Source organism: Taudactylus pleione, unplaced genomic scaffold (assembly GCF_031769625.1).
Source record: "Taudactylus pleione unplaced genomic scaffold, aTauple2 ptg000080l, whole genome shotgun sequence".
NCBI classification, from domain to species: domain Eukaryota; kingdom Metazoa; phylum Chordata; class Amphibia; order Anura; family Myobatrachidae; genus Taudactylus; species Taudactylus pleione.
Window position 1 is genome coordinate 1,886,176 of NW_028284482.1, and position 143,722 is coordinate 2,029,897.

Here is a 143,722-nt window from a genome sequence, read left to right on the forward strand (position 1 = left end):
GAGCAAAACAATTTGTTCAAACAACAGTTTTTAGTCCATTTTCCGGTGTTTGGGAGCAAATTGCTGATTGTCATTTGCTTTCATCCCTTACCAGATTTTCATTCCAACCAATCAACTAGTTGGATGTAAGTTGGTCTAGTGTGTGGCCAGCTTAACATAGAGGTCCGCTCACTCTGCACATTGCTCCAAGCTGGTGCTGAGGTCTTGTCTGCACTGCTTCTACCCTGTCTGCTCAGTGTTCTGTCACTGAGCATAAAGTCTCCGCAGCCCCTTGCTCACATCGTGTCTTTCCAGCATGTGGGCACACAAGCTGCACGTCAGAGTTCCCTCCTAAACCACAGTATGGGCGCAGCCATGTTGGACTCACCTGACACTTTTCCTCCACTCAGAGCGCTGCTCCCAGACCAGCTAATCACAGCATCCAATCCCTGGGGATACTCCCTTATAAATTCCATTTCCTAACTGGCCTCTGTTGCCAGTACAACGTCTCTTGCTGAAATTACAGCTCTGGCCAGGATGTGACCAAGCCTAGGAGGCCAAAACGATCATCATCGGTGATATTAACAATATTAGTTAAGCTATTCTTTAATGTCTGATAATGTACCCTTTTGCACATATGCTGTTATTGAGACGCCAACGGTAACCCCGGTTCTTCAAACCTTATCTTGGTATATATGTCGAAAGGGCAGTGATATAGGATGTATTTACCCTTATTCATTACCCTATTACTTGTGTCTGCTGCTTACCACAGTTAGCACCAAACTGTTGGGTAGGAATATAATCTTACTTGCCTCTCATATCGCTTCGCGCTCTCTCATCCGGACTCCCTGCTGCCCGTTCTGCACTGCCAATTGGTATCCGCACGGACTGCCTGGTTTTTGTCCTGACAGCAGAAGTGCCGCTGCTACTATCTGTCACCCCCGTTCGGGACCCCGCTATGCTCTCTCATCTATCACCCTCTGCTGTCAAAGCAAGGTGGCAAGAAAGCAGAAGCAGGTGGGCTAACCTGTTCGGACCTTGTTCTTAGACAGCAATGTTTTTTTGAATATATGGAATTAGAGTTTCACAAAAAGTCCACCGTTTGATATGAGCCTCTTGGGCTTGAATTTTGTGGTCTTATGAGAGCTATGGATATTTGTGAATGGTACAAATAACAAATCCGTCGATTATAGATATAGCATTATGTGTATCACTGCTACTTTTCTACAATATAGCTGCTGATTTGCGGATTTGAAAACAACACACTAATGCCCAGCTGCAGGCTAAGTGAACATATCTTACCCAACTGCAATGCTCCTGGATTAATAACACTGTTTAAAAAAAGTTTTTTGTTTGAAATGCATTAACAGATGAAATTTGAACTATGAATGTCTATTTGTCTGTGATTAACCTTAGCTTTTTCTATTGATGCTCTGCAGTGAGCCACAAAAGTCATAGAACTAAGACAATCATGTGATATACCTTAGCTCAGTCAGCTGGCTGTTAATTGAGCACAGTCTGACATACCTCTGTGTCATCTGGCAAACTGGATCAAGTGAGCTGCAATGCTCCTGGATTAATAACACTGTTTAAAAAAAAGTTTTTTGTTTGAAATACATTAATAGATGAAACTTGAACTATAAATGTCATAGAATAAAGAAAATCCTTGGAACTATGGGCCTGATTCAGAGCCGCTCGCAATTAGCGCTCGCTCGTTCAGAAAAAGGGGGTGGCTATTCAAATGAACCGTACGCTCCTTGCGGTCTGTTGCCGCCTCCATGTCTGAACGAGCGAACAAAACATGCGGTCGTTTATTTGATAAAAACGCCCCCTGGCTGCTCGCATCCTACGTCATGTCCGCTATTTATTAGATTAATCGAGTACATCGAACAGCGTATGAACTGCTCACTATTCTTGTGGTTGGTTTTTCCTACCACAATTTTGCGAGCAGTTCTGGCTATAAAACAACCAAGTGACGTGGTCAATGACGCTGCTGTATTAATTATGCACACCCATAATACGCCCGTTTTTACCTTTAAGCACGCCTGCGTTCTGATCTCCACTCCCCGTTTCAAGCACCTTCCCCTGTTACCACCTACATACGCCTCCTCCTGTCACTCAAAATAGCAGGCACTCGCTATATAGCGAACAAACGATTTTCGTCCGCACTGAGTGGTTCGCGCATGCGTATTAGAAACCGTACGCATGCGCAGATGTGCGAACATCGCTCGGAAAGAGCGTACTGCCACTTACGAGCGGCTCTGAATGAAAATAAAACTGTGTCAAAAAAAAGTTTAAAAAAAAAATAAAAATAGGGACACCCCAAAAAATGTACTTTAATTTTGGGTTTAAAAAAAAATAGGGAACACACTTCTAAAATAGCCAAATTAAATGCAGAGCGGTTCCCAAGTATGCGGCAGGTGTTTTCTTCATTGGTGGAGTAGCGACAGGTGCATTTTTGCAGAATTTTTAAAAATCATTTTAGGGACTTAAAAAAAATGCTTACCCCCATTTTCATGTACCCCAAATTTGATAGCAATAGTTATTTTTACAAAAAAAAAGTGCTATTCTTCACCCCTTCTTCATAGCCGCAAATATGCACCTGCCGCGGCTATTAGAAACCCTGACTTCCTTCAGCAGGTAAAAATGGGGGTACCCATAGTGATTCCCCAGTCTAGACATCTTTAGGGGGGTCCATGGAATATTTCCCGTAAATTCACGTTTTTTGGCGTTACCTTTCCGCCAGCTCCCGTTTTCATTGATTTCTAATTGAATACGGGGATAAAGCGGGCACGCGCCAGATACTTTATCCCCGGAAAACCTGCAATTTCGAGCGAAAAGTCCAGCACGAACTTTTCGCACCCAAATTGAATATGGCCCAGTGTCTTTGACCTTTAACCATCTAATCTATTTACTTAATTTGACAGTAGGGAGCCCCTTTTTTTCCGTGCAATAGTCCTACTGCAGCAATTTGTATGGACATATAGTAATAAAAAGATTATATGATTATATATCATTGCTTAAGATTGACACATAATTTCCTAATATGTCTTAAAACGGTTTAATTATTCACAGCATATATTCTGAGTACATTGTTCTAGGAGAAATTGACACAATTATTATTACCGTATATACTTGAGTATAAGTCGACCCGAATATAAGCCAAGGTACCTATTTTTACCACAAAAAACTGGGAAAACTTATTGACTCGTGTATAAGCCTAGGGTGGGAAATTGCAGCAGCTGGTAGTGCCCCCAGTAGTAATTCCCCCTGGTTGTGCCCCCAGTAGTAATCCCTCCTGGTAGTGCTCCCAGTGGTAATCCCCCCCTGGTAGTGCCTCCAGTAGTAATCCCCCCCTGGTAGTGCCCCCAGTGGTAATCCCCCCTGGTAGTGCCCCCTGTAGTAACCCCCCCCCTGTAGTCATCCCCCCTGGTAGTTCCCCCAGTGGTAATAACCCCTTTTAGTGCCCCCTGTAGTAATCCACCCCCTGGTAATATCCCCAGTGGTAATCCCCCCTTTTAGTGCCCCATGTAGTAATCCACCCCTTGTAGTTCCCCCAGTGGTAATAACCCCTTGTAGTGCCCCCTGTAGTAATTGACCCCTGGTAGTGCCCCCTGTAGTAATCGCCCCCTGGTAGTGCCCCCTGTAGCCCCCCCCCCAGTAGAGAGAGACGTAATAAGAATGAAAAAATAAAAAATCACTTACCTGAAACTCCAGCTCCTGGTCCCGCCGCTACCAGCTCCTCCGGCCGCTTTGTATGGGAGAGACGTAATTACTCATGACGTCTCTCCCATTACCCACTGTGGGAGCCGGAAGATGGCTCCCGCAGTGGGAGCAGCAGCAGCCGCTGAGAGTCTGACAGACTCTCAGCGGCTGCTGATTACAGCAAACACGCAGCTGCCGGTTCCAGCGGCTGTGTGTTTGTGCTGTGTAGCGCTGACCGAACTCTGTCCGGTCAGCGCTACACTTCACTCGAGTAGAAGCCGAGGGGGTACTTTTTCAGCACAAAAAATGTGCTGAAAAAGTCGGCTTATACTCCAGTATATTCGGTAATACTTTCTCCATCGGTATTATTTTTTTGTGCTGACTGTGCAGCACAAGGGTGTAGTTATCAGTTTTTTCTCAGTGTGTACTGTATATACGCAAAATATATCGCCTTGCCAATACGGGCACTACTTGATAGGACATTTACCCAAATAAGCAACTATAATAATTTTTTATAAAAAAATGAAAAAAATAAAATAAAAAAACAAACATTTTGTATATTTTTCTTCCTTCTTTGCATTTTTTCTAGTTTTAAAATAGGAAATGTTTTTCTACTTATTTTAGTGTTGCTTATTAAAAGCTAAGTTTTAATCACATTATTATTAGATAAGTGCCCCCCAAACAAGTCTTTTTTTTCCCTTTTTGAATGTTGCAATTCTGACTCGGGAGCACCGCCAACCTTCTATAGTTAACAGCAATCAGCATATAAAATTATAGTATATGGCAATAGGGATATCTGCCACCTGACCTCTGCTTGTTAATTAGGGTATATATATATTCATTTCCCGTGCAGAATTGTAGACTGTTGTTGTTCTAGTGCGGATTCTCCACCTATCTGCTTCTTACATGAAATGACAGCTCTGTGCTGAAGGTACTCTGTATATGAACGGTCCCAGGGCCTGATTCAGCAAGGATTATAATTGCAAATAATCTCAATAATGCATATGCAGCAGGAGGTGTTTGACACCCCTGCTGCATTTGCAATCCCAGCACTGCGACGGAGGTCGCAGGCTGGGATCACCATCGTGACCGTCGATGGTCACGTGGATGGACGGCCAGCCAGCTGAGTAAGCCTCAGCTTACTGAGCCTGGCCAGCTTGCGAGCCCAGCAGACTGTGTACGTCCATGCAGTCTCTGGGCTGGCCACTCCCGGAAAACTGGGCGGACAAACCCCGTTTCTGGTAATGCAGGCCGCCCCCGCACCGTCCCTTAAATGCCTCTGCATTCAAGCGCTTGCGTGCGTCTTAGCAGGAACCATTCTGCACTCGCAGAATAGGTCCTGCGCACGTGCAGTTTCCCGATACTCAGGAATCTGCATTCAGCAGTGCACTTACGTATAATTCTGAATTTGGCCCCCAGTCTGTTATATTCCAGTTCCAAGTCTGGATATTGAATCTCCTACTCCATCTAACATTTACCACAGAGACTTGTTAACATTAACCTCTATCGGACCCATACTGATCCAGTGCTGCAATTCATCATGATTGGTTCCAAACCTACCCAGTACTGCAATTCATCATCGGTTCCAAACTGACCCAGTACTGCAATTCATCATTATCGGTCCCAAACCGATCCAGTACTGCAATTCATCAACATTGGTCTCAAACCGATTAAGTTCTTCAATTCATCAACATCGGTCTCTGGGCCTGATTCACTACTGTACGCAACTGCGATTACGCACACAATCAGCCGATTGTTGTGTTCTGCGCATGCGTATACATAGCAGTGCGCGTGTGCGAACTAGCTTTTGTGATCGGGACTGCGATCACAGAAGCTGCGCAGACCCCTCCCAGATTGACAAGAAGCACCGTTTGTGGGTAGTGACGAGGGGGTGGTCGGAGAAATGCATACATGCCACTGCGTTCGCACGCCATTGTAGGGGCGTGCATATATTAGCCACTGCAATGGCATACGCAGTGTGAGGTCTCATAGCGTGCTTGGTTGTTAGCAATACTAAGATGGTACTCGATTGTACCGATGGTTTCGCAATTCTGCTAAGTATTACAGATGTGTGCAATGTAAAGTGGGTGTCCTTATGTAATGCTGAGTATGCATTGCGATCGCAATGGATTAGCATAATATCGCAGTTGAACTGCGTGCGTACGCAATATTGTGATCCGTAATGAATCAGGCGCTCAAATCAATCAAGTTATTAAATTCATCAATATCTGTCTCAAACCGATCCAGCTCTCAATCCAGCATCACCGGTCCCAATCCGATTCTGCCCATCTCTTCAGTATTTTATATCCAGTTCTCATTCCAACCTGATGCTCAATAAAGACATTTACTTTACTGCCCTCACCTTATGGCCCATCATCCTCTACAGTTCATATTACTCCTCATATTATACATGAGTAGTCTTTGCTTAGCCACCCAGTTTTATCCACACCTGCCAAGTCTCCTCTTCAGCCTCCCACACCTGTTCTGACCAACTCCTAACCTCAGGCGTGACAACAACATAGGTATAATATGTTCTAAAAATATCTAATAAAGCTGATTATGCACTATCTCACCTTCCAGAGTGAATTGCCATCTGGCCAGCATCTTCTATAGGATACAGGGTTGCATAAGACTGACAAGATATGGTCTACACCAGTGTTGGCTAACCTTGACACTCCAGCTGTTATGGAACTACATAACCCAGCATGCACTTCTACAGTTTTGCTATTAGGGCATGCTAAAACTGTGGCAGGGCATGCTGGGATATATAGTTCCACAACAGCTGGAGTGTCAAGGTTAGCCAACACTGGTCTACACCATATCATACTTACCTACTCTCCTGGAAGTTGCGGGAGGCTCACAAATTTTCGGGTAGCCCCACGCACCCACGGAAGGTTGTCTGGATCTCCCGCATCCCAGACACTTCCTAAGGAAATAGGCAGGATAGGGAGATAATTGCCATGAATCATGACATATGGAGGAGGCGGAGCTAAATGACTCAAAAAAGCGACATCTGTCAAGTTGTCGTCCAGGTTTCCTGGCAGGTCATAGAGACACTGATAGGGGTATTCAATATGGGTGCGATAACATTGTTTTTTGCGTTATCGCACTTTTTTAACTTTTTTGCGTTAATATCACTGGTTTTAGTTTTACACCGTATTCAATTTGAAAGACTTATCGCAGTTTTGAAAAGTCTTTGATAAAAAACGGTGATAACTTTTCACCATTGAATAGGTGTCGAAAAAAAGTGCAGAATTGGGGTTTAGGGGTGCAGGCTTGAAAAAAAATAGCCTGCACCCCTGAGATTGACATTTAAAAAAGAACTGTGTCAAAAAAAGTAAAAAAAAAAAAATAGGGACACCCCAAAAAATTAATTTAAAAATTGGGGTGCAAAAAAAAAAAATGGGAAAAAATTGTTAAACAATAGGAAAATAGGTTCAGGGCTATTCTGCAAGTATGCGGAAGGTGTTTTCTCGAATAGAATTATAGCGGCAGGTGCAGAAATGCAGAATTATTAAAAACTTACTTTAGGGACATCAAAATATGCTAGTACCCATTTTCATTTACCCCAAATTTGATGGGACCACTTAAAAAAACGAAAAAAATAACCTAAGTGCTCTTCTGCATTACTTCTTCAATGTCGGGAAAAAAACACCTGCTGTGGCTATTTAAAGCCCCGGCTTTCAATTAAAGGCTAAAACGGGGGTACACATAGTGTTCCACCATGTTTTTACAACTTTAGGGGGGTCTTACAATTATTTTAAGGAAAAATTTGTAACTTTACGCAAATCCAACTTCGGAGTTTTCCGTTTTCGTTAATTTGATATTGAATAAGCGGGAGCGCGTACCATACCTTTACGCAGAAAAAAACTCTGATATGAAACGTTAACTTCGCCAGGGAAGTTAACCTTTCATATTGAATACCCCTCTGAGTCTCTGTCTCTCTTCCCCTCTTTACTTATTCGAATAGAGATCATTACAGGGTTCTTTCTGAGATTCACATTTAGTCTATTACATGTCGGGTTGCACATTTAGTGTATCCTCTTGTACAGTTAGCATCTTATGCCCATAGGTTGTACTCACAGGCTGTGGTGGAGTTTTGGACCTGGGAGGGGAGGGGGGGCGGGGGTCAGTAGGGTTGAGCCATTAATGACCACTTGAGGTGGTGTCCACGGTTTCTTTGTGCCATATATTTTATTGTCCATTAGTTTCTGTCATACTGACATATCTGTGAGTGGACACAGGTACTGTAGTGGTTTTTTTCACAACTTACAGATTGCATCACTCCTACCCTTTGGACCCTATTTACTACAATCCGCATTTGAAATGCAGACTGTAGTGTGATAATTTCGCCTAAATTCGCAATGCAAATTTAGGAAACATCACAGGGATTTATCAAAAATCCACTGCAGGGACACAGCTTGCGATAAAGCTCTGTCCCTGCGAATCCCGTCCACAGCCTTATCACTGTATTTTTAGCTATAAATACAGTGAGGAGGTTTCGTGCATGCGCCGACCGGCTCATTCTACAAAACCCCCAACGCAACCGCAATCCCCCTTCCTACTCCCTGCGCGCCCCCCCACTCGATCTCCCCCCCGACACCTTCACTTACCTTCGGTCATCGGTGCTCGGTGATGTCCTCCAAGGCTCCGGTCAGCTGGTCTCCTATCCTGCACTGTGACTCCGGTCAGCTGTTCTATGCAGCAGCTGACCAGGGTCACATTGCAGGAGCCGGGAGACCAGCTGACTGGAGCCCCGGCCCGAGGAAATCACCGAGCACCCTGGATGCAAGTAAGTGGTTTTTTTTATTCTTAAAGCGATCAGCTTGTGGTCTATTTAGACCACACAGCTGATCAGAGGGGTAGCTCCTGGCTCTGTTCTGCCTGTTAGAGCAGAGCAGGAGTCGGGTAACCGGGAGAAATCCTGGATAACGCCATCTCCAGGTGGTGTTATCACAGGGCTTCCCCCTGTATTTTTTCCACAATTTATTTTCAGTAACTTTGACCAGATCACATTTCCCTTTACAATTGTGGGACATGCGATCTGCTTACTAAAAATATGTGATAATTAAGGTTTGGAGTAGAATTCTACTCCAATTGCCCTTTAGTAAATTTATGTGAAACTAAAATAATGTGAAAAGGGTGTATTTTAGTAAAAATAATGTTAATAATTAGGTCCTTTTATGTGGTGTCCTTCTAGGGGTATGGTCTTAGCATGTATAGGCATTCCCCCTTGTTATGATTTCTGTTGCACTGTAAGGGGTGGCTCATAGCTCCTTTACAGGCCCTGGCATTGCCTTTATCACTCAGGGTTTTTGTTATCGGAAACAGTTATGGCTGTTCTTAGTAGTGTATCAACCCTAAGTCTAGTCCTAAGTCCATAGGGCTCCAATCTGCATTAATTTGACCAGAAGTTCCTCTTTGCCAGTGTTAGGGGTCTTTCTCCCCTGGCTGTGGGTGGTTGGAGTCTTTCCCCCTGGCCATATCTGGGTTGCAGATGCTGGGTCTTCTCTAAAGTGCAGTGGCCAGCTCCGTCCTTTGGTGGCCCAGTAGGTCAGTACCTTACATGGTCACTGGTCCTTTGCAGACAGGAAGCCTTGGTCAAGGCAATCTAAGTAATTGTCTACTTCCTGTACAGGACATAATATAAGAAAACACTTTTGAAAGAAAAGCACTGTTTTTTTCAATGAAGATAACATTAAATTAATCAGAAATACACTCTATACATTGTTAATGTGCTAAATGACTATACTAGCTGCAAACGTCTGGTTTTTAAAGGAATATCTCCATAGGTGTACATTTCCAGCAACCATCACTCCATTGTACTAATGGTACATTGTGTTTGCAAAGCGCGTTAGAAGAATAATGGATGATTAGAAAACCCTTGTGCAATTATGTTAGCACAGCTGAAAACGGGTTTGCTCGTTAGAGAAGCTATAAAACTGGCCTTCCTTTGTGCTAGTTGAGTATCTGGAGCATCACATTTGTGGATTTGATTATACTCTCCAAATAGCCAGAAAAAGAGAACTTTCATGTGAAACTCGACAGTCTATTCTTGGTCTTAGAAATGAAGGCTATTCCATGCGAGAAATTGCCAAGAAACTGAACATTTCCTACAACGGTGTGTACTACTCCCTTCAGAGAACAGCACAAACAGGCTCTAATCAAAGTAGAAAGAGAAGTGGGAGGCCCCGGTGCACAACTGTGTAAGAAGACAAGTACATTAGAGTCTCTAGTTTGAGAAATAGACGCCTCACAAGTCGTCAACTGGCAGCTTCATTAAATGGTACCTGCAAAACGCCAGTGTCAACGTCTACAGTGAAGAGGCGACTCCAGGATGCTGCCCTTCTAGGCAGAGTGGCAAAGAAAAAGCCATATCTGAAACTGGCCAATAAAAGGAAAAGATTAATATGGGCAAAAGAACACAGACATTGGACAGAGGAAGATTGGAAAAAAGTGTTATGGACAGACAAATCGAAGTTTGAGGTGTTTGGATCACACAGAAGAACATCTGTTAGACGCATAACAAGTGAAAAGATGCTGGAAGAGTGCCTGACGCCATCTGTCAAGCATGGTGGATGTAATGTGATGGTCTAGGGCTGCTTTGGTGCTGGTAAAGTGGGAGATCTGTACAAGGTAAAAGAGTTTTGAAAAAGGAAGGCTATGGTACGCAAGAAGTGCCCATCAAGCAAATCCAACTTGTGGCAGGCGCTTCAGGAAGCGTGGGGTGAAATTTCTCCAGATTACCTCAACAAATTAACAGCTAGAATGCCAAATGTCTGCAATGCTGTAATTGCTGCAAAAGGAGCATTCTTTGACGAAAGCAAGACAAAATTATTATTTCAAATAAAAATCATTATTTCTAACCTTGCCAATGTCTTGACTATATGTTCTATTCATTTTGCAACTCATTTGACAAGTAAAAGTCAATTTTCATGTAAAACATGAAATTGTCTGGCTGTCTCCAAACTTTTGAACGGTAGTGTAGGTACTAATACATTTGAGAAACAAAGTAGTTGGGACCCGCACTAGAAAAAAACAATCCAACCTGGCTAACCAGAAGATAGTTGGCTCTGTATACTGAATATAAAGGGTCTTGTAGCAGAATATATACTATTATTGTATGTAGAGGACCAATTTAGTAATTTATAAGCAATAACATTGATTGCTTCCTAATTTTTGGTTGGTGGTTCTCCACTGAGTCAGAATTGTTAAATTTAGAAAAGGAGAGAAAGAAGACTCTTTGTTGGAGGCACTCTTATGGTTATATGATTAGATTAAAACTTAACTTTTAATATATAAGGTTATAGTGCGTATCCACTAGCAGTTAGTGGAACGACAGTACGATTACAACATTGTAATCGTACAGTCGTTCCTCTTCCCCTGCAGTGCCTACTCTGAACGATCAGTCGTTCGGTGTAGGCACCCTCCCCTCATCCCTGAAGATTTGACACAATGTGTCAAATCTAGCTACTTAAAACAATCGCCTTTTTTCCCTGTTGGAACGCAAACAGGCAATGAATTGTATTTGTCTCTTGTTTATTTGTGTCTTACATTTTCTATATATAACACATCCTCATATTGACCATTGCTGGCTGTAAGTTTCATATATAACTGGATGTTACAGAAAACTCATATTTTTCCCCATGAATTCTAAACTTATATATTAAAAGTTAAGTTTTAATCTATTCATATAACCATAAGAGTGCCTCCAACAAAGAGTCTTCTTTCTCTCCTTTTCTAAAACTAATACACTGGGCCAAGAAGGTACCCCATCTGGACAGGCAACTCTCCACACTGTGAGATCAGATGTGCCAGTCCCCTCTGTGGTGACTCCATTATCCGTACTGATCCAGAGGGCCCTTCGCGGTTTGGAATTGAGTACTGATCTCAACAGATGCCCGCCTGACTGCAATGGGCGCTGTCTCTATAGGTCTCAATTTTCAGGGACAGTGGTCCAACCCAGAGTCCACCCTCTTAATCAACATCCTGCAGTTGAGGGTGGTCAGGAAGACAACTTGGTCCTTCCACTTGTGGTAGCTGTTCCATCTCTATTCATCCCAGCCATGGTACCTCACCATATTCGATGGGAGGGTCTCCTAGTCATACTCATAGCTCCAGACTGGCCTTGTCAATTGTGGTATGCTCTTCTTCATGGAATGCGGGCCATGATACCTTGCCGCTTTGCTATTTAGCAGGACCTCTTGAGTCAAATCCTGTGTATACACCCAAATTTGCATCAACTGTCTTGACGACTTAGTTTTTGAGACCCAGATCTTGAGCGCTCGCTTTGGTCTTATAAGCTAGTCACTTCAAGTAAATATAATCGTATCTGGAGACTTTCCATTTTTATGGTGAGAACATTGTGGTCTCTTGGCAGAAGTCTTTAGAATACCACATACTTCACCTGCAAGCACACCACACTGGACATGTCCAATATAATCTGATCTTGGCAGCTATGCAATGTTGGGCCTGGTTAGCACTTGAATGGGAGGATACCTGTGAATAACAGGGACAGTAGATACGTCCTTCTACATCCAGGCCTTCACCTTACTTTTCTCAAGTCTTCGGTATCTGCCATTGGGAGGATATCGTTAAAACCTAGACTGTAATGGCAGAGTTTGGGTCTCTGTCTCACCTCTCCTACATACAGTATGCTGAAACACTTTTACCTTTAATGTGGCTTCTTTTTTTTTTAATCATTTTGCAATTTCTAGTGAGCATCAATAATGACTCCTGAAACAGCATACTGTATGCTTTCTCCCACACTTCACTCTTTTTGCCACTAACAATATTTGCATCACAATAAATATACTCTTTCCACATATATGGCCCAATCTTCTATAGAGCCATCAAAGGCAGACGCCAATCATTGGGGTAGCTCTGTTAAATACCCTGTATACTTGAGTGTTGGCAGATTTAACTTGATTTATCTGCAGTTTAGCACACTGGCCATCTGAATATGTTAGGAATAGATGAGTTGAGTTGCACAAAAAAACAGTTCTGTCTCTGATATAGCATATATAGTTAGTACATTTGAAAAATAAAAATATCCAGGCATTTTGCTTCAAACACCATTACAATGCATTTAAAGTGTACTCAACCTTCCAAATACTGAGGCTTACACCTAACAAGGGCTGACTTGTGGGCCAAACCCAAAAAGGCCTTACACAGGCTTGATTGATAGCAACCAGGACATTAAGACATTTTTTTCAAAGAATATGAACTTACAGAAAATGAGGAACCCTTGACACAGGGCTGCAAGCTTAAATGTTTAGATCAATATATGAACAATTCCTCATGTTTTCCATTCCTCAACACACACAGATTTGCTAATGCAGATTTTTTATATGTTGCGCAGTTTGTGTCATGTTTGCCGACATGGAGGGGGCAGCCGGGTGGGAGGTGACATGGTGCTACAATCACATCATCGCGGCCCTGTTCCCTGCAATACAAAGAGCCGATAGTTGGGAGCTGCAGTAATAGAGCAATCATGGCCCCTCCCACTTCTATACAAAGCTGCGATTCCCACCATTGTAAAGCTGGGTGGGGCTGCAATGACTTCATTCAGCATGAGTTACATCATCCAGCCGCTCGGACCACCCACTTTACTTGGGAAGTGGACAGCAGCAGGTGGCAGCGAGGGGTTTGGGGGCAGACTTGCACAAACATCAACTTATGAATTCTTATTTAATTCCACATTTCCCCACTATCTTTCCATTTTGTCTCATTATTCAACTTAATCTTACATTTTGCTTTAAGGTAACACTATGTTTCCGTTTAACTTTAATTTTCTCAGGAGAACCAGAAGAGATTTACAAACCTAAAGAATGTAAAAAAAAGAAAGTAGCATTTGGAAAGAAGCGTAAGTAAAAACCTTATTCTTTTTATGAAGAAGACTTTTAGGGGCATATTTATCAACATAGCTTCCAGCGTCTCAGATTTCAGCAGGATCATCCCTATTTGAGTCCTCTGTCCTCCTGTCACGATTGAGACTGCATTTTTCGCAACCACTGGGGAGTTGAAGAGGTATGTTCGTCCTCTGCTGTCCCGCATAGCAGAGCAGTAGTGATCTGGTGTTACGCACACCAGCAAGAGCTTAAAGGTTTACAGGAGTGGGGACTGGCATCGAGATTAGTGGTAGCCTAGCGCTTTTCATTGTAAGCACACTGTCTCCGTTTGCTTACTGTACAATGTGCAGTGTTTGTCAAATACAGCCTTCCCAATATGAAGACATTTTAATTACATGTCTCATGACCTATTAATCATTATATGCCATGACATTTTACTTGCTATTTTGTGGGTACAATTTCTGTTTTATATCTGCTTATTGATATCTTCATGAATAGCGAGGAGAGTTCTTTTTTAAAAATAAAGCCCTTGAACATGTCTAAACCATAGAACATGATATAAAAATTTTTTTGACCTATTCATTTGTATGAATTATTGGCTGCTTTTTAGGACTACCTTCCAGGGTCTCCCAGAGGGGGACATCACAGTCCCACCCACACAAATTGCAACATCACGTAACAAGGTGCAAGGCCATAATAATGCGATTCAAGTGGACAGGATCCAGGAGCATGTCTACTTTTCTGGGAATCATGGTGAATCCCCCAAAATACCTGAGTCTCCGGACATTCCAGGAGAGTAGACATGTGTGGCTATAAAGGAATAAAGAAATAATCACATGCCAGCATTTATTGGTTTAAAAACATTGCAGCTCAGTATAGAAAATAATGCCTGAAATTATTTTAAAATCTCATACTACAGTAAGAACCCAGGGCCGTAACTAGGGGACTGCAGGCAGTGCCGTCACACAGGGCACAGGACCCTGGGAGTGGCACTGTCGCTGCTCTACAGCACCTGCATGTGGCTTGCAGGGTGCCTGGAACCTGGCACTACTGCAAAGCTGCCCAGAGTGTCCAAGTGAAGTTCCGGGCAGGAAACCAACAGCCTGTGGAGCTGCCCGGAGAGTTCTTAGGACGCTCCAGGCAGTGCTCTACTTCTTAGATTCGGCGGCCCCACCCCTAGGCATAGTCTCTGTTCTAGCCCTGTTAGAAAAGCCCCATAAAAATAAATGCTCGAGGACAAATGTTTGGTAACCCCTTCTCTTCTCTTTAGGAAGGAAATATCAAAGGAAAGCTTTACAGAAATCAGGACCTGTCAATGATGGGGATGAGAGATCACTTACTCATCCTGTTCTCTTAGAAGATAAAAGTAAGATAATTCATTTTATTTAAGAAATGACAAATTAGGGATAATGATGTACAGCCTGAAAATAATAGTCTGTTGTGCAATCAATGCATGCATTGCTGACTTGAACCACAAAAGAATAAGGGTTGGGGTATATTTATTAAAGGTCGATCAAAATCAATCAACCCAGATGTTGTGTTTCTGGGGCTAAATCACACCTTAAAACACAAAATAAAATATTGTCTGTTAGTAAAGTCTTGGTAAATGTGTGATTTAGCCCCAGAAACACAACATTGATTTAGATAAGGTCATTTTTAATCGATTTTAAAGTACCCTAGTTGTTTCTGTGGCATGCAACCAGATTAAATAAAGGCGTAGATCTCCACTCCAGTATATGTTTGAGTATGATCTAACTTGGTTAAGGTGCTTTTCATAATTTCTGTTTGCTAACTTTGCTGTGGATAAAGCAATGGCACTGAGAATTAAACAACCTTGTTGGGCTTGTCCATATCAGCGATTTCTTGTATCATGCTCTGTATGGACTTTCGTGCCAGGCCATGTAGACTGTTCACATGGGTCACAATGAGAAATGCAACACTGGCAGGAATACAAAAAAAATATTCACATTGACTGCCCAGGTCCATAGAGGATTGACACTAATGAAGAAAACTCATCCCGGTTTGATAGTTGTAACTCTAAATATGGTGCTGATTCTGAGTTCAGGACAAAGCAAAATAAAGCAAGTAACTGCACCTTGGGGAAACCATGTTGCACTGCAGATGGGGCAGATTTAAGATGTGCAAAAGGATTTATATTTGAGAGGGGTGCATACACACTTAAATCTAAATTGCAGTGTAAAAATAAAACTGACCAACATTTGTAGGCAACATGCAATAGCATACCGTGTTTACCCTGCATGAATAAAATTATTTACACCCCTTGCTTTACACACACAGCCTGATTCAGTACGGATTGCGGCTGCGATTACGCTCAGTCACTCTGCGATGATATGCTAATCCACTGCGATCGCTATGCCATCGCAGCACAACATAAGGACGCCCACCTTACCTTACACACATCCGTAATACTTAGCAAGACTGCAAAACCATCGGTAACATCGAGTACAATCGCAGCCTCACGCATACTTGCACAAGATCTGACCTTACTCAGGAATTGCTAACCTCGTCGCACGCAGTGAGTACACAGGCTGCGTATGGCATCGCAGTGGATAATTTTTGCACGCCCCCGCAACACCGTTCAAACGTAATGGCACGCCTGCGTTTCCCTGACCACCCCCCTTCACCACCCACAAACAGCACTTCCTGTCAATCACTCTGCGGTGGGTCTGCATAGTCACTGCGATCGCAGTGGCTGGTTCGTGCACTGCAATGCATACACAGTGTGCAACAATTGGCCGTTTGTGTGTGTAATTGCAGTTGTGATCCTTGCTGAATCATGCCCATAGTTTGTCCAGGTGCTGTATAAAAATTGATCCACTCAGTCTGACTGCTTCCAATTAAACTATGAAATATCCAAAATGGAGGAGAGGAGAATTAAATATTTGTATTGTATTGTAGTTGTAATAATGGGTGTGAGGTAACCAGTGTCGGACTGTGGCATTAAGGTTCCACTACGGAGATGCAGGGGCCCACTGAAGAGATGACCAACTATTGGGTAGTTGTGGTCATCAACGGGAGGGACGTTACAAAGGACATGGCATAATATTATGTATCCTCAGATTCCCAGACACAGTACTGTGTCCAATTTAGTCTAATAATAACAATCAGTGACCGCAATAATAGAATATTAATAATAATGATAAGAATAATAGAAGCACTCTAATGGTGCATACACACGGTCAGATTTTTCCTTCAGATCTGAACGATAACGATTTAAAAATCGTTCAGTCGTTCATATCTGAAGGAAAATCTGACATGCCTGAATGATGCACGTTCCCGCTTGTCAGATAACGATATCTGACATCTGATGAGTTTGCAGTCAGACTTGGACGATTCCATTCATTTTAATGCAGTCAAAAATCGTTCAAAACTTTGGTAAAATCGTTCATCTGACAAATCTGACCGTGTGTATGCTCCATTGGTCTAATGATGCACACTGACACACACTGTGCCTTTCACACACACTGACACACTCTCTGAGGGGTATATTTTCTAAAGTGCTGGTTTTTAGCCCATAGCAACCAATCAGATTCTAGCTATAATGTTAAGTAGAATCTGATTGGTTGCTATGGGCAACATCTCCACTTCTAAAAACCAGCACTTTAGTAAATATACCCCTGTGCCTCTCACACAAACTGACGCACACTCTGTGCCTCTCACACTCTGATGTACTTTCTGTGCTTCTTACACACACTGAACACAGTGTGCCTCTCACACTCTGATATACATTCTAAAGCCGGGTACACACTAGACGATATGACGATATGTCGTCCGATCAACATCGCCAGTGAGTTCCATGCTGCCGATTGCAGCATAGCCCCCGCTGTCTCGCCATCGCTCCTGGCATCGGCAACTGTATATGCACCGCACGATACATCAGCTGGCTACACATCGTTAAGAGTGTACCCAGCATAAGCCTATGACAAACACTGATGCATCATCTGTGCCTCTCACATACACCATGCCTCTCATACACACACTGGCGCACACTTTACCTCACACACACCGACGGACACTCTGTGCCTCTCACAAACCCTGTGTTTCTCTTTCTCTCTCTCACACACACACTGCGTCTCTCAATACTGTACCTTACTAATCTATATACTAATGTAATTTTATAGTTACTAAATAACTGAATTACAGTACTGTATACAACAAGTCTCTAGTTACTTTACAGTGGGCAGTAGCAGAAAACCTACTTTTTGACACTTCCTGTATTGGAGATCTTTTCATGTATCAAACATCAGTTACTTTACAATTCTATATTATGGTGAACAGACAAAAGAAGGAAAAACTCTCTTTTTGGGGGCACTCTGTGTGATTATATCAGTTATGACAGATAAATACTTAACTTTTAATGAGTATGCATTAAAAAGATTTTTTGATCAACTCAGCCATACAGTTCACATGTGGCTTAATATCCGACATACATATATCGATGTGACAATACATACAATTAACATCAAAACACACAAACATATATAATAGATTTATTCTAGGAAAGCTAAGCAAAATATTCCAAAATAATAACAGAGACCTATGTGAGGCCAAGACCCTCAATAAGCATACGATATTCAATGGTACAATGACCGATCAATATCAATGTTCTCTATATTTTTTTATTTATTTTTTTTAAATTGTCAAAATGCCATCATTATCCTCGGCATTATTGTGGTATCATGACCAATCATAGTGTCAGCAGACATACAAAAATGAATTGATTAAAAAAGTATAGTAAGCTTTTTCTTCAGATATTGGTGGGCTAATCACCGATCATATAACCATATATTTAGTGGGCTAATCAATTAAACAGATATTTGTGACTCATTATGCTCATATACTAAACAACATGCGTATCCAATTAAGTCACATGACATTTGAACATGTAGAACGAGAGCATGCTAATGGATTCCTGAAGTCACCAGATAGTAGTATGAGGTACCATAAGAGAATATAGAGTGATATAGATAGTAAATAGAATAGACTACACCCTTCTAATGGATATACAAACAGCAGCTGCTGCACGTCATCATGTGTGAAAATAGCGGATGGCGTGTGAGCGTACTCTTTAATACCACAGGGGTAGGAATAAGTATATTGGGCATCTGCTATTAGAGCCAGTCAGAAATAGAAGGATCCTGATATAATATGGAGCAGGAACCTACTCTGACTGGACCACAATGAGAGTACCCATAGTGAAAAGAGATAGTACTGTGTTGTTATTAATAGGTGTAGATACCATAGTACGTGATCGGGGCTGGTGCTGCTGCCACTCACTTACCTCTAGGGCTGTGGTGAATGGTGAGAAGCCCAGCTCCGTATACAATGATTTAGAAGAAAGTAAGTTCCAGCTACACTTAGACGCTACTGGCTGAGCAGCGCTCTGTCTGCCGTCAGGTGTTGCAGAGCTACCTGCTCTCGCCAAGTATGGTGGTCATATAGTGTGTTTGGAAAAAGTAGGGGTGAAAGGTACCTGATTCTGTATCAGAGTGGTTTAGATTGTAGGTGGTAGGATCGCATGCAGAGCCCGCTTGTGTGATGCTGACACGTGTCCCGCTTGTACTTCGCGGGAATCGGGATCTGAGACGCGCGTTTCGCTTCCGCTTCTTCCGTCAGATGCCGGTAATCAGGACACATGTGGTCCTTTAATCTTAATTTCAGCCTGTGGGAAAGCCAGTTTCAGAAACTTAGAGTGTAAAACGCCATGTGATTGGTCTTACATACCTCTCTTCTTATTGGTTGATGTGGGGAAAATAGACAGAGGTAGATGTCACAGATTAATGATCTATCTGATGTGAGGTTCTTCCAATAGATAGAAACAATAGGATATTGACTAAAAACTGGAATTAACCCATCCCTGTCCTTAAAGGCAAAAAGAACAACTATTATAGCAAACAATTAGCATGACCGAAATCTAATTATTATGCCCGCAGGATGATAATGTCAAAATGTGGTTTTAGTGATAAAAATTATGGTGATGATTATGAGGAAAAAGGGGAAAATTAAACATTAGAAAAAAAAAAATATATATATATATATATATATATATATATATATATATATAGTGAAAGAATAATAGAGAGAATGAGAATATAGATAAATAAATAAATATAAGAGTGATGGACATTAATATAAGGGAAAGTGATCAAATGTGATAATAGTAAATGTATAAAAATTATATTTATAATAAAGAAGGGTATATAAGTGAAAATCAAAAATTGTATGAATTTTAATGAAAATTGATCATAGAGTAAAACTAAAATAATTAATGGTGTAAATTGTGTATAAGATAGTGACATAGTTTATTAGTGAATTATGTTAATTAAAATAAAGTGACGATTTTGTAAATTTGTTTCGCAGTGAATAGTGGAAGATGTAAAGAGAATAATATAGTATAATGTCCTATATTTCATAAAAGGATATAACATATAATATAATTCTATATTATGCCAATATTCTTAACATTGTTCTTTCTGTGCTTTAGAAAAAAGAAAATATGTAAAGAAGGCTGGTAAGAAAACAGACAATGTCAGCAGAGTGAAGATACCTGACTATGTGCCTGAAGAATTAGACAGTAAGTGAATATTGTATTCGCTATATAGAGGCAGTCATTTCAGGGTGGTTTTAACTCTGTAGCAAAAAACATTATCACTATTGTACGACCCCTTTAATTCCTTAAAAATTCAGTGAAGGATTGTGGAAGCAGTAAAATAACTTGGTAACTTGTGGACATGTCCAGCAAATTGTAATACCTCAGGCTAGAATGGAGAATCACATAAATTTTCTACCGTGATTCCATGACTTTCCAGCAGGGCCTTAATAGAGGAATGGTGTAAGCTTCATAATCTATATGTCAATCTTCAAATGACATAAACTTACCACTTAATTGGTTTATTGATCTAGACTAAAAAATAAATAAGGCCTACTTTGCTGCAGATTCAAAGAAAAAGTGAAAAAGCTAATGTCAAATACACAAAACAAATAATTGTCTGCGCTAGTTGGATACTAGATCTAAGTCATATTATGGACCCTTAGACCAATGTGTGGTATATACTGTACTTTATGGACATTCATACTGTGGACATGAGAATTTCAATACATTTGTCATGTTGACACTGATTAAATGTTGACAAAAAAAGTACCTTGTGGCTTAGTGGTGACTTACCTGATACAACGGGTCCAGCTAGGTCTTCCGGGTCAGGCGATGATGACTTCTGCCAGGTCCAGCGGTGAGTATCATTAAAGACCCCTAACTTCCCCCTAATGCCTAACCCTCTACTCCCCAACTGTAACCTAACCCTAAGCCTCCCCTTAGTGCCTAACTCTTCCCTCCAGTAGCTTAACCCTAACCCTCTGCTGCTGGATTGTGCAGTGTGTCAACATTTCAATGTCAATGTTTTAACAATGTCGACATTCAAACTATCAACATTGGGATGTTCATATTATGAATGAAGTCATTGTAAATGTCAATATTATACCTACATCCCCAATGTGTTGTTAACCACATATGTTATTATAGTTGTTTATTAGTAAATGAATACTATAACAACATAAACCAGAAATGAAATTGAATAACTAATTCAGTGTATAAGAATATCTAAAAAATCTCAATATATAATAATTTCAACTATTAATACTAAATACAGCAGCAGTATCAAGGGTCAATGTCAGTATTAATTATAGTCAATATGAATGGTGCACCATTGATTTAAATGATCTGAGGTAGTCTGCTTGTTATTAAAACTTGGATCTTCATGTCATGCTATCTTACCTGTTCAGATGGACAGCAATGAAATGCACATAACTGGGAGGAACACACAAAAATTGCCAACTGATCTCTGTTTTTGTACTGTTCCATTTTGAATGCAATGTACAGTATGAAACCAGCTGTCTGGATGAGTCCTTAGAGAGGGATGTAGTTTAAATCAGAATGCCGGTGCCGGAATTCAACACCAGTCAGAATCCCGGCGCTGGCATCCCGACGGTAAGTAGTGGGGTTAGGGATTAGGGTTAGGCTTTGGGAAGGGAGGGTTAGGTTTAGGTACTAGGGGCAGAGGTTAAGTTTAGGTGCAGGGAGGGAGAGGTAGATTTAAGGGTAGGGTTCGGATACTTACCGACAGGTGTCTGTATCCTAACCCTGTTAGGATGCGGGCGTCGAGATCCTGACCACCGGGATCCGGAGTGCCGGCATCCTGTACCCAACCCCTTAGAGACTATGCTAAACATAGCTGGGAAACTATGATCATGATTACTATTTCACAAATTCCTCCCACTCAATCTGTTTACCAATAAGCCCAAAACAGCACCAATAACTCATATTGTGCATATATGCATGATTCAAAATTTATTAATAAATATACAGTTGAGATAGAGTGCTCAGTTACATTTTTTAAATGTTTTTGTATTAGCAGACAAATAAAAATACACTCTTTATTGACTACATCTGGGACAGTGTAGAAAGTGAGCACAAGTTCGAGGATATAACTAATTTTCCATTACAATGTACTGAATACTGCTGTGGACATAACTGTAAGCTCATATCACAGACTTCAGTTTTGTAGATGAATAAAGAGGAATCCACTTTGAAATTGGCTGCACAATAGAGATGACTCCACATACAACGCGTAAAATAAGTATTGAACACAACATTTTTCTTAGTAAATATATTTGTAATGGAGCTATTTTAATGAAATTTTCACCAAATGTCAGCAGCAAGATTTCTGACAGAGGAGTGAAAAAAAAAAAGTGTTGTCCAAGAGCCAAGGACCACTTGTGGAGAGCTTCAGAAAGACCTGGAATTAGCAGGTACAATTGTTTCAAAGAAAACAATAAGTAATGCACTCAACCACCATGGCCTGTATGCACGCTCACCACTGAAGACTCCATTGCTGAATAAAAAGCATGTTGAAGCTCACTTAAGTTTGCTGCACATCATTTGGACAAGCCTGTGAAATACTGGTAGAATATAGTATGGTCAGATGAGACCAAATTTTACTCTTTGGATGCCATAATACACGCCATGTTTGGAGGAGAAATAGCACTGCACATCACACCAAAAACACCATACCAAGAGTGAAGTTTGGAGGTGGGAACATCATGCTGTTGGGCTGTTTTTCAGCATACTGTACTGGCATACTTCATATTGTTGAAGGAAGGATGAATGGCAAACTGTACAGAAACATTCATGATACAAATCTGCTGCCATCTACCAGAATGCTGAAGATGAAATGATGGACATTTCAGCAAGGCAATGATCCCAAACACACATCCAAGGCTACTAGAATGGCCCAGCCAAGCACCTGAATCCAATTGAAAATCTATGGAAAGAACTAAAGATCAGAGTTCCACGGAACCTTCAAGATTTGAAGACTGTTTGTGTGGAGGAATGGGCCAAAATCACACCTGAGCAATGCATGCGACTAGTTTCTCCATAAAGTCTTGAAACTGGCATTATCAACAGCGGCTTTAAATATATTTCAGTAAGCGTGTTCAATACTTCTTCCCTGTGTCATTTCACATTATTACACATAACTCAATTTATGGACATCTATGGTTTGATATCTTTGCATGTGTGGATTGCATGGGTTGTTGCTGACATTTGGTGAAAATGTTATTACAATAGCCCCATTACAAATATATTCACTGAGAAAAATGTTGATGTGTTCTAGCCTCCTTGCTCCTTAAACAGCCCTTCTTGTCGCGTCATGCCGTAGTGCAACTCAGTAGTGCAGAGAGTCTTTTTGTACAACCTTTTCCCTTAAAATCCGTTTTCTTTGCAAAACATCTTATTTGCAAAATAAATTAAAGCGCATGGAGGATAGATGTATGTGGACACATCTGTATGTGGATGTCTGCACAGGGGCACACTAACAGGCCAGGTTTTAAGGATAGCTATACTTGAGCCCAGGTGCCTTAATTAGTACCTTAGTTATTTTGATTTAACCATCTGTGCTATATCATGGATATCACTAAAACCTGGACTGTTAGTGTGCCTTGAGGACCGAGGTTAGGAAATACTGCAATAAATAATCAACCTAAATATCTACAACCTTGCCCCCATTATAATGGATATCGCATCCCCTCACCTAAGGATGCTTTGCCAATACTCAAACATGGTTTGAATTTGAACTAGTTGAAGAATATGACAGCACCTGACATACTGAGGGCTCCATTTTTTAACGATCCTACTTGCCGGTGGCAGATTTAATTTAGTATCACTGTGATACAAACGGATATGCCACCAATATTTAACAGCAGTGTCTTCCTCCTCGCTGCACCCTCCACTGTGTTGCTGGCAGCCCACCGCTGCTGACAATTGGCTGCAGTCTAATATACATGTGCAATGTTTGTCTGCACATAGTACTGCAACTCAGCAAAGCCTGGGAGGCCTCACTGAAACGTGAAAGGCTTCTGCTGGGTCCCTATTGCCGGCAATCTATAGATGGCATAAGTTGTAAAGTAACAAACAGCGGAAAACTATGCTCACAATTGTTGCGAGTGCAAAAGGGGCTATGACTTGTTCATAAATGGAGCCCAGAGAAAGACAAACTCCATAAAAGCTGGATGGAAATATTAATACAATTATTATTATTGTTATTATTATTATTATTATTATTGTTATTCCTTTCTTCCAATAGGACTCAATAAAACTTACATTTTTTTTTGCAGCGAGTGAGGCAGCCATCTTATGCACACTCAGTTGTTATCCAAGGAAATCATTCACATCAATCCTGCCCTCATTGGAGCTTAATCTAAATTATCTAACACACATAGGGCCAACATACTAGGTTCCATTTTTTGTCAAAAGCCATTTAACCTACCAATATATTTTTGGACTTTGTAGGCGTAAACTGTAGTAGCCGAAGGAAACTCGTGCAATCACATGGAGAACATACAAACTCAACACAGCTGGGTCCTGTGCCTTACCAATTGCTGCAACACCTATCTCAGTATAATGTAAAGACACATATGTCTGTGCTAATCTATGTGTAGTTCTGCCTTATTCTTTACTTTATAAGTAATCAGAAATATCTCAGAGAGGGGCAAAGGGCTAGGGGCAGATGAAGGCTCTTTTGGCAGAATGTATGTTGATCTGCCTCCCCTGGCGCATATGCACAGAACTGGTCCTGCATGAGTGCATGCAGCCCCCCTAAGCATTTCCAAGGTGGTGCTGGGATGTGGACAGTCGGCAGTCCCGGAAACGGAGACACCCTCCTGTTTTTTGGGAGGGATGAGACCAGGCAAACAGACCTGCTGATGGTCATGATGGTTATTCCAGGCTGCGACCACAGAATCTGACAGCAGACACCTCCTGCAGTATTTGAATTTTAGCAGGAAAGAATTGCATTGTAGCTTGTGTGCGGCTTTGCAATTCCGTCAACTCCTGATTCAGGCCCAGTGTCATTGAACTAAAGAACCAGGTCACAGTCTCCTTTCAGCCACAATGCTTCTTTGGCTGTTTCTGTGAGTGTCATTTACTCAGCTTTGGGCCTATTCGCATAATTGGGTGATCGGTCTGATTTATTGTATAGTGTGTATGAATGATCGTTTTGGCATTTCGCCAATAAAAATGTCCACAAACGCATTCCTTTGATTATCCGAGCAGTCGGCAAACACAGAAAATCTCGGCATCAATCTCCCGATATCGACCAGGGTATGTGCATTCTCAATAATATGCCCATATTTCCTACGTTTTCCTGTGACTGCATCCTCTTTGTGGGTTGACATATGCAAAATCACTTTGATGTGGCTGAAAATCTGAAACTTGTAAAAATTGCTTATTGTGTAGCACAGATATTGTGGCTGTCGATTTGCGCTCACCTTTCCTTCTCCAGACAAGAGTTTTTCCAGATGCCCAAAACAATCTGAAAGCGGATTCATCAGAGAAAATAACTTTACCCCAATCCCCAGCAGTCCAATCCCTGTACCTTTTGCAGAAAAATCAGTCTGTCCCTGATGTTTTTCCTGGAGAGAAGTGGCTTATTTGCTGCCCTTCTTGACACCAGGCTATCCTCCAAAAGTCTTCGTCCTGTGTCATGCCAACAGTATAGAATCGTGAGACCATTCATGTGTGGGGTTGCTTCTCAGCCAAGGGAGTGGCCTCACTCACAATTTTGCCTAAGAACACAGCCATGAATAAAGAATGGTACCAAAACATCTTCCAAGAGCAACTTCTCTCAACCATCCATGAACAGTTTAGTGCCGAACAATGCCTTTTCCAGCATGACGGAGCACATTGCCATAGTGCAAAAGGGATAACTAAGTGGCTCGGGGAACAAAACTTCGAAATTTTGGGTCCATGTTTCATGGTATGTACTTTTGAAACTGCAGCAGCTTGGTCCATCATACTCTGGCATAAGGTTTTGCAGCATCACATTGCAACCTCCTCCTCATCTACTTGGCACTAAGTTATTGCTGAGATGTAGACAGCATCCTACAGATGTGTCTTCATACACCTAGCCCCAATACGCCATGTGGAGTGAGATGTTTGGTGTGAGAGGGCCAGGACTAGATGCTTGGGCAAGACTATTCGTACAGGACTTTGCACGCTGAGAAGAGCTTTTTGGTGCAACTCAAACAATAAAAAAAGTGTATGTGGACACATCTGTATCTATATATTCATTCATATTCTTGTACACAGTTGGCATAGTGCCATACAGAGGTTGATTCTTCTCATTAAACCTATGTCTTTATAAGACCTAATGCTACCCACATTTCATGTGCTGTCACCTTCCCATGAATAATGGAATACACTTACTGATCTACAGCTAGACCTATGGTTCCCATGGCTCTATCCGCATCATCAGGGTTGGAGTTATCACCGGGATCAATAATGACTTGCCGTAATTCTTCCTGCTTTAACTCTATCTGCATTGTGAATTTCCATGTAGAATATTCAATGAACCCGTTAATTTGGCAAATCCCATACTCGCATTTACACTGTACATTTATCAGCTACGGTATGAATAAAGGTCTTTTCTGTACTCACTCAGATCCTTTTATTCTGTGTTACACCTGTGTTCTTGGTATCTGTATTCTACACATGCTAGTGGCCTAGGCCCATAACTTATTGGCAGAACCTAAGTTGATAGGTGTCAGTGGTGTGTGATGGAGGTTAGTCCACACAGTGACTAGCTTAACCAGGGATTAGTTTATTAACCAGGTAAAACAGTAGGATGTGAGACAACATAGTGGTAATGCAGCACAATGCAAGAACATGTAGTATGAACAGATCAAACCAGGAGCAGGTTAATATAGGTAACGTGTGAAGTCTGGAGTCCGGCTAGCGGTGGTGGCACTTTGGTGTATAGTGGTACCATCGTCCCTCTATGGCATAGTATGTCTTAGGAGACGCTCTGGGCCACATCCTTAAAGTCCGAAGGACAGAGAGGAAGATGTTGGGCTACATGCGCAGTAGCCATTGGGTCGGAGGTTGCGCATGCCCAGTAGCACACCTCCGTTATTATGGGACTGCGGCAGCTATGAGGAGACAGCTCAGAGCACTCTCCTCAACAGGCTCACCAGGCTGCCTGTTGCACACCATTGTTATAGAGTCTGGATGCCGGATACTAATCACTTATAATGGGCCATCATAATCTACATTTCTGTATCTGTCTTTTATCAGAAAAAGAAGACTGCTTTAGTAAATATTGGATTGGTAAATGCCAGCTCCCCATTTTTATTGTAGAAATGTGAATATATGCCCCATAAGCTAGCTAACAATCCCCCGTAGCTATTTGGTATATTTTTCAAACTACAGATCACAATGTGCAGTCTTGTGGTTATGTTAAAAATTCAAACATAAAATATTATGCATTTAAATTGTACAGTGCATATTGGCTAGCATTATTGCATCACGGCACTGTGGTCACCCTATCTGTGGAAAGATTGTATATTCTTTTCTTGTTTGTGTTCATTTCTTCTGGCTACTCCACATTCCAAAGACATATTGGTAAATTATATGGCTTCTGATGAAAAATTAACTTTAGCGTGTGTCTGTGTGGTAGGTAATATGATTAAATAAATAAATAAGTGTGTGTGTGTAAAAATATGAAACTATAATAGATTAATAAATAATTAGGTACTTGTGTACTTTACGGACTCATTGCAGAGAGAACCCAAGTGTCCTACACTCATTATTATTATTATCATCAATCATGGTAATGTCTAAATCCCCTTCACGGAGAGGACCCTGACGTCAGCAGCCAGTGTCCAGCATCATTCCCTACCATCCAAGTGGGCATAGAGGGGGAATATAACCGTGTGGCAAGCCCGAAGCGTGGCGAGCAGACAACTTTCTTCTTTAGGTGGGACAACTTTCGGTACTTGTGTACGTAAAGTACACAAGTACCATATAAAACATTCATTGGGTTCTCTCTGCAATGAGTCCGTAAAGTACACAAGTACCACTAACTATTAAACTGATAAGGAATATGTGCATACTTAAAACAGCAGGTAACGCATTTCCTTTTATTTGTAGTCACTGCTGTGCAAGTAAAAGAAGAACAGATAGACCAGTTTGAGCCTACAGAATCTAACACAGGTTGTGAACATGGAGATCAAGGAGGAGAAGAAAGAGTAAAACACTGGTAGTTTCCAGCTGAACACATCTACGTACTTCCATTACATGTCCATGCGGCAATCATCTTTTATCAGAAAAAGAAGACTGCTTAGTAAATATTGGATTGGTAAATGCCAGCTCCCCATTTTTTTGTAGAAATGTGAATATATGCCGCATAAGCTAGCTAACAATCCCCCATAGCTATTTGGTATATTTTTCAAACTACAGGTACAACCTGCGACCAGGGCCGGTGCAAGGTTTCTAGGTGCCCTCGGCAAAGCTATACAATACCGCCCCTGCTCACCCAAACATCCTCCGCTTAATTGCTCACAAAAAATTTACTGTGCAGTGCTTTTCAAGGCCATTAGTCTTTAGCAGTTTGGGCTGCTGGATTTAAATGGACAATAATATCCCATACAAAACACAAGTGGTTTTGTATTTAATATTATTGACCCTTAAAATCAGCAACCTAAACAGCTAATAAAACACAGCAAAAGCTAAGTTTCTGCTGCTGTCCCTCAATTTCTGACCGCAAAAGTAGCCTTTGTAAGATTTACCGGGCTCCGGGATGCGAAGCATGGCCCTGGCAACTAACGCCATCTTTAGATGCATTCGGCCCATAATAACCTTTGGGCTATTCCACCACTAATGTTTTAAAAAAGAGATCGACTGGATACCTCTCTGTCGGCCCCTTCCGACTTTTGCGCAGCATACAACCTTGTTTGCACAGTATGCTGCATGGCCGGCTCCAGGGGGAGTCGTGCCCTGCGCAGGACCGGACTTATGCGCACGTTAACTGTGCGCAGGTGAAAATGGAGCGTGGCCTAATTATAGGCCACGTCCAAAAATTACGTCAGTTGGGGGCGTACCCGTATGGCACGCCTCGCGTTAACATCAGGCTGGGGGCGAGCCCAGCCCTCTTCCTGCACTGAATGCTCGCAACATCCGTTCCTCTTTTCCGGGGTTGGCACCGCCGCGTGTGGAACAGCGGGGCAGTTCTTGAAAAATGTGACTGTCCCGCTGAAATCGGGAAAGGCTGGGAGGGGTGCGCCCTCTATGGGGTTGGAGCGCACTGGTCGAACATGCCTCGAGCCGGCCCTGGTATGCTGTAACCCGGAAGCAAAATGAAAGCGATAGCTATCATTTTGGTTTGAGCTATTTGCCAGAACAGGGCTTTATCGGAAGCGCTGTCTCAGCACCCAAGCAATGATACATGCAAGCAGTCATTTACATTACTGCATTGCAATTTGGGGAGATAGATATCACCTCGCAACCGCATAAAAATGCAGTCGATGTTAAATACACCTCATGTCTAGTTCCACTAAGAGTCTCCATTATCCACCTATGACTGTAGAAGACAGCAGGACATTGCTGGTCAGTCCCTGGGTGACAACTGGGTAAACCCATATGTGAGTAATGAGCAACAGAAGGGTAGTGGTGAATGAAGATCCCATGGGCCCAGCATTAATAACATTGTGTTATCGCTGCAAAACACATTCACATAATGAAATATTGACATTTGCCAATGTATATTTAAGATTATCCCATTTTTCTGTAGATGGAATATCAAAACACTATGCTGGTTGCATAATATTCTGACCTTTAGTATACAAATAAATGCATCACAATGGTAACACTGAAACATGCAGTTCTGCAAATAACACATTCTCTAGCTGCAGAAAGAAGACACAGTTCTAGGCCAGCAGGAGAGATGTGGCACTTACATACCTGCTCCATTCCCTCCACTGTCTAGATCCCTACATTCCCACATGTCAGGTGCACTAGGTGTTTGGGAGCACTCATCCCTCACTCACCTTAAGTATGCCTTTCTCAGCAGCATGGAGAGGGGTGAGTGATCAGGGGCACAGTTGTGGAGCAAACAAAAGTAAATTATTGCAACTGCTCCACTCAGGGCGTTTTAAGAGAGGAGGGGGCCCGTGTGGGCCCCCTTCTCTCTGTCAGCACACTGAGCGCTATAGTTTGTGGCTTCATGCCAGAATCTACTGCGCATGCACGGGTCTCTGGGAAAATGGCACCCACACCTACTTTCCCAGGGACAACTTTTCTGCGTATTTGCAGATCACTGGGAAAATGGCCGCCGCCATTTTCCCAGTGAGTGTGTGCTGCTCTGTAGCAGCGGTCCGGAATCTGTGGAGATGCAAGTATCATTTTAACTATGGGTGAGGGTGTGCACCACACACCTTGCACCCATTATAAATACCAGTAAAAGCTGCCTCTCACTCTCAGCATGCTCGGTGCAGTTACTCTTCTCCTCTGGGAGGCGGAGCTTCTCTGCCTGGCTTGGAGACTCTAATACTGGCCATACATTAGTGCGATTTCGGGCCAATTGCCCGATTTTCGACACGTCGTATGATTAGTCCTGTGGAGATCGTGTTTTTGTTAGGTAGGATACGATCCGATGCGCGCTCCCGCCGCTCTTAAAACGTATCGTATGATCAGATGTGCAACCCATCATATCTATCGTTATCGTATGCAGATCGTGCCATGTATTTGTGCATGCGATGCATCGTGCGTCCGATCGGCGTAATTTCAGTGACATTTTGAAGAAGTGTATGTTCTTTCAATGACCTTCCCTCCTAAACTGCAGATAGATGGTATTGTGAGATCGTATGTACATCGTGTGTCAATCGTGTGGCCGGGACTGCCAGGGAGTTAAAGGGAAATCGTATGATGAATCTCATCTTATGCTGGTCGTACTAGTGTAGGGCCAGCATAAGCGAGGGAAAAGGAGGAGACACAGCAGCAGCAGGGGATGGAAGGGGGAAGTCGGGCTGACTGAACAGTGACTGACCGCACACAACATGTCACTGCTGCTGCTGTAGCCAGTCCAGGCAGCAGGGGGAAAGCTGCTGCTGCTTTGCTGATGATGATAGACCCGCAGCTGCTGCCGCCAGTATGTTGATGAAGGATGTCTCTTATCCTTCATTTTAATGTTAGGCTGACTAAGCGGCGCCCTCTAGTGGCCGACTCCATAGGCAGTTGCCTAAAGCTACTTAATGGTAGCGCTGTCCCTGCCCGCGACGATGATATTCTGTAGTGGTATACAAGGGCAACCCCCATGACACCCTCCCCTGTCATCATGGGATTCATACTGCCATAGTGAATATTTATTTTGGACTATGGGCCTTATTCAGCAGTGCTGAGAATCTGTGCAGGCGCCGGACCCGTACTGCGCATGTGCAGTACGAGTCCTGTGTGTTCGCACGCAGTCCGGCAGCAGACTGTCAGTGATTTACAATCTGCTGCCGTTTGTGGGTGGGGGCGGCGATGGCTTAGTTTCCTAAAACAGGAGGCATGTTACCCCGCTTTTGGGGGATGAAAGAAGAGGCCAGGATCTCTGTCGATTTCCTGGCCTCTTTGCCATATCTGTGGTGGCTGGCTTGCTTGACCCCATGCTTTACTTAGCCGTCCGATGCTATAGCAGATTACCCGATGCTGCGTCCTTGGATGCAGCTCGGGTAAGTAATGCATTCGGAAGCACAGGGCTGTTAAGAATCGGCCCAGCCCCAGCCCCAGGTGAAGGGGGCGTGACCTAATCATGGGAGGCATGGCCACACCCCCTCAGTAAAGAAAAAAAAAACCCTAGTTGCGGCCCTGTGCTGGGGCGGGGAGTGTCGGGAATCAGTGTGATCGCTTCCCCCACAGCCTGATGAAACTGCTGCTGCTCAACCAGTAGTCTACCACTGCAGCCCAGCACACAGCAGCATGGGCTGGGCTGCTGACAGAAAGAGGGAGGGGGGCAGCATTGGACCCGAGCCCCACCAGCAAGCCTGGGTAATTAGTAAATGCTCCCCTCCCTCTCAGCACCCCTGAGGGGGCATGACGCCTCCTGCTGCATTACCATAATTGCAAGGACGGAATTGCAAAACTGCTTGCGTGTGCAGCTTTGCAATACCGTTCTGTGCTGAATCAGGCCCTATATCTGTATATATATTCTGTCCTGTGCTGAATCAGGCCCTATATCTGTATATATATTCTGTCCTGTGCTGAATCAGGCCCTATATCTGTATATATATTCTGTCCTGTGCTGAATCAGGCCCTATATCTGTAGTATCATTACAGTGATTTCAGGGAATTCAAACTACCAGCATCATGTATCAGAAAGCCTGACAATCTCCTCAAAATTCTTAATTGCAGCCGCCCTTGAATACCTGGTAAATGTCTAAATTATTGAGCCATGTGTTATACATTAACATTACCTATACATTTCTGAGAATTAATAGTTTAATAATGCAGTGTAATTTGTTTGATATATTTTTATATTTCATTTTAAATACTCAAATTGTAAAAACAGAACTTCCTCTGTATAATATTACTTTGGTTATTAAAACAGCTTTATTGAAAAAAAAATACTGACAGAGTTTTGTTTCTACTGACATTCTTTTGTCATGGATGCATTATGTAAATAATTGGAAAATGTATTGTTATAATATCAGAATAATGTCTCCGTCCTGCAGGAATGGTGCTCTGTCTGTATATACTGTAGCATTTGAAGACTCATTTCAAGTTACTTTTGTAAGTGTGATCAATCGGCACTCATTGGGGCTGATTCAGAGTCACATGCTGCTTCAACCGCTTAAGCATCTTTTGCCATAGTAGCATCTGCGACTTAATGCTAATGCTAGTAAAAGCCCTTTCCTGGGTGTACAAGTGTGTGTCTGAATGTGCAAGGACTGGGATGCACACTTGAATGTCTTTAGATGCAACAATCACTCTTGGTGCATCTTTGATGCGAAACTAGCACCTGCTCCGTTCTAGATGCAGATTCTCCAGCAGAGTATAGCCCCCAATGTAAGCAATAAGCATTTGAGTTTGCAACCAGTTATGTGACAATCCCATAACACACCCATCGCCATACGTCTGAATAGTCACCACCTACTAACGCCCAAACATTTCCAATACATTTTTGAGGCCATGCGTCTCTATCGCTATTGTGCGACTTTTAGCTTAGACTCCTGCTTAACATTGACCATTTGCGCAAATATTGGCAATGTATGATTATCTGGTGAGAAGGATCTAGTACTCAACATTGCCTTTCTCTCAGTCCTAGGGCTGTGATAGGCAGAGCTATTGCTCTCGTGTTTCTGCATGCTTGTAAGCCCAAGATAGGGAGGGAAGCATGAGGTGCAAGGGGGGCCATACAACTTTTACATATCTTGATTTTTCACAACACCTTCCTATTTGGCACAACTGATGCTCTCTGCTTTCAGTCCCTGATGCTCTCTGCATTATATGTTGATCACAGCGATCCTCTGTGCTAGGTGAGGGAGTGCTTTATTGGGAGTGATGCTTTGGGACTTGATAAAGTGGAGCCTGCATGCTCTATTTAAAAGTGAAAACTGAAAACAACACAGAATTAATGTAGCAGACACTGGCACCTTATTTTAATGGACTTAGGGCCTGACTCACTACAGATCGCTATTGCGATTACGCTCGCAGGCCTGCTGCGACAATATGCTAATGAATGCAATCGCAAAGCAGTCGCACAGCCAGAATAGACATGCCCAAGACCGCTAGCTCACATCCATAATACCTTGCAGTCTTGCTTATAGATTGGGAACATCGAGTAACATCGGCCCCTCACACACAATTACAACAGGTCTGACCTTACTCAGAAACTGCTAATCTCGTCTCACGCAGTGAGTACACAAGCTGCATATGCCATCGCAGTGGCTAATTTATGCACACCCATGCAACGGCGTTCAAACGGACAGGCCATGCCTGCATTTTTCCAACCATTACCCCATCACAACTCCCAAACGCTGACGTCCCGTTCCTCGGTCTGCGAAGGCTTTGTATTTGCGTAGGCGATCACAATGCTAACTCTCGCACGATCTGCGTACGCTGTTGCAGTTGCGATCCGTGATGAATCAGGCCCTTAATTTGGGTTTTGCCCTCATAATGTTGACATCTGTAATCAAGCAAGCCAAGGGTGACTACTAACTACTGGGGATGGGGAAGTGCTGAGTCTTTGCCATGGGTGACAGAAAGCCTAGCTTTACCCTGCCAACTTATGTTCCATATGTCATGAGACAGCAGAATTCATATTCATGGGAGAAGAGATGGTGATTTGCAACTCTCATCACCAGCAACCAGACCGAGCAACACAGGGTCCTGCTGCCAAAACAGAGAAGACGGAAATGAAAACTTTGATTTCCATTATTATAAGTGTATTCTGATTCATCATCTTCTGATTGACCAGATCACTCAACCAGCGTGCTTTTTCATAGAGATAAATATAACAAAATGAAAGAAGAATTGTACAGGGTAAATGGGGTCACTAGGTCAGACCACAAGTATTCACCAATATAATACCAAACAAATACAGAACATTACAAGTTGGATCTGTCCCAAGCACACACCCGCTGTTCAACATAATAAATGACAAAGTTTCAGATGAATGTCCTCTCAGTTTGGCATATTAATCATAAAAGGAAAGAAAGAGTATGCCATAGGGAATCAGTATGAAATACCGAAAGTCGTGATCCTGGCGGTCAAAATCCCATCGCCGGGATCCCGACAGGGTTAACATACTGACACTTGTTGGTTGGTATGCTAACCATTACCCTCTTCCTACCCTAACCCTCCCTATTTGGTGCCTAAGCCCTACCCCCCCCCCCCCCAGTGCCTGAAGCTAACCTCCCCCTCCCCGCACCCTAAACTTAACCCACCCCCTTAGTGCCTAACCATTCCCCTAGTGCCTAACCATTCCCCTAGTGCCTAACCCCTAAACTTAACCCTCACCCAGTTATTTACCTTTGACATCCCGGTGGTCGGGATGTTGGCTCCGGGATTTTGACCGGCGTTGGTATTCTGGCGCTGGTAATGTAAGCATCGGCATCCTGATCGCCAGGATACCGAATGCATACCTGCCATAGGGTAAGGGTGGCCAACCAGTCAGAGGCAAAGAGCCGATATCATGCTAGCTTGTCACAAGGCCATGCCCCATTTTGTGTGCACGCCTTTGGTAAGACCTTTGCAGGAGCATGACCTTTTGTCACACCCCCGTACTAGTGACCATTATGCAGTGCTTCCTGTTTTAGTGCCCCTTATGCAACTTGCTTACCTTCTTAATTGGCTGGTCATTCTGTCCTAGGGCGCAGTTGATGTTCAAATCGAATGTACTGGTAATTGAAATCACTGGAACATCACAATTCCGTTACCAAGCCCTCACCTACATACTTTTTTGTACAGTCTGTTTTTGTGTATGCATTTATTGATTACAGAATCTGCAGACTAAAGAGATCCCCCCCTGTATCTGCCGCTGGGTGGTCGTACCTGGTGGTGGAGGCTCCTCCCTCTTCAAGTTTTAACCGGTCTGCAGACTCTCTGTTTCAGGTGGTCAGGATGTCACTGTCTTATCTTTAATCTTCCAAAACCAGCATTTCCAGTGTGCATGCTCAGAATAGCCGGCTAGCTTCAGCGGCGACCATCTATGTAAAGAGCATTATGCCTCCTGAGTAGCAACACACTGTAAATCTACAAATCCCATGTAATTCTTTTTCCTGCCAGGTGCCTCGGGCTGACAGCTGACTCATCCTGTTTGTTCTGTATGTGGCCACCAGGTCTGGCTGGCCGTAGCAGAGCAGCTCACCCTGGCCTCTACTCTGCCCAGAGCTGCACTGCTGCTCGCTCTTATCGCGCCCCCATCCGCCGGATATGACACTGATCGGTAGTAGGAGCCAGAGCTGGGCCCTCCTCTCTGTCCGGGCCCAGGACTTAAGTCTCAGCTGCCTCCCCCCTCCCGTGATGGTGGCCTGTACACACATACAGACAGGGTTACATATAGAGACAAATAGAGATATGCACACGCATACAGGGAAGGTCACACACAGAAGGACAGACAGAGTGGGGGACACAAACAATGTGTTCCCCTGTAGTCTCACCCCTCTCTCACTTTGATGTGGCGCTTCCAGCAGTTTGCTCATCCTCCGTGCTGTCTGAACTGAGCAGTTAAACAAACTGGTGTAGCCCCGCCCCCTGACTCGGGCCAGACGAGCATGTGTGCTGGGCTCCTGCAATCAGGGCCCGGCACACCCTCCATTGACTCCCAGTTGTCTCACCTTAGAGAAGCAGCAGGGAGGAGCTACTGTGAGTATGCCCAGTCATTGCCCCATCCCTGATGCGGCATGGCGCCCTCCTCATTGTGTCACTCTACGCGGCCGCGTACCTGATGTAATGGTTGGACCGGCCCTGATCCACTTGTAATATAGGCTTATCTCAATATGGTTGCGGACATAAAATAGAAAAGCCACAGACAGAATTAGTAATAATTAATTGTTTTATTTGGAAAATTGTTAGTGTCACTTATTAAAATATATAATTGTTTTTAAAAAGATATGCTAGATGCGATGTTTGTGTTTCATGTCTGCAACATATGAGCGCAAGCAACAATTGTGATAAAATACTTGATTTTACTATATTTAGATAATCCTGTAGTACAAGTTGATACACCCTGAGCACAATTTAAGGGCACAATGTAAGGGGTAGTCCCATTTCGGTGGCTGTGTAAGCACGCTTTTTGTGCTATCTTGCCTGTCACAGCCACCTAATTTTTTTGCCTGGTTTGTCTAAATCTGCCACTTAGGAAATCTGGGTTTCTGTACTTGTAGTGGGATAAATTGAAGTGCTTGGGTGGTCTAATACACAGGTTCTCAAACTCGGTCCTCAGGACCCCAAACAGTGCATGTTTTCCACATCTCCTCACAGAATCACAAGAGAAAATCATTAGCTCCACCTGTGGATCTTTTAAAATGTTTTAGTGAGTAATGAATACACCTGTGCACCTGCTGAGTGACCTGGAAAATGTGTACTGTTTGGGGTCCTGAGGACCGAGTTTGAGAACCACTGGTCTAATATATTCTAAATTTTGGAATCTTTGCGGGTTTCTGGCAGTTTATAGTAAATCAGTAGGATGCAATTCTGCTGGTAAACCACCAAAAATAAAGAAAAGCGCAACCAGGGGAGTTTTAAGAGAGGAGGGGGCCCGTGTGCAGACACAGTGCAAGCCCCCTTCTCTCTTTAGCGATGCCGCGGCGCATGCAATAGAGTAGATTCTGGTTTAGTGTCAGAATATACTGTGCATGCACGGGACTCCAGGAAATTGGCGCTTGCCCCGTTTTCCCAGGGACAGCAGTACGGCCGCCGCCATTTTCCCAACGGACAGGTAAGTATAAAGACTATATAGGTGCAGGGTGTGCGGTTTGGACCTCCCTGGACCCAGGGATCCGTGTGTACTGCACATCCTGCCCCCATTATAGATACCCCTGATCGCAACCTTGTAAATATACCCCTAATAGTTAGTGTACTGCTGCTACTTGTACTTGTGGTTTATGAAAAGATTTTGGACTAATTTACTATGCAGTGCTGTGTCGCCTTCAGCTGTTTTGTATGCTGGATTTAATTTTTAAGTACTGTAGCAATTAGATTCAATACAAACCATGCCTGGTTTTGTAATGAATATAAAGGCGTCTTTAAATTGAAAGCCGAAGTCGCTAAATATGCATTGGCTTTGGAAAGCGCTGCATAGTAAATTTATCTATTGCATTCAACAGCTTTAGTATGTCCTGAAGGCATTGGTAATAAACAGCATATACTTCATTATAAAAAAATACATTTGCAGATTTAAAGACGAGTGTGCACTACGAGTGTTTAAAAAACAACTTTATTTCTATAATACATAGATATAATGTTTTATTTTAAATCTATATTTATTTGCGTATATAGATTTACTTCTGAATAGAAGCCTGTAAGGTAAATAAAAATCAAATATTTTCCATAAATCCCAATGGCCCCATGAAACTTAACCATAAGGCCAATTTATTATGAAAATTACAGAATACATACTGTATATGGTAGCTGCAAAATAATAGTAATGCACGTGAAACACATTTGCTTAATGCCACAGAAGACTACTCTAGCTTCCAGCATGGCCAGACTGCCCACTGGGCATTCTGGCAAATGCCAGAAGGGCCCATGGCCAGATGTTAAACCCTGGCCTAGCAGCTCCTCCTCCTGGTGCTCTGCTTGGCCGTAATACTGAAAGACGGGGACGTGCCACGAGGCCAAGCCCGCGTGACTTGTGGTACACCCCTGTGAGACGTAACTATGCCCCTTTTGAAGTGAGACCATGCCAGGGCTGATCAGCAGCCTCAGTCTGTCAATACAGTGTCTCCTTAAATAAATTAAGCACTGCATAATATATTGCTGCTGTATAGATAAACTTTAATACAATTAATAGTAATAGATGGCTCAGATGAGCCAGAGCATTGGATTTGTGAAAACCATCGGAGGGTAAATCAATTAAATGTGATCTTGAATAGCGCAGGCATTGAATAGCGTCAGAGCCAGTCAACTGTCCGCATCATGGCCTGCACTTAAGTCAGGAGATGTAGTTAATGGCGCCGAATGCCATGTGTTTAGTCACGGTAAATGGCATTCTCCCTGTCTTAAATGTTGGGCACAATTCTGTTAGTGCACATGGTAAGCCCTCAACTAGCATCATGGCACTAGTTTACTTGGATTTCTGCTCACACCTCAGGAGGGTGTGAACAGAAATCCTCTAGTCAGGTGTTTACAGTTCGGCCAATTGAATAACTCTGTGCACACATTCTTGGCGCTATTCAACATTGCATCAGAGCCCCATCACTGAAACTGTATTGAGAATCGTAGTTTATAGCCATTACTACAGAACAATCCATACATATTGCTCTTGTATGTATATTATATGTATTCAGGGCCGGCACATGTGGTCAGCCGGCCCTGCACAACAGGGAGGCACTGCTGCCGCCATCTCCATTTGCTACTAACAGGTGTGGCAATTTATTCACTTTGTATGCTATTGTTTTTATTTATTTTGATTATTTTATTACTTGCACATTACAAACATTGGCTAAGTGATGGCTGAATAATATCATGTCCTTATTGTAATCAGAGTGATTGCTTTAGGATTTGATACAATTGAAAGCTATGTGGTACCTAGGATATGGGATAGACAGCATAGGAAACATGAGAAGCACCAAATGTAAATCCAGGCTGGGGATACCCTCCAGAATCCTGTGCTTACTCCTTGATTTGATTATGTACCTTGCTGAGTCATTACCTTGTAAGCAAAATATAAAAATATATATATATATACATAACAAAATTATATACGGTTTTACACTATTTATTCTTACCACGTGTCAACGTTGTAAAGAGATGGACTCAAATAGAATATTGATTTTAAGCTAGCGGTAAAATTGAATAACGTTTGTAAGTATTAGCAGTGAGCCCTTATTCAGGGGCCTGCTACATAAAGCACTATTGTGCAGTCACTTGGTCTATATTATAGCGGTATAGCAGACTGCAAATGATATTTCTTCCGTAGGCTTACTAGCCCCACTCTTTAATGCAATCTCTGAAATTAGCACAATTATATAATTTGTACAGTACTCAGTATTTACCATCATATATATGTCTGGTCAGTCTTACAAACAAGTACAATCTTTTTTCTACTTCCTGGGTCTTTTTTGTTTAGTGGAGATGGCTGAGATCTTTCTCTTGTTCCTGTTTGTTTTTCCAGACTCCCATCCTGGGCAAGTGGATAAGGAGACACTTCTTACCTTCTGATTTATTACATTTTTGGGAACTGCACATGTAGCTCCTACCTTTAGATTCAGACTATTGATCCATCTGTAAAATAAAATAACAGACATTTATATTGCAGTTCCAGAACATAATCCATAGTCATTTTCTAGATTATCGTTTACTTATAAAGTGGCGACAGATTATGCAGTGCTGTGCATTGGGTATTTATGAAACAAATATAAAACATACAATGATATAGAAATGAAAGGTAATGCCTCTGGCCGAAGTAGCTTACAGTTGAAGACACGTTTGGGAAACCAGATATATTTAAATTTCCGTATGTGCGCCCTCCAACCTTCAAACAGTCCAAAAGCCAGCCTGACATACCCACCATGAGGGAAGGAGAGATGACTTTGAAAGAACTGACTTCTTTCGCCATTTGCGGCACAAAATGAGTGAACCAGGAACCTCTAGTACTGGGGCAAAGTGATGGTTTTTATTAACAGACAATATGTTAACATCATGATATCAATGGGATAATGCAGACACTGTTATAATGTTATTTAAAGTTGTCAGCTTTATAACTTTAAACATGATTCTTTATGATCACGTTTAAAGTTATAATGCCAACACTGGCCCTGAGTCAGAGGCGGACGCTCTGACCAGAGCGCTCGCTCTGAATCAGGGCCCACCTCCATTAATATGGAGCGTCCTCCTGGACGCTCGTATAGCTGTGGGTCACCACCCACAGCATATACGAGCATGCAAAAAGATGGTCGCGATGGTCTTGACCATCGCGACCATCGGAACTGCGAGTGAAAGCCTGCTGTTGGGTTTCTCAACCGCAAGGCCAGGAGTGATTTTGGCTCTATCAGAGCCAAAATCACTCCCACTGACATCACTAATGATGTCAGTGGGGCCGGCTTCAGACGGTAGACGTTCCCTTGGGAACGCCTCCGTCTGGCAGGCATGCCCCCGGCATGCCCACCAAAGGGGGCGTGCTGTCAGTCACCATCGACAGCACGCCCCCTTTGATGAGACACTCTGAGCGAAGGAAAGTCCTTCGCTCGCCGGGTCTCGCGCATGCGCACGACGGAGCTCCCTCCGTCGTGCGCATGCGCAGTGGGGAACATCGACCCTCTTGCGAGTGTACTGCCGCTCGCGAGTGGGTCTGAATGACCCCCACTGTTACAAAACTTTAAATAAGATTACAACACTGTCGCCATTGTCCTGTCGATATCATGCTGTTGATGTATTGATAGCATGAACATATCCTGTTCTGAGGGCATTAACAGACAAAGAGAAAGTCTTGCCCCCTTGGCCTACACAATGATCTTATCCATCTTAAAGGAAATAAGAACCCAAATTAGAAAGGAAGCATTTTCAGAGCTTTTTCAGATACCACAATGAGCCACAAGGACCAGCGTGCTGAAACTGCATATGCCACAAATGCACCTCAACATAACCGGCATTCAAATCCACATTGCACAAATATTCTAAGGTGGCCAGAGAGTGCGCCAGCAAGATAAGCAACTCTACTCTTATCTATTGTACTGTAAACCCTCAGAGAGCTCTTCCAGCCATTTTGCTTCTGCCTTAATCACCCATGTGGAACCCATAATAGGTCTAAGAGAGCTTCAGCCAGACAGGAACAGGCTTAAGGACATCCTCTACCCTACAAGCTGCCATTTAAATAGAAGAATTTCATGTAATACAAAGTATCCGATAATATACAGTAAGTTTACTTGTTTGATATACTGTAGTGTGTTGCTGTTTAACCTTTAGCTACATTATAGACTGCTCTACTTGTATTTATTTAGATAGAGCTCACTGTTGTATAAGGATATCACCGTTCTCTGTAAGAGAAATGCATTGGGGATAGACTAAAGTGCAAGCAAGCGCAGTGCTGGAAGAACTAGTGGGCACCCGCCCACTCTTGTCCGCCGACATTATGGTTATATACTGCGGCCACGGTGGTGCCATGTTGTGCGGCTGCTGTTTCCTCCCACTGGGAGTCCCAATCACCCAGATTGCTGGTGCCAGCCGTGACAACGTTGCGCATGGCATTATGGGAGCAATCATTCTGGACCAGTCAGAGAGCCTCACAAATGACTCTGCTGGACTCCATTTGCTACACAAGACAGGAGACAGATGCCACGCAACCGGCTTCTCTGTATAAATGGTTGGGTCTAGAATTGGGTGCTGCAAAGGACTTCTCACATCACACCCACGTGACCAGCAACCAAAGGGGGAGGGGCAAGTATCCAAACGGGGCCAAAAGTGTCCCCACACGGGCTCACTACGCTCGCCACAAAAATATATTCCCCCTCTATGCCCACGTGGATGGTAACATGGGAGCAGTACGGTGCTGCCAAAGCGGTCACGTGGTTGCAACGTCAGAGAGGTCCTTTCTCCAACTAGGATCTAGCAGCAATCCTGTATAAATCCGGACCAAGACTGGTGGTTAACGCTGCATTGGGACTTGCAATGTGCAGACATGGAATCAACCCCAGATGCAGAGGCAAGGAGTAGAGACCTGTCTGCCTTCACAAAGTAAGAATCAGGCAGACTTCTCGCTCTTGGCAAAAGGTGCACTTCCTGGCAAATGGCACCCAACCCCCTTGCAGCACAATTATAATTTCTATTTTATTTTTTTTTTGCGCGTATGGCCACGTCCCAAAGTCAGGCTATATCGCCTGTGCTCAGGATGCCAAAATAAATTTCACTTTGAGCTCCGCAAAGTCTAGAACCGGCCCTGATGGCAAATCACAGTAATTCTATTATCTATAGATGGGCATACAATCTAGAGCGATATTTTATTATTGATAATGAAAGACCAGTCCTGATTGGCTACCCGTCTATAAAGTAGGCATGCTTGCCAAATCCTAATTTATTTGCATTGGGAAGTTCTAGCAAGCTATTTTTACTGTTACTCTAATACCCATGGGCCATTGGCCAGGGGCACCAGGTAAGGGTCAAGGCTTCTTTGCATCTTCATGTTAATTCAGTGTTGGATGTGATGCTTCTTGGCAGAGGAACATACCTGTGGAGATGGAGCAGATGACAATCACAATGAAATGGATTGTTAGCCAAGTTTATTGCTTCCAGTCTAATGAAGTTCTTCATGTTGGGAAGGTTCTGCAATTTGTTGTTTTCCAGATAAAGGCTTTTTATACTCTGCCCAAGCCCTGCAAATGTTCCACTGGAAATCTAACATAAGCAGACACACATAAAATGCATAAATCTTTTCTATAATTACATTATCATAGCTATCCTTTTACACAGAAATTCTGCAGTGTTGTTGACCAAGTAATAATCGAAGAAATGTTCAACATGGTAACAGAAAAAAACAAATCATGCTTAAATCAGGCGTACAAGCACTCTATATTTTGACCATTTACATTCTAATGAGAATAGAATTAAATATTTGTACAGTAATAAGATATAGGCACTGTATACTGCAAGAGGGGAAATGGACAAATTGGTAATATATATATAAAGATGACTTAAGGGAACAGAAGTCTATCCTGAAGAATAAGATAACAGAAATAAGCAATAAGCTCATTAGAGTAAAGGTGCCTCACACTAACCGATTTTTTACACGATCTGGCCGATTCCGACGCATTGGAACGACAGATCATGTAAAAAATGCCCAAATCGTGAGTCCCCATTCGCGATGCGCGTCCCCGCTGGTCACACATCGGATCGTCAGATCTGCCGTGCTGTAGGGCAGATCTGGCAGTCTTGGGACACAATGCACTGGAAAAAAGTCACGATGCCGGATAGATCGTTTGAATCTCGTGTGCCGAGCTGCTGGGGAGGAGTTTCAATGGAAATCGTACACGATGTCGGATCGTGTGCAGATCGGTAAGTGTGCAGGCACGTTAAGATGAACAACTGATTCACAACAGCTAACGACTCGCAGCAAAAGATTCATGGACATTGTTCCTTAATTACGAAAGTATTTGCTAGCATAAAACAATAGTGTATTGTGCCTCCTTATTATGTTATGAATGGCCTGATACCTCAGACTGCATGCAGTCTCCCCACTCACAAGCTTTTTCTTGCCTATTTTCTGTCAGTTTGACTTATCCTGTTGGCGAGTTTGGAGTTTTCACACCGCCACACATAAGCACAACTATTGGTGATTTTAGCTTTAGCTACTCAACATATAGTGCGGTACAAGGTGGGGTTAGTTTCAGGTGATTCACTGATTGATGGCGCCTCAGCATCCATTTATGGAAGTAAGCGCGGTATATTTGACTGTGACATTGAGAATGCTGCTTTTACACAGAAACAGCTCTGTTGGGTTTATCATATGATGGAAATCCAATTCCGATTAGTATTTCGCTACCTAAGCTGTCTGAATGCTTGTTAAATATATATTGTGGCAAGATCAGGAATGGGGAGCCATCTCCTGGGTAAACAGCAGGGTTTTTCCATGCAGCAGCCATTATTTATAGCACACCAATCCAGGGTGTCTGGTATAAATAGCCTCAGATATTTTTAGTTGCAGCAAAAGTAAAAACAAACATAAATCCTAGCCTGTCTAGCTCTAACTAATACAAAATGCTTCCCTACTGTCCAACTCATAAAAACAGCAGTATAGCACAGCACTCACTTTAAGTAGTAATGGTGTAAAGGAGCCGATTGAGCCCTGTAAAAAAAATGCTGAAAAGTGGACTCCAGTGGCAGAGCCCAAATCAAATGTAGGTGATGTCCATCACAAATGTAGGTGGGGTTAATAAACTATTGGTCCTAGCCACAATACAATAGAGAACAACCATGTGACCGCCATAAAATTAGATCATCCATATGGCTGCCATACAATACAACAGCATCCATGTGACTGCCATAAACTAAAGACTGCATCCCACGGACCACCATAGAGTACATATATTATACCAGTGACTACCATAGAGTACAGACTGCATCCCTTTGACAAACAGCACGAAGAGCTTCCCAGTGACTGCCATACAGTACATTGAGCATTTGTGACCACCATATAGTACAATGAGCATTCCAGTAACCACTGTATTTTGAGCATCCTAGTGACCATCAAAAAGTACATTTAACATTCCCTTAACTGCCATATAATACATTCAGCCAATATGCAATGACATAATTTCCTGTGCAAAGTACGAGTTCACCAGACTGCAGAAATTCCATAATAACATATAAGCCTTGCATATTATTTGCATGAGTATTATGGAAATGTTTGATTTGTTTGTTTTAATGTGCTGGAGTATTTAATTTGATATTGTTGTTTTGTTAATAACAATAAAAAGTGTATTGTATTGCATATGGATGTACTGTTGCCACATAATAGTGTAGATGAGGACGAGGATGACTATCCCCATAGTCCAGCGATAGCATCCAAATAAGGGAAGCCTGGTGGGAGATGATGTCCTGAGGGATAAATTTAATTTTATATGTGAAGTCAAGGGCGGAGAGAGGGCAGAGGAGGGAGTTAAAGGTAGCAGAGAGGAGTCAAGGACTACAAGGGTTTTGAAATAATACTGTCGGATAGCATACTTTTATTTTTTACACAAAGAACTAGTGTTTCAGAGAGAGCGGGTAGGGAAGACTACGGGGAAGGAGGTGGGAGTAGGTAGGACTAGGTGGTAGAAGAAAAGATTGTTGGGCCAAAAAGTGTGTAGGGACGGGGGTAGGGATTGGTGTGGATGGTGATGGTAACAATGAAATGTAACAGTGGAGGTAAAATGACAATATACAGGTAAGAAAGCAATGACAGCGCAGGGAAATATAATCGGAGAACTATAATATGAATATAGAAAACATGACTGTAGTAGGACTAGAATACCATAAAAAGTAGTTTTAATATAGCATAGATGAGATACAAGGGTAAAATGGTAAAGAAGGTAGAAATTAATATGTAATACAGATAAAATGAGAATAGTATAGGAATGATATGGAGACAGACATATGGGATCAGATAAAAATAAAAACAATACAACTGAATCAGAATAATAAATGCAAGTGACAGACTGACTATAGCAATAGGACTAGAATACATAACCACGGAAAGTAGAGTCCAGGAGGGGGATCCAGTGGATGGGATTTGCAGTAGGAAGCAGGAGTAGTTTGCAGAAGGCAATAGGTCAAACAGCAGCAGACTGTTCCTCGGGGAAAGGGCACAGGTGCAGGAATGTGCGGTCAGTCAGTGAGGACTGCAGCCCAGTCAGCAGACAGGAAATCGGAAGGCTGAAGGACGCAGAAGGGGATCCAATATCAATAAACTCTGCATTACAATGACAGATTCTAAAAAAAAAAAAATCACAGCCTTGTATCTGCTATCTCGCAATCCAATTGGGGCTGGTCTCCTTAGCGCGGTGCTCCTCTACTGTCCGCCGTTCACTCCAGCACTTAACTTCCAGATTCCCAGAGTTCGCTTCTTCTGGTCAATAGAGTCTCTGGGAGGCTGCCGACAGGTGCCTGTGGTCTTCCTGCCCTGTCATGCAAAAAAGGTAACATGCTAATGGAGCAGGGCCACATGCGACAGGAGACCCCACAGTCCTGTCAGCCCATTGGGAATCTTCCCAGTGAGTCACACAGCCAATACGCCCTTGATGGTGTCTCTCAGCAAGCGAGCAGCTTGCTACACAGGCAGTGATGGAGACTGACTGGAAAAACTGACCCACCCTTATTAGACTCTCAAAGGTGGTCTGTCAATCAAGGCTGCTTACTAGCCTTATTACCACCATACAGAAGTTACAAACATGGGGCATACATAGCTCTTATCCACAACTTCCCCAGTGTTTTTGTCACATATCCCCTCCTCCTGTTTTCACATATGGGGCAGGACATCTGTAGCCCCTAAACAGAAGGTACAGGACAAGGCATCTGTATTGGCCAATTGGCTTACTGGTCTATGTTCTATAACAAAAAAAAAATTTGCAATGCCAAGAACAGACTTCTTGTTCTTACATTGCTCTCTTTATTCTGAGACATCCATTTTAACAGAGCATTATCAGTAAATTAATTAACCTGAACTTTCTTTACAAGATGAAGTGCCTGAGTGTTTCTAATGTCCACTTAATTGCCAACTCTTCTTTTTCAATAGTGGCATAGTTTATCTCAAGTACGTTCAGTTTTGTACTCAAATAAATAAAAGGATGCATCTTTCTTCTGAGACAGAACAGCACCTATCCCTACATCTGATGCATCGGTTTGTGCAACAAATCCTCACTTAAAGTCAGGTGTCATCAACAATGGTTGATGTACAGCACTACCTTTAATGCCTGAAAAGCCTTTTCTGCGTCAGGAGTCTACTTCACCATAACTGTCTGTTTACCTTTGATAAGGTCAATCAAAGAGACAGCAGTGGTGGAAAAATTGGATATAAATGTTCTGTAATACCACATTATTCCCAAGAAAGCTCTCATTTGCTTCTTTATTAAAGGTTGTGGACACTTTTGTATTGCCTCAATGTTATTATCTTGGGGCTTTATCAAAACCTTGCCTATGGTGTAATCAAGACACTTTACCTCTTTCATCCCTAAAAAAAACTTGTTTTGAATTGGCTGTGGAGCCGCGCCACCGGCCACGGTACTGGCCCGCCCTAGTCATGACGTCTCTCCCATAATGCAGAGCGCGCCAGCCCGGGATCATTGACGTGCGTATTTTACTTTTATTTATTGATTAATGTCTGTGTATTTATCGGGAGAGGACGGGGACTACTACTGGGGGCACTGCTTCCGGGGGAGGAGACTATTACTAAGGAGGGGACTACTACTGGGGGCACTGCTGGGGGGATACTACTGGGGGCACTGCATTGGGGGGGGACCACTACTGGGGACTACTACAGGGGGCACTGCATCAAGGGGGACTCCTACTGGGACCACTATATAAAGGGCACTATATAAAGGGGGGACTACTACTGGGGGCACTGCATCAAGGGGGACTGCTACTGGGACACTATATAAGGGGCTTACTACTGGGGGCACTGCACAGGGGGACCACTACAGGGGGCACTGAAAAGGGAGAACCACTACAGGGGGCACTGCATAGGGGGGATAACTACTGGGGGCCTGCATAAGGGGGGATCACTCCTGGGGGCACTGTATAAAGGGCACTGCATATGGGGTATCACTACTGGGGGCACTGTATAAGGGGAACTAATGGTGGGCTGCATAAGGGGGACTACTACCGGGGGAACTATGTAAGGGGCACTACTGGGGGTCTGCATAAGAGGGACCACTACTGGGGGTGTTGTATACTGGTGTACTATATAATGGGTACTACTGGGGGCACTGCATTAAGGTGCAAATGGAAAGAAATGTTCCCAGTGACAAGAAAGGGGTGTGTGTCATGTTAACACGCCCCATTTTTCAGTGGCCACGCCCCTAGTGTCCACGCCCAGTTTGTGGCGCGCGCACATGGGGGGTGGGGGGCTCCATTTACAAATACCTTAGTTACACCACTGGCTGTCAGTCCTGCCTTAAGGAGGGTTCCAACACTGCTAGTACCCTGGGTAAGTGAGACTGCCAATCAGAACTATAGATGACTACATCATTGAGATAAGCAGCCGCATACTGTCTATGAGGCCTTAGGATCCTATACATCATCCTCTGAAAGGAATCGGGCGCTCCACGTAAACCAAATGGTAACATCTTGTTTTGGAACAGAACCTCGGTTGCAGAAAAAGCTGTCTTTGCTTTTTCACTGTCTGTCAATGGCACTTGCCAGCAGTGGCGTAACTAGGGTATTTGGAGCCCAGGGCAAGTAAACAAACAGAGCCACCCCCAAGTATGTGCGCGCTCTGAAATAGTGGGCGTATTCACGTGCCATAATGGGCGTGGCTACTGAAAAATGGGGGCGTCAACATGGCACACCACCGTTTCTCGTCACTCTGGGATTATTCCATTCCATATGCACCTTAATGCCCCCAGTAGCAGTGCCCCTCTTGCAGTGCCCAATGTAGTAGTGTACCTTATGCAGTCCCCCCTGTAGTAGTTCCCCTTATACAGTGCTCTCAGTAGTGCACCCTTTTACAGTGCCCCCAGTAGTGGTCCCCCTATGCAGTGCTCCCAGTCATACCCCTTATACAGTGCCCCCAGTAGTGGTCCCCCATATGCAGTGCCCCAAGTAGTACCCCTTATACAGTGCCCGCAGTAGTAGTTCCCCCTATGCAGTGCCACTTATACAGTGCCCCCAGTAGTGGACCCCCTATGCAGTGCCCCCAATAGTGATCCTTATACAGGGACTCCAATAGTAGTGCCCCCAGTAGTGTACCCCCTATGCAGTTGCCCCAGTACTACTCCTTATACAGTGCCCCAGTAGCAGTCCTCCCTATGCAGTGCCCCCAGTAGTGGTCCACCCTATGCAGTGCTCCCAGTAGTACCCCTCATACATTGCCCCTGGTAGTGGTACCCCCTATGCAGTGCCCCCAGTAGTGGTCCCTCCCATGCAGTGCCCCTTACATATATAGCACAAAGACACACAAAAAACAACACACTTCACTTACCTGAATCCCCTCTCCTGCGCCCGCCACCAGCCGCTCCTCCATCCTCTTGCTCGGCACTATGGGAGTGACGTCAAGACATCTCTCCCATCACCCACTGCAGGAGCCAGGAAGGCGAAGCTTATGAGTGAGCTCCAGCCATAGGTGCAACAGCCAATGAGAGTCTATCTGACTCTCATTGGCTGCTAAAACAAACACACACCACAGTTGGGTAGTATGAGTGTACTAACTGATGACAGTGTGTTTGTTACTGTGTAGTGCGGACCGCTGTCCTGCACCACGCCCAGTGGTCCCCTGCAACGACGTCGCCGGCACCCGGGGGATATGCCCCTGCCACCCCCCCTAGTTATGCCACTCTTTGGTTAAATCTAGAGTAGTTAAGTGCCATGCCATTCCCAGCCTCTCAATTAGTTCATCTACATGAGGCAGCACACAGGAAGCTTTGCAATTGTGATCCTTGCAATAATGCAAATGCAGCAGGACGTGTATGACACCCCCTGCTGAATTTGCAATGCCAGCACTGCGAAAGGAGGTTACAGGCTGGGATCACCATCGCCACCATCGGTTGTCAATGGTCGCGATGGTGGACAGCGCCGGGCGGCCGGCCAGCTGAGTAAGCCTCAGCTTACTCAGACTGGCCGGCTTGCAAGCCCAGCAGACGAGTACATCCACGCAGTCCCTGGGCAGGCCACTCCCGGAAAACGGGACGGACACACCCAATGTCCGGGAACACCGGGCTCCCCCGCCCCTTAAATGCCTCTTCCTGTCAATCATAATGCTTTCTTATATACTTAACCTCACCCACTTTTTCCATGATTTTAAATGGTCTTTGTCATTTTACCAAATATTTACTTTCTACTGTGGGAACCCAAATAAGCACTCTGGACCTCATTCAGAGGCGGTCGTTAGTTGCAAGCAGTCGCTCTGAATCAGGGCGGCCGCTTGTATCCAGAACGACCGCCTCCTTGTCGATCGTTAAGCTGTGGGTTACCACCCACAGCTTAACGACCGACCAGGTTGATGGTCGCGATGGTGATCACCATCGCGACCTTTGGGGCTTACGACCAGACCCTAAGGTTGGGTCTGGGCACTCGTAAACCCCAGGGAGCTTTCTGCTCTGATGGAGCAGGAAGCTCTCCACTGACATCACTGATGTCAGTGCGGCCGCCCACAAAACGTTAGGCGTTCGTTAAGGAACGCCTCCGTTTTGGAAACAACCCCCCCGGCCCACCTACTAAACGGGGCAAGCTGTCGATCAACATCGACAGCCGCCCCTTTGGTAGCGAGCGCCGGAGCGACAGAGTTTATCTATTGCTCCGGGGCTTGCGCATGCACAGTGCGGCCGCTGCGCGTGGCAGGACTAACCATCGAGTCGGTTACGAGCGCATCGGCGCTTGCGACTGACTCTGAATAAGGTCCCCTGTCCCCAGGATCAAAGGTGCATCATAGGGCATTACAATTTTACATCTTTTGTTGTACCTGTTGGGCCTGTTACAAGTGCTCTCTTACTATTGGTACCACTCCAGCTATTCTTTCCTGCATGCGGGAAACATGTTCAATATAAGTTTTATACTGACTGCGTTGTTCCTCCCATGTCTCTTTCGCAATATCCAATATTGCCTTTGGGTGTCTACCATACAGCAAATAAAAGGGCGAGACTAATGGCCAGCAATAAATAGGGGAATATACTGTATATTCAAAATCATTCCTATCTTAATCTACCACCTTCTTTAGCATATTCTTTACAGTTTTGTTAACCTTTCCACCATTCCATCAGTCTGAGAGTGATACACAAATGTCTTAAGCTGAGTGATCTTAAACAATCGGCACAACTCTTTCATAATTTTTTACATAAATGGGGTACCCTGATCAGTTAGGATTTCCTTATGTATTCCCACTCTGCTAAAGACATATACTATTTCTCTAGCAATTGCCTCTGTTGATATATTGCGCAAAGATATCGCTTCTGTGTATCTGGTAGCGTAATCCATTATTACTAAATGTATTGATGACCACGGGCAGACTTTACTAGAGGTCCAATCAAATCCATAGCTATTTTCTCAAATGGGACCTCAATTATTGATATTGGGACAAGTAGACTTCTATAATGTGGTCTGGGAGCATGGTACTGACATTCAGAGCAGGATGCACAGTACTCAGATACTTCTCTGTGGACTCCAGGCCAGAAAAACTGCTGTAACATTTTCTCAGAAGTATTCTCTGCTCCTAGATGTCCTACAGTTATGTGCCCATGAGCCAGATCCAACAACATTCTTCTATATGCTTTAGGAATGACCAGTTGTTCAATAATATCTTCCCCCTTTTTTGACACTTGGTACAACAAATCCTGCTGTACTGCCATTTGAGGGTATGACAACCTACCATCCGACTCTACTGGATTCCATCAACCACTTTTACATTTTCTGTAGCCTTTACCAGAGTAGGGTCTTTAACTGTTCTGAGGCAAACATATATTTTCTTAATTCAAGATCAGGCATACAGTCAACTGTGTAACCATCATCTTATATCTGTTTTTTTACCATGAAATTCTACATATGATACCATGAAATAATAGGACAGCTACATTGGAAACATCACAGCTGCATTTATATTTTGGGACTATTCCTATATTTTGGATCTTCTGAGCGCTTCTGAGGTTTTTATTTGACTATATGTATCCATTTGTGATGTGGTGATTCACTGTTCAAAACCTGAGCTGCTTTGAAGTGTAGCGCCATCGATTCAAGTGTTCTTTTTTCTATACAGTCAATTGGTTCGACACATGTCTTACTCAGTTTGAGGTACATAATTATGCACTCCACTACTGTTCTCATTATTCTCAGGCTCCCCAATCATGCTTACAAAAGAGAACACTTTAGATTTGGAAGACACTGTCACTGTAGCAGTAGCATTGTCAAACGGGTCTGGGTTATTTATTTCCATAACAATTTGGCTCACAGCTTCCAGAAGTGGGAAAAGTCTCTCCCCAATATTGCATCATACATCAATTCATGAACCAAACCTACAGTGACTACAGTGGAATCACACTGTTTTACGATGTTCACCTAATCCGTAACATAATATGAGTGTTCCTGTTGTATACAGATTACACCAACAGTTTTCCTCTGATATTTTGATGGGTTCAATAAATTCAGCTTTTATAAGAGTAACCAGTTTACCAGAATCTAATAGAGCCTCGGCCCGCTTGCCTTCTATAGTTGTTATTCTGCAGTGCCCTGCTAGCTGAGCAAAGAAATATACATAAGCCTTATCACATTGCATGGGTTCAGAGATAAGTGGACAATTAGCAGCACATCTAAAACATCTAACAATACTTTTATAAAGTAATTTACGAGGTGGGAACCTTCCTGGCATAACTGGCCAATCTATAGGTTCCAAGCATTCTGGCCAATCTATAGGTTCCAATGCATTCCACCACTCAGCACTCTTCTCCACTGGAGCAGTCTTACCAGGATTCTTTGGAGATTGCCATTGCACAACTACGAGTCATTGGGGTACACACAACAGTATCTTGGCAGCCACATACCTCTACACCATTTTTCCAGTTGGTCTGCTGTCTTAGTGTCTTCGTGTCTCACCCACTTGCACAGAACTACAGTCAGGGATTGTAGATATGAGTCCATAATGAACCTTCATTGGGCTGTAGTAATGTCTTGGAGGTTTTTCCACTTGGTATACCGGGCAATGAACTCGTTGTGCTTGAACAGGCTCCGTGACACCCAAACTAGTTAGAATTGCCATTTTCAGTTTATCACAGTCTTTGACATCATCAAGGCTTAAATCAAAATATGCCTTTTGTGGCTCCCCTGACAGAAAGGATGCCCACTGATTTTTATCCCAACTTTCTCCCTCAGCAGTTCTTTTAAAAGTTGTTAAATATGCTTCAATGTTATCACATTTTGTCATATTTTGCAGGAAATGACTAACCCGTATGGAGCCAGAGCTATTTGGGACATCCGTGGAAGCACTTCCAGACAGTGCTGCCAGATGCTGCACCACCTCTCAAAAGGGCTCACAGTCCTGGCGCTGCTGGTTGCAGTTTTCCTCAACAGGGAAATTGCTGTTGATTCCAGATCTCAATATCCAATTGCTGTTGTCTTCGGGCCTCCTGAATGGCCAATTGCTGCACCATGGTAGCTTCCTTTATGAGCCGCTGTAGCCTGTAGCAGTGCTTTAACTATGTCTGCCATGTTAGTACTGGGTGTAGGGGTGAAGCAGAATCTGGCTTCCCTAAAAATATGACATCACCACCATTGATTTCACAGTATAATATCCACCCAAATATTGGGTGTCTTTCTCTTTAATTTTTCCACATGGCTTTTATCTTTGTAATTTTAGTGCAAATGCTCACATTCTCCAACATATGCAGCAAGATCGGGTATTGGATGTCATTTTCTGGGGTAGATGGTGGGTTTTCCATGAAGCAGCCAATTCACAGCTCACCAGTCAAGGGTGTTTGGTACATTTAGCCTCAACTATTTTTATTTGCAGCAAAAGTAATAACAATACATAAACATCAATCCTAGCCTGCCCGGCTCTATATAATTCAAAATGCTTCCCTCTATATGGGTGGAGGACCTACTTTCCAACTCACAAAAAAACAGCAGTGTAGCACAGCACTCACTTTAAGTAGTAATGGTGTCTCTCAGCAAGCTGGCAGCTTGCTCCCCAGGCAGTGAGAGAGGCTGACTGGAAAAATGACACTTCATTAGCCTCTTACTGGTGCCTTGTCAATCAAGGCTGCTCACTAGCCTAATTATGACCAGACAAAAGCTATTTATCTGGAACATACATAGCTTCAATCCATAACACCCCCAGTGCTTTTGTCACTATGTGTATGTATATATAACATATATATATATATATATATATATATACATACAGTTCCAAAGTGCGGCACTCCAACAATAGCATCAACAAATGATGATGGAGCAACAAATGGGCTTCGAAATATCTGTAACTTACTTGAATTAATGTGTAGCGTGTGTGTCAATATATATATATATATATATATATAACAAGTCCCTTAGGGTGGCACTCCAATAATGTAAACAAAAGTGCAGGTGCCCTCCGAAAAAGCCAAATATAGGCCTCATACAAACAGTCCCAGCAGGCGGCACTCTGAATGAATACAAGCAGCACAGGTAAGTAGTGAAAACCACCGTTTTCACTACTTACCTGTGCTGCTTGTATTCATTCAGAGTGCCGCCTGCTGGAACTGTTATATATAATATAAAAACAGTCATACTCTTCTAATTTAAGGGCAAGAAAAACAAATATGGCTTCAGAATGTTTTTATTAGCTCTAGTTTTTAAGCTATACTACTTGCGTTATATGTACTCCAGTATATAATATAGTCATAGTGAAAAGCAATTTTAAAATAACCTGATATTTTCTTGATACAACATAAATAGTTGTTTCAATTCAATCAATTGCAAATAAGAACACAAAACGAATCAATATACAGTACAGCATTCGAAAGTACGATCTCTAAAAGTGGCTTATTCATGACTGTGCTTTTCTTTGCTTGTCGCTTCTACTCCTCTTCTGGGGCAACTCTTGTCACGATCCAACAGTAGACAGCAAGCATAGAAGTGTTCCACCTACCCAGATATCTTTTTTCCATTGTTGAAATGTCTTGGTGGAGCTTGTTGCTCACTGCACCGTAGTTATCAGGGAAAAAGTCCAGCTGAGAGTCGAGGTAGTGGATTTTGAGTGCCATGTTGCAGCCAAATTGATGATACTTTTCTAGAAGGCTGGTCACAATCTCAACATAGTTTCCAGCTCTTTTGTTACTCAAGAAGCCATGCACAACACCTTTAAAAGCTTCCCAAGTTACTTTCTTATTAACCTAGAGGACTGGGTTGAAGTTTTCAGCCTTAAATTTACGGACCAACAATGATCCCTTTTCTTAACTTTAGCATCACTCATAAGTGGAAAGTTTCTTCTAAGGAATTTGAAAGCTTCTCCATCTTCATCCCCTTTACAAAGTTCTTTACATTTACATGGCATCCTGACTTTTAATGTAAATTGTAACCACAAAACTAAAACAAATGAAAGGAACAAAACTTTTAACCTTCAATTGATGAAAGCTATACGCAGACAATAAACAAAACATGACCTACAATGACTTAGCATTCATGTATTCAGGTTTGTCAACCGGGAAGCAGACGAACGAAATCCCGATCGCCAGCTTCCTGACTGTCTAATCCCGGCAAGATACAAATCACAGGCGTCGAAATCCCGACACCTGTCATTAGACCTATGCCGGGAGCCTGACACCCAACTCACCGATCGAAGGTAAACCGGGCGCGGACAGCTGCGGGGGAGGGGGGGGGAGGGGGAGGGGTTAGGTTAGGTTTGGGGCTCCCGCGGAGACTTAGGGTTAGGCACCCTCCCAGGAGCTTAGGGAAAGGGGGGGTTAGGATTAGGCCCCCCCCGGGAGATTTAGGATTAGGCTGCAGGAAAGGGGCGAGGGTTAGGCACCCCTAAGGGAAGGATAGGGATAGGGGGTAAAAATAGGTTAGTTAATACTTACCTTTCTAGCTTCGGGATCTTCACCCCTGCCGGGCTTCCATGTGGCCGGCGGCAAATCATACTGATCCCTCTTAACCTATATATTCTCTAGAAGCCAAAATTCCCTAGCATTTAATCAAAATACTCCTGCATCATCATAAATGGGATATATCTTGGAACCGAGAGCTAACTGGGAGTTTTAAATCATTCTTGCCTACTTTTCCGGAAGTTGCAGGAAGGTCCCGATTTTGGAGTAACCCCTCGCATCCCGGAAGAGTAGGTAGACGTATCTTGCTCACTTCAGCTGCTGCTGATGTGCCATTTAGATGCAGAAATCTGATCACACTACGCACCTCAATGTATGACCATGTTTCCGTCAGCTCCTTTACCTTACAACTGGTGTTGGGAGAGTATGACTGATATAAATCCCAGACTAATGGCCATGAGGGGAAGCAGTGGACTACCTGCTCTGGCCTGGGGGGAAATTAGAATGAAATAGAGAACATTACACACACAAGAGTTCATGTTACCTTATTTATTGAACCACCCTCGTAAGTCAGGGGAGTCAGATCTGTCATTTGATTTGTAATGAGGGTGATAGTGGGGGGGGTGGTCACTAGACATTAAAATAAAACTTTTATTAATGCACAACCAAAACCCATGCATTAAAAATGTGTGATAATTAGATTATGGTAGAACATGTGTATTCTAAGAAAAGGAAAATAAGAAGGTTTAGGCAAGTATTTAGGCATGCAATGTAGAGAACTTGGTGAAATGTAATTTCAAATAAAGAAGTTTGAATACAATGTGTTGTTTTGCTTTTCACCGTGTGATAGGAAAGGTCATGGGGGGCCTGCTGGTGCTTATACATGGGAACCCCATCTTGGCAAATAGTTATCCAGAAGCATTTGCAATGCCTCTATCATGTCACCATGATGGTTCTCAAGCATGAGGATATCATCCAGGCAGATAAGATCTGAACTCTACTTATGGATCCCAAAGAGGTAATTAACATATACTTGGACAATGAATAGGCCAAATGGCCCGTATTTGTACTGCCCGTACTTTGTGTTGAGAGATTTTTTTTCCATTCAAGAACCTCCTAGACACAGATCAAGTTATGAACCTCTTACAGACCCATTTTGAAGATTGCTGTAGCTTGATGGAGTCTCTCAAAAAGGCCAGGGATCAGTGGTAGGGGATACTGATGATATTGATTTCACTGTGCCCAAGACAGTTGATACATTGACATAGGGAATCATCTTTCTTCTACACAAAGAAATACACTGCACCTGCCATGGACATGGAATTGATTCATTTAAGTTCTTCTATCAGTATGTAAGATATTTATTTCCTGCCCCTTTGGTGGCATGCTGCCAGGTAGCAGCTCATTTGTCAGTCCCATTCTCTGTGGAGTGCCTCTACTTGCTTTTTGTCAAAGGCCTTGCAGAAACATTAGTGAAGGGAGATTGATTTAGTTTCATCTGTTTGGGAAGTAACACATATCATTGCCATTTACACTGGTTACAGTCAAGTGGTCTTATATGCTTCATAGTTTTTAAGCCCTTCATATGATCACTGAGCTCTGCATGTAAAGCCAGTGGTAAGCCATGATGATTGTATTCATTTGGATGTGGATGTCATTGCATGAGATAAACAATAGAATGAACAAACTTCAGAACCTGCATTGTCTCAAGGCTTACTGATGTTGGTTTTAAATGTTATCCACCCACAGCTTCCAGGTCATTGGCTTGGTCTTCTGATCCAAGCATAGTTTAATTTATGGGGAAAGTTCAAATCTATGAAATTCTAATTGATTTTCAAAATTCAAGAATTCTTAGATGTCTATGGAGCAAGCTCCTCCTTAAAAATAGAAAGGAATATGGAGGATTAGCCCAAAGTTCAATGTATGTGCTTCCTGTGCCGGTGAGCAAAGTAATTTCAAAGCAGCTCAGATGTTTCCAGTTTTTGGCATTCTTTCTTGTAATGGCCACAGCATCCACAAAAAACCTGTCTGTTGACAGCAAATTCTCTAGTCTCAGGCAAAGAAAGCGCCTCAAAGAACTAATCTGGTATTGCACAGATCATCAGTAGTTGGTGATGTCGAAGCTGAATAATTGGCTGAGACAAGATCAGTTTAAAATTGAAGCGTGCGCGACGCCATCTTGCGAATGGCAGCTAGACTCCATTTTAGAAACAAGAATCTGCAAGACGCCATTTTGCGACCAGCGTCACTTTAAGTTACAACTCACGAGCTAAGAACAGATGGCAATGTTTTTGATAATCTGCCAAAGGGCAACTAGAAGAACAGCCTCTTGACAAAAAGTAAATAGAATAGACAATGCACCAGAAACTGTGAGTGCTTTACATACAAATTGGGAATCCCTGTATGCAGATAAGTATAGTTGTGGCAATTGTAATATAACCCAGGCATTGATCTATACAATTGAATGTGTCTGAATCCTAAACAGGTTTTAGCCCCACACCCAGACAGAATGGCCCCAGTTTCACAGCTGGAGGTAACACATTTGCATTGCAGTCTGAAACTGTGAGTGAGGAATGATATGTGTGTGTGTATGTATGTACATGTGTATATATATATATATATATATATATATATATAAATATGATAAGTCCATCATAGATGGAATCTCATGCATAAACACCGCACATTACGCACAATTGTGCTGTTAACTAATCGCATATTAGCGAATGCATAGGACTTTGTATGAAACTGCTGTTTTAATAGCTTTATGCGCACGCATCTGCCCCAATTTAACTAGCGTCCTTATATCAAACCCCACATACTCACCTATTACATATTCACACATAAGGTTTAATAAGCTTTAAAGTATAAGATTTAAGTTGGTTCAGTTAGTTTAAATGCTGTGAAATAAAGATATTTGATAACTATGGTTTTATATATGCTAAGAAAGCCGTGTTTAGTTTCGTACTGATGCGTACTCTTTCAACAGAATTCCGGTACTATCGGTGTGGAGATCGCATCATGCATTCTCAACTTATGGACCGCAGAGACTACAAGCAACAAAATGTATATTTTATAAACAACTGTTAGGATGCAGCATGGTGGTGGGAGGGAAGAGACCCTCAGTTGTTAGAGGCTGGGTGGGTCTATTTGAACCAGCCTGTTAAACGCTCTGTAACAGATGCTTCTCCCCTGGGAACCAATGATATCAGCAACAAACTTCTCTATTGTCCTCTCTATTCTGGGGGGGTATAAATATGTGTGCTCAAACACTGGGTTTTTAGTCTTCTTGCTGAACGCTGAGGGACGAGGGGTTTCTTGCTGATGCCTAACATCTGGACCAGAGCACATGCATATGTATACTGTACTTGGGGTATGTATAATTCCTTTGCGTCTAATTGTGTCTGAATCAATAGCGTGTAACTGACTGTACTTTTTTACTTGAATAATACATTGTGCTTCGGAACCACACGTTCCAAGTCTGGAGTCTTTTATTTACTGTATGACTGCGTATGCAAATTGAGCGTCATCCTTAGAGGTTTATAGGAAGGATTTTAGAAGGTACAGGCAGGGGTGTATAGAGGTTAAATTTTAATATCGTCAGTGAGCTAATGGAAGATGAGTAGCTGTCACTTTCTGCTTAAGTTGACCTTCCTAAATGCTATTGTTAAAACAATTGTAAATGACAATGAGTCCCCACAGGAAGTTAGGAAGGGCAAGTGATTTTGTCTTTAATGAAGTCCTTCCATACTCTCTGAAAGCATGACAGCATCTAAACATCGAGTATAGAATCAATGTATACTGTTGACTTTGTATAAACACATTAGCATTGTAACCCATAGAGTAAAACTGAATTTTGATATGGCCAAAAACTCCTTAGTGTTATGTAACAGATCAGCGTTCTCATGAAGTGTTAAGGCCCAGTCAGCAGGGAGATGTGCCACTTTGAGGCGCTCTGCTTGTAGTTTGAGATGCAGGCAAATCACCCCCGACACCCTTTCGAGGATGTCATCAAAATGCAAAGAGTAGCAAGTGTAGGCTCCCGGATAGCAGCTCCTCTGCCGTGCGCATCTCTATCCCAGTATGTAGAGCTGGGAGGGAAGAATCTTCTTATCATTCACCACTAAAAGCAGCTGTGAAAGGGTAGCCAACCCAATATACAAAATAAGAGAGCAACAACCACACAGCGCTACAGTGGTGAAAAGAATTACAGTCAATATTTAATCAAGAAAAATGTATTGAAATGCAACTGCATGAATTAAACATATCACTTTAGTTTAACTTTATAGCAATAAAAAGCATCCTTTCACAGTATAATGTTTACTTTGCATAATAGCCTAAAATGTAATATTATCTGATTAAAACCTACACATGTAGTTTTATCATGTCTATATATAGAGAACCAATAATCCATTTTTCTAAGCTGTCTGATGTGGTTATAAACACTAAAATATATTTGTATATATGCACATATAATATTGCTGTCTCAATTGATATATCCAGATAGCATATTTTATGACTCTAAACCAGGGGTGGGGAACCTTTTTCTGCTAAGGGCCATTTTGATATATATAACATTCGCGGGCCCGGTGCAGGCCACGCCCCCTCCGTGTGATGTCACATGGGGATGGGGCCACAATCGCCGGTGATTGCAGCAATGCCCGTAGCATACTGAGGATGCTCTGGTGAGCTGTAAAGGCAGCGGTGTGACCGTATGAAGCATCCTAAGGACGCTCCAAGTGGCACTGCTGCATAGATTCTGGCTGCAGGGTGACAGTCTTGGCACCCTGCTAGTCAGGGGAGGCTAGCAGAAAAAATCTCCAAGGGCCAGACCAAATGATTCTGGGGTCCTTATACGGCCCCCGGGCCTGAGGTTCCCCATCCCTGCTCTAAACGATGATACACAGTCACTTTTATAAAATCAGTTCCTAAAGAAACAATTAGTCCATATTCCGGAATACAAATATCAGGACCCACGGAGTTGGCTGTGTAGCCTGCTGTATACTCCTAAGTGGTCAAATAGTGTATTTTATGACTATAAAAGATGATACAGTCACTTTCATAACATCAGCTCCTAAAGAAACAATTGGTCCATATCCCGGATTATAAATGTCAGGACCCACGATATTGGCTATGCAGCCTGCTGTATACCACTAGGTAATCACTCACCGCTAATTTTCAGAATTGCTTCTATTGTATTTAGAGCACCAAAATATGAATGAAGGTGTTTATATCTAAAACACAAAGGGATATTGCGGGATTCACATTGGTTCCTTTATATAACTGGATCCTATAAGGATATATAACAGGAAGAGGACACTGTAATATATTGTGATTCTTGGTATTAGCTTATGTAACCGTGTCCCAATGTTGTAGATTAATCCAATTACTATATTTTTTGCAATTGTGCACATCCTTTATAATAGAGGACACATATAATTCAGAGAATTGAGAATAATACTGAAGAAACATCATTGGACAGCGAGATCAGTTTTAATATTATTTTAAATTTGCATTAACTTTTTCAGTTATCTCACTATTATTGTATACACCAATGGTTCCCAAACTGAGTGCCGTGGCACCCTGGGGTGCCTCAGGGCACTATGCAGGGGTGCATTGGGTTGGTGGTCCAGTACCAAATAAAATTATTTTTAGTCAGTGTGATAGGCAAAAACAATGGCTGCCAATCGAAAAATATATGGACAAAAAGAAGCGCAGACCAGTCAGCCACCACATAACTGAACCTAAGGATGACATATAATTTCATTTTTGCTGAATTTTTCAATAAGAAAACTCTTGGCCCAGGGTGCTGTGAAAAGAATGCTGATACTCCAGGGTGCAGTGATTCGAAAAGGTTTTGGAACCACTGATATACACAATAGTTTGCTTTTAATGTTTCACTGGAGAGGTTTATAATTTGAATTTGAATTAATAAAGTTATATTTTATTGACTTTCTACAGTGCACCAACAAAAATTCAATCTCTCCTTTCTCTCTTTATATGTAGGTCTATTAATTGTCTATGGCAGCACCCCCATATCTAAATGAGAGGTATCATAATCCATGATTAAGAAATTGGGGTCAACAAACCATAATATGTTACCTACTGGTGCAGAAGTACTCCTTTGTTCCCAAACTCTTATATGAGCTTTTTTTGAGGATGACATTTATCTTCTTTTAATTACCATGCCACATGCCCAAATATTTTGTTCATCATATTCATCCTGCCATGTTGTCCCCACTGCTAACCCAAATATTCAATATTTATATCTCTATTGGCACAATCCTCTCTGTCTGTAAGCAAGCTTTAATCTTCCCTTTTCGAAAAAGAATCCTCTATTGACCCTTTCTATTTATCCATCTATTGCATTGTCTCCTTGTAGCCACTGTTCTCTAAATTGCTTGCATATATGTGATGCAGCAGATCAACATTGTTCCTTTCATCAAATAATTTCTGGACCACCCACTAACTTCTGCCTTCCGAAGTTTGCATTTTGAGAAATTGGCAACAACCTCATTACTACTGTATTGCTATAATAAGAAATAACATAGCTGATTATTGAGTTTTCTTAATTTTTTTTTTCTTCTACTTTTTGCCATGTCAACCATAACTTTCTGTTTGGATGCCACATGGCTCATAATGGTCCTGCTGAGCAAGATATAGGTGACTGTGGAGCAGCAGAAGTTTGCAATGGTCGATAAGAGAAGTTGGGCCATTTCTTATCAATTATGGAGTAAGGCTGCGGTGCTACTGTTTTTGTAAAATAATATAAAAACAAGATTTTGAGCAGGGTTGAAGGTTTTAGCAGTGTTCCTTGCCCTTAGTTGTTGGGCAGACAACCATTCCCACTCCACAAAAGGATTTGGGTTTTGCACCAGATAGTAGCTGGTAAGATCAAGCCTCATCCTGTGCATTTAATGTAGTGCATCTCCATGCAGAGCACCAGTGACATAGTCAAGCAAGCCACCAGCAGGGCCATTGAGAGCAGCCACGGGCCCGGGTAGTGGAGGTGAGTGTGGCCAAAAAAAAGAGGCATGGCCATGCCCTTATCAAATTTTTTTTTTTAATTCCTATGTACACTGCAAAGGGGGATGAAGGGGGGGGTGATTGATGCAATCACCCCCATACCACTTCTTACCTGCCCACCAGTGGCGTATCTATAGGCTTGCCGCATCATCCCTTTATTTCGGGACACACGTGAATTACACAGGTTCTGTGGCTCATTAAAAACTGGTGAAATTGAGACTTGAAGTCAGACAGCCATCCATCCAGCCACATAATCTGTGTAATTCATATGTATCCCGAATGAAAAGGATGATATGGCAAGCCTACAGTATGTATCTATTATGGGTGCAGGGTGTGCAGTTCACATGGTCTCCTGGGTCCAGAAATGACCACTGTGCCTCCCATGCCATGTGGCGGCTCCCTTATGCTTATCGAGCGGCTCCATCTTGTCAGTGATGTATTCAGGCAGATGGCACTGCACAGGAGCTAGTAAAAACTCTGGCACTGTGCCAGAGTCTACGCTCTCTGCTTTGCATGTGCCACCTTTCCGAATTTATCACTGTAAACATGGCGCCACAGGAGACGCATAAGGGAGCTGGTGGGAGGCCCATTTCATTAGGTACGGGGGAGGGGGGGGCGCTCCAGTTCTTAATACGCTCCTGCTGTATTAGTAGGTAAGTAGGTGATTCAAGTAATACTACAATAACATTTGCCTCCTTCATTGTTGCCCTAAATTCATCCCTACTTTCTGTGGGACCCCTATATTTAAGTCCTTTATTTTACCACTGGTGCAGAATTGCCAGATGTCTCACTTACAGGACTTCACTAATATTCCAGTCTATTCTCTTAAATACTTAAACACTTCACTATCACTACTGTATTGTCTTCTTAGGTCACCATTTCCTCTAAAGGCAGTCTGCCAATCTCCCTTCAAGTATGTGTTTAATGCCATCACCAGACTCTGCCACTCAGTGTTGCATTATACCTGTTTTCCATCTGTATCATATAGAGAATAACCATTTAAAATCATGTCACTTGCATACAGAGCCCTCAATCACTGCTCCTTATATGTCAACCCTGTCTCTAAATATACCCCTGGATGATTTCAATATGAAGATATTTATCATGCTCTGTAAATGGGTGAATTTCTCTGCAATGTCATTAGCTCCCTAAACCTAAGCAAATGTAAAAAATCATTAACATTGTTCATGGCTATCTAACTGACAAAAAGATAAAATAGGCATTTTTTTTAACTACCTAAATATTAAATTAACAATTAATTTCATTATAGCATTTTAAGTCAATAATTTAATGATAGATCCATTTGAAAGAACTTGTCATATTGGGGATATTTTGGCTTTTTCAACATGAAATACTGCAAGAAGCAACTCTACCCATCTGGCATGACCATCATATATATATATATTTGGTACAATACCTGTTGTAGTCCCATATCATTGAGATATAGATGCTGCAGTGACCGAGATACTGGTAGAAAAGCACCATTTCCAATACTTTTGATAGGATTCTTAGATAGTTTTAACTCTGCCAATGTAGGCATTCCCTTAAGAGCTTGTGTTGGCACTTCTGTCAGCATATTCTCATCCAGATGAAGTTTCTCTAGAGCTCTCAGATTCCGAAACGCCGTGGGAACAATTGAGTGGATGTTATTCCCGGTTAGATATAACCAGTGTAGCTTTTGGGCACCGGCTATATTGTTGTCAGAAAGTGAAGTAATTGAATTATGTTGCATATGAAGAGAAAAGAGGTTTGGAAGGAGTTTAAGTGCTTCTTTTGGAACTTTAGTAAATCTGTTGTGGTCTAAGAAAAGATAGCCAACGTTTGGAGCCCCCTGAAAGACTTCAGGATTTAAGGAGGATATCTGATTATTTGACAAGTAAAGATAAACCAAATTCTTCATTCCCATGAATGCCTCTGGCTGTAGTTCATTAATCTGGCAGTTTTGGAGGTGCAGTGATGCTACATTTTTCATATCTGGAAAAGCCCCCTTAGGAATTAAATTGAAAGCATTTCTTCGCAGATCAATGAGGCTAGTGTCCACATGGAAACCTTTGGGGATCTTTTGCAGGGATTTATTGTCACAAATGACATGGTTGACGTCAGGCTTACAGTCACACTTCTGTGGGCACACTCTCTCCTCATCTGGTTTTTCTGTGACTGGCAGCAGGTTATAAGCTTCCTCAGGGAAATGTCCACATTTCAGGTCTATAGCTCTGAGAGAATCCAAGTGATCTCCTTGGAAGTGGCTGGGACGAAAGCAGAAAAGATCAACTTTTAACCTCAACAAATCAGCCCATTCTTTGAAGGGTCTCAAATTACAATCACAGTTTATAGTGTTTCCTGTCAAGTTTAAATATTTCATCTGGTCTATTCCAGTTAGTGGATGTATTGACCTAATCTGATTACTACTCATGTCAATAAGGGAGAGTTGTTTGGATTTTTCAAATGCCTTGAAAGACACATCCTGCAGGGCCATGTTGTTCATATACAGCTGTTTGAGAGATGCCATTTGGACAGCTTCCTCTGAAATGAAAGTCATTGGATTCCATCCTAGTTCTAACCTAGTAAGGGCAGACATTCTTGAAAAGGCTTCTGTTGGGAGGTACTGAAGTTCGTTGTGATCTAGACTTAGTCGTTTGAGATTTGGAAGCCCTGCAAATGCCTCATTTGACACAACATTTATCATGTTCTTCGAAAGACGCATCCATTTCAGTTGCAACAGCCCCTGAAACAGCATGTCTGGCAAGTAAACCAAGAAATTGTCTCCAAGATGCAGAAAGTTCAGAAATCCTAATTGACTAAATGCGCCAGGCTTAATTTCTTCAAGACGGTTTTTCTCAAGTACCAGATTTTGCAGAGATGAGAGTCCATCAAAAGATTCCTGATATAAGAAAGTTAAACGATTGGAGCCCAAGTTTAGGGACACCAAACGCCCGAGACTTCTGAATGCTCCTTCCTCAATTGTTTCAATGTTACAGTTTTGGAGATTGAGATGTGTTAAATACGGAATTGGAAGAAATGCTCCAGCTGGAATTATCTTTAGGTCATTTCCCTGGAGATTCAGTTTTTGTGTGTACTGCAAAGACAAACAAACCATGGGTTAGCCTGTGCTTTTATCAATTTTCCTCATATACTGACAGGAAAAAATATGTTATGGTTCGGTTCTAATATATACATAATCCACAAAGTATGCTTTCTTGGCTTTTGAAATTATAGACCACAAAGAATGTACACTTGTGAGTATGGGTGCGGTAGAATATGTCGACATTCAGAACATCAACATCACAATGTTGATATTGTCCTAATGTCTACATTGTGAATTTGGCCAGTCGATATGTCAACCATGCAGATTTCAATTGCGGAGTTGTGTATAAACCTTGTATCCTCACAACATTCTGAATGTTGAGGTCATGAACCTATACTGTGAGTAAGACTGAGAGAGTTTGTGATTCACAATGTGGCAAGGTGTGGCATACAGAAGGGGCACTGTGGGACAAGGTGTCAATTTTATTAGGGGGTCTCACACAACTTTGTTGCCCGGGGGCCCCAAAAAGCCTTAATCCATTCCTGCCTCCTCCATCTAACCAGCATCACCCCCTTGCATCTCCTGAAAACCATCCCCCATTGTATTTTTTCAGCACCATTTTCCTGCATTTCACCAGCGTCATCCCCCATGTGTCTTGCCAGTCATCCCCCCTGCATCTGACAAGCGTCGACCCTTCTTTCGTCTCTTTAGCGCCATCTTCCTGTCTCTAAAGCTCATTCCACCTGTGTCACTCCAGTATCTCACCCCACCTAGTGTCACTCCAGTACCTCACCCCACCTGTGTCACTCCAGTATATCACCCCACCTGCGTCACTCCAGTATCTCACCCCATCTGTGATTATGTGAAGGCTGAAAACACATAGATACATTCAGACACACAATAGATATTCTTGTTATCCTTTTTAGAATCATCCTGAGGAGATGTTTTAAGTGTGAACCAGATGTATGATTTTCTAAGCGATTGAAGATTGCACTATGAACAGATAAACCTCCCAGAAGGAGAGAATATGCCCACCCAGACCTCATTGGCTAAAGCCAACTTCAAGCATGTCCTCTAAGACACACCTTCATTCTTGACAAAGGCCACGATTGGCTGAAAGATGTTGGAACATGGCAACACAGACATAGCAGATTCCCACAGCTGCAGACACACACGCTGTTTGAATTACAGATCTATTTCGTAGCACATAGCTTAATTGGAACACAGAGAGACTAGGTTACTCATGGTCAATGTTTGACTGAGTGCGTACCTGTTATCCCTCGAGACAGTGGAGACCCCCTCCCAACCACCATGATAGTAACAAACACAGATTAACACACATGGTTACTGAGGTACACCAAGAGAGAGATCGCCCCACAGGACCGTGGGGCTCTCCAGTGATCAGTGGAGACGCGGTGGTAAGGAGAGATACAGAGCTCATCCATTGCAGCACAGAACGGAGGACTACATACTCATGGGTCTCACACATCAGAGGTGACCACATACTGGGGGATCTCACTAGAGGGACACGGATGGGGCGGATGTAGATACAACCCCACTGGACCACCAAGGCCCGGGCCACATCGTTAGTTCTACATTGCACAAAGAAAAATTTCAAGACATAAGGGAGTGTATACACTAGTGCACACTAGTGTATACGAAAAGAGACCCCCTCACATCCACATTAATATATATGTTGCCACACTGGAGGTTGAACAGGGACATGTAGGTATACCATACACTACAGAAAGAGACACCCTAAAGGAGTCAATTTATTTCCCAGGCAACACACAGACTATTAGAAGACCTCACCAGACTTTTAGGAGCATTGTGTCTCCATTTTAATAAATTGATTATAATTATAAAAAATCCCATTTGCTAGTGATCATTTCCCATAACACACAGGTGCAGCGCTCCCATCCTCAACATAAAGTCTATTAGAGTACTACTACAAACAACCCAACTTCTCATGAATAAACAAGTGTTAAGTGGTTAAATGAATGAAGGGAGTAAGTCAAATATGATATTAGGCTCATCTTGGTGGTGATGATTTGACTTTTGAGTGTCACCTTCAAAACCACAATGATCAGGGACATCAGATGTGCAGATAGACCATGAACTAGATCAATGGCACAAGCATCTATCTGTGTTTAGAGCCTCATATACAATTGCATTCTGCCTCGCGTCATTAAGCTCAGTGACTTATCTAATCAAGTGGCATCGTCACTACACACTTCTAGCACAGTTTGACATTTAACTGTACCTCAGTCCATTATCATTTTGCAGGATTGTCCTATGCCAGACTTCCCCTAGAAAGAGAAGCAACCCCATTTCGCAAGCGGAAATTAAACTGTGTTTTCCAATAAATTTTCACCAAGCCTTGTTATATTCCAGTGTACTTCTTCCATACGATAATTAATTTGTACTAATTTTCCTTCTCCATAATATCTTTATATAGTATGATAATAAGAATACGTTCATATAGTTGCCAAATTTTACATCAGATCCACTGCTATACAATGCCATGATTCAATGCTTTATGCAGCGGTGTGTAGTCCACAATTACGCAATTCACCGTAAATTGCATCATATCGTCCCTGGACCAACCAATTCTCTAGGGAAGTAGGCAGATCCAGGAGGCTAGTCTTCTCTCTCAGGAATCTAGGACAGCTGCCCAAAATTTGTGAGTCTTCTAAATATTTTGGGAGAGTAGATTAGTATAACTAATTTCTACAAAAGCAGATGATAATTAATATTTGCATCTACTTTTGAAGAAATTAAGGATCGGGGCTATTCATTATAAAGGTAAAGCAGGATATATCACTGATTTCTTCTGCTTACCTTTCAGCCCCTATCTGTCCTGCAGTCCCCATTAGTATGGGGACCTAAATTAATCAAGTTCCAAAAATATAAAATTTCCAGAGCTCAACTGCGGGAGCATTCACCATCTTCAGATGGTGTATTCTCCAGCACCCCTGCTCCTTCCCTATGGGAAGGAGTGGCGGGTTGCGAAGAGGAACTGTTTCGGATCCCTCCGCCCCTGTCCAGCTCCTTCCGCCGGAAACCGGGGCTTTGAGTCAGACTCAGCAGTGCAAAGTTTCACTGCTCCAAAAGGAGCAGTGAAGGGAATCGCAGAGACAGCTGATTATAGGATCAGCTGTCTCCGCACCAGAGCATGGAATTGCTCTGGTGAATATGTATCCACCGCTGCTAATCATAGCGAGTTGGATACTTAATTATCAAGGGTCGTCCGGCCCCTGATAATAAATATGATGAATGTATGCCTCTATGAATTTCTACCTTCACTTCGGTTTGTTTAGTTGTTTCTCTCATGCTATTCTGCTGTTACCCAAGTAGGTATGAGTTAAGCTCCAATGTACTGTAAAATTACATCCAAACGTTTTTCTAATTATGGTTTCCTCTAGTTATGAAACAGAGCTGATCATCTCCATATATGAGATCAAAACACTTAAGAAAGTAGAACACTTGCATAGTAGTATTCTTATTGGCTTGCTTTCCTCTATACTTTAACTATTTAATTGCATTGCACATGGCTTCTAGGGTCACAGCACCATTCCAACACATTGCTTGTTAATCAGCAACAACAGTATTGAAGATTATGAACCAGTGCTCTGCTAAGCTCCAACAAGGGTGATTTTGAGTGTAAAAGTAGTAAACATTAATTATTTAGAGATTTATAGGTGACAGAAATGTAGAATGTAGGGATATAGATTTTATTTGAAACACAGATAACCCATTATACACAATATGTTTACTGACCTGTGGGATAGTGGGAGGGATGTTGGTCAAGTTTTTTTTGGCACATGTCACATAAGTCCTGATATTGTCACAGATACACACTTGAGGGCAGCGATCAGAAAGGGTAAGACTTGCTAAGGTCAGGACAAGCAGACAGCAAAGAAACATTATCTTAACAGAACCTGTAGGGAGAAAACAGATGCTATTATAAGACACAATTGCCAGGGGCAGCGCAGGCAAAAGTAAGATCATTTGCAATAAAGTGTTAATTCCATGGTGCACATTTTTAAATAAATTAATGCAAGAAAGAGATACAGGACCTCATTCAGAGGCGGTCGCTCGGGAGCGATCGGTCTCACCCAAAGTGATCGAAAATATGTAAATTGAGCGCTCAATCGCAACGCACATCGTAAGCGCGGAAACACCCACAACAATGAAAGCACACCTCCTATCTCTATGGGCTAATTCAGAGTCGGTCGCAGGCGGCAACCTACGTCAGCACGATTAACACCTGTTACATTGTTAATTGCCTACAAACATCGGTTGAGGCAGTAACCATCGCCAGCACTCGCAATGCTTAAGGTAGACCCTGGGCTACCCTTAGCTCTGCGAGCAGTAGCGTCGTTATTGCAACGAGATGACGTGTGTGATGACTCGCTCAGTAATATATGCACGCCTTTAAAATGCCCTTTTTAACATCAACCACGCCTGCGTTCACACCACCATGCCCCCGTTCACAAGCACCTTCCCCTGTAACCACCCACAAACGGCACGAAATGTCAATCTCAGCTACAACCTCGTAGTGACTAGCGAGCAAGAGGATTGCGGTCGGAAAGACAAAACAAAAAACATCGCTCACTACGTCCAATCGCTCTGTGCGACCGCCTCTGGATGAGGTCCACAGTGTAATAGCACACAGGAGCCAGTTTCTACTACAGTACAAAGAGTTATTGGTCAGAGGTGTCCTCTCCCCCTAAATTTTGCTAAAGTGGGCATGGCCAGCATGTGAGGCTAATGTATAATAAAGACTAATCATACATGGTCTACAGAGTCACATGGACTTCCGACACACTTAGGCAGTTTCTAACATTTGAATATGAGAAAGTGCAAAGCCGCGGGGGAGGGGGGGGGGGGGAAGACAAATGAGCGATTTAGCTTTTTAATGCTGAAAATAATGTAGTTTGTTGACAGCATTCACCTTACACAGTCATGGCAAAACTAGAGGTGTGTGAGCGGTGTCGTCTTACAGGGCCCTGGGGGAAGCACCACCACGGCACCATGTGGCTTGCAGGGTGTCTGGAATGGCACCCTGAAGCCAGTGGCTCCACTACAGAGCCTCCCGGACGCTCTGTGCAGGTACCCTGCAGTCTGTGTAGCTGCCTGGAGCATATGTAGGGCGGGGGTGGCACAGGCTGCATTGCCGTCTTGTTACGGTGCTGTACACAAATACATGGTGTAGTGAGCTGCAAGAACAAGGGATGCTTATAAAAAACAGAAGTGGAAAACAATATAGTTATAAAATAACAAAGAGTCACAGCACAGCAGGCAGCCTGGCTCTTCTCTTTTATACTTTCAGTGGGGCTGGGCTGAGGTGAAACAGTTAAGACTGCAGCAGCATTACATCCGGACAATGAGGAGCAGCCGAAATGGCGTCCTATTAGGGGTCGACCTTACCCAGCCCCTTTCCATTTTGTGCTGCCCTCACCCCACCCAACTTCATGGATAGACCCCTTATGTGTTAATGTAAAAACCTTCTTCCACTGCTCAGTTGTAAGGGATTGTATGACATCACTTTTCTACTTACTAATAAAACTGGAGATGAGAAATTAATTGAAATATGGATTACTTGAAGTATCATAAAGTTGTAATAGTCATTGTGATTCTCTGTTCAAAGCAAAGTACTTTAAACAGCATTAACTCTAGCGTGGAATCTGATAGTTAGTCTGTTGAACATCTACATTCTGCCGTTTATAAATTAAATATACAAACAAATGCTTTATTCTGAAAGACTTGTTTTGTACCAGTTATTGAAAATTAAATATCTGTACTGATGTTATTGTCTGATCCATACTATGTTTTTAAAATACCACTGGTCCTAAATGCATACTTGCCAACTCTCCCTCATTGTGCAGGAGACTCCCTGAAATAGTAGCAATCTCCGTCTCCCTGAAGAGTCTAGCAATCTCCCTCATTTCATCCGTACCCCCATTATGAAGCTGTTATATTAAAAAACAGAGATGTATACATTCAAATGGGATCATTAGTGTCATTTCCTTGCATTGGTTATTATAAGGCACAATGATCCCTATGAATTTCTGAAAAGTATCAGTGTGTTTTCATCAACAAACACATCTTACTAACTGCTTTTGGGCTGGTTTACATTTGGATGTAAGTCAGGTTTAGGACACGCCTCTCAGATTTAGCAGTACACGCCCACTGTAACACGCGCTCATAGGTGCTGCTTTCACAATCTCCCTGAAATGCTTTTTCAAAAGTAGGCAAGTATGCCTAAATGATGTTGCAGTGTAAAATCTAATACTGTAATGTAAATAAGACACTGCCTGGCGCTACACTACAAGCAAAATTCTGTGACTAACAGATCCATACATTTTTTTTTTTTAAATAAAAGATTATTTTTGCTACATAAAGCCTTTCCTGGGGTTTTTAATAAGACACAGCCTAGGGGGCTATACTAGGATCAAAATTCTGTGTTCTACTCTGATTTATTCTGATTTTTGCTACATGAATCGTGAGTTTTTTTTTCACAAGAATTCACAGAAAAATGTTTGCGGTTTCACATTTTTTTTTAATCTAGTTAGATCGTCACAAAGCTAAGACACTAGGGGGCCCATTTATCAAAGTTAATTTGAGGTAAATTCCCTGAGAACACCTGTTTTCGGGGGTTTACCTCAAATATTAAGTATCCCCCGGATGTATGAAAGAGGAACTGCAGCAGGTATCTCCGATACCTCCTACAATCCCTCCATTGCCGCCCGCAGCCGCCTCCCCCCATAGGTTTCTATGGGGGATGCGATGCTGCCAAATGTATCAATATCAGGAATGCGAAGCATTCCCGATATTGGCCCCAGCAGCTAACGCTATCTGAAGATAGCGTTAGCCGCTGTAGTCTATGGGGACTTACCGCATTTTAGCCAGCAGAGGGATCTCCCAGATCCCTCCGCCGGCAATGAGCGCCGCGTATGTGCAGTCCGCAGGACTGCGCATGCGCAGCAGTCCCGCATGCACTCCGGCCACATCGCAGGGATGGGCTCCTTTCGGAGCTCGTCTCCCTGCATATGCCGGTACATACATTCAGCCGGTATGATCGCATTTTGCAATGCGATCATGAACGGTACTGGATGCCCTGATTGCATTGTAAAATGCGATCATTAATAAATGGGCCCCTAGGTTTAACCACTTAACTGGCTAATATTAAAAAAAAAAAAATCGCTCATAAATTGTAAATATTTTATGATTTAATTAGGTAAAGGATATCTATTTAAAATGTATTCAACATAATTTTATGAAAACAAAAAAATATTTTTTAGATACAGTATAATATGGCATCTTTAAAAATGTCAAATTAATTAGGTCTTATATAAAACTTATTTAATAATAATTAGATAATAAAAACTTAAATAAATAAAAAGACACCAGCAGGGGCAGGGCATTCCTATGAGGATTGCCCATCACTGTTGGTAGGGAAAAAGAGAGAGGAGGAGGTACTGAACAATAGTGAGCACTGATCACTCTGAACAATGGGCCTGATTCAGCATGGATTGCAATTGCAACCGTGTACGCAGATCAGCCGATGGTGCGTACTGCTCATGCGTATGTACTACAGTGTGCATGCGCAGCGACAGCACTGCGATCGCACTGCGATCACGCACGCAGATAGAAAGCCATCGCAGAGTGAGTGACAGGACATCAGCATTTGGGGGTAGTGATCAGAGAAACACAGGCGTGCCTGTCCGTTTGAACGCCATTGCATGGGCGTGCATAAATTAGCCTCTGCGAGGGCATACGCAGCTTGAATACTCACTGAGTACAAGGAGACTTGCAATTTCTCAGACAGGTCAGAGCTGCTTAAATAACTCCGGATAGTGCACACCAGCGCTACATTATTCCCACCAGATGTATTGGAAGCAGCTGGGCACAGAGTTGTCCAAACTTCAAAATAAATAGTGAATAAAATAATTGTGCTTAGCACTAACCTTTAAATAATCCTGGGCGTGTATGTTGATACTATTTTAAAAATAATGAGGAAGTCAATATGTCAGACAGTAATGTATAGCAATGTAAAGGAAGGATGACAGTGTAGAATGGTTTTTAACCAATATTTATTTTGTGTATTAAAGGAAAGACTTAAAGGAGTCTGATTGCTCCTTGGGTTATATTAAAAAATCAAATGTTCAAATAAATGTCAAAAAGGATGTATTGGGCAACAGTTCCTGGGCACTGATTCTGGTGGGTAAGTGAAAGTGCTCCTTTAGGGTGCCTCTTTCCGTAGACGACCAACAGGTCTCTATGTGTCATTAATCCAGACTGGATGGATCCCTATATTAGGGGATGTCTCTGAGTACAGAGCTGCTGTAAGTCTGCGTGAGGGTCCGATGTTACCGATGTGCACGCAGGACTGCGAGGTACTACAGATCTGAAAAAGTGGTAGTGGACGTCTCTATGCTGGCTGAGCGATTACAAACATTAGCATATTTTCCCAGCAGAACTGCATGCGATTACGCAGCCATGATCGCAATAGCGATCCATGCTGAATCCGGCCCAATGTCTGCATGCAACAGGTCTAAACACAAAGGGGCATGTGCAAATAGCCACAAGGTTTCCTGCAAAAATTCACACGGGCATTGAAGCTACTGTTCTATTACAGCAGGCATGCGCACTCCCATACACTCAGTATCCAATAGAAATAAAATCGGTTGTAACATTTTTTCAGCTTGTACCCTAAAAAAAAGGAAAAACAATATTGGGTAACAGTGATAATGGTTATTACTGTTCCAAAGAAAAATATATTGTTTTTAAAACATGCATTAAATAGCTATTTTGTGCACTGTATTAAAGTAAAAATAAAAAATGAAGAAAAAAAAGGTGATTTTGGGGTAAGTTTTGACCAATTAAAAAAAAAAATAAAGCAATTATTTTTATAATAATAAATGCCTTAATTAAATCTGGGGTAAATCAGGGGTAAAAACTACCCAAACATTTTAATTTGGGGTAATTTAAGGCCATCAACCAATAATGACATATAATTATAGAACTACTTAGACCAATTAAAAACTTTAAATTGGGGGGGGGGGGTCCAAGGAGTTCTGAAAGGGTCTCTGACATTTTTATTTTAAAAAAGGAATTTCTTTTTTTTAGACCTGTTCTGGGGCTGCAATAAAATAGCCATGGTAATTCCTACAGAAATTACTGCAACTTTTGAAAATTTTGCCTGCAACTGGATAAGTTCTACATCGTGGAGCTTTGTGAACTGAAGATCAGCAACTGTAAGTGCAATCAGAAATATAGCACTGCTGTTTTGACTGTGGGAGATGAGGGGAGACTTCAGGGGGGGGGGGCAGGGCAGTTTCTAGCCAATCTAGCTCCCAGTGCTAGCATTCAAAATGCGCCCCCTTCCCCCCCCCCTCCCCGTTATAATGTTTACTTCTTTGAGCCATGTAATCAGTAGAGATTTGGATTTGGATCAGAAATTCCCCTGGTTTTGGATCTGGATTGGTTTTGCCAAAACCTCACTTCCGTGTTTTGTTTTTCGGTTTTGGTTTTGGATCTGGATTTTTTCCAAAAAAAATTATAAAAACAGCTAAAATCACATAAAATGGGCCTTTTTTTGTTCCTACGGTATTATTAACCTCAATAAAATTTATTTCCACTCATTTCCAGTCAATTTTGACCACCTCACAGCTCACTATATTGTTTTGATCCAGTTTAAGCCCAAAATTTGCACCAAGCTAGCTGGCTGGCTAATCTAAGCTGCAGCAATGGGTGGCACAAACACATGGCAGTTCAACTTCAAACATGGCACATCAGGAAACACTTTTATTATTCAAGAGAGGCCTGAGGGAGTTGGAGTATGTATGTAGTTGAAGGCAGGGCAGGGACAGGAAGGGTTAATAGTACATTTTATTTCATTTTTTATTCCGAAGAAAATTTATGAGGGAGAAGGGGAGGGGAGGAGGCATTTACAAAAAAAATGTGATACATTCACATCAGTCCTTGCCACAGAAGAATCCTTGAGCATGACTGCTGCTGCTGCTGGGAGTTGATTTTCTCATCCCAGAAGGGGACCAGGAAGACTTCTAGTAGTGCTTTCCACATGAAAAAGCATTTCCCAACCTGTACAGGGACATTAAAAAAAACATAGTTACTTAGTGGCCTCAAGCGTACGATCTATGATTTAAGGCAGGGGTAGTCAACCCTGGTCCTCGAGAACTACCAACAGTGCATGTTTTCCAGGTCTCCTCACAGAATCACAAGTGTAATAATTAACTCCACCTGTGGATCTTTCTAAATGTGTTGGTGAGTAATGAATACACCTGTGCACCAGCTAGGTCATCTGGAAAATGTGAGCTCTCAAGGACCAAGGCTGGCTACCGCTGATTTAAGGCCTTACATTGTGTCTTTCTTGAGAATCCTGCACCTGCTTCTGCGGCTAGGAGTGGATTTTCATCCCAGAAGGAGACCAGGAAGAGTGCTTTCCAAAAACAAATAAACAATTGACTTAAATAATCCTTTGCAAACCTTCTGTAAAAGCATTTTTCCCAAACTGTACAGGGACATAAAAAAAAAAAAAAGTTAGTTAGTGGCCTCAAAGTGCCACTTAACTAGCACAGATATGTGGACAAGCGTAGGATCTATGATTTAAGGTAGGGGTAGCCATCCCTGGTCCTCGAGAGCTACCAACAGTGCATGTTTTCCAGGTCTCCTCACAGAATCACAACTGTAATAAATAATTAACTGCAACATTTCAGATTTAAGGTTTAAGTCTTACGTTGTGTTTTTCTTGGGAATTCTTGAGCACCATGCCTGCTTGCTGGGAGTGGATTTTCATCCCAGAAGGGATGAAGACATTGTTTTTTCTTCCCAATGGATCTGAAGACAAAGAGATACATGTAATAACTACTGGCAGGAAAAAGAGGCAATTTGGGGGTAATTTTAGTTTTACTAAAGTTTCTAAAAATGAAAAGTGTTCATGTTGCCCATAGCAACCAATCAGAGTAGAGTAATGAATGATAACTACAATCTGATTGGTTGCTATGGGCAAAATGAACATTTTTCATATTTAGAAACTTTAGTAAATAAATAATACACCCTTTGGAGGCTCTTACACAAAAAACTGCCTTTGCTTTACTTGAGCTGCCCACCTTCCAGTGTGTACTGAAAGAGTTTTCAGCACAGCCGGGAACCTTGTCAGTGATCGACCTGAGACTACTTCCCCAAAATGTGGAAAAGTTGATGTCCATTAAAATGAAATACAAATTCTACGAGAAAGACCTTTACCGTCAATTACGTGCAAAAATTACAGAGGCACCTGTAATGGTGGATTCCAGCGGGGACAAATTAATAGTGTGAAGAAGTTGATGTACACATCATCCCAGATGATACCATCACCCAAGCCTCTATCGTCATCCCATCTTGTGTTGTGTATAAATTACAGCTGCGCTCCCTGTTAGATTGGAGATTCATTGTCCACTTTAGTGGATGTGAGCTCCATTTTAGTTCATATCTTCACCACACCCCCTACGCATCTTCTGACCTGGGCTACTGGAGAAGCAGCTGCACTCTGGAATACAGTTGCATGGAGATGCCCCTCTGACTCACTGAAAGTCAGGTAGAGGGGCCATGGGTAGGGAGTAGGGACACTATAATCAGAAAAACACAGATTTAGTTGCTTTATTCCATTTTTTAAACCATATCCTCTATTTTCACCTATGAAAATGTTTATGCAAATCTCAGCAGAGGCGTTTGTGATGCCATGGCTAATGCGCACACACACAGAAAAAAAACACATTGATTGATTGAATTAGTTTTTTGAGGGCACTTGGGAGAGCACCCAAACGAGGCAGCAGCCTCTTCATAAACGACGCAGGCAGCACAGCACCCCTGCGCTCCTACGCTGATGACGGTGTGGCTAACACTGGGGTGAACCCCTGAAAGATGCAGCAGCCCCTTGACAGACAGCAGCACAGCACCCCTGTGCTGATGACATGTGTGGCTAACACTCATTTTTAAAAAAAAATTTCACACTGGGGTGGGTAAAGAGCACCCCTGAAGGATAGAGCACCCCCTGGACAACACAGCACTACCGACAGACAGCCCCTATGGACAGGACATCAGCCAGCCAGTCCCTCTATAGACAACAGCCAGCCAGCCTGCACTTATGGATGGACAGAACAACAGCCAGCCCTCTATAGACTACAGCCAGCCCTTATGGACAAGAAAACAGCCAGCCCCTATATGGACAACAGTAGCCAGCTCCTATGAACAGCATCAGCATGCAATAGCACAGATCCTAGCTTCCTCCCTTTTTTCACTCTCCACAACCGGAATGAAAAATGGCGGCGATCACGGGACCTTTATAGAATCCAAAACCTGCGAAAATCCGGCAGCGGAATGATGATGTTTTGCCTCGTTTTTAGATCCAAGTCAGGCGGGAGAACCCGTGCTGACTCAGATCTACCTTGGATTCTCGTAGTTCAGGCGGGATCGGATCTCTGAGATCCGAACCCGCTCATCCCTACTTTTAATCCTGCCTACCCAGAGTTGGCCAGCTCCCCTCCTAGGTGACTGGGAAACACAATCTTTTGGTGAGAGCCTGACAGCTCTCCACAGGGTATTTGGAGGGTGAGTGCCATACAGTAACTCCACCTCTTTTACAATTACACAGGGGGCTACCTACTTACTATACCAGTGGTCTGGGCCTATTGCCCAGTACCACTCTCAATGGGCTCAGGCTTACGGGCCTGCCTGACTGAGGGGCTTACTTAGTGGTCTGGGCCTAATACCCAGACCACCTTATATAGTTCTGGTGGCTCGGGCAGGCTGCCAGCCTAATTTCTCCATTAGTGACCTGGGTCCAGTACCCAGGTCACTCGCACCTAATTGGGGCAAATAACTTCTATTAGGCCTAATCAAGGGCGGATTGGCCGTTACTTACAGCAGGAAGAATCCCGGTGGGCCGATTGGTTTGTGGGGCCGCTTGTCATCTGTGGCCCCGCCCCCCTTAGCACGTCACCCGCCCAAGGCTTAGTTTCTTTCCTGACAGGCAGGCAGCCCGCTGGGCGCCGGCAGCCTGTCACAACTAGCAGTGCCGAGGCCCGCTGATATTGGAAGAGGAGAAGTCCCGGGATCAGCAGGTAAGTGAAGTTCAGCAGCAGCACAAGTCCGGTACATCGACCCGCCCACTCCTCCCCCCCATTGTGTGTACATAAAGCCAGCATCTGCAACAAGACCAGCGGGGGGTGGGTGCTGCCGCGGAGCAGCGCAAAGAGCATGACCCTCATCTGTCAGCAGCCAATAAGAGTGCGGGCCGGAGGAGCAGGAGTGCTGCTGCAACATGTGCGGGGGTGCTTTTGCGGCACAGTATGGGGAACATTTTGTGAGCTGCTCAAGTAAAGCAGTCAGCAGCCCCTCCGCCCAGAGCTGGATTTAGGTGGGGGGGCACCTCTCTCAGAAGGGCCCCCAAGTCTTTGATCGCAGCTCTACAGCATTTGAGGAGAGGAGAGGAGTGATGGAGGCGGAGTCCGAGTAGAGGGCAGAGCTACGCGGCACTGCCTGAAGTCAGGGCCAGGAGCAGCATGCATGGGAGAACTGAGAGGAGGAGCTGCAGCTGTAAGGTAAGTGGGAAGGAGGACACTATTGTCTGTATGTATACTTGTGACAAGTGTGTGACTGCAAGTGTGTGTGTGACACTATTTGATGACAGTATGTATTTGTGTGTGTGACAGTATGCATGTGTGTGACAGTATGTATGTGTATGAGTGTGTGACTGCATATGTGTGTGACAGTATGTATGTGTATAAGTGTGTCTGCATATGTGTATAAGTGTGTCTGCATATGTGTATAAGTGTGTCTGCATGTGTGTGACTGTATGTATCTGTATAAGTGTGTCTGCATATGTGGTTGACAGTATGTATGTGTATAAGTGTGTTTCTGCATATGTGTATAAGTGTGTCTGCATGTGTGTGACAGTATGTATGTGTATAAGTGTGTCTGCATATGTGTATAAGTGTGTCTGCATGTGTGTGACTGTATGTATGTGTATAAGTGTGTCTGCATGTGTGTGACAGTATGTATGTGTATAAGTGTGTGTCTGCATATGTGTATAAGTGTGTCTGCATGTGTGTGACAGTATGTATGTCTATAAGTGTGTGACAGTATGTATGTCTATAAGTGTGTGTCTCCATATGTGTATAAGTGTGTCTGCATGTGTGTGACAGTATGTATGTGTATAAGTGTGTGTCTGCATGTGTGTGACAGTATGTATGTGTATAAGTGTGTCTGCATGTGTGTGACAGTATGTATGTGTATAAGTGTGTCTGCATGTGTGTGACAGTATGTATGTGTATAAGTGTGTCTGCATGTGTGTGACAGTATGTATGTGTATAAGTGTGTCTGCATGTGTGTGACAGTATGTATGTGTGTGTGACAGTATGTATGTGTATAAGTGTGTCTGCATGTGTGTGACAGTATGTATGTGTATAAGTGTGTCTGTGTGTGTATGACAGTATGTATGTGTATAAGTGTGTCTTCATGTGTGTGACAGTATGTAGGTGTATAAATGTGTGAGTGCTTGTGTGTAACAGTATGTATATGTGTATAAATGTGTGACTGCATGTGTGTGACAGTATGTATGTGTATAAGTGTGTCTGCATATGTGTATAAGTGTGTCTGCATGTGTGTGACAGTATGTATGTGTATAAGTGTGTCTGCATGTGTGTGACAGTATGTATGTGTGTGTGACTGCATATGTGTGTGTGACAGTATGTATGTGTATAAGTGTGTCTGCATGTGTGTGACAGTATGTATGTGTATAAGTGTGTCTGTGTGTGTATGACAGTATGTATGTGTATAAGTGTGTCTTCATGTGTGTGACAGTATGTAGGTGTATAAATGTGTGAGTGCTTGTGTGTAACAGTATGTATATGTGTATAAATGTGTGACTGCATGTGTGTGACAGTATGTATGTGTATAAGTGTGTCTGCATATGTGTATAAGTGTGTCTGCATGTGTGTGACAGTATGTATGTGTATAAGTGTGTCTGCCTATGTGTATAAGTGTGTCTGCATGTGTGTGACAGTATGTATGTGTATAAGTGTGTGTCTGCATATGTGTATACGTGTGTCTGCATGTGTGTGACAGTATGTATGTGTATAAGTGTGTGTCTGCATATGTGTGACAGTATGTATGTGTAAGTGTGTGACTGCATATGTGTGTGACAGTACGTATGTGTATAAGTGTGTCTGCATGTGTGTGACAGTATGTATGTGTATAAGTGTGTCTGCATGTGTGTGACAGTATGTATGTATATAAATGTGTGACTGTATGTGTGTAACAGTATGTATGTGTATAAATGTGTGACTGCATGTGTGTGACAGTATGTATGTGTATAAATGTGTGACTGCATGTGTGTGACAGTATGTATGTGTATAAGTGTGTCTGCATATGTGTATAAGTGTGTCTGCATATGTGTATAAGTGTGTCTGCATGTGTGTGACAGTATGTATGTGTATAAGTGTGTGTCTGCATATGTGTATACGTGTGTCTGCATGTGTGTGACAGTATGTATGTGTATAAGTGTGTGTCTGCATATGTGTGACAGTATGTATGTGTAAGTGTGTGACTGCATATGTGTGTGACAGTACGTATGTGTATAAGTGTGTCTGCATGTGTGTGACAGTATGTATGTGTATAAGTGTGTCTGCATGTGTGTGACAGTATGTATGTATATAAATGTGTGACTGTATGTGTGTAACAGTATGTATGTGTATAAATGTGTGACTGCATGTGTGTGACAGTATGTATGTGTATAAATGTGTGACTGCATGTGTGTGACAGTATGTATGTGTATAAGTGTGTCTGCATATGTGTATAAGTGTGTCTGCATATGTGTATAAGTGTGTCTGCATGTGTGTGACAGTATGTATGTGTATAAGTGTGTCTGCCTATGTGTATAAGTGTGTCTGCATGTGTGTGACAGTATGTATGTGTATAAGTGTGTGTCTGCATATGTGTATACATGTGTCTGCATGTGTGTGACAGTATGTATGTGTATAAGTGTGTGTCTGCATATGTGTGACAGTATGTATGTGTAAGTGTGTGACTGCATATGTGTGTGACAGTACGTATGTGTATAAGTGTGTCTGCATGTGTGTGACAGTATGTATGTGTATAAGTGTGTCTGCATGTGTGTGACAGTATGTATGTGTATAAGTGTGTGTCTGCATATGTGTATAAGTGTGTCTGCATGTGTGTGACAGTATGTATGTGTATAAGTGTGTCTGCATATGTGTATAAGTGTGTCTGCATGTGTGTGACTGTATGTATGTGTATAAGTGTGTCTGCATGTGTGTGACAGTATGTATGTGTATGTCAGGGTTGCCTACCTTTAATATTCTCTTCCCGGGAGAAGCCCGGGTAAGAGAAGCAGCAGGGGGCCGACGGGGGCGGGGCTTGACGATTCGCGTCATTAAGCCCCGCCCCCTCGCGGTAAAATTGCCGCGATTGGGCACAATTTACATCGAGGGCGGGGCCAAATGCTGTGATTCATGCAGAATCACAGCTTAAGCCCCGCCCCCTTCACGGAGACCCACGATTGCCGCGGGTATTCTCCTAATTCTGCCCACTTCACTAGGAAGTGGGCAGAATGCGAGAGAAATGCCTACCCTTCCGGGGGTGCGGGGGGTTACCCGAAAAATCGGGAGCCTCCCGCGAAAACCGGGAGGGTAGGCATGTATGGTATAAGTGTGTGTCTGCATATGTGTATAAGTGTGTCTGCATGTGTGTGACAGTATGTATGTATATAAATGTGTGACTGTATGTGTGTAACAGTATGTATGTGTATAAATGTGTGTCTGCATGTGTGTGACAGTATGTATGTGTATAAATGTGTGACTGCATGTGTGTGACAGTATGTATGTGTATAAGTATCTGATCTGTATGATCTACCCTTGAGTGATGTGTATTTGATATTTTGATCTAAACAAATCATGAAACAATGTATTAGATATACTGCAAATAATACAATAAACAGATATAACGGTATACGGCTTGGATTGAGATGAATAAATATAATTTATTGTTGTGTCCCACAACATGCGGCATATATATTAGGTCAATAAAAAATCAAACATAAAAAATGCAAAGGGTCCAATAAACTTAAAAAGTTCACGAATGTGTGTGATTAAAAATGTGATTCCAAATGACATTCATTAATAGGCAATAGTCACTAGTCCTCAATGGAAAAAAGATCCGGGATAATGTCCAGCATATATATTTACTAGCCGATTTGAGACAGTCGTATCCCACTGGGTAGGAGCTGCACCTACGGGTGATGTAGAGATGGAATAGCGTCGCTGGAATGTTATGAGAAGTGCCGGTCCGGAGGTCCACAATGAGGTTCCAAGATGAATTAAGATTGTCAATAAAGTGCTAGATACGTTTCGCTGTGGAGAGCCCATACGGTAGTTTCCTCAATAGCATATGCTATTGTGCAGGGATGCAGCAGCGCAGCTCCCATTAGGAATGCAGGATGCCAGTTATGTTTTTTATTTCATTATTCTAATTATTTACTCCCCCTTTTCATATGTATCAATCCTGGTGGTGCAGGCTTGCAGCAGTGTTTAGTAGTGACTGACACCGTTAAAATAGTTATTCACATTTTAATGTTTTTGGCATTTTAGTGCCGAGAACCTAGCTTCCATGTATGCAGTGACGACACTGCCCTATGTATTTCCTCTCTTCACATGAATAGGGGGCCCCGAATCTGTATCTTACCTTTAGGCCCTGTGAGGTCTTAATTTGGCTTGGTCACCACCTGCAGCACCCGGCCTGTCTTTAAAAAAAATGTCCTGCAGCATACAAACCTGCACTGGCTGATAGGGGGAGATGGATTTCTATCTGGGGGAGAGGGGGGTTATTTAGTGCTAATTGGAGATGATGATCTATTTGGGGAGGGGGCTATTATGTGCTAGGGCAGGAGGATGGCACTGAGGAGACGCAGGATGATGGCACTGGGGAGAAGCAGGGGGATGGCACAGGGGATAGCACTGGAGAAGCAGATAGTGGGGATGGGCTGGAGACACACAGAGCTGGAGAGGACAGTAGGACCACTGGTACTATTAGAAGAAAAGACTGGGGGACAGTAATCTTCAGTAAGACAACAATTCTAATGAAACCATATTACTGATACAAATAGTACCAAATGAGCAAATATATTTTATTAATAGAAAATTATTTGATAAGGGAAACTCACATTTTGTCCTGACCCAAAACCTTGTTACTATGTATTCTCTGGTTGAACCTCTGTTACATGATGGTGACATTGGCTTTATTGCGTCACAAACAGGTGGCTTCCAGACCTGCATTAATAGTAAATATCGACTGAAGACACTGCCTGTCCAGGGAGAATTAATTTCTTCAGAGGATTCCTCGTTGCAAAGAAATCATATAGGTAAGAAAAACTAATTCAGCTCCTGTAGCGGTGGGCACGCCCCCAGCATGACAAAAGTGGGGGGAGTGGCTTACAGGCATTTTACATAAGGCCACACCCCTTACCACGTGGTCACACCCACTTTTTCGAGCGCGCCTTCGCCGTGTGCACATAGGGCCACTTTCTGACTTTTATCCAGGGCCTCTTTAAATTCCCAATCCGCCCCTGGGCCTAATGCCCACTACTGCGCCCGGGCATAATGCCTGCCTATTTGCCCACAGGCCTAATGCCTGATTGTCCCCCACGGGCCTAGTGCTCGACAGCCCTGGTGGTCTAGGGAGGGGTTAAATATCGGTGGCCCAAAGCCGCCTACCGGTACAGTGGAAGAGGCTGCAGGGGGGAGCTTAGTTAGCTCTTTTTCTTACTACCCTCGCAGTCTTCTCCGGTCATCAGCTTCTTTCTTCTGCCGCTGGCCCGTCCTGGCCAGCGGCACCGGCTCTTCGACTCTTCATCCAGTCGCCGTCGATCTTCCCTCTTGATCGTGGCATCTTCTGGCCTCTTCCGCGGCTGCTGGAACCATTGCCGCAATGTTCCTCTCTTCTGCTTCGGGAGGTCTTCACTCCTACCCCTCTGCTGACGGACTCCCTTTTTCGCGCTCAGCGGCACCTATTACAAGATGCCGCGAGTGGGCAGGGCTATGACGCGGCAAGCCGTGATTGACTCATTGTGTCTGCCTCCTATTGGCTGCTGGACCGCGTTCGGCTCGTGGTCCAGAACACAATAGGAGGCAAACACCCGCCGGACCTGACGCCGCTTCAAGGCTACCGGGTGGTGGGCTACAGTAAGCCTGCACCGTTCGCCGCTTGATCGGCGCTGGGAACAGATACTCTGTCTCCCAGCGCCGGCTACCCGCCACCACTGCTTACCAGGCGCTGGGAGCAGACACAGCATCTCAGCGCCGGCCACAGGGGACACATCGCTACTTGCTATGCTGATGCTGGGATCAGCCACTTCATCCCAGCACAGCTTTCCACATCAGGGCGGAGCACCTTGCATCAGGGTGGAGCGCCCTGTGCGATTGCACGGGTCGCCTGCCCCTAGAAATGGCCCTGGGGGGGCATGCCTGTAGTGAGCTCTGTGGTGAGCATGCCTGCAGTGAGCTCTGTGGTGAGCATGCCTGCAGTGAGGTCCGGGAGCTGTGGGGTAGCCATCATACTTTCCCGTCACAAAATGCTCAACCAACCTCCAACCAGCTTTCAGGACACTTTGGCCTGCAGGTGGTACAGCGGTACAATGTCCAAACAATGTCCCGCTGAAATGGGGACAGCGGGGAGGTATGATATCTATCTATATATATATAAACTGCACATATTCATAAAACATATGTAATGTATCACAATTATATGTATAAACAAATACATTATGTATTAATAAAATACATATATGTAACAAATTATCAAAAATACATAGTTTGAGAGAGCCGCACGTGTCACTAGCAAACACTTTAATTCAATCGTATTACTATGTTAAAAAGGTGCATTTCCTGTTGAAATAACTTTTAAGTTGTACCAAGTAGTTAACCTCACTGCTCGGCGTAAATTATCTCTTGTCTCAGAAGGTAACGTACAAATATATGGTAACCATATCTCAAAAAATGTTTGGGCCTTTTTTTTCCTTGTTAATTGATATTTCAAGCCAGTCCATGTGGAAGAAGTAATGGGGGGCATCCACTAGACGATTTTATCCCTGTCCAACCTCTTAACGATTTTCCCTTGAAGTTCCCCTTGAAATTTGATCTTCCACTCTGAACAATTTGCAAAAGATTTGCAAACGATTTGCAAAAGATCTAACGATAAACTATGTTGTTTCAATCTGTGATTGAGAGCTTTCAGCTATAGTGGGCAGATAGTGGTTCATCGTTTGATCGTTCAGCGTGAACGATGTGTAAACGATTTGTAAGCAATCAAGTGAAATTGACCTGCATGTTCAGTCGATGGAGGAGACGATCAAACGACCAGCGGGAGCGCGCATCGTACATCGTTAGAAACAATTACTGCACGAATTGCAAACGATGTTCAAACGATGTTTGAACGATTATCGAACGATTTGATCATTATCGTTCAATCGTTCAACTTTATCGTCTAGTGGATACCCCCTTTAAGAAATGCAGGGTATTAATAAAGGTAATGTCAAGGTATCTGTGGATCTCCACTGAGACAGGATTGTCTTCTTTCCTGCTGCTGCAATTTTAGCTAATAAAATTCGTTGACCCAGTGGAGGTTTAGGTAGGTTCTGATCTAGATATATGTCCCATAGGGCCCATTCAGGAGAGATATTAATAGATATACCTAAAACATCTTTAATATAAGTTTGAATTATAAACCAAAATTTTTTAACTTCAGGACAGGACACATACAGTGATAAAGATCCGCTTCCAAAGCATGACATTTGAAACATTTAGTGGGCCTGATTCAGACCCGCTCGCGAGCGCTGAGCGCTCGCAAGCGGGTCGATGGTGCCCTAGTACGCATGCGCATGACGGAGGGAGCTCCGTCGTGCGCATGCGCGAGACCCAAATAGCGACGGTCAAGCCGTCGCTATGGGTCTCGCACCAAAGGGGGCGTGCTGTCGATAGTGAGTGACAGTGCCGGGGGCGTTGCTGCCCAGACGGAGGCGTTCCCATGGGAACGCCTACCGTCTGGGGCCGGCCCCACTGACATCACTAGTGATGTCAGTGGGAGTGCTTTTGGCTCTGATAGAGCCAAAAGCACTCCTGGGCTTGCAGCAGCGAGACCCTACCACAGGGTCTTGTCGCAAGCCCGATGGTCGCGATGGTCTTAACCATCGCGAACATCTTTTTGGCCACTCGCATAAGTTGTGGGTGGTCACCCACAGCTATGCGAGCGGCCAGGAGGCCGCTCCAATAATAGGTAGGACGGCCCTGATTCAGAGCGAACGCTCTTGTCAGAGCGTCCGGCTCTGAATCAGGCCCAGAGTCCCTGGAGGCCCCATCAAGAAGCGTAACTTGGGTGTGTAATAAGCACGGTGTAACAATTTATAATGCATTTCTGTGTAAGAAGCAGAAATAAGTATTTTAATAAGACTAATAAAAGGCTGAACAACGTCATTAATACCACTTTCAGACAGAAAAATCCCAAAAACCTGGGTTTTTCCCGTATCGTTCAACCCGGGAAGGACCCGGGAATGTGCTCCTAACCCCCTTTCACACAGCACATAATTCCCGGGAATTTCCTGGGTACTCCTCTTTCACACAGAACACAGATTATCCCTGCAATATACAGTGTGTCATAATAAATGGACTGCTTTTATGGCACACAGAGATGAGGTCATGAAAAGTGGGTGGTGTCTGCTCACTGCATACATACAATGACATAGTATAGACAACACAAGTCTTGTTTTGCAATCAAATTTTTTTTATTTGAAAGCCTCATGTTATGTACATGTTATGTCACATGTAACACCTGCTGTATAAAATTTTTTAAAGTGCTTCTTTTATTTTTCAACAAATGTGCATTAGCCATTAACAACATGGCCTTAATGCATTCAACAATTTAAATATATATATCTATATATAAAGACAATAGAAAAATAGGTTGTGCTGTCATGGAACTGAAAAATATAATAGGGGAGGCACCCCAACTATTAGAACTGTGTGTCAGGGCCAGCCTTAGAAACGACACATATATATATATATACATTTTGTAATACAGCGGCCACACATACAGTATACAAATTTTTAAATACAAAAGAAATGGAGGTAATGTGTGTACATTCTAAATTATGTACACCCCCATATATACACGTAGCTGACTTAAAGGGCACCCACACATTGCCATAAGCTCTTGCCAGGCCTGTTAACAGCAGGATAAACAATATTGTCAAAAACAATAAGCTTCAACAAAAAAGAAATATAAAGTAGACAGCAAACATGTAAAACATCATACAAGTCTACAACTGTCTGTAGGCAGTGCTGACAATAGTGCTAAGTGGAGTGTTATGATGAGTGCCATCTGAATAACTATGCACTCTGCCATCCTGTGTATTAATCTCCGTGCCATCTGCATAAGTATGCACAGTGCCATATTGATTAGTATTTCCTGTGCCATCAGGACTATTATGCACAGTGACATGTGGAGTGCTAGGCACTGTGCCCTCTGGACTGGTATTGGCATGTGGACTGCTCTGTACAGTGACATGTGGATTACTATTCCCTGTGCCATCTGGATAACTATGCACTGTGCCATGTGGAGTAGCATGAGGTGGATTGGAGGGGTTACTTTGCAGAAATGGTAGCCCTCTGCTATGCTGTTGGTAATTTCTAACAGGACCCTCAGAGTACTGAGGAGGATATATTACATATGGTTGTGGAGTGTGTAACCTAGACACTAGACCGTTAAGGAAGGACATCTGTGCCTCTCTGTTTTCACGTGAAATTCGTTCGTGTAGACCAACAAGCTGACTGACAAATTAATTTTGTAACTTTCTTTCATTGTCAAAGAAGCGCTGGAGTCGGGCATCCTCCTGTGTCTGGATTTCAGCATCAGAATCTCGCAGCTGATTTACCAGGATTCTGGTCATTGTGCGCGTTGCTAGCTCCATCTTGGAAGTTTTTTTCTTCCGCTCTGGTACTTCAAAGACTAGGAATAGAAGAAAAGAAAAAATACATTTACAAATTAATTCAAAGCCGTAATGTAAACATATATGTGCTTGCGGCCTACTGCACATTAGCTTCACATTGCAACAGATACATTGAGTTTAGATTTCAGCATAGTAAAATCAGCATAGTCATACTATAATGATAAGTCAATACAGGACAATGTTAACATCCCAAAAATAGTGGGTGTATAGTAACTTACTGTTCCTGCGCAATGTCGGAGTCTCAGTCTGTGCAGGAGTTGGGGTCCCACTCGTACTGCTTCCACTCACCTCAACCACACCCTCAAGTGTATTGGTGTCTGGGACCCCCGTGGCAGCCATCGGATCTGTGTCACGATTCTCTGTGATGTCATCAAAAAGTATTGGTGGTGTCGTTGGGCAGGATTGGCTGTTCTCTGGGGTAACACTTCGTGAAGATGCACAACTAGACGATGATATGGCAATGGGATTAACCAGTGCAGAATTGCCAAAGACTTCATTACACTGATCGTATTAAACCCATTCCATTCTGGCAGCACCACTTTTCCGCCTGTTATGGTCGTGAACTTTGTTGTAGTATTTGCGTAGAGCTTTCAGTTTGTTCACTACCTGCTGCTGGGTCCGCACAATGCCCCTTGAGGTGATGACCTTAGCTATGTTTATGTAGACTATCGCGTCCTTCACTGTGCCACTGATCTGTTTGCAAATCTCCTCCTCCCCTCTGCTGCCAGCAGCTCACGGATCTCCTCATCCTTCCAGTGCGCCATGCTTCTCTCTCTCTCTCTACTTTTCTGCAGCACAATTGTGACATCAGACGCCAGCGCCACTGCCCCGCCCGCTCAGCCAATCAGGGAGACCCAGCCGCTCAGCCAATTAGCCTGTGCACCGCCATCTCAGCCAATAAGCGCTGTTTACTATGCCCGGAGTTGAAAAACCCGGGTCGGCGCCTTTCAGACAGCCGCCAACCCGTGTAAGACCCAGGAAAATCCCTGGTAAATACCTGGGTCGAAGTACCAGGAATTAGGTCCCGTGTTGACCCTTTCAGACAGAAAAAAAAACCCGGGCCGACCCGGCAAGAGCCGGAAAATTACCGGGTTCTTTTCTCTGTCTGAAAGGGGTATAAGTGAAATGTCAGGAAAATCAGTCTTCCACTTAGCGATACCAGATTGTAATTTTTCCAAATCTATAGATCGTTTAATTTGAGAGTACAAATATGAGGTAGAACAACCTCTTCCTGGGCAACTGCGTAACACTCCATCCAACATATGTGTTTTGTCAGATTCTGTTAGCTTGGAGAGTATGTTAGTCACATAACTTCGAAGTGGATAGTATGTAAATAGAGGAATAGTTATCTGAGAGAATACCTCCTGTAATTTTTCATATGTAAGAATTGTAAGTGTCAGTTCGTCCAAGACTTGATAAACCAGTCTTGGACCCCCTGAACCCCACGAACGTGTTAAAGTATGATGTAAAGCAGAGAGTCTTTGAGACCCTGTATTATGATGTATAGGTAAAAAATTGGTGTTATGTGTTGATATACCCATGTTACGTCGGGATTAACGCCTGGCTGTACATGTGGTGATTAGCAACAAATTATTAGTAGCCGAGGTAGGAAAATCTGTGGGCAATAGACTAGAGAGTGCAATGTCAGGACAAAAGGCTTGTTCTAGACTAGTATTAGCAAATTCTTCAGAATTCTGTAACCAATCAACTGCATAACAATAGTTTGCAGCTATAGTATAACCTTTTTATACAAGGAAGGTAAATACCTCCCAATTGTGGGGATTGACTTAATTTGAATAAGGATATTCTTGGTTTTTTATCCGCCCAAATAAACTTGCTCATGGCTTTATTCAATAACTTTAAATCTGAATCTTTTCAAAGTAGCATTTGTATTGGGTATAGCAACCTGGGGAAAGAAATCATTTTTATCAGATGGCATCTACCTATGTAAGACAGTGGCAGGTGTTTCCTAGCTTGAAAATCAGCAATAATACAGGACATTACAGTAGGGAAATTAGCCATATAAAGATCAGAGGGGTTGATAGATATATGTAAACCTAAATAAGTCAATGAGGTATTCGCCCATCTAAAAGGAAAGGAACCACTCCAGTCAGCCTGGGCTCCATCATGCAAGGCTAAAGCTTCTGTCTTAGATTTAGTAACCACAAACCCTGATACAATTGCGAAGTCATGTAAAAGTTGCATAAAACCTGGGAAAGCAACTTGCGGGTTAGCAAAATACAATAGCAAGTCATAAGCATATGCTGACACTTTTAATACTTGGCCTCCAATTTGAATCCCTCTCCATTCACTTTGCAAATAAAAATGTCGGATAAGGGGATCGAACGCTAAATTAAAAAGGAGGGGAGATAAAGATCACCCTTGTCTTGTACCGCGATATAGTTGAAAGCTCTCTGTATTTAAACCATAAATGGTGAGGAATGCTGTAGGGGTATTATATAATGAGTTAAAAAATCGTATAAAACTTGGGCCAAAATTTTGTAAATGAAAAACACGTAATAAATGTGTCCATGATACACAATCAAATGCTTTATCAGCATCACAACTGACCAAGAGAGACTTACCCCCTGAATTTTTTATGATTGCATTATGGCTGCTATTACCTGACGTATGTTGTGTACCGACGATCTATTCTTCACAAAACCAGTTTGTGATATATGGAGTAAATTGGGTAAAAGAATCTGTAATCTTTGTGCCATAATAGAGAAATAATAACTTTAAATCCTGATTTAATAAGGATATAGGGCGATAAGACTGTACCAGTGTTGGACTCTTGCCCGGTTTAGGTAATATTATTATACAGGCTTCATTAAAGGCAGATGGAGCGGCTGCGCTGGAAAGAATAGAATTAAACAATTTTAATAAATGAGGAGTAAGAGATGTGTTAAAGTATGATGTAAAGCAGAGAGTCTTTGTATTATTATGCATAGGTAAAAAAATAGTGTTATGTGTTGATATACCCATTTTACGTCGGGATTAACGCCAGGCTGTACATGTGGTGGTTAGCAACAAATTATTAGCAGCCGAGGTAGGAAAATCTGTGGGCAATAGACTAGAGAGTGCAATGTCAGGACAAAAGGCTTGTTCTAGACTAGTATTAGCAAATTCTTTTAACCAATCAACTGCATAACAATAGTTTGCAGCTAGAGTATAACTTTTTATACAAGGAAGGAAAATACCTCCCAATTGTGGGTATTGACTTAATTTGAATAAGGATATTCTTGGTTTTTCATCCACCCAAATAAACTTAAGTTTATAGTATTCTGCACTAAGCCCATCTGGGCCCGGAGCCTTGCAAATTGCCGAATGCCCAATAGCTGCCAAGATTTCTTGCTCAGAAATTAAATCACTCTGGATGTCTCGTTCCTCCTCAGTTAATATAGGGGAGCCTGCCGACTGTAGAAAGTCCATACCTAAAATCGGATTATCTGGCGGTGCGGTGTATACATTTTTAAAGTATTCCAAAAAGGAATTTGTTATATCAGAAGTAGAGGTCAGGACGTGAGTTTCTGAGATAATATTTTGAAATGTTAACCTGAGGACGCTGATTTCTAACCATATTAACATAACAGAGCTAACAGTTTCCCTGCCTTATTTCCCCACTTAAAATAACGGTGTTTTTGGTAATCTAAAGAACATTGAGCCTTTTCTGTGCATAAGGTATCATATAAATTTTTGGTGTCAATATAAATCTGACGAGTTTCTGGGGTATTAAGCCTTAATAAATTTGTATAAGATGTAGAAAGTGCTATACTAATATCTTGAAATTTTTGAGAGAGTTTCTTACGTTTTCCGGCAACATAAGCTATGATAGAACCACGTAAAACTGGCTTAGATGCTTCCCAAAATAAATTGATATCTTCAATATGTTGATTATTGTCGTTGACATAATTCCCATAGTGTTGTTCCAAGTATTGTTTGAAATCAGGACAATTATATAAATAGGAGGGAAATCTCCAATTAAAGGAGGAGGGTTTTGGAGTAGGAAGGGATAAGGAGAACCATGTTGGGGCGTGATCAGAAATAGCTATATTTTTCACTTTAGAATCATAAACTTTAGGAAGAAGGTTTGTAGGAAGAAGCCAATAATCAATCCTAGAGGATGTGTGATGTGGGTGTGAATAAAATGTATAATCACGTTCCACAGGATGTTGATACCTCCAGGGGTCAGAGAGTTGAAGAGAAGATATAAGAAAAATGTAAAGCCATAGGTACACTGCCCCGTCCCCCATCACCTGACCTATCTAATAGTGGGTTGAGAGTAGTATTGAAATCCCCCGCTAAAATAATAGTCCCCTCGACCCATTCCTGTAATTGAACATATAAATCCGTAAAAAAAACCACTGTTAGGACCAGTTGGTGCATATATGGTGACGATAGTATACAAAACCCCTTCCAACTGTATTTTAACAAATAGAAATCTGCCCTCAGGGTCACACAATTTGTCAAGTATAGTGTAATTAAGGGACTTGTGTAGAAGAACCACCCCTCTTCGAAGTATATGAAGCTGCTATGTATTCATTCAACCAATTGCTCCTTAGCGTATTTGGATCCCCCTCCCTCCAGTGCATTTCTTGGAGCTCAGCTACATCTGGTTTAAGCCTCTATAGGTGTTGTAATACCTTCTGCCATTTAAGCGGTATATTAAGACCCTCTACATTCCAAGTGAGGAATTTTATACGTTCTTTATAGTTAACAGGTGTATCCAAGGAATTTAAATTATCAACCAATACCTTGTTTCATGAAGATACTAATTCGTTGAAATACATTTAACATAGCATCCCATGTCCCAGCGAGTAGGGACGCTATTACTGTTATAAACGTTCGGTCTCTCAATCCTATTAACATTACATTTAACCAAATATGTTTACACCAAAATGATGCAGTTCTACCATTTTGTGTTTTTCTAAGACCCCAAACATAACTCCTCTGTGGCCAATAACAACCAATATATATATATTCCAAATACAAAAAATAAAGAAAATCGAAATCAAAACAAATAATAAAAAGAAACAATTTAGGGGAAACAGAATCTGCCCGAAAAATAATAAAAGGGGAAATTAGATCACTAATAAGAAGTGTACTAAATACGCAAAAACATATGAGAATCAATTTCTCATTAACAAATAACAATGGCATAATGAGATATATGCAAATTATATAATACTTGCGATTCAAGTTGCAACTCAATGTTCATTGGCAGATAAGAGTACACTGGATTCCGAAAGAGAGGTAACGAATGTCTTTGTCGGAGACACTGAATAAAAAAAAATACTGTTTGCCATCATGTTGTACTCTAAGCTTAGCTGGGTAGAGAAGAGCAAATCTGATTCCAGCATCAAAAAGCAACTTGCACACCGGTGAAAATTCTCTTCGTTTCATTGCCACTTGATAAGAAAAATCTTGAAAGAGGAGTAACCTGTCCCCTTTATAGGATAGATTTTGAGATTTAAGATAAGCCTCCATAATTCTGACTCATTCCTAATTGAGGAACTTGAAAATGACAGGTCTAGGTCTGCTGCGATCTGCTTGACGATCCGGATCAATTCTGTGCGCACGTTCGATCAATATAGAACCTGACGTAGGGTTGCAACCCAACTCTTGAGGAAGCCAGGTGGAAACTAAAGCCCTGATTCAGAGACGGACGCTCTGACAGAGCGCTCGCTCTGAATCAGGGCCGGCCTTCTTGTTTTTTAGAGCGGCCTCCTGGCCGCTCGCATAGCTGTGGGTGACCACCAACAGCTATAGTGAGCGGCCAGGAAGATGGTCGCGATGGTCACTTGTGTTGTGTGTCTGCACATCGGGGGGGCACAATTACAGGGGGTGACCACTACTGGGGGAACCATTACAGGGGGGGACCACTACTGGGGCACCATTACAGGGGGGGAGCACTACTGGGGGCACCATTACAGGGGGACCACTACTGGGGGCACCATTACTGAGGGGGACCACTACTGGGGGTGGGGCACTACTGGGGACTACAACTGGGGGGGACTACTATTGGGGGCACTGCATCGGGAGGGGGGGAACTACTACTGGGGGCACTATAAGTGGCTTACTACTAGGGGACTACTACTAGGGACACTAAATAGGGAGGAAAACTACAGGGGGCACTGGATAGGGGGGATCACTGCTCAGGGCTTGCATAAGGAGGACCACTACTGGGGGCAATGCATTAGGGGGGGGAACTACTGCTGAGGGCACTATATAAGGGGCTTACTACTAGGGGCACTGCATTGGGGGGACCTCTAGGGGCACTAAATAGGGAGGAAAATTACAGGGGTCACTGTATAAGGGGCACTGGATAGGGGGGATCACTACTAGGGGCCTGCATAAGGGGGATCACTACTGGGGGCACTGCATAAGGGGGGGGGGACTACTGCTGGGGACACTATATAAAGGAGCACTGCATAAGGGGGCACTTCATAGGGGGGGCACTGCATAAGGCAGACCACTACTGGGGTACTGAATAAGGGGAACTAATGAGGGGCTGCATAAGGGGGACCACTACTTCGGGCATTGGGGGTACTGTATAAGGGGAACTAATTGGGGGCTGCATAAGGGGGACCACTACTGGGGGTACTGTATAAGGGGCACCACTATGGGCCTGCATAAGAGGGACCACAACTGGGGACATTGCATACTGGGGGTACTGTATAAGGGACACTACTGGGGTTAAGGTGCATATGGAAAGGAATGTTCAGAGTGACAAAAAAGGGGTGTGTCATGTTGACACGCCCCATTTTTAAGTGGCCACGCCCATTTTTGCCATGTGCGACTTCGGCGCACGCATATAGGTGGGTGGCCCTCCATTATTACATTTGCCCTGGGCTCCAAATACCCTAGTTACGCCACTGCTCAGATGTGGCTCTGTGTGGAAGAATGTTGCAGGGAGAGCAGAGACAGAGCCCTGCCAAACCCAAGATGGCGGCCGTGGGTTGGTGTGCTGCACTGCCCGCTCTACAGCACCTACGCAACACCTGTGTTGCAAGGGGCCCGGTGAAGCCAGATAGGCAGAGAGGTAGGTGGCTTCTCTGGTATTGTGCTTGTGGGGGGAGGTAACAGGGAAGGCAGCGGCGCAGCCCGGCCAAATCCAAGATGGCGGCTGCGGTTATTGGTGCTGTGTAATGCACCTGAACTCCAGCGGTGTGCTTATGGTGGGGAGCCGGGGAGTAGACCCGCTTGCCCACCGCTATCTCTGGTGACCACGCTGAAGTCTGCGTGTCACCGCTCCCGGCGCTGGCGGTGTTCTGTCAGCGCTGCTGTGTGGAGGGAGCGAGAGCTCTCTAAAAAGCGGCCATCTCTAAGGTCTGTCCACCGGAAGTTCATATATTTATTTTTTTTATAAATTCCTATATGTATATATACACATATGTACGCAAATATATATTTATTTCTATACACATACAAGCACACACACATATACAGTATAATATCATTCAATTTTCCAAAGAAATGGAAGGCAGCACTCGCCAATTAGGTTTAAGCAACCAGTCTTTTATTACAACAATGGATACTTATAATCCACCAACACAGGCGTCATTTGTGATCCGCTACATATAATGTCGACGTTTCGGTTCAACATGAGAACCTTTCTCAAGACGGGCGTGTAATACAATGTGATATACAACATCTGTGAATGAATTAAAAGGATAATCAAAACAATGTCTAAAAGACTCCACTAAAACATATGGAAAAACAAAAATAAAATAAGGGAATACGCCAAGTCTTATGTATATCTCTAATACTGTAAATGTCTTATGCTGTATATATCCAAAGTATAAGTATGGCTAATTAGACATATTATATTATCTGTATAGTGCACCCTGAATCAATCAAAATTATAACAATCGGATGATGGTAACGTGAGGATAATGCTGATGACTATCAGAGTATGTAAGGCCAGGGTAGGACTAATGTATGCAGATAAATATCACATACAATGGTAAAAGAAATTACAACATATATGTGGCATATTTGCACTGATGTATAATACAAATAAAAGAAATAAAATAATATGTAACAATCGTACATATCATATAACAAAATTCCTATATGTATAACTATATATACACATATGTAAATTATATATACAAACAAGCACACACACGTATCTATAATGGGTGCAGGGTGTGTAGTTCACACGGGACGCTTGGTCCAGGGGGGCCCGCACCGATATTATATGCACCGGGGTTGTGATCGCATCCTGGTCAGACAGCTGTGATGATCAAGATTTTAGAGGTCTGAATTTATCTTTTTGCTAACAAAGGATTTAAAACATCAGTAGAAAGGGGGTTTCTGGGACCTAATATTCCTTATTTTCAGTTTTCAAATGATTATTAACTGCAAAAATTGTTTTCTCTCCTCCAGAGCCACACCTACATTCCAGTTGTTGTCCTGAGAAGAAGGCTGACATTACTATTTGTCAGGGGCATTTCCTCCATCAGTTGTGCTTCACCGAATCTTGCCCATCCCCTTCACTGGGAGTACAGAGTCCAATACTTACTGCTAAAAACTGTGACCATGTGCGCAATGACTACTCAGACCCATCGCAGAGTGATTGACAGGAAGTGCCGTTTGTGGGTGGTGACGGGAGGTGGTCGGGGGAATGTTGGCGTCCCAGTGCATTTGCACGCCATTGCGGGGGCGTGCATAAATTAGCCACTGCAATGGCCTACGCAGTCTGAGGTATCATAGCATGCGTGGAAGTTAGCAATTGCTCAGTAAGGTCAGAGCTTGTGCAAGCATTGCTGAACAGTACTTGTGTGCTAAGTAAAGTGGGCATCCCTGTGTAGTGCTGCGACAGGATAGCGATCGCAATGAATTAGCAAAGGATTAGCATACTATCGCAGTTGAAGTGCGTGCATAATCACAATTGCATATTCAGTTGCGTACGGTAGTGAATCAGGCCCTCAGTTATTAAAGTAAAGTAACGAGCGGCTCTGCTGCCTCAGCCAGCCATTTTTTTTTTGAGGAGTTCTGGAGGGTGAGGAGCCTGTCTGCCAATGGCCGTTGGCGCCACCCCAAGCAGACGTACGCAGTTTCCTCAGGAGCGGACGGACCCCACACCCGCATTTTTAATTTTAGCCTTCTTTGCACACTGCAACATGACACAATGATGTCTTGTCGTCCTGGCCCACCCCTTGTGCCAGAATGGCACAATACTGCACAGCGCAGACTTTAGCCTGTGACACAGTCTGACTGCCTAAGCCTAAATTTGCATGTCGCTGGCCGCGGCTGGACCAGAGAGCCTACCTATATGTGGTGCCCTACTTGGCCCTGTAAGCAGCGTATCTCTAGAACTGGCCCTGGAGGTCCTGCAACTTTGGGTCATCAAACATAGAGGTTTTTGCTGAGAGAGAGGAGCAGAGATTTTAGGGGAGACGCTGCTGCAGTAAGAACTGTGAGCTCCTGCAGCCTCGGGTCTGCACTGTAGAAGCACTGTGATCAGGCATTGGGAAAAGATTGATCACCGTCTCTTGTAGCTGGGGGGTGAGAGATGGAGACTGGGGGTGGAGCCAGGGCTGCAGGGAGGCATGCGGAGCTGTGTGAGTCTGGCAACTGCAGGAAAATTCTCTTCAGCAGCAGCAGGTGGGCACTTCTGACTGGGCACATGACATGCGACCGAGTCAAGGAAAGCCCAGATTGACACACCAGGCAAGTGGTTAAATACATACTTGCCGACAAACTGGCTGCCTCTTCCGGGAGGAGGCAGCCAGCTCGACACTGTAGTGGCGGGGAAAGGGGGCTTGACCCATTTTGGGGCGGAACAGGGGGCTTGGCCACGTCATCGTGTCATCGCGGCCCCGCCCCCGCTTCACAACGCATATATTACCGGCGTTGTGTAGCCGGGGGCGGGGCCACGATGACGCGATTCAGCGCGAATCGCGTCATCAGCTCCCCCGACCCAGCCACTTTGACCAGGTAAGTGGTGACGCCGGAGGGGGGGGAGCGGACGCAAGTGGGGGGTGCAGGCAGGCTGCGCCAGCCGGGAGACTTGCCCCCTCTTCCAGGGGGTAGGGAGCGACACCCGATTTTTGGGAGGCTCCCGACCATTTCAGGAGGGTAGGCAAGTATGGTTTAATATATTCCTGTTATTTTCCATGGCCTAATTTGTAGGGGTTGGGTATGGGATCCCTGCGCTCAGCATCCCGTCAGAGTTAAGATACTGACACCTACCGTAGGCACCATACCCCTAAACCTAACCCTCCCCCCCACAGCCTAAACTAACTTCCTGTTATGATACCTGATGAACTTCTACACTGTCAAAACCTAAACAAAGTGCCCTTCACCAATAACAACCCCCTTTCACGGAACACACACTTGTTCGTAGGTACTCGGCTGCCACCTGGACTTCGCACTTAGGGCCTGAATTACTACGGATCACAACTGCGATTGCAATAGCGATTATACATGCATTCTCACTGCGATAGTATGCTAATCCATTGCGATCCCTATGCCATCGCAGCACAGTATAATGAGGGCCACTTTACCTTACACACATCCGTAATCCTTAGCAAGACTGTGAAACCATCAGTGACATCAAGTACCATCGCAGCCTAACTTCATTGCATGCTATGAGTACTCAAGCTGCGTATGGCATCGCAGTGGATAATTTCTGCATGCCCCTGTAACAGCGTTCGAATGCACTGGCAAGTCTGCATTTCGCCGCCCACTCCCCCATCACCACCCACAGACGACACTTCCTGTCAATTACTCTGCGATAGGACTGCATAGTCACTGTGATCGCAGTCCTGATCGCAGTGGCCGGTTAGTGTGCACGCACTGCAATGCATGCGCAGAAGGCAACAATCGGTTGATTGCATGCGTAATCGCAGTTGCGATCAGTAGTGATTCAGGCCCTTAAAGTATTAACAGTGCAAGAAGCACAAGTATCAAAATATAAACATAGGAATGTGACACTCTTAAGAACATATATAGGGAACTACACCGAGGGGTAAATTTACTAAGATTCAACTTTGCTTGAGATAGCAATCTTGAGTGAGTTTAGGCATTTTCTTCAACTTGCAAATTTACTAAAGGCAAACTCGGGTGAGATTTCTCTATTTTCACTGATAAACTCGTGTGAGATTGCAAACTTGAATAAACTCACCATTGGCCAAACTCTGAAGTACTTTTCATGAAAAGAATACAACTCGGGAATTTACCAAGATTCGAGATTACAATCTCGGGTGTAATTGTAGCAAACTCGCAGCTAAATTGAAGTTTCAAATAGACCACCTCCTGAGCTGCGAGTTTGGCAGAAACATACACAGATCAGTGTGATTTGTGTATGTTTCTGCATGTAAACACTATCTAAAGGGTTAATATATAAAAAAATTATGTAAGGTTCCCCCCAAAAAGCATAACCAGCCCTGGGGTGCTGAGCCAGTCCTGGCTCCTAAAAATAAGTGGAAAAAATGAGTAGGGTTACCCTACAGTTAGCGGGCACTGACTGGCTGAATCGCTCCGGGTGCTGACAGTTCCCACATGGGGGTTCGCTACAGTTTGTTATTTTACCAAGACCCGGGGATGCTATAGAGACAAGTGCAAGGATGTAGGTGAGTATAGGATTTGTTTTACAAGTACACCCATTGGATTACTACTTGTAGAAGTGGACCGACCAGCTGGCAGCAGGTAAGTATGCGTGAGTGTGGTAGGTGTATGTATTAAAATTGGACTTACTACGGTGTGTGTGTCTTGTTTTTTTTAACTATTTTTTAACTATTTTTTTACAGCGGAGGTACGGGTGCAGACCGCCTGCTGGCACTTGTAGTAGTTCCACAAGTGCAAAAGGGCAGGCATGCTGGCACCTGGAATTCCACTGTAAAAAACAATAGTTTCTATCTATTTTCACTACTATTACCCCTGTACCCACAGCCCAGGGCTGCGGGGAAGAGCCCCGGGCTTCAGCCTATAGGATGCTCAGGAAAGAGGGGACCCCTTTATTGGGGGTTCCCCACCTCCCCTGAGATCACCGGCTTGGGCTGACCTGCTTGGGGTGATAATGCTTTGGCTGGGGAGACCCGGTGAAAGGGTCCCCTGGCTGTGGTAATACACCCTGGCTGGATTTGAGTACGGTGCTGGTTTTAAAAATAGGGGGACCCTTACACATTTTTCCCCCTATTTTTAAACCAGGGCAGGCTCAGGAGCCCAGTGCTGGTTCCTAAAATACAGGGTAACCCTACTAAATTTTTTCCCCAGATTTTTAGGAACCAGGACTGGCGGAGCAGCCCGGGGCTAGTTATGCTTTTAAAAAAAAGACCCTACGTAATTTTTTTTAAATGTTAACCCTTTTTTTACAGGTAGAACACACAAGTAGCCTTCACATATGTCACTGATATGTGAAGGCTGCTTGTTCGGGAGAGTTTGACAGAGATAATACACTGCAAACTTGGGTGAAAAATCTCTATCTAAACTTGCTACTCATGTGAGAAATCTCCACCTGCTTCACCATCACCCAACTCGATCACAGTTAAACTCACTTCTTAGTAAATTTGTGAGTTTCAGAAGCATCAAATCACCCAAAAACCAACTCAATTCTCAGGAGGTCTTCCATCAAGGAATAATCCTAAACCCTTACTTTTAGCTTCCCAGACTAAACAGAAGTCTTTCTAAAGCTAATTGATGTAGTACAGGTTGAGTCTCCCATATCCAAAATGCTTGGGACCAGGGGTATTTTGGATAACGGAATAGGTCGTATTTTGGAATATTTGCATATTATAATGTAATATCTTGGGAATGGGACCCCAATATACACACACAATGCATTTATGTGTTATATACACCTTATACACACAGCCTGCAGGTAATTTTCTACAATATTTTCAATAATTTTGTGGCTCAAGCAAAGTTTGTGTTCAGAAATTAAATTCATTTATATGTCATACACACCTTATTCACACAGCCTGGAGGTAATTTTATACAATATTTTTAATAATTTGTGCCTTAAACAAAGTTTGTGTGCATTGAACCATCAAAAATCAAAGGTTTCGTTATCTCAGTCATGCCAAAATTATTCTGTATTTCGGAATATTTGGATATGGGAGACTCAACCTGTAATACAAATAGCACTCCTAAAGAGTGATTACCAAATTACTATTCTGCAGTTAATGTCACTGCAAGCTATTAACAAACAAGGGGCCTGATTCAGACCCACTCGCGAGCGGCTGTCCGCTCGCAAGTGGGTCGATGGTCTGCACTGAGCATGCGCACGACGGAGGGAGCTCAGCCGTGCGCATGCGCCAGACACGACGAGCGAAGGACTTTCCTTCGCTCGTTGTGTCCGATCAAAGGGGGCGTGCTGTCAATGTTGATTGACAGCACGCCCCCTTTGGTGGGCGTGCCGGGGGCGTGCCTCCCTGACGGGGGCGTTCCCACGGGAACGCCTCCCGTCAGAAGCCGGCCCACTGACATCACTAGTGATGTCAGTGGGAGTGATTTTGGCTCTGATAGAGCCAAAGTCACTCCGGAGCTTGCGGTTGAAAACCTCAACCGCAGGCTCCGGCTCGCAATTTCGATGGTCGCGATGGTCACGACCATCGCGGCCATCAAAATGCACGCTCGTATAGCCTGTGGGTGGTGACCCACAGCTATACGAGCGTCCAGGAGGACGCTCCATGAAAATGGAGCCCGGCCCTCATTCAGAGCGTGCGCTCTGCTCAGAGCGTACGGCTCTGAATGAGGGCCAAGGTTTCAATTTAGCTACTAAAATTACGCAGCTAACAAGAGGGTATCCAGCTATATGTTCACTATATTAATAATATATACATTCTTAAACATTAGTAATCCTTCAAGAATGATAATTCAATAAACATGAGAGTATTGCAATAGATATACAGCAAAACTGCAGGTTAAGACAAAACACATTAATTATCCAGAGTGTAATATTAGCCAGGTTTACATCTGCTAGCACTAATATGTAATAGAATTTATCCAGGATACTTAGCAGATGAAGAAACCAGCAATCCTTCCTAGGTAGCTTGCAAACAGCTAGAACCAGGGACCAGGCAAGAAATGGAATCCTATGGGAGACTCAGCCAGGTCAGAATAACCCACAAAGGCCCAAGAGCCAGCACCTGATTAAAACTGCTGGCAAACCAAACAGTCGACCAGGCCAACATCCAGGCTGACATCATAACAGGTGAACAAGTCAGCAACCATTCCAATGATTCCGTCTAGACTCGACCAGCTGAGTACAGATATGATATTACTCCTCCCCCTCAGGTTTTAATAGAAAACTTTCTATGAAAGTTTCCCATCAGGTCCATATGCAGCCAATGTACCAGGTAATACATCTGTCTCCACATAATCTTAGAATCAAGAACCCTCTCAACTACAAATTCCTAATGACCATCCACCAGCACCGGTGTTGGTTTTCTGGTAGGCCTAACTGGAAAAGTTCTTGATCTGAAAGCAGGTTTAAGCAAAGGCCAATGAAAAGAGATAGAAATTTTCAAAGAGAGTGGTAACTTCACACGAAAACATACAGCATAAATTTTTCTGCAAATTCTAAATGGTCCAATATATCTGGGACCTAATTTACTGTATGAGAATGTTGCTTTAATCTTAAATTCCGAGTAGAGACCCAAACCATGTCTCCAACCCGAAAATTGCATGGCCTATGTTTATTGACTGCTCTACAAGCTCATTCCTTAGTTCTGTCCAAGGCCACATGAGTAGTCCTCCAGATATTTTTAAAACGTACAGCCAAACCACAAATCTCATTAGGTATCTCATCCTGAGGAATGGTTAATGAAAACGCTTTGGGATTAAGACCATAATTGCACAAAAATGGGGAAATCCCAGAAGCAGAATGAACCGCATTATTATATGCAAATTCTGCCCATGGTAACAAACCATACCAATCCTTCTGCTGCTGACCCACATAAGAACTGTTGCAAAATTTGGTTAATTCTTTCTGTCTGTCCATTTATCTGGGGATGGCAGGCAGTAGAAAAACTCAACTCCACCCCCATCAACAGACAAAACGACCTCCAGAAACTAGCCACAAATTGTGACCCTATATCGGACACGATATTACTGGGTATACCATGCAAGTGAATATATTAGACACACACAAACAGTTTCACCAACTCCCTGGCAGAAGGCAAGCCAACCACAAGAACAAAATGTGCCATTTTCGAAAGTCTATCTACAACAACCCAGATAGCAGTAAATCCCATGGATTCATGTAAATCAATAATAAAATCCATGGATACATGGGTTTAGTGGTGGGCTGGGCCGGGGGGCAGGGTGCCATGTGCCCCCCAGGCCGCAGCGTCATACGGGCCGCGGGCCGTATGTGTCACTGTGACACAGACTGCACCGCGTGTGTAGCGCTGACCGAACAGAGTCCGGTCAGTGCTACACAGCACAAACTAACAGCCGCCGGAGCCGGCAGCTGTGTGTTTGCTGTAATCAGCAGCCGCTGAGAGTCAGACTCTCATCGGCTGCTGCTGCTCCCACTGCGGGAGCCATCTTGCGGCTCCCGCAGTGGGTAATGGGAGAGACGTCATGAGTAATGACGTCTCTCCCATGCAAAGCGGCCGGAGGAGCTGTTAGCGGCGGGACCAAGAGCGGGAGTTTCAGGTAAGTGATTTTTTTTTTTAATTAAGTCTCTCTCTACTGGGGGGGACTTCTGGGGGCACTACCAGGGGTGGGATTACTATGGGGGCACTACCAGGGGGGGATTACTACTGGGGGCACTACCAGGGGGGTGGATTACTACTGGGGGCACTACAAGGGGGGGGACTACTACTATTGGGGGCACTACTACTACTGGGGGAACTACAAGGGGGGACTATTACTACTGGGGGCACTACAAGGGGGGGCTATTACTGGGGGCACTACAAAGGGGGGGACTACTACTACTGGGGGCACTACAATGGGGGGACTACTACTACTGGGGGCACTACAAAGGGGGGGACTACTACTACTGGGGGCACTACAATGGGGGGACTACTACTACTGGGGGCACTACAAGGGGGGGACTACTACTACTGGGGGCACTATAAGGGGGGGACTACTACTACTGGGGGCACTACAAGGGGGGGGACTACTACTACTGGGGGCACTACAAGGGGGGGCTACTACTACTGGGGGCACTACAAGGGGGGACTACTACTAGGGGCACTACAAGGGGAGGGGACTACTACTAGGGGCACTGCATAGGGGGGAGGGGACTACTACTAGGGGCACTACATAGGGGGAGGGGACTACCACTGGGGGCACTGCATCGAGGGACCACTGCTGGGGGCTCTATATAAAGGGCAATACTGGGGGTACTGCATAGGGGGGAGATTACAACTGGGGCCACTATTTAAGGGGCATTGCATAAGGGTTACCACTATTGGGGGCACTGCATGGGGGGTGGACTGCTACTGGGGGCACTATATAAGGGGCACTGCATAGGGGGTACCACTATTGGGGGAACTATATAAGGGGCTTACTACTGGGGGCACAAGGGGCACTGCACAGGGGGGACCACTACTGGGGGCACTATATAAGGGACTTACTACTGGGGGCACAAGGGGCACTGCATAGGGGGGGATCACTACTGGGGGCACTACTGGAGGCCTGCATAAGGGTGTTCTCTCCTGTGGCACACGGGGGCACTGCATATGGGCACTACGACAGGGGCTGTCCCTAATCTTTATTTTTACCTTACATTAATCCCATATGGACCGCCTCCTCCCTGGAACATTTGAGGGGGGGGGCGCCGTAGCACGCACGTTCTTCGGGCACCCTGGCTACACGCTAATCCTCTGCCAGTGCCGCCTGCATGCATTTGCCCCCCAGGCTAAAAGTTGCCAGCCAGCCCCTGCATGGGTTCATGGTTTAACGAGGATAGGTAACGGAGTCAGTGGACTTACAGGTTGACCTCTAGGGACTTTCACTTAACCACATGCCGGACATGCCTGAACAAATTCCCTAACGTAATTTTTCATAGAAGGCCACCAGACATACCAAGATAACAATTTAAGAGTCTTAAAGATCCCAGGGTGTCCTGAAACCTTGCGACCTCCTGCAAAACTGCTCTCTGCAAGGAGTCGGGAACAAACAAACAATAGGCCGGAACTCAGAGGGCACCTGACTCTGTAATGTCCTAAACTGTTGCTCTAACTCTTTAGCTAATTCTTTTAGGTGAAATAATGGGAATCTCTGGAACAACCTAAGAATGTATATGCAGAAAGCTTCTGGACAGCCAGTGCCAGATTAATGTACACATGGGCCTGGAGCTGAAATTTACGAAGGGCCCATTGTGTGCCACTGCAGGGGATGTGACAAGCGCTGAGTCGGTGTGACTAGTGATGTGGGGGTGTGGCCAGTGTAGTGTGGGTGTTGTCTACACAAGCTGTTTGACATGTGCAGTGGGTGTGGCTAACTCCATAGAGGGCATTGCTAGTGTCACCGTCATATAATACAGAAAGCATCTTAGTGAATGCCATATAATACAGAGGGCATTGCAGTCACCACCAGTGATCTCCAGAAGCTTCAGCCAGGCCGGGAAGCGGAGCATCGGTTAGGCTCAGGAGTAGGCGGAGCTTCAGACTGTTGGGGGGGTAGATATTTCTGTGTGAATGGGCGATGCTTCAGCCCAGGCAGCTGGGAGGTGAATGATAGGGGTGGTGACAGAAAAAAAAATAACCCCGTCAATACTATCTGATGATGCTGTGGGCCTATTTGCATGGGTGGGCTTGGAGCTGCAGCTCCACCCGCCCCATTGTTAATCTGGCCCTGTGGACAGCGCATCAGCCTTCAAATTCATAGAACCTGGCGGAAATGAAATGGTAAAATTAAATCTGGAAGAAAAAAAAGTGCCCACCTGGCCTGTCTGGAATTCAGCCTCTTGGCATCCTGAATATAGAGCAAATTCTTATGATCAGTATAAATATCAATCTTATGTTTCACTCCTTCCAACCAATGCCTCCACTCCTCCAGAGACCATTTTATGGGCAAGAGCTTACGATTACTAATATCGTAATTATACTTACCGTCAGGATGCTGGCCTCGGGATTCTGGATTGAGCTTGGCAAGTATGCCTAACTCCAATACTTACCATGGGGATGCTGGCCCTGGGATTCTGGATTGAGTTTGGCAAGTATGCCTAACCCCAATACTTACCATCGGGATGCTGGCCCCGGGATTCTTGATTGAGCTTGGCAAGTATGCCTAACCCGAATACTTACCATTGGGGTGCTGGCCCTGGGATTCTGGATTGAGTTTGGCAAGTATGCCTAACCCCAATACTTACCGTCGGGATGCCGGCCCCGGGATTCTGGATTGAGCTTGGTAAGTATGCCTAACCCCAATACTTACCATTGGGATGCTGGCCCCAGGATTCTGGATTGAGCTTGGTAAGTATGCCTAACCCCAATACTTACCATTGGGATGCTAGTCCCGGGATTCTGGATTGAGCTTGGTAAGTATGCCTAACTCCAGGGGCGGATTGGCCATTACCTTTAGAGGGGAAAATCCCGGTGGGCCGATTGGTCTGTGGGGTCGCTTCTCAACCTTGGCCCCGCCCCCCGAATCGAGTCACCCGGCTAACATGCTTTTTTTTTTAAGCATCACAGGCAGCCCTGAGCTGTCAGCTGCCGCGGCCTCAGGCCCGGCGACAGGGGCGCACAAGGGATACAGCCGCTCCTCCCACCCCCCAAAGTAAACCCCCGGGCCGTTGCCACGTCATCCCTACTTACTGAGTGTGGCCACGGCGCTAGCGTGTATCGCGTCATAATGACGCTGCTCAGATGCGCCAGCCCTCCTTACCGCATTACTGGCCTGCCTTGCCACTACGATGCCTGGCCCATCTACCGAGGAGCAGGGAGGCCAGTAAGAAGTGGAGTCGTCCGCAGCCGAGCACTCAGGCAAGCCAGTACACTACTTCAAGCCACTGTCTGTCCCAGCAGATGCTTGTGGAGGTAAGTGACACCCATGACAGACAGTGTTCTTATTATTCTTGATTGATATTGACAAAGTGCCCATTTTCTTACTTTTACATATGCCTGTAGCTCCGGTTTTCTTTTAATATATACATATATATAAAGGTGTGTATATATGTATAAATGTCTGTATGTATATATATATATATATATATATATTTATATGTGTGTGTGTATATATATGTATATATATATATATATATAATATATGTGTGTGTATCTATATATATATATATATATATATATATATGTCTGTATGTATATGTATGTGTATATATTAATGTCTATGCGTGTATGTGTGTCTATATATATATATATATATATATATATATATGTATGTGTGTATATATATATATATGTGTATGTGTGTCTATATATATATATATATATATGTGTATATATACTGTATATTTATGTGTATGTATATATATATATTTTTTTATTTTTTTGTGTGTGTATGTATATATGTGGGTATGTGTGTATATATATATATATATATATATATATATATTTACACCTCGATCTCGGAGTAGGTTGTGTGGAGCAGGGGCTGAGTGGGGGGCCCCAAGGGCATCTGTGTAATGGGCCCCAAGATTTCTGTTGCTGGCCCTGCGCGGCCCACCTCCATCGCGAGAAGAGATTTTCTGAGAACAGCTACGTCAGTCAGACGCTGCACCGGCCCACGCGCCAGCACCTTGGAGGAAGAGTGCTCAGACGCCCGGGTCCGCAGTCGGTAGCAGCAAGTGGGGTAAGTTACAGGGAATTGGTATGAAATACCGCCGGCCGCATGCTTCGATTCCCGGCAGCGGCAGCTCGACATCAGCAGAGATCCCGGCAGCGGAAGCCCGACAGCGCTGGAAATCCCGATCGTGGATAGGTAAGTATTGTCTAACCTAACCCCCCTAACCCTCCTTAGGGGTGCCTAACCCTAACCTTCCCCCCAAGTGCCTAACCCTAATCCCCCCTCTAAGTGCCTAACCCTTCCCCGCTGCCTAAACCTAAGTCCCCCGGGGGGGTGCCTAACCCTAAGTCCCCCCGGGGGTGCCTAACCCTAACCCTCCCTCCCCCTAGCCTAACCCTAACCACCCCCTTCCCCGCTGCCTAAACCTAAGTCCCCCCCTGGGGTGCCTACCCCTAACCCTCCCTCCCCCTAGCCTAACCCTCCCGGGGGGGTGCCTAACCCTAAGTCTCCCCCGGGAGCCCTAAACCTAACCCTCCCCCCCCGCGGCTGTCTGCTCGCGGCGCCCGGCATCACTACGATCGGGATGCCGGGCGCCGGTCTCCCGGCATCGGGGAAATGCCAGGCGTCTACATCTAGACGCCCGGCATTTCACCCTTGCCGGGATATGACAGTCGGGAAGCCGGCTGCCGGTATTTAGGCAGTCGGCTTCCCGATTGCATACCAGTTACAGGGCTGCCCAAGCAGCCAACCCGATTGTTTCCTCCCCACTCTGTCCCCTCCCCTGGCTGTGAAGTGCGATGTTAAGGTTTAACTTTACAGCCTGGGGAGGGGGCAGAGTGGAGAGGAGACAATCGGGGGTGACTGCCTTAGACAATCAGGCAGACCTGGGTTTGGTTTAAAATCATGAGAGCCCCGGGGGAGCATCAGTGCAATGGAGACCGATGGGGATGGGCTGGCTGGCTGCTTGGGAGACTTCCATCGGCAGTCAGGTGACATTTTTTTCTTTTAAAGTGGCTAATAGGTAGATGGAATCATGAAGAGATTTGTCTCAGGGGGGGATGTGTGTGTGTGTGTGTGTGGGTGTGTGTGTGTGTGTGTGGGGGGGGGGTTAATGATGATCTGAGAGGGGGGGTTATTCTGTAATAAGGGGACATGATCTATCTGTGGGGGAGAGAGCTATATTTTGCAAAGGGGAGATGATCTGTCTGTGGGGAGGGGTAATTCTGTGCTAAGGGGAAATGATGATCTGTCTGTGGGGAGGGGGCTATTCTATGCTAAGGGAATATGATCTTTGTGTGGAGGAGGTGGGCTATTATGTGCTAGGGCAGGAGGATGGTGCTGGGGAGATGCGGGATCTGGCGCTAGGGAGACGCAGGATGATGCCACTGAGGAGACGCAGGATGATGGCATTGGGGACACCCAAGGCGATGGTGCTGGAGACTCACATAGAGGACGGTAGCATCACTGGTACTATTAGAAGAAAAGACTGGGGGACAGTAATCTTCAGCAAGACAACAATTCTAATGAAACCATATTACTGATGCAAATGGAACCAAATGAGCAAATATATTTTATTAATATAAAATTATTTGATATGGGAAACTCACATTTGTCCTGCCCCAAAACATCTGTTACTATCTGGTTGAACCTCTCTTTAATGATAATGACATTGGCTTTATTACAACACAAACAGGCGGCTTCCAGACCATGTAATCTCCTGCATGAATAGCACTGAAGACACTGCCTGTCCAGCAAGGATCGATTTCTTCAGAAGTTTCCTCGTTGCAGAGAAATCATATAGGTAAGAAAATACTCATTCACATGCTTGCTGTGCTTATTTACTGGAGAGAGGGACTGTGGGCATGGCTATCAGCTCTTGAAACGGTGGGCATGCCCCCAGGATGATGAAAATGGGGGGAGTGGCTTGCGGGCAGAACTTTTCACATTAGGCCACACCCCTGCCAGAAGGCCACACCCACTTTTCAGGCGCGCGCACATGGGGCCACTTTCTAAGTATTTTCCAGGGCCACTTAAATTCCCAATCCGCCCCTGCCTAACTCCAATACTTACCTTTGGGATGCTGGCCCAGGGATTCTGGATTGAGCTTGGCAAGTATGCCATATACTGAGCGCCGGCATCCCGACAGCTGGGATACTAACTACATCCCATTTGTAGACGTGTGCAGACCTCCGTGTTTTCGTTTTGGTTCCTAATCATTGTTGTGGTTTTTTTGGGAAAAAACAACCTCAAGTGTTTTGGTTTCGGTTTTGCTTTTGGTTTTGAATCTGAATTTATTTAAAATTGATAAAATGTGCTAAAATCATGTAACTTGGAATTGTTTTTTTTTGTTCCTATAGTATTATTAACATCAATAACATTAATTTTCAGCCAGTTGACCACCTCACAGGTGAACACACATGTGAAACATAATTGTAAGTGCAGCTCACTTTAATTTCACTTCTAACAAACATACAGAACAGACTATTTGCACTGGATTGCAGGTGCTTGCTAGTGTCTGACAAACCAACATACACAGTGACAAAGATGCCTGCAGTGCTTTACATGCTGCCCACTTCACTCCATCTTCCTACAAATCTCTCTAATGGCGACTAGCCTGTAGTACTGCAAAATGAACTACAGCCCACACCCTCTCCATACACTTTCTTGTGTTGTGTGAAAAGGCACCTACAGTAATGAGGGAGGGAATTACATGCAATCAAAACACGAGTGATCCGAACTTGGTGAGAATACCTGAGCCAGGACTCGGTTCTACTTAGAACCCCAAAGTGACACCTGACTTTGCTGCATACTTGCCTACTTTTGAAAAACCATTTCAGGGAGATTGGCACCTATGGGCACGCATTAAAGTGAACACGTACTGCTACATCTGAGGGGCGTGTCATGACATTAATTGTCATCCAAATGTAAATGATATCCAAAGCAGCTAGTAACATTTACTTGTTGATGAAAACACATTGATGCCTTTCATAAAATACATGTAGCCATAGGGATTATTGTGCCTTATACCCAAATGCAGGGAAATGATACTAATAATCCCATTTGAATGTATATTGCGCTGTTTTTTTTTTTATATAACAGCTTCATAATGAGGGTAAGGTGTAATCAGAGAGATTGTTAGACTCTTCAGGGAGACAGGGAGATTGCTACTATTTCAGGGAGTTGGCAAGTATGCTTTGCTGTGATATGAAATCAGAGAGGGTGGTGGCAGAATGGTACAGGTACAGTAGATTGACAAGATGTGATAAAGGTGAAACTGAATCAATACCTGATGGAATAAAACAGATCTGAATAGCACATATAGCATGATCTGCTGTCCTGCCAGACTAAACCCTATATGGGACTAATCAGGACCTAGGAATGAGGGTAATATACTGTATTAGTCTGCACATGTACATGCCGCTTTCTTCATTGTATTTATTACAAGGCTATTTAATTTTTAAATGGGAATCACTACACTGCCCCTTTTTGCAATCTCAGGTGAATGTGAAGCAGGTCCCTAGAAAAAAATAAGCATGTAAACGAGTACACTTAGTAAATTGTGACCAAATTAATACATATACAACTTTTCAGAAAATAGCTAATGCCAGCCCATTTCTTTTCTTTTCAATGTTTCCCGTATTTAAGCTTTTTGTAACTTGCACTTGCAATGTGAATTCTTTAACGATAAACTTAGCATGATATCCTGCTGTCTGAGCTGCTGTTTCACTGCATGAATAAGAGACTTATTCAGCGCAGTATTCCACAACATGCAGAGGAAATGGGCAGGCTGAAAGAAGAGCTTGTAGTCTAGCCTCTCACACATACACTGTACTTGTGTCTCCTGAGAGCAATGTAACCCAAATATGTCACATATACAACACTGAGTCCTCACAAACACATTGTCTACCAGCACTTACTTACTTTGTTTTTAACACAAACAAAATAAAATTAGAAAAGTAATGGAAGCAGATGGAGACGGATTTGTTACTTTAGAAGAGAAATAAATTATTCTGTTATATCCTCATAGTATAATCTGACACATGTATTTGTGTGCATAATATTGTTATATGTCCAATTCCAAAAACTCCTTTAGTCATGGTGTTCACACATAAAGTCTAGGAACAATGTACAAAGTATATTCTAGTTAAGGTAATAGATGACTTGCCATACAACATTTATTTTATATAGTATATATATATATATATATATATATATATATATATACTGCACATCTTCATGCTAGTCCTGTATTTCACAGAGACTGTATCATTTTAATTTCAGTTTCTGATTAGACCTAATAATGACAAACTTTGTGTATTAGTAAAGGAGATTGACTTACTGTGAAACACCAGCCAGTTTAACAGAACTGTAGACTTATTGCAGGTACATTAAGACTTAGCATTGAGCCCTTCAATTCTCCAGTGATGTGTAAATGGCAGGGATGGAAAGGTGGAGCATGACTAAAAGAGGAGGGGATTGTGCTAACTGCCACATACCTTCTAAATGCCTTCAGTCCATTTATAAGATGCAATTAGGAAAAGCTCTGGAAAATGCTATACAGATACTGCAAATACATTATACACCGTTTATTTTAACCAGTTTGTTAGCTTGTGACAAGATGTGAATTGTAATAGAAACTGGATTTAAACATTTCAGAACCTTTAAACTGGAGCTGTTGGTATAAATGGCATAAGAACTAGTCATTTAGCCTCATGTCACTCAGAAATGTTTTTAACCATTATTTTCCAGTTTTGTGGATGTGCTGCACTTTTAATTTGTCTAAATATGCAAGTAAGCATACGTCTAACTCTATTTATGAAAAGCCAAAGAGCTCTATTGCCAGGGACGTGGGCATCAATCTCTGCTCTGTTAAAGCGATCGTTTCTTAAACCAGAAGAACTGTGATTTTTGGATCAATTCTGGAGATATGATGTATTCATAGAATAGATCCAATCACAATGTGGAAGCAGCAATATACTACCCAGGCGTCTCGCTTTCTCCTGCACACGCGTAGAATTTACATTTTTATTTTTTCAACAGCAAATGCAGTTTAATAATGACCACGGATTGGCCTTATTTGGAGTCGCATGCGCTGACCAATGTCAGACGCAGTGGAGCAATATTTCTCTTCTGTGCATGCATATATGTCTCACTGCGCATGCGTCCAGATTGCGTGTACACAGGGGCAGAGTTGTGATTGAGGCACACGGGAGATGCACAGTCTCAGAATTGTGTTGTAAGTGTGTATATTTATGTGTATATGTGTATATATATATATGTGTGTACAGACACACACACATATATATATATATATATATATATATACACAGATGCTCAACCGCTCACACAGGAGGCCATACTCAGATGGAGAAACTGCACCTGTCATCGGGCTGGTGCAAGAACACAGACAGGTTACCACCATTAGAGTTAGAATTAGGATTATCTAAGTGCAGTAATTTTTTTTAGTAGGTGTTTGATTATTAAAATAAATAAGATAGTTTGTATTAATGTATGCTAAACAAAATTATATACAGTATACATATATATATATATATATACATACACAGTATATAGATGTTATATATCATGTTTTGTGCTGTGTATGAGTGTTTCTTTTTTATACTTATGCCGCACATCCACTACCAGACTGTGAAACGACTGCACAATTACGACATTGTAGTTATCGTGCAGTTGTTTCACAGACTGTGCTCTGCCTACACTGAATGATCAGTCGTTTAGTGTCAGCACATCAATTATCCCCTAACATGCTCAACCTGATGTTATTATCAGGTTGACCAGCATGTTTGGGCGATGATTGATTTCAGAAACGACCAGCGGGAGCGCGCATTGCTGGTCGTTTCCGACATTAATGTGCATGATTCATGAGCGATTGAACGATAACGCTATTGTTCTCATTCAATCATTCATAGAAATCGGCAAGTGGATGTGCGCCTTAGGGTGATATTTGTGAAGCAGTCGCAATTGGCTTGTGCAAAGCCGCATCGGCTTCTCCCTTGGTGCAGGGATCCAAAGCCCAGTCACAGTTATGTCCACAGTGGATATCAGGACTGTCTGGTGTAATCCAGATTGGATCACTCCAGAAGTATCCCCTCTGGACCTTGGCTGCCCTAGACAAGTATTGTACAGAACCTAGGTCATCTATGCCCTGGTGGAATGTACAATGTACAATGTTTTATAGTGTATAAAAGATTATCTGGCTGCAGCCACACACATACATCTTATATATAAAATTCATTGGTCTGTTTGTTTGTCTGTTCGATTGTACATTCAGACACCCCTGCACCGATTGGGATGAAACCAACGCAAGGTGGTCCAGTTAGGTTCTGTCCTGGTTTTAGGGGTTAGGGTTCCGGTTGGACCTCCTGTTGGTGTATGGCAGACAGAACTTTGACCCAGGGAGCTTGTTCTGGGCCCTCCACTGAATGGATTTGGATGAAAACTTCACAGAGGGGTGGCAGTTGGACTGGAATGCCTAATGGAGTGTTTGGGGTCCCGGTCGGACCTCACGACAGAGTGCGCCGGGCAGAACTTTAACCCAGGGAGCCTGTACTGGGCCTTCCACTGGATGGATTCAAACTGCATCACATAAAATTTAGTTTTTGAGTGATTTACAGCATACCCCATATGTACTAAGCATCGGATGCGATGCTTAGTACATCCCGGCCGATAAAACTTAAAACTTGAAGATTTAAACCCGGGCAGCTAGTTCACTATATTATTTTGGTATAGTATATAAGGTGTCACAACCCAGGCTTCGCGGCGTGGAGGTTTGCGGTCCTTATTGGTGAGGGCGCTGTGGCGTGGTCCTTCTGGCGGGGGAACTGGCGTGTGGAGACTGGCATTGTGTGTACGCAGAGATTTGTCAGCTTTGGGCCGTCCCAGCAAGGGTAAGTCTAGTGGCGTCTCCGCATCACGGCTGTCTGGGCGCCACCATGTTGTCTTTGGCCATGTGACATAGCAGGCCAATCGTCTGTGGGTCACCTGCTCTCTCTGGCCTATCATGTTCTGTTACTGGGTACTTAAGGGTGTTCGGAGCGCCCTGTAGTTGCCAGTGCAACGTGTTCACAGCGCCAGCTGTGAGAGAGTGTTCTCTGCGCTCCTGAACCGTAGTCTTGTGCTCCAGTGCTTGCCCTAGCTCCTTGTCAGCCTTCGGCTCCCTGCATAGCCTGCACCGCTCTGCCTTGCCTTGCACTCCACCGGGATCAGCCCTGCACCTTCCACCAGACCCACTCCTGGCTGAACCTGGCTCCTCAGTTAACCCATTCCTGCTCAGCCATCTTCCCAGCATTACCGGATTCTCCTTTCAGCTATCATCACAGCATTACCGGATTTCTCTTTCAACCATCATCACAGCATTACTGGATATCCCTCTCAGCCACTATTCAGCATACCAGGATTTCCATTTCACTCTGACAGTCTATCTGGATTCACCTCATTCATCTCTGTCACTGATCTGGACATTTGTTTATTCCCACTCACTACAGTTCCCTCCTGCCACATATGTTAGTTTGTTTATTACTACACTTTAGTTTATCTTATTGCTCATGTCTACCAACATTCACATTAAACAATCCACCTTTCAGTTTAAACCTGTTCCGGTGTTTTGTCCTGTTACCACCTCGGGTCCACAACAAACACAGACTCTTAACAGTTTGCACTGGCCAAATGGATTCGGCTATTGGACAGGAGTCCAGAACAGATTTAATTCATGACATGGCTTCCCGTCTGGAAGGATTGGAGACCATGCAACAGCAAATAGCACAGTATGTTCAAGAAATGACACTCCGTCAGAATACCTTACAAGCTACACTAACTACTCCAAGTATGCCTGCAGTTACTGCTGTCTCCACTTCTGTGGTATCTGCCTCTGGAGTTCCTCCTCGTTTGTATTTACCTACACCTGGCAAGTTTGATGGCAATCCTAAACTGTGTCATGGATTTCTCAACCAGTGTGATGTACATTTTACATTACAACCCTCCAATTTCCCTACTCCTAAAACCAAAGTGGCCTATATTGTGTCATTGTTGTCCGGCTCAGCCTTAGATTGGGTTTCTCCGCTCTGGGAGCAATCAGATCCGCTACTGGATAATTACCCAGAATTTGTAACATCATTCAGGAGGATTTTTGATGAGCCTAGAAGAACTACTTCTGCTTCACCCAGTATTTTGAATCTGAAACAAGGTATCCGTCCTGTCAGTCAGTACGTCATTCCGTTACAGATGTTGGCATCAGAGCTCAGACGCAACTAAGAAGCCCTAACATCGGCCTTCTGGCACGGACTATCGGATCGTATAAAGGATGATCTAGCCACTTGTGATTTACCATCTAGTCTTAATGATCTCATTTCTCTCTGCAACAAGGTTGATATATGCTTTAGAGAGCGCCAAGCTGAGAAACACAGAGCTGATCATTTTAGGCCTCATCCTCAACCTCCTCCTACCCGTTCTCCTCCCTCTCTTACAGATGAAGAACCCATGTAGGTTAATTATACCAGTCTTTCTAAAGAAGAACGACAGAGATGCATTCAAAATAACCTTTGTCTATACTGTGGAGACACAGGTCACCTGGTGACTTCCTGTACCCGCAACCTGGGAAACGCCCATTCATAACTAGTCCTAGGGACACTCAGGGCCTGATTCAGAGCCGGACGCTATTTGCACTCGCTCGTTCAGAAAAAGGGGCCGGATATTTAAATAGAGCGCTCGCTCTTTGCGGTCTGTTGACGCCTCTATGTCTGAGCGAGCGAACGAAATATGCGCTCGCTATTTTGTAAAGACGCCCCCTGGCCGTTCACATCATACGTCATCTTCGCTATTTATTAGATTAATTGAGTACATCGCAGTGCTTGTGATAGCATTTTCCTACTGCAATCATGCGAACAGTTCAGGCTAAGAGACAACCAAGTGACGCGGTCGATGACGCTGCTTTGTTAATTATGCACACCCATTAAACGCCCGTTTTGGCCATTTGGCACACCTGCGTTCGGATCTCCACTCCCCGTTTTCAAGCACCTTCCCCTGTTACCACTCACAAACGCCTCATCCTGTCACTCAAATTAGCAGGCACTCGCTATTTTGCGAACACACGATTTCTGACCGCAATGACTGGTTGGCGCATGCGCATTACGACCCATACGTATGCGCAGATGTGTGAACATCGCTCGGAGCGAGCGAGCGGCCGTTTACGAGCGGCTCTGAATCAGGCCCTCAGTTAGGAGTAATACTTCCATCCCCAAAGCAGAATGACTCTGTTTTGTCCATAGCTCTGGACATTAAGTCTAGTCCTGTATTTATTTGTGATTGCCCTCCTGGATTCTGGGGCAGCAGAAAATTTCATGTCCTCTCATTTGGCAGATAAATTACAAATTCCTTGCGTCACCTTGGATCATGCTATCTCCTTGACCTCTATCAATGGTAGACCTATGTCTAATGGAACTGTATCTAAAAGAACCCAACCTATTCTAGTTCGTATTGGAGCTCTCCATGTTGAACATATCAGCTTCTTAATCATACCCAAGGCTTCCCATGAGATTATACTCAGATCAGTGGTCGAAGTGGGAATTTTGAAGTGGGGGTATGGGCATACAGTGTATATGTACGCCGAAGATGCAAGTAAAAAATGGGTGTGGCCAATGAATCGCAGGGGCGTGGCTGTGTCAATAGGGGTGTGGCCTCTCAAAACAAGGGCGTCATGTGAAAAGTCTAAGTTTGGATGCCAAAACGGCAGTTTGGATGCGGATACTCTAGATTTAGACAGGTTTAGCCAATATGCGTGGCTATACCCAGTGCTTCTGGGTGCTTCAAAAAGTAATGGACGCCCGAATAAATATAATTATCCATTGGGCGTCCATTACTTTAAACATCTCTCAGTGGAATTGAATTTTCCTCAAATGTTTTGCAAGGAGAATTAAAAACAAAAAAACTAGTTTTGCATGAAAAAAAAAAAAAAATGCACACACAGTGGCACTCATAAGGAATAACCAAACATAGGGCCTGATTCAGACCGGCTCGCAAGCGGGTCGATGGCTGGGCAGTGCCCACGCGTGAGCCCTGGAGCCAGCGAGAAATCACTAGCTCCGGGGGGGTCGCAGCAAAACGGGGCGGCTGTCGATGTTCATCGTCAGCTCGCCCCGTTTTGTAGGTGGGGAGGGGGGGGGGGTGGCAGGCCAAACGGAGGCGTTCCCGAAGGAACGCCTGCCGTTTGAGGGCGGCCCTACTGACATCACCAGTAATGTCAGTAGTGAGCTTCCAGCTCTTTTAGAGCCGGAAGCTCACTGGGGCTTGCGGCAGACGAGACCCTACCAGAAGGCCGGACCTGAAAAAAAAAAAAAAAAACGCCTTTCAGACCTGCGAGCTGCCTCCGGGTCTGAATCATGGCCATAGTCCCCTGCCGCAGAAAATAAATAAATCACATACAGTAAGCTTTGCATGAAAGAAAAAAAAAAACAACACATTGGGCATGATTCTATTCAACGCAAAGTGAATAGCGCCGGGAATCAGCTCCCAGAGCTATTCAATTCATATACGCTGCTAAGCCTGACTAGGATTTCTTCTCGCATCCCCTTGGGGATGCGAGCAGAAATCCGACAAAAGTCCAGATGCGATGCTGTTTTCTGCCCTTAGCGTTGGGAAAACAGCATCGCGCCGGGAGGTTTAGTCGGAGAATGCCCGTTCTTGCGCCTAAACACCCTGTTTAAGGCACGAGAACGAGTCTTCCCCGACCTAACTTCTCGCAAAATTGAAAAGCTCCGGGAGCTCATTCCCGACGCTATTCACTTCGCGTTTAATCGAATCGTGCACATTGGCACCCATAGGACAAGAAAAACCAGACACATAGGCTCCCACAGTAAATAAATCACATAAAGCTTTGCATGAAAAAGAAAATAACACATTGGCACATATAGGAAAAAACCAAAGACATAGGCCCCTGCCGTAGAAAAAAATAAATCACATAAGCTTAGAATGAAAAAAAAAAAAACATTGGTACACATAGGAAAAAAAACAAACACATAGGCCCTCATTCAGAGCCACTCGCAAACAGCAGTACGCTCGTTGCGTTCCGATGTTGAATAACCGCGCATGCGTCGGTGTAACACTGCGCATGTGCGTACGGCAGATTGCGAGTTTTTTTGGTCTCGTTCGTCAAATAGCGTACAGGAAGTGACATGTCAAATGTGATTGACAGAACAGGGCGTTTTTGGGTGTTGACGGGGGTGGAGATGGGAAAACGCAGGCGTGGCGAGGCGTTTTTGGGGCGTACATACATTAGCAAATGCGAGCATAAAATGTGTTCGGACCGACTCATACGTCACTGGATGATCCTCTTTCCCTTCAAAATGCTCGCACAGCTTAGGGTCTGGATTACTCGACCACATTGGCGATGGCCTTCTCCTCCGTCCCGGGACTCCACGATGTTGTTGCGATTAATCGCGGGAGGGCTGAAAAGCAATTAGTGTTGGATTGAAAACCGGCTTGGTATGTGTTTTGAAATCAGTTTTTTGGGATAGCACAAAACCGTACGCAGGTGGAACTCAGAGCTGCTAATGTCAGGATGACACAATCAATTTGCGTACATTTGTGGGGGTTTATTTTGCCCTCAATTTGGTGGTTAGGGCCTATTGTAACAATAATGTCATCATGTTTTAATTTTCGCACCATTTTATTTTTGCCTCTTGAATTTGCCTCGTTATATGATTTTTTAAACGTTCCTTAAAGAGCCCATTTTTTTTTTTTTTTGCTAGTTTTTGCCTTTTGGACCAGGATTAAATGTAACCCATTTGTACAATAATTTCACAATCCAATGTCAGATTTTGGTGTCAATTTATTGCTCAAACAAAAAAAAATTAATTAAAAAATTGGGGACATCTTTTTTTGCCAAAGATATGTCCCAAAATCAAACAAATTGGCCCAACATAACTGTTGACATAAACATACAACAAAAATGTAAAAACATTTCACAAGAAAGGAGAGGGAAGTTTTGACCAGAAAGGAATATGAGCCAAGCACAGAAGGATTGTGGGAAAAGTCACCATTGCTGTCACCGTTTTTTCACCCGTTTGGATGGGGGAGGGAGGGCGCCAGACCGGGTCCGGGATGTCATCGGGCTGGCCTGTCCAGAGGCAGATGTTGTGGCCTCTGGACTAGACACAGGGCTAGGCACATTTGGAGGATTGGCTGATGTTGTGCCAGAGGTGGAGGATCCTGATGTTCCGGCAGGAAGGGAGGTCGGCTCCACCATGTGCTGGCGAACGAGCTGCTCCAGGGCATTGGCGATGCGGATGTTGGCCCTGGTATTTTCCTCCAGGGCCTGACCAATGGTCACGTTGGCCGCAGCATTTTGCTCCAGGGCCTCAGCCACCCGTAGCAGACTGGCGTCCATCCTCTGCAGAATCTCCGTATGGAAATCCGATTTGAATTTGAGTTCTGTGAGGAGGGACACTGCCTGCGAGGGGGATTGCCCTGGACTGGCTTCTGCAGGGTCCTCAGCCGGATGTACTGGTTCCTCCCCTGCCGAGCCAGCAGAAATTCGGCGGCCAAGGCTCCCCTCTGGAGCAGACTCATCCGCCTGTGTCTCTGTTAGGAAAAAAGAGAAAAGACTCACATTAGAATCTACATATTGGCACAATAACATTTCAGAGTTGGTGACATCACAATATTTACCTGGGACAACATGAGGAGCCGCAAAGTCTGGCATGTCCGTATCCATGTTGGACACGCCAAACACCTCCACAGGCTGCACACACCCCTGTGCCAGCTCTTCTAAATCCGTCAACTCCAATGACACAGGGGTGGGACCCCCACCTGTCCCCCTTGCATGCCTAGCCCTGTCCGCGAGTTTTTGCTTTAGGCGATATTTGAAGTCGCCCCATCTGTGGGAAAAAATGGAAGCCATTATCCTTTAGTTTAAAATGGTGTTTGTTTTTAGGGGGGGCAAGTGTTTACTTACCGCCGTTTGACATCCCGGGCTAGACGGACATAATCACCCACCCTATTGACAGCAACGGCTACCTCTTCCCACATTCTCCCCTTCTGGCTTATGGTGCATACACACGATCAGATTTTTTCTTCAGATATGGACGATAATGATTTAAAAATCGTTCAGTCGTTCATATCTGAAGGAAAATCGTTCATATCTGACATGCCTGAACGATGAACGATCAACGATGCGCGTTCCCGTTTGTCAGATAACGATATCTGACATCTGATGGGTTTGCAGTCAGACTTGGACGATTCCATTCATTTTAATGCAGTCAAAAATCGTTCAATCGTTCAAATCGTTCAAAACTTTGGTCAAATCGTTCAAATCGTTTAGTCGTTCAGTCATTCATCTGGCAAATCTGACAAGTCTGACAAATCTGACCGTGTGTACGCTCCATTAGACTCATATTCCTGTCTGCCTGTGGCAGGATGTCCACACACTTCTGTATCAAAACCTCCATCTCCTTTCTTGTGAAATGTGGCTGCCTTTTTTTTTTGGCAGCTTTGGCCGGAATACTGGGCCCAGCAGCCTCTTCCATGTCATCCTCCTCAGCTATTTGTGTAAATATTCAGATTTCACAAAATCACAACTTGCCCAATCTTATGTTTCAAATTAATCATTGATACAAAATGCATGAAAGACTTACCGCCTGACTCTTGGGCATTGTTTCCCTGGTCTGTCGCCATGTCTGAGGTCCAAACAAGAAATACACCAGAATTTTAATGTGTTTTCGTGACGTATTTATACATGCGTCCTTATTTTGCTGCCGCATCATTGATTGTGCGTTCCTATGATCCCTCCTTAATTTGTGCGAGAAACAAAACACTATTTATGGCTTGGTGTGTCTCGAGTCGAGGTGGCGTTTTTGGATTGTTGGAGGTTACCTTGGCTGGAGTTTATTGTTTGCGGATAAAGGAGTTGGCGGTTGGAGATTATTTTGTTTGGTAGATTTGCGTTTTTATTTTCCGTTCTCTTTTTTGTTTTTTATTTTTTTGACCTCGTTTCTTGATTTGGTAAGTTTTGTGAAGTCTAACTTTTGATCAATTGTTGTTTCATTGTGTTTCTTCTTTTTTTTAATTGTTGGATCCATACTTTCATATATTTTAGCTTTTGATTAATTTCGGACCCAAAGACCTTTTGATTTGGACTCTTATATATTTGCTCTTGGTAAGTCCATTTTTTATCTTGTATTTGTGAACTAATTAGCGCATTTTTCACAGTTTGTATAGTGACTTGTATTTGCGAACTAATTAGCGCATTTTTACTACTTACTATTGTGACTTGTATTTGCGAACTATTTAGCGCATTTTTACTACTTACTATTGTGACTTGTATTTGCGAACTAATTTGCGCATTTTTACTACTTACTATTGTGACTTGTATTTGCGAACTAATTTGCGCATTTTTACTACTTACTATTGTGACTTGTATTTGCGAACTAATTAGCGCATTTTTACTACTTACTATTGTGACTTGTATTTGCGAACTATTTAGCGCATTTTTACTACTTACTATTGTGACTTGTGTTTGCGAACTAATTTGCGCATTTTTACTACTTACTATTGTGACTTGTATTTGCGAACTAATTAGCGCATTTTTACTACTTACTATTGTGACTTGTATTTGCAAACTAATTTGCGCATTTTTAAATGCTTATTAATCATTTTAAATTTTTTGTGGTTGCCCTTTCGCTTTTTTGGCAAACATTTCAACCCATTTTGATGTACTGTGTGCAATGTCGTTTTGCTCTTTTGCCAAATGTGTGTTTCGCATATTTTAAATTTTGTCTAGCACAAAATTTAGAAACAAAAATGCAGAGTGAAATTTGTCAAATTATTTTTGTGATTAATTTCAGTTTGGACGTATCATGACAATACCCCGGCATGTAAGCAGCAATGGATGGTATCATCAAGCTAAGTTGTTTTGAATTTTCTTTTGGAGTGGGTCCAAAGCCTTACATTACAATCTTGCCATTTCAGGTTGATCTAGGGCGGATTGTTCTGGCCATGCTCCCGGAAGCCGACCAACCTCAATCTCGTCCCAGGCGTAGGCATCATAGGCCTGCAAGGCCCCAGATATTTCGAACACGTGTCACCCTTTTTGGAATGCCCGATGATGAGGTTTTAAGATGCTACCGTCTTCCTCCCAAAATCATCATAGACACTCTCTCATTAATAGAGAGTGATCTTGAGCGGCAAATTGACAGTCCTACAGCAATACCACCACTTACGCAATTTATGGCGGTGTTACATTTCTGTGCCTCAGGATCGTTTCAAACAACGGTGGGAATAGTGGCGGGCATCTCACAATCCTCCTTTTCCCGGATCCTGAGGGCAGTGATGGAGGCACTTTTCAAGCACCTCCATCATTTTATTCAAATGCCTTTGGATATGGGTGCCCTTAGTGTGGCCAAGGCCAATTTTTACCAAATAGCTGGCTTCCCACACATCATAGGGGTTGTGGATGGTACTCACATACCACTTCAGCCTCCAGCACGGCTGGAGGCCATATTTCAAAACAGGAAACACTATCACTCCCTGAATGTGATGATGGTATGTGATGCCTCCCTCCAGATCCTGTCCCTGAATGCAAAATTACCAGGAAGTGCACATGACTCCTTCGTCATCCGGCAATCAGGGATATGGCAGAAATTAACCAACCTACAAGCTGGTGATGCGTGGCTTCTGGGTAAGTGGAGACCTTTAGTACATAACAATGTTAAGCTTGATACACAGTGATCCTGATGTTGTCTATTCTTTTTCACAGGAGACAGTGGATACCCTTGCATGCCCTGGCTGCTCACTCCTTATTTGGCTCCCACACCAGGTCCACAAAGTGAGTTTAATACCGCACTTACAGCCTCCAGGCAAGTGGTGGAGCGCTGTATCGGCCTTTTAAAAGGCCGATTCAGATGCCTCCACCGCTCTGGTGGCGAGCTCATGTATTTGCCGGATATGGTTTCGAAAATTGTGGTCCTGTGTGGGATCTTTCACAACATCACCATAAGGAGTGGTGTTCCAATGCAGCCAGAGGATGCCTTACCTGAGGATGGCCCCCCCGAGGTTGGTCGGAGGTCAGTATGTGGGGGGGCCATACGCGATGATGTGGTGGCCCGATATTTTAGGTAATTATTGATCAAACAACAGTGTGTATACCCAATGTGTTACGGTTTTTTAACGTTCATCTTTTTTTATATTAATTGTTGTACCATCTTCTGTTTGTTTGCATAATCTTTGGTGTTTTTCTGATTATCACTGTGTGTTTTGTTTGTGAGTGACCACTTTGTATTTTGATTTCTGTTGTGAATAAATATTTGGAGAGTGTAATTTTTTTTTCCTTTTTGGGCACGTTAGAAGCAAGTGTAAACAAAATCCCAAACGTTAATTTTACCTAAGGGGTAACCCAGTAATGAAGCAAGTGGAGCTAAAATGTAATATGTTTTCGGGGTACTAACCAACACAACAAGGAATCGTGTACAATCTGTTGCCTTCGTAAGATTGTCCTAAGCAGTTTGGCCACCAAATAGGAACCTGAAAAATGGTGTAAACTATCATGTTGACCACCACAAAAAAGGAAAATGACATTGGTACTGGGAGGTGTTTCTTGTGCCTGTTTGCATTCAAAATACAACACACAATCTGTAGTGAGATTCTGGGGCAAACCTTGCTTGAAGAGTCTACTTATGTCAGTGTAAAGAATCTTGGATTTACTCCAAATGCATGAGACAGAGCTTAATTTTAAACAGATTTATTAAGAAACAATTTGTAAAAAAAAAAAAAAACTAATTCCTAAGGAGGACCAACAGATGGTCAAGGCCCTGCATTAGCCCGGTGACCTGCTCCCGCATACGGCCCACACAATTCACAATCTCTTCCTGACGCCTCTGTTCCTCTGTGGGTGACAAAAGTTTGGGGATTAATAAATCGATAATGAAGCAACATTGTAAAAAAACAAAAAACAAGCAAACAAAAACTTACAAGCTTGTGGGCCAAAAAAACATTACACGGATAAAACCCAGCACCCCAAAATGTCGTATGCCAAAAATACAAGGGCCCTAAAAAAAGGCACACAGGTGTGATATGTGTATGGTGACATCAGCAGGAACAGGTAAAGACAACCCCCAAAAATACCCTAAGGTGAAAAAAAGACAAAAAAAATGGGGACGACACATGATTACATACAAACAGTTTGTGGTGTCCAAAATAAACTTTAAAAACATACCATTCTCCAAAACGACAGAGCCAGAAGCCACTCCCTGGACCACCTCGGAGGTGGCTACATTCCCCAACCCGAGGGGCAAGATGTTTTCGCGATCCTGGGAGGGGGTATTTGGAGGAGGGACGGATGGAGGAGAGGGGGAATTGGGCTGGAGGGGAAGTAGGCCTGAAATTTCGGCCACAGGGTCTGGGGAGGAGGGGGTAATAGAGGAATTGGGGGTTGGAGAGAGGGGCCGGGACCGGCATCTTGTGTGGCGATTCCGCCGTAGTGTTTGCTGTGCCCCTAAAAAATGACCAAAAAATAGTTGTTAGTTTCAACAGGAAACCAAAAAAAAAAAAAAAAAAAAAAAAACACAATAGGACAGACATGAAAACATGCACATGCAGATATGACTACAATGAATCAATAGGACAGACATGAAAACATGCACATGCAGATATGACTACAATGACTCAATAGGACAGACATGAAAACATGCACATGCAGATATGACTACAATGACTTAATAGGACAGCCATGAAAACATGCACATGCAGATATGACTACAATGACTCAATAGGACAGACATGAAAACATGCACATGCAGATATGACTACAATGACTCAATAGGACAGACATGAAAACATGCACATGCAGATATGACTACAATGACTCAATAGGACAGACATGAAAACATGCACATGCAGATATGACTACAATGACTCAATAGGACAGACATGAAAACATGCACATGCAGATATGACTACAATGACTCAATAGGACAGACATGAAAACATGCACATGCAGATATGACTACAATGACTCAATAGGACAGACATGAAAACATGCACACGCAGTTAGGGCCCACAAGATAAACTTGAAAACCACAGTCCAGAACACTTACTTTCCGCAATCTGCATGCGAAAGCATGCCAGCAAGCGGGGCGTCCGCCGGTGCAGGTCCGACCACCTGCGCTCCAGCTGGCCAATATGTCGGCGTGAGCCGAAGGAGCGCAGGCGTCGACGTACCTCCGCATATGCGGAACGCTTGCGCCTATTGGAGATGGGTGGAGGCTGACTGGTGATCCTCCTGTCCATCACCTCCGTCAGCACCAGCAGTTCGCGCCTGGTGAATGCGGCGGATCTCATGATGGCAATGGTGTTTTTTTGACAAAATATTTTTATTAAAGCACCCCCAAAAAATTTGATTGGCTAATGTATTTGGGACATTAACAGGACCAATTCTATTGGTTAGTGTATGAGTCATGTGTTCGACAGGGCCAGAAATCTCTTGAGAGTTATGATAGGCTTGATGCAGTGATATGCGTAAGCAAATTTAAATAAAGAAATGAACCACAGAAAATTTGTGGGGAGACAAACAAATAGAACAATTGTTTAATTGGGGCTAACTTGTCTTTTGAACAATAAAAGCGAAGGTTTCAGCCGTACGTATTCTGCGAGCAAATACAAACACGGACAAGATTAAAGTTTATTGCATTGTGTTGAAAAAAAAAAAACAATTAAGCTAATTGATACATTGATTGGCATGATACGATTGAGGGAGGTAGGCCGAAAAAACGAGCAGGTAATCGGAATCTGACAGTCCCACTTCCGGTTTGTACTTGTGCGTGCGTTCCCTTCAAGCCATTTCGGGGATGTACGCTCGCTATTTGGCACGTTCGTTAGTCAGAGGAGGGGTCGCCTGAGTTTGGGGCGGATTTTTAGCTGCGTAGGAAAATACGAGCGAGTGCTTGAATTTAAATATTTTTTTACGTACGGCGAACGTGCGTACGCCCACTTGCGAGTGGGTCTGAATGAGGGCCATAGATAGGTATTCAATTAGCCACAGGGTTTCACCCATGACTAATTGCCTGCCAAAATCTCCGTGGCGCAGGGAAGAGCTATTCAACTAAATAGCCGTTTTCCAGCGCCGTAAAATCGGGATTCACACATGGAAACACTGATTCCACGTAAACTGCAGAATCAATTTTTTTTTCCCCTACGTGCGAGCCTGATTTGGTGGTTTTTACGCGCATTTTACCTCGCACCTCCTCAGTTAGCCGCGATGTTAGTGCCTTAAGTCAGGTGTTTAGGCTCGCTAACTGGCAGGCATTTTCAAACTAAAGTGCCTGTTGCAATGCTGTCAGCGCCTCACTAAGCTGAAAAACAGCATCATGGACGGCACTTTAGTTGGATTTCTGCTCTCACACCCTCAGGAGAGTGCAAGCATAAATCCTTTAGTTAGGGTAAATTAAAAGTGCGTTCAATAGAATAGCTCTGGGACCAAATTACCGGCACTATTCAAGATCGCACTTAACTGAATTGCCACCAATAGGAAAAAAAAAAAAAAATACATAGGATACAGGAAAGAAACAACAAAAAAAAAACACACATTGGAAAAGGTTGTGGGGCACACAGGGGCGGTGAGGCACACAGGGGTAATGAGGCACAGGATACAATTAATATTCCAGCAAAGGGGATGCTGGCGCTTAGGTGTCGGGATTCTGAAGCCGGTATTCTGTCAGGAGCCTGACGCCAGCATTCCGAAGAAAAGTAGCGGGGTTAGCGGGAGGGTTAGGCACTAGGGGGTGGGTTAGGTTTAGGCCTCAGGGAAGAGGGGAAGGGATTTCGGCATCAGGACTTTGACCGCCGGGATCCCAAACGCTGGCATCCCATACCCAACCCTGAGGAAAACGGGTAGCGAGGCACACAACAGGGGTAGCGCAGCACACAGCAAAGGGGTAGCCAGACACCCAGCCACACTATTGAAATCCTGTATTACTCACCGGTTGCTGCTGTCACAGAGCTGGGGAGGAGGCTGGCTGAGGAATCCATCCAGAAGAGTGAAGCAGGGAGAAGTGCAGTGGCACCAACAGCTGTACTCCGGGGGGCTCCTTCAGCAACCTTACTATCCCCCTCACCCCGGAATCCAACATTAGGGGCTGTCAGGCTGTGACTCCTGTCTGGCCTGACTATCACAGTAACCGGTGGGGGATGCGCACACACAGAGCCGTGCCGGGGGGCGTGGCCTAATCGCGGGAGGTGTGGCCACGCCCCCTTAGGCTTAAAAAATAATAATTTAATTATTTTTCACCTGTGCGCTGGGGAGGGGGGTGCTGGGTGCCCCTCAGCAAGCCATGGGGGGCGCAATCAATGTCATCGCTTTCCCCCCACAGCCATAGGAGACTGCTGAGAGGGGTGGAGCGGCAGTCTCCTATGCAGCCCGGCACACAGCAGCGTGTGCTGGGCTGCAGTGAGTTAAGAGGGCGGGTGGGCCAATGCCGGTCTCTGCACAGGCAGCGTGTAATGCAGCTGCAGAGACCTTCCAGGGGGCCAAGGCATCTGGCAATGCGGGAGGACAGAAGTACACCCGGGCAAGTGGGCGGGGGTTTAGCAATAGGTGGACGGCTCCCGGCATGCAGGCCACGGGCTGCACCCAAACACGCTGGGCTCCAGATGAGGTTCTCCCGGCGGGGGACGAACGGCTCACGGCGCAGATGGGCGGGGATAGGCGCGCAGATGGGCCGGCAGCAGCTTGGTGACTGACAGCCCAGGGCTTTCACTGAGCCAGCAGCATAAATACACATGGCGGTTGGCTTAGGGGGCTCTCCTAGCGGGCGGAGAGAGACCCGCGCAGCCCTCTGTCCTGTAAAAAAATCTTAATTGCTTGAAGTGCCGGTATGCCATACCGTTGCATATCGGCACACTTCGAGCACTGACTCAGATACCCATGGCTGCGTAGGCACAACTCCAGAATTGATTGGAACACTATGCAGGTTCAGTCATGGAGTGAGGAATGCCAGGGGTCTTGTCTTCTGAAGATCTGATCTGTGAGAAAAATTCAGACGTTAGAGGTTCCATCTATACCTAAAGAATATCAATCATTTACCGATGTTTGCTCTGAAAGACAAGCTAACATCTTACCTCCTCATAGAGAATGGGATTGTCCTATCAACTTGGTACCTGGGAAGACGCCTCCCCATGGTCGGACCTATCTGTTGTCCCTACCAGAAACCGATACCGGGGCGGGATACATCCAAGAGAACTTAAAAAAGGGATTTATCCGACCATCTACATCACCTGCTAGAGCGGGGTTTTTCTTAGTTTCTAAAAAAGATGGAGGCCTGAAACCATGTATAGATTATAAAGGCCTGAATGATATTACAGTAAAGAACAGATACCCTCGAATTATTTGATCAGCAAACCCGCGCTGTGTGTCAAAATGAGCAAATATATGCCTGTAATATTGTAATTCCAATTTACATCGCTATAATAGGAGAATTTTGTATGTGAACTTGTCCTCGTTACATGGACACTGACAGGGGCGGATTGGGATGGAAAACCAGCCCGGGAATTTCTGGAAGCAGCCCTTATGGTGGCGGGTCAGTTGAGGGGGTGGGGTCTGTGGAGGAGGGTAGGATACTCCCTCGTCCTACGGCCTGGAAGAGCTTTTGCAAGCCATTGAGGGGAGCAGGGTCAGAAAAAGAAATCTTGGTGAAATATACACTCTTTTTGGGGACCCCAATCCCTCTGCACTAGGTACAGGCCAGTCAGTTTGGAAGTCTTTTTTCTTACCTATATAGCGGTTTCTCTGCAATGGGGAACCTCTGAAGAATTTGAGCCTCACTGGGCAGCGTCTTCCACCAGTATTCGTTATTCATGTAGATCACACTGTCTGGAAGATGGCTGTTTACATGGAAATATAACCAATGTCATCATCATAAGCAGATAATGTGTAGTAACAGAAGTGTTTGTGCAGGGCAAAATGTGAATTTCCCTTATCAAACAATTTCTGTGTCTTTCCAGGCCCCCGTGTTACTCCAGACCCCCTTATGTCTCTCCATCCTCAGGCCCCATGTGGTTCTCCAGGCCCCTTGTGGATCTCCAGGCTGCCTGTGTGTCTCCATCTCCAGGCCTCCAAGACCCCATATGTCTCTCCAGGACCCCCTGCGTCTCTCCATACCCAGGCCCACCTGTAGTTTTCAGCCTCATTCCCCCAACCCCAGTGTGTCTCAGTCTCATTTCTCAGACCCAGTGTGTCTCAGCCCCATTCCCCTAGACCCAGTGTGTGTCTCAGACCCATTTCTTCAGACCCAGTGTGTGTCTCTCAGACCCATTCCCCCAAGACTCAGTGTGTCTCAAAACCATTCCCCAGCCCCAGTGTGTGTCTCAACCCCATTCCCCAGCCTCAATGTGTGTCCCAACCCCATTCCCCAACCTCAGTGTGTGACCCAACCCCATTCCCCAGGCCCAGTGTGTGTCCGCCTCATTCCCCCCAGCCCCAGTGTGTGTCTCAACCCCATTCCCAAGCCCCAGTGTGTGTAATCCTCATTCCTCCAAGCCTCCTCATTCCTCCAAGAGGGGGGGAGCGGGTACAGATTACCTGGGCTTCCTGAGGGGCCCGGCAGGGGCCCGGGTCCGGCACCACCCCCCCTCCCTCACAGCAGCCCAGCACACAGCGTGTGCTGAGCTGCAGTGGAGACTGCTCGTGGCTGCTGAGCAGCAGCCACAGCAGTCTCCTATGCCTGTGGGTGGGAGCAATCACACTAATTGCGCCCCCCTGGCTTTGAGCAGGGCTGAGGGGGCTCAGAGTGCCCCACCTCCCCAGCACGTAGCGCCGCAAAAAGTTTATTTTACGGGAAGGGTGCGTGGTCACGCTTCCTGCGATTAGGCCACGCCTCCTATTACCCGGGCCCGCCACGGCTCTTGGCAGTCCTGCGCCCAGCCCCAGTGTGTGTCTCAACCCCAATGTGTGTCTCGGCCCCAGTGTGTGTCAGCCTCATTCCCACCAGCCCGTGTCTCTCAGCAGCCCATGTGTACCCAGCCCCAATGTCAGCCTCATTCCCACCAGCCCCTGTGTGTCTCACCAGCCCCTGGGTACCCCAGCCCCAATGTCAGCACCATTCCCACTAGCCCCTGTGTGTCTGAGCAGCCCCTGTGTACCCCAACCCCAAAGTCAGCCTCGTTCCCACCTGCCCCAGTGTGTCTCACCAGCCCCTGTGTACCCCAGCCCCAATGTCAGACTCATTCCCACCAGCCCCTGTGTCTCAGCAGTCCCTGTATACACCAGCCCCAATGTATGTTAGCCTCATTCCCACAAACCTCTGTGTCTCATCCCCTGTGTACCCCAGCCTCAATCCCACCAGTAACTGTGTGTCTCAGCAGCCCGTGTACCCCAGCCCCAATGTCAGCCTCATTCCCACCAGCCCCTGTGTCTCAGCAGCCCCTGTATACACCAGCCTGCCCATTGTATGTCAGCCTCATTCCCACAAGCCCTTGTGTGTCTCATCCCCTATGAACCCCAACCTCAATCCCACCAGTCCCTATGTGTCTCAACCTTGCACCACTCCTCCCCCCATCCCCCCCATCATGCCACCACCATCACCACTTACCTGCAGCTCCGATGCTTGAGACAGCCGCGGCATCACTGTGTGCAGGCTGCTTTCTTGGAAGTAGGGGCGGGGAGCTCAGTTTAGCCGTGCCGCAGAGGGGCTGGATGGAGGCGGAGTCATCAGTGGTGACTGGCTGGTTCTGCAAAGGCTTGTGGGAGGAACCAGCAGCTCCCCCGTCAGCCTTTTTTTTTGGCCAGCAGCTTGCACATGCGCAGCTTAACTTGTAAAGCTGCCCGATTCGAGCTCAGCTCCGATCGCGGCAGCGGGGGTTTGTAAATGCAGGGCGGCTGCCAGCCACTTTGGGGACCGGCCCAGCTGGAACCGGCCTGGTGTCATGGCGGCCCAATCCGCCCCTGGACACTGAGATGTGTATGACTGAGCTATGGCCCTCATTCAGAGCCGTACGCTCTGAGCAGAGCGCATGCTCTGAATGAGGGCCGCCCTCCATAATTATGGAGCGTCCTCTTGGACGCTCGTATAGCTGTGGGTCACCACCCACAGCCTATACGAGCGTGCAGTTTGATGGCCGCGATGGTCGTGACCATCGCGACCATCGCCACTGCGAGCCGGAGCCTGCGGTTGAGGTTTTCAACTGCAAGGCCCGGAGTGATTTTGGCTCTATCAGAGCCAAAATCACTCCCACTGACATCACTAGTGATGTCAGTGGGCCGGCTTCTGACAGGAGGCGTTCCCTTGGGAACGCCCCCGTCAGGGAGGCACGCCCCCGGCACGCCCACCAAAGGGGGCGTGCTGTCAATCAACATCGACAGCACGCCCCCTTTGATCAGACACAACGAGCGAAGGAAAGTCCTTCGCTCGTCGCGTCTGGCGCATGCGCACGACGGAGCTCCCTCCATCGTGCGCATGCTCAGTGCAGACCATCGACCCACTTGCGAGCGGACAGCCGCTCGCGAGTGGGTCTGAATCAGGCCCTATGTGTGAGCCTTTAATATAGAACCCAGGAAGGACAAATATTGGCAACATTTGTTGCTATCTATCTGGGACGCTGTGAATATAATTTGAACTCATCAAACACAACTGCAGTACAAATAGCTACAGTTTATGCTGATCTCATTTGAAGATTTATATAGCGACCTGTGACAAATGCACTTAATGAATCTCAGTGTCAAATCCTATAAACCCTGACTAGGAAGCATGATAATAGCATGGCTGTGAATGCAACTTAGTTACCAATAAGAGTTATAAGTCTAATATAATAAGGTTAAATAAAGCCATCAAATTATGGGCTAATGGACTAGTTTCACTAAAGCAATCCTATGAGATTCTCACAAATGTTTATGTGATGAATATTTAGTCACTATTAGGAGGGTTACTATTATTGGTACCAACCAACACCTGAGTAATTGGTATAATTACCACACATGTCATTCTTTGACAAATAGATCAAGAAGTGTATACCTTATAATAAAATCTGATCAACAACATTTATAATTATATTTCTTTATTAATGCACTATTGATATTACATCTGTGTGGTATAGAAATCAATTGCTGGAATTCCCAATAATTGAGATCTGGTTACATTTTACCATAATTCAACCCTTACTCCTAAATATAACCCTGAACTCAACATGGTGCTGTGCGAGGAGCCATCCAGCACCTTCAGGAGCATCAGAAGGACACAAGCTATGAGACTACTGAACTGATCTACACTGATTAATACGGGGGAGAGGCCAACTATCCGGCGCCACCTTTTTTTACCTTGCTCTACCCAAAACGTTTTGGACAAACTTGGTCACAGCTTTATTTATTTACGAACCACGCTAATACAAACACGAGAAATTGCAGGGCAAGGAAATAATTGGTGGGCAAGGCTCTCTGTGAGGGGACGTGCTTGGCTGACCTTGCAGACATACAACAACTGCTCCCCTTCACACTATGTGGGTGAGGGCATGCTCGGCCAACCTAGTGGACACGTAACAACTACCCCCACTTCACAGCATACTGTATGTGTGAGGAAGAGCTCGGCCGACCATGCGAAAATGCAGCAACCATCCCCCTTTCCAACCTGGGGACCAGCTACAATGCACAATACAACCCTTACTTGGCACGCAACCCATATGGCCAAATCATCACAAGCTGGAGCCAGGCTTGTGGCCTATATCTTGGTGAATATGCCTTGCCTTCTGAAATCCCCCTACATACCAGTCTTTACTATGCCTTGCTCACCCCTTTCCCCCGCTACATGGGGTTGCTTGCCTGTTGGGGAACGAAGCACCACCCTGCGACCTTTATCAGCACCATAGCTATAGGGCCTCCTGAAAGGCATTGCTGAATTTACACTAGCACCACGTCAACTAGGTGCACTCCATCACCCCTGCATAACCCCCTGCATTGTACCGTAATGTCTTTTTCTTCTTCGGGTTCCATAGGGTCCACAGGATCTACCTTGGGGTATGTAGTTGGATTGCATCCAATGCACCAACAGCAAAGCTTTGCAGCTCCCAGCAAGCACTGGTCCTCCTCCCTAAATACGCCGCCCCCAGCCACAGGCATTCAGTATTTTTGTTTGGTGTGCGGCAAGACGCACCTGTTATAATAGCGGGACTGCTAGGCAGTCCTAGGCTTTTTTTTTTTTTTTATGTTTTACCTTAAGTTTTTTCGAGCTTCAGAGTTTAGCATTCGGCCGACGCCGAAACAGCAGTACCACTAAATGCCCTGAGGTTCTTGGCAGGCCTCAGTGTGGCTTTCCTAGCGGCTTTCACTGAGGTCAGGGACTGTAGTCGGGTCACGGAGATGGCAGGTAAGCAATTCCTCTTGGGGAATCATGCGTGAAGCAGTCCCCCGCCTCCCGTGTTGAGATGCTTCAGAGGTAGCTAGGGGTGAAGGTCTCGTACAACGTGTCCTCACTAAGGCGGCCAGGGCCATATCATCTGTCACTGAGGACGGGTGGTAGGATACACTAGAGCGCACTAGTCAATGTCTTGCTGCTGTGAGGTCAGCACAAACAACCATCAAAATCGCAGTTTAGGGGAGATAGGCGCTCTCCAGGCCGCTCCTCCCGCCAAACACAAACTTCCGGGTACGGATTCCCGCATCTGGCTCGCTATAATTGACCACCTTGTGTGTGTGAGATGCGCGCAGTTTAGCGTTTGTCCGTGCACTGCTAGAGCGATTGGTCTCAGAGGTTTGGTCTGTCTCTCTATATACCTCTCCCTTGGGTTTGGCATATAGCGCACTCTATATTCTACTATTACCTCTCCGAGGCTGGTCAGTTGATTCCGAGTCCATATTGCTTTAGCAAATGTGCGTATTTATGCATTATATTGACTGTATGCTAGCTGCTGTGCGTACACTGCCTATTTTTACAAAACTGTCAGGTACATCTATCACTGTGTTTCTCCTCATCCCTCTGAAGGTGTATGGGATGTTTCATTGATACAAAGTCACTTTGCATTTATACTGTATACCTTATACCAGTGGTTCTCAAACTCGGTCCTCAGGACCCCACACAGTTCACTTTTTGTAGGTCACCAAGCAGGTGCACAGGTGTATTCATTACTCACTGACACATTTTTTTTTTTATGTAATCTGTTTTTATTGAAAACGAAAACAGCACAGTACATATATGGCCTACAACGGCCCACAGAAACATCAAATAAAGTCAAATAACAATATGAATTCAGTGGACAAATATACTCATACAACATAAAATAAAGGAGCAAGAAAGAATAAGTCTTAAGTCGCTTAGTTTTAAACGTGCTGTCATATATTACTAACTGAAGTAGAATGAAAAACAAAAAACAATATAAAAGCAAAAATCAAAATAACTAATCAACTAAAATAAGAAACATAAGAATTTAAGAAAGAAAATAATAGAGAGAAAGAAAGATAACAAAATAATGGGGAAAAGTAAAAGAGGCACTTAAGTATTTGTTTTGTACTCAGCCGTCTCTTTAAAGTTCAGCCAGCAATACCAAATGTCAGTAAAATCTAGGGGAGATGATTTAGACAATGAGAGATCTTCCATATGCATATACTGATCTATTCTCTGGAACCATCAAGAGATGGGAGGACAAGTCGAAGACCTCCAATAACACGGTACAGTAGCCCTCGCAGCATTCACCAGATGACGCAACACGGATTTTTTATATATGGATATTGGAAGGTCAGATAAATTTAGCAACCAAAATTCAGGTTTATCAGATAAAGGAAGATCAATGATCAATTCCGATAATTGTCGAACCTTCCTCCAGAATTCGGCTATCACCGGGCATTGCCACCAAATATGGAAAGGAGTGCCCACTGCCTGTTGACAACGCCAGCATAAATCAGATAAATTTGGAAACATCCGGTGGATGTGAACAGGGCATCTATACCACCTTGCCAAAATCTTATATTGGGTTTCTAGAACTTGGAGTAAAGAGGAACTAGCAAAAGTAAAATCAAATATTTGTGACCACTGAACCTCAGTTAGGTCCCTCCCTAATTCACTATGCCAAGCAGAGACATAAGAGGGTAGAGATGGGTTAGAGCACTCAAGACATATTTGATATATGGAAGAAATAAGGTGTCTTGGGGGGTCTACTGCCATACATAAAACTTCAAATTTAGTTGGAGTCCAGCGGGGTTCATTAGCCTTAAGAGAATTCACATAATGTCTTAGTTGGAGAAATACCCAAAAGGAACGAGCCGGGAGATTATATATTTGCTGGAGATCTGTAAAGGATCGTATTCCACTAGCTGTCACTAGATGGGATATTCGTGTAATACCTTTTGTGGACCAACTAGATAGATTAGATGCCATAAGGCCTGGGGGAAAATCCGGGTTATCTACCAGCGGAGTAGGTAAGGAGGCACATGGGCTAAACGAGGGGAGGTTTCTAAATTTATTCCAACAGCGTAGAGTGGGGCCTAGTGTCAGGTGAGATAAAGATGGACATTTAACAATCCAAGGAAGGACATGAGGTGGTTTACCTACTGTGTGACCTACTACACATGCCCATTGTTTGGTTGCAGATAGATGAGACATTTCAACAATCCTAGACAAGTGGACTCCATGGTAATAAGTAAGGAAGTGGGGTAATTGCAAACCACCTCTCAAACGGCTTTGCGTTAATACAGCCTGTGATAGTCTGGATCTACTTGAGCCCCAAACAAAATGTCCCACTAAGCTTTGCAATTCCCGAAAAAAGGAAACTGGTATGGTAATAGGCAACACTTGCATCAGGTATAAGACCTTAGGTAAAATAGACTTCTTAACCGTATTAATTTTACCCAACCAGGATAGCTTCAATAGAGACCATCTCTGAAAGTCTGTCTTAAATTGTTGAATAAGAGGGGGAAAATTTAACTGGTACAAATTATTATTTGAAGGGGATAGAAGAACACCCAAATATTTAAGACTAGAAGAAGTCCAAACAAAGGGAAAAGCACCTCTAAGACTTGTCACAGTGCTGTCAGGTGCTGATACATTCATGGCAATGGATTTGGAATAATTGATTTTAAAATTAGAGATCCCACTGAATCTATCAAACTCATGCATGAGGGCAGGGAGAGAGGTCACCGGCAAAGAGATAGTAGCAAGGAGATCGTCAGCAAATAGTGCCAATTTGTACTCATGGTCTCCAATCTGCACACCTTTAATATCCCCATTACACTGGATAGCCCTCGCCAATGCCTCCATGCAAAGTACAAATATAAGAGGAGACAGTGGGCATCCTTGACGTGTACCATTATTGATCGGGAAAGGCTCTGAAAGGGCCCCATTGACCCGTACTCTGGCCGTGGGAAATTTATAAAGGGCTAAAATATGATGAAGACAGTGAGAGCCTAACCCCACATATCAAAGAAGGCCTTCCATGAACTGCCAATCAATCCTGTCAAAGGCCTTCTCCGCATCTGTTGAGAGTAGGATAACAGGGGACCCAGTACCTCTAACAAAATGGATTATATCAATAATCTTAGAGGTATTGTCTTTAGCCTCTCTACCTCGAATAAATCCAACTTGGTCTTCATGTATCAAGCCAGGGAGAAGAGAACCCAGCCTATTTGCCAGCATTTTAGCATATAATTTTAAATCATTATTTAATAAAGAAATAGGCCTATAGCTAGCACACTGGGCAGGGTCCTTCCCCTCTTTAGGGATTATTGAAATATGTGCTTCAAGTGTCTGAGGGGAAAAACCTACCCTATCGGAAACTTCATTACAGGCTTTCAAAAAAAGGGGCAACAGCATAGCTCGAAATGTCTTATAGTAACTTACAGGAAAACCATCAGGGCCAGGGCTTTTCCCAAGAGGGGTATTTGATAGTGCAAGATCTAGTTCCTCGTAAGTAAAGGGGCGATCGAGAGAAGTCAGATCACTCTCATCAAGTTGTGGGAAATCAACTGAAGAGAGGTAATTTCTGATCGCTTCATGAGGCGTTAATGAATGGGTAGGCGATTGTTCCTTACGTAAATTATAACGTTTCAAATAATAGTTTTGAAAGGCAGCTGCAATCTGAGGAAAGGTATGGACAACATTCCCCCCTGAATCCCGAACATTAGAGACATAAGATTTTAACCTCTGAGTTTTTAGAGCTCTAGCAAGCATTTTGCCAGGCTTATTTCCCCATTGATAAAATTTATGCCTGCATTTCTGTAAATCCAATTTAGTTTTATCCTGAAGAAGCTTATTAAGAGCCTGTCTTGCTTCAGTAAGTTCTCTCAATGTAGTTGCATCTAAAGAGGATTTATGGGATGTTTCCAGGGACTTAATATGGGCTAGAAGTTGTTGCCGCTGAGCCATCCTTTCCCTTTTTAATCTAGAACCCAGTTGGATACAGTGTCCTCTAATCACACATTTGTGTGCCTCCCACACCATTATCGTAGACACATCTGGAGTGTCATTAATATCGATATATTCAGTGATGGCTTTGAGAAGATCGTTTTTAGTACAGGGGTCACTAAGTAAGATCTCATTAAAGTGCCATGTCCATGATCTGGGTGTCGAGTTAGGAAAACATATATTTGCAAAAATTGGGGCATGGTCAGACCAAGTAATATGACCTATTTGACTATGGGGAAAATATTGAAGGTTTCTATGATCTACAAGAAAGTAATCAATACGTGAATATACAGAGTGCGGGTTAGAGTAAAACGTATAATCTCTAACCGTTGGATGTTGAGTCCTACATAAATCTATCAATTGGTATTCAGAAAAGAGCTGACGTACTCTGCGATGGTCCCGCAAGGAGACTCGGGGCGATCCCAAAGAACAGTCTAACAGGGTCCAAAGACCAATTAAAGTCCCCACCTATTATTACACATCCCTCTCTCAATGGTTCCAAAAGTTTCAATACCTTGTTAAAAAATTGCCTCTGTTTCTGATTGGGAGAATAAACATTTACAATAGTGTATACTTGATTATATAACTTACATTTCAATATCTGACATCTGCCTTCCATTAGAATATGATGAGATATATCTGTAACGGCGAGCCTACGAGAAAGAAGTATAGCCACTCCCAGAGATTTACTCTGAGAGTTATTACTACAAAACACTTGAGGATAATAATAATTCCCAGGCTTAGGAGCAACTAGTTGTTTAAAGTGTGTTTCTTGCACAAAGGCTACATCTACTTTCTCTAGGTGAAGTTCTCGCAGTAAAGTGGACCGTTTCTCAGGAATATTAAGACCTTTAACATTAAATGAACATAATTTTATGTTTTCTGACTTAAGGGAGGCCATGCCAGTGGCTGTGGAAGAAGTTAATCATAGATAAAGAGTGAGGCATTATATAAATCTTATAAAGGTTTACATGGGCAATAGAGATGTAGCGACTAAAAAGGGAAAAAATAAAAACAAAAATATTAAAATAAAAACAAGAATAAAAAAAAGAAATAAAATAGTGCAAGAGAAACAGAAAAAGACTCTTATTAGAAGAAACAGAGAAATATATCCATGAGGAAAAATTTCCGCTATTGGAGCAAGCAGGAGACGGTAGTCGGCCCATGCTCCAAGGTCGAAAATGCGGAATGACCCAACTGGGGTAAGGCAGCCATAACCACCCCCCGGGAATAAAGAACTGACATATATCCTGTAAACGGTAATATCAAAGAGAGAGAGAAAAAAAAATAAAAATATATATATATATATATCTACATAATAAGAATAACAGTACCATCTACATTAGTATCATAAATGTATGAGGCACATCCATAGAACAATTCTAGGAGAATTTCGTAAAGAAACTTACTAAAACATACACAACCTTACAAAATCTGCTGTGTGGTGAGAACGAAAAACATAAGTAAATTCTTTCCTTTCGTACAAATGACAAATAGAAAGCATTAAACTGTTAGGGTAGAACCAAGACAATTATAAGAATCTATAATCATCAAATGATCAGTGAGCGAACTGACCCCCAACAATATCAAAAGGATACAATTCCGGACATGTACCCCGTCTAAGCCCAACAAAGAAGCAAAACAGCAAAAAAAAAAAAAAATCACATTTAAATATCGCAAGTGGTCAGGTGCCAGAGGCTGTCCTTTCAACTCGTGGAGAAGTTGAAGTATGCCTCTGCCCCCTCACTGTTGTCCAAGGAGCTTTTGCAACAGGTGAGACGGGTGGGTCCAGACGTGAGAACAGGTGGAACCAATCTTGGAGAGGAGGTATTGAAATAGAGAGTGCGTCACAGAAATTATCCAGGTCTTCCGGTGTCTGTAAGACGAGTTGGCGACCATCGTGCATGACTTGGATACTCAGAGGAAATCCCCAGCGAAAACGGACACCTTTCTGTTTAAGAATGTCAGTAAGAGGCTTAAGAAGACGCCGTTGATGGAGTGTATTCCAGGAGAGATCAGGGAAAATTTAAACTTTACTGCCGTTAAATTCAACACCATCCAGTTTGCGTGCTTTGCTGAGAATCTCTTCCTTAAGATGATGGTAGTGAAGTCGACAAATAATGTCTCTGGGAGCCTCAGATTGGAGACCCTTTGGTCTTAGGGCCCGGTGTGCACGATCGAAAAGAATGGTATTATCTGGTTCTGCATCTGTGAGTTCATTGAACATTTTGGTTAGTGCGTCAACGATAGCAGGACCTTGGACATCCTCCGGGATTCCCCGGATACGTAAATTGTTACGGCGACCTCTATTATCGAGATCATCTAATCTCCATTGCAACACTCTCATTTCTTGTCCATGCGTAGATACAATGTCCCGAACTTTTTGTTGAAAAGAACTTCCTCCATGTGTGTCTCCATGTCAGGCACCCGGTGAGCAACATGAGCAATTTCTTTTTGAAGAGTAGCAATTTCCGCCTTGACTGTGGTCCCAATTTTCCTATCAAGGTCTAGAAAGTCTTGTTTCGTGGGGAGAGAGTGTAAGTGCATTAGATCCTCAGCCATAGTGGTATCTGATATATCTCTGGAACCAGTATGAGTTGGTGACTCCATAAGTCCAGTATTATCAGACGATGTAGATGGGTTAGAATCAGAACGTGCGTTATCTTCAAAAGCACCACCGTCAGGGGTAAGATAGCGAAATAGATTAGGTTGCAATGATGTATCCGCAGTCTTCTTTGCACTAGGTGTCCGCACTGTCTTCCTAGTTTTTCCCATCAGAGAGATAGAGACAAAAAAGAAAGCACACACATGGAGAAAGAGGAAAGAGCAAGCACAGCAGATATGCAGTACAAAAATATTAATACATGGATAGCCTCAGAAGGTACATTCCCAGGACGCGGTCACCACGTACCAATCCCCATAGTATACGGGTGAATCAGGGGGTCATGGCCATCTAGTAGCGTACGTGTCAGCCCATAGAAAACAACATCTATCTCCGCAATATATGAAATATAATAGTAATATTAGGCAATACAATATGTTATAGACATCTGTTGTGAGATCAATCAGGAGGACTTTTGTAAATAGGGAGGCGTGAAGTTACAAACGTGGCCACACGGGGGAGCTCCAAGCCCAAATATGTTATAGTATCAATACACACTCATAGGAATGAAAGGAGATATATTGGAAGAAAGGAAAAACACGTATGGGTTTGCTTGCATAAGGAATATATCTGTTATCCGACAAAGTGGCACAATATTTTTTGTTGGGTACTTTCCACTGGCTCTCTTTCTTTGTGGTGGGTAATCACAAGTCCTGCAACATATCAGCACAGATGACGATATACCGCTTAGAAAGTAGGCGTCTGTCACCTCCAAAACGGGGCTGGCGCAGTACTACTCTAAGGGCACAGGTCAGGGGACCCTGCAGGGAGTACTCGCTGAGGGGGAGATCCGCTGGAGTGTCACAGCAAAGTCTCTTATAGCGGGAGTTCCAGGTAGGTATTTATATTTTAGTGGTTTGCAGCAGGGAAGAGAAGCTGGATGGAGAGTAGAAGGGAAGTCCCTATAAGCAACTCAGAGGTGCAGACCTCTCTTACCCCAGGTGCCTGTGCAGTGGATCACCGTGGGGCCATCCGTCTGTTCAAGCCGCTTTTCTTCTCCTCTCCTGATAACAGCAGCGTTACAGATGCCTGTGGCTGCAGGGGATATAGTAAGCCAAGATGGTGGGCGTCTCCGGAGGTCAGATGCTGGATGTGGACAAGAGCGGCAGGCCGAGGGGAGGAAGTCCCGCGCGGGGGGTGTATTGCGCTCCTGCAGCCGCTCACCTCCCAGCAGCAGGTAAAGGGAGCGGCACCTCCGCCGCGATGTCTTGCCCGATCACGCGTAGCGGCGCTCACTCGTGTGAGTCACCGCTCAGAAATTTAGTCCCCGGCTTGGGCGGCAGTCACAGGCCTCAATCCGCGGTGAGGCAGCAGGACACCCAGAGAGGCACCAGAACCGTCAGTCAGGCCCCCGCAGGTATGTGAGGAGAGTTGAGGACAGTCAAAGTGACCACAGTGAGGTATGAAGAGGTGAGGAACCAGATCTTTGGTGCTTAGGACACGGAGCACCAGTCCAACACGTCTGGTCAAGATGGTTGCCAGGCCACGCCTGCCACTGACACATTTTAAAAGATCTACAGGTGCAGCTAATTATATCACTAGTAATTATGTGAGGAGACCTGCAAAACATGCACTGTTTGGGGTCCTGGGGACCGAGTTTGAGAACCTGTGCCTTATACCATTTATACAGTGTCATGTCTGAAGGTAAAGGTGAGGATGAGAGCCCTCCAGTGCTTATATCCTGTATGTCCTGTTCTGCAGGCCTGTCTGACCAGGATGTAAACGAGTATGGATTGTGTAATAACTGTTGCAAACAGCTATCTAATATATCTGGTATACCTGCACCAGCACCAGAATCATCTTGGATGGCCATTACGCCTGAGGTTTTGTCCTATTTAATAGGCAAAGCCACGGAGGTCCGGGCTCCGGCTGCTGTAGTGCCTCATGCTATGGGGTGCTCACAGCATGTGCATTATCCTATGTGTATGCCCCCCATGAATTCCTGTTGGGTTAATTCTGCTGCTCACTCTAGTCAGAGTATACTGTCATCTTCAACTTCTCCTCAGGTAGATAGACCAGTGGTAGTAAAAAAGCAGGGGCATAAAAGAGGTTCTCGTCATGTGTTGCCTCAGGAGTTTGACTTGACCTCCTCATCACACTCTGATACTCAGAGCTCTGGGTCTGTCTCAGTGAAAGAAGACCATCAGTCCCTTGTGGATGTTCCCTCTCTAGTAAGAGCGGTTAGATCTG

The 143,722-nt window shown here is 44.0% G+C and overlaps 2 protein-coding genes and 1 pseudogene across 4 annotated transcripts in view; 1 reads left to right on the forward strand and 2 right to left on the reverse strand.

Moving 5' to 3' along the window:
- Positions 1 to 30,026, forward strand: part of L3MBTL2 (L3MBTL histone methyl-lysine binding protein 2) — a 197,561-nt gene extending 167,535 nt beyond the window's left edge. For all 3 annotated transcript variants that reach the window (XM_088468106.1, XM_088468108.1, XM_088468107.1), the window contains 4 exons: positions 13,484 to 13,549; positions 14,806 to 14,901; positions 20,041 to 20,130; positions 28,036 to 30,026. In XM_088468106.1, coding sequence (XP_088324232.1) covers positions 13,484 to 13,549; positions 14,806 to 14,901; positions 20,041 to 20,130; positions 28,036 to 28,148 — 365 coding nt within the window. In that variant the 3' untranslated portion in view covers positions 28,149 to 30,026. The remainder of the gene's footprint in view (positions 1 to 13,483; positions 13,550 to 14,805; positions 14,902 to 20,040; positions 20,131 to 28,035) is intronic.
- A 9,372-nt stretch (positions 30,027 to 39,398) lies between these two features.
- Positions 39,399 to 112,906, reverse strand: CHADL (chondroadherin like). The gene is made up of 5 exons (XM_088468109.1): positions 112,833 to 112,906; positions 69,544 to 69,704; positions 64,156 to 65,814; positions 42,749 to 42,915; positions 39,399 to 39,810 (listed from the first exon to the last, which is right to left on the reverse strand). The coding sequence occupies exons 2-5, from the start codon at positions 69,688 to 69,690 to the stop codon at positions 39,630 to 39,632; spliced, it is 2,154 nt and encodes a 717-aa protein (XP_088324235.1). The 5' UTR covers positions 69,691 to 69,704; positions 112,833 to 112,906; the 3' UTR covers positions 39,399 to 39,629.
- On the reverse strand, positions 87,199 to 89,610 carry LOC148532241 (uncharacterized; annotated as a pseudogene).
- Positions 112,907 to 143,722: the final 30,816 nt, after the last annotated feature.

Coding starts and splice junctions, on each gene's coding strand:
- CHADL (XM_088468109.1), bottom strand. CDS start 69,690: ATGTTTCTTTGCTGTCTGCTTGTCCTGACCTTAGCAAGTCTTACCCTT. Junction 42,916..64,155: donor ATGATATGGGACTACAACAG/GTATTGTACCAA, acceptor TGCTTATGTTAG/ATTTCCAGTGGAACATTTGC. Junction 39,811..42,748: donor CATCTGCTCCATCTCCACAG/GTATGTTCCTCT, acceptor TTTATTTTACAG/ATGGATCAATAGTCTGAATC.